This window comes from Lygodium microphyllum, chromosome 24, assembly GCF_053477565.2.
Source record: "Lygodium microphyllum isolate KBCC chromosome 24, Lygodium_microphyllum_v1.1.10, whole genome shotgun sequence".
NCBI classification, from domain to species: Eukaryota; Viridiplantae; Streptophyta; class Polypodiopsida; order Schizaeales; family Lygodiaceae; genus Lygodium; species Lygodium microphyllum.
This window is the reverse complement of record NC_141158.1, coordinates 28,955,562-29,099,740: the sequence shown is the minus strand read 5'-3', so window position 1 is coordinate 29,099,740 and position 144,179 is coordinate 28,955,562. Positions and strand designations below refer to the sequence as shown.

The window sequence follows — 144,179 nt, the reverse complement described above, 5'->3', positions numbered from 1 at the left end:
TAGTCCCTAGCATCATCTCTAGAAGCTCATAAGAATCAAGGATAGTTGTGATTTTAAACTTTCACAATGTATGGTTTTCACCATCTAACTTGCCTTCGTTGAAGGTTGATAGACGAATCCTTAGTGTTTGAATTGTTGGTATAGTTGCACCACCACACCTGATGCACCAACACTGCTACTTGATGCAGCAGATGTGATTTTAAACTTTCACAATGTATGGTTTGCACCATCTAACTTTCCTTCATTGAAGGTTGATAGACGAATCCTTAGTGTTTGAATTGTTGGTATAGTTGCACCACCACACCTGATACACCAAAACTACTACTTGATGCAGCAGATGACATTTCTCCTCTTCGTTGTTGAAGCCCTTGCCTCTCGCGTACTCTTCACTCCTCAAAGCCCCCTGGGCTTTGATACCATATAGAAATTACATGGAAAAGCGCACAAAATCTGAGCAAGGAGTAAAGAACACATATCAAATATGAGAAGAACATATAGACTACTTTAATCTCAAATGAGCTGATACAAAGATGGAGCTATCCACCCGTGCACTTCCACCATGAAGCATAGATGGTGATCCAAAAATATGATAGGCAAAGAGCTTAGGGTAGTTGGAAGAACTCTGACTGGGTGAAAGATAGATTGAAGATGGCTTGAGAGGAATCCTCCTTTTATTGCCCAAGAAGGTAGTCTAGTCGTCATGTTCGACCGTATTATAAACCTTCCCTAGTCAACTAGGGAATATTTCCTTTACCATCGGCTAGGGGCACTGCCCTTGGACCCCCGTCAAGGGGGCCGTTGCCCCCTGAAACCCCCAGCTAGGGGCCACATCGGTAGCCTTTGGAATCCAAAGTAGGGGGCACTAATAACTCCCACACCCTACAACTCAATGTATTGTGCCTTAAATTGCTACCAGCATAACTATATCTAACCCAAAGGCCATATCCACAAAGGTCACATTTTTGCCATCCAATCACATAGACCTCATCTGACATACAAGACAATACCCACCCAATATCCATGCTCATACATGGCTTCTCCTCATAATGGGGGCCTTACAATCTAGATCACCATGAATCATTGGTGGCACCTTATGAGGGTGGGACATTGAGCATATTTAACATTACATGGCAATGTGTGTTTTTTCTTAGGAAAAGGGACTAACTCCCATGTAGCATTCTTTTCCAAAAAATCTATCTTCTATTGTATATCCCTCTACCACTTATGCCTCTCATCCCTAATCATAGAATCAATATAATAAGAATGCTGAGTGCAATCTATAACATGACATGATCTAGAGCCAAAGTATACCTATCTAGCAGTCTAGAAACCCTTGTAGACCTACATAAAACTAGCTTAATAAGAGCCACCAGCCACCCCACTTGTCTACCTTATAAGAAATGAGACTGTCCAGCACCTCTTGGCACTCCTACCTCAACATTTTGAGGCTCTTGAAACACTACTCTACAGATCTCAATCATTTTAATGGGTTGTTTATGCATTTTATCCTCATTAAAAATGACGTCATGGTTTTTTGGTTTCAAGATCCTACAAGCTATACCCATTTAACCTAACTTCTCATAGTAGTCAAGAAAGATACATTTATTGGACTTAGGATCAAGCTTACTCCTTGTGTCCCTAGTTATATGCATAGATGTCACATATCCAAAGATACACAAGTGATCATAACTAGGTCTCTTTATCAAACCATAACTCCTTTGGTATCTTTCCTTCCAATGGCATGCTAGGAGACTTATTGATCAAATGCACTATTGTTGGCTTTACAGATGTAATCCAAAATCCATTACTGAGACCAGCATTAGAGAGCATACTTCAAACCCTTTCTTCAATGATCATATTCATATTCTCAATCACACTATTTTGAAAAAGATTCTTAGGACCTGTCAACTCTCTCTTATTACCACAACTTGCACAAAAGTGTGTAAAGGCATGAGAGGTGTACTCACCACCATTATCAATCCTTAAGTACTTAAGACTTTTGACTGGCTAATTCTCTACAAGTACCAAGAGCTTAATCCCTTAAGCACTTAAGGCTTTTGACTAGCTAATTCTCTACAAATACCAAGAACGTTTGAAATGCATTCAATACATCACTCTTCTAGCAAAGAAGGTAAGCCCAAACCTTGCTAGCGGCATCATCTATTAAAGTGAAAAAATTCAAAGATCCTCCTAGTCAAACTATGGGCATTGGACTACACAAATCACTTTGAACCAAATCAAGACATTTTGATCTTCTACTACCACTACCTCTCTCTTATACAAAATTTTAGTTTTGTTTCCAAAGAGACAATGCTCTCAAAAACCATGATTAGAAAAATGTAGCTATGGAAGATTAGTTCAAATTGCATGAAGCTTTCATTCTAGTAATTGACATGTACCCCAAAATGGAAATTCCATAAAGAGACAAATGGTTTTTAAGGTGATAGTTAAAGCAAAGGATAAAAAGTACAAGATTTAGGCCCTTTGGCCACAACAAGAGGTCCCTTGCAAATCCTCCACATATAATCACCAAAGATCAACCTATAATCATAATCATCACTATCGTAATTAGACTTTTAGTCAATTCTGGAATATGTTGTCCATTCTGGAAGACAAAACAAGATCCATTTGGTAGTGATAAGTGTGTATCCTCACTACCAACAATGTTTCTTACATAGTTATTACCAAGGCGAGAAGACATTATCTTTTTCCAACATCAAGTAGTAAACTTCTTTCAATGTCGAGTGACTTGAAATGATGCTCTAGGATCCAAAAGCAAATTTTGGGACATTCTATCATCCATAGCAACTAGGAATGCATCACCATAGGAGGATACATACAAAACATCACCATCACCATTACTACATGCATTAATTTCCTCTATTTTTGCCTTTCTCTTCTCTTTCTTTTTGCCATCGGCCTCACTTTGTTTTCTCCTTTTCTAATTTTCCTTCCACTTGAATCAACCTTTTGTCATGTGTCCCTTCTTATTATGAAAGAAGTATTTTACATCCTTTTTGTTGTGCAACTTTCCTCTCTCACAAGAGTTCTATTGGGCGTTGGACACAACAGCAGTTGGATGTTTTAGATGCTAGAGTGTTGAAAGGTAAAGAGGCATACAGTCAAGCTAATTCCTAAATTATGATTGGATTCTCATGCAATTTCCCTATTATATGGATGTATCTTGCTCATTATACTAAATTATGGATATGCAAAATACATTTTGTATTCTAATTCATGTGCCTCTGAGCAATGAAAGTGTATTCAAGATCTATGTTCTATTCTTAGTTTTTTGCTATATGAAGTATTTGTTGTGCTAACATTTCTCTATGTCATGTCTGAATATCTATGGTTATTGTTTTTTGTGGTGGTGATCTCTGTACCCGATTATACTTGAAAACCATGATGATCTTTTTTTCAAGCTTGAGTCTACATGCACATGCGCTATCAAGGGCCATCATTGCCTCCTACTACCCCTCTGTGTGGGCAACATGCTAGGTAGTGGTGGTGGTGGTGGGAATCACCTCATGAAGTTCCCATGATTCCTATCTTCTTTAATGATGAGGAACCTAGTGCAGAGTGTATCCATTCGTGGTCTTGTCCACCTGATTGTGATTAGTTCTACCTAGATTAGATCATGCTTCCCCTTCTTCTCACCGTATCACTCCCTCTACTCTTGTCAAATTAGCAAGGAAGTATTTATCTTCTATAATACCTTACCCATTGTCATCCTACACATCCCACTTCGAGGCATTCCATTTACCACTTGGATGGGACTCGGACCATGCCTAGTCATTGTTTCCTGAAATTCAATGGGTCTTCTTCAAAAGATATGGATACCTTCATTCAGTAGTTTGATGTAACAAATGTGGTTAATTTTCTTATGGTGGTGGATGAGGCTCATAAGGTGACAATGTTTCAATTGACCCTATAGAAGAAGACTGTGGTGTTGTTGGCAAAAGAGCATGGTTGGGGCTACTTGAGTCTAGCTGAAGTAGCCTTTACACATCAATTCCAGCAAGAGTTGTGACAAATGCCTAGAAGCTGGAGCAATTGCACCAACTCAAGGTGATTCTACTATGCAAGCTTACATAAGCCAATTTAAGATTTTGAAGGGCCGTATTTTGCAAACACAATAACCAAATGGGGAGATGCTTCATGCTATGTATGTCTGGGAGATTTGAAAGGACTTGACCATAGAAGATCTAGCTACCAATAATTTAGCCTATTTTCATCAATACACGCTCTTAGGGATGACATGTTCTTAGGGCCAAATATGAAAGGGAAAAGAAAGAAGATCACCGATTCTACTGCCAAAAATTATGGTCCAAAGTCTAGTGACTCAAATTTGGAGGTGGACATGTGGCAAGATAGTAGCAATGATAATGATGGCTTTGAGGAGGAGGGTGATAAGAAGCCCTAAAAGTCCATGAAGAATGACAAGGGCCATAAAGCCTTAGAGGAAGCATGCTAATCTACCACCAAAACCCTATGGTGTACAAATGCAATAATCCAGGCCATCTAGTTGCCGAATGTGGTTTAAATCAATAGTGGTGTGGTATTTGTAAAACTGCTACTCATAACACTGAGGTGTGCTAGTATAATGCCTAGATTTTGGTGGTTCGTATTGGCAAATGGTAAGGAATGGGAGGGAACTTGCCTACCAACTAGAATACTCTCAAATCATTGACCACATCCACCGAGTGTATCTTACACCTAACATGATTATCTAGCTTCTGACATGGATCAAGGAGGCCGATAATGAGGTCAAGGCAAAGGGAAAATGATGGTCCATGCCCCTCAAGGAAATAATGTTTCTTTTGTATGCAAGAGGGCCATTCGAGGGTAGTGTAGAGGTGAGCTCAAGCTCCAAGCTCAAGCTCAATTGCCAAGACCCACGGACTGCTTATTGGTCAAACGTTTCAAGCGAGCACTAATGGCTACCTCTCACATAGCCGATGCACTATCTTTCTCTACAAGTGTAGTGAGCTTACCTTAATACCTGATTCGTGATGCATGCTCAAGCATCCTCAAGCCTCCTCCTTCAAGCTCCATCCTCCATAGCCATGCACAAGATAAGAGAAGAGAAGAGAAGAAGAAGAAGAGAGGAGAAGGGGGAGGGCTTCACCTCAAAGATCCCTCACTCTCACACACTCCCTCCCTCAAGCACTCACAAGCAAGAAAGAGGAGAGAAGACGAGAAGAAGAAGAGTCCATTTTTCTACACACCAAAGAATGAGCTCTCATTCACTTTTTGAACTTTATATACAAAACCCTAAATCCCTTTTGGACGGGCATCCCCTTATCCCCTTATTCTTACATGGCCGTTGTGGCTTAGGCTTTTTTTCCCATTGTCCTCCTCTCTTCCTAGCTTAGTCCTACCTCCTGTTCATGGTTACAAATTGTTTACTGCAGCACATAGGAGCGGGAAATGGAAAAAAGAGAAAAGAAGGAAAAGGCGCCTTAACTGGCAACTAGACCCTGGAAAAAATTAAATGCATGGGCACGATCCTCAAGAAGTCTTAGAGTCGCCCAAGGAGAGTAAAAGAATAAAAAGCGCACCATTAAGTGCGAAAACACTTCCAAAACCTTGTAAGAGAGTGCAGGCTCACTCCTGTGCAAATTGTATGCATTAATTGGGGATACAATAGACTAGAACAGGGAAAAATGAGAAAATGGGCCTAGGCTAATGGCCGGCCATGTAAAAAAAGGGGATGACCGCCCTTGAAAAATAGGGCATGTATATAAAGTTGAAAAGTGAATGGGAAGCTCATTTTTGTGTGTGGCCAAAGCTTCTTCTTCTTCTTCTCTTGTTTCTTGCCTTCTTGCTTGTGCTTGAGAGAGGGATTGAGAGAGTGTAAGAGAGTGAGGGAGTGATTGTGTGAGAGTGAGGGATCTTGGAGAAGAAGCTCTCCATCTTCTCTCTTCATCTTCTCCTCCTCTCTTCTCTTCTCTTGTCTTGCGCATGGCTATGGAGGATGAAGCTCATGGGAGAGGGATTGAGGTTGCTTGAGCTTGCCTCAAGGATCGTGGAGCTACCGGTGTGCAAGAAAGAGGAGGGTACTCAATCGATCATCAAGGTAAGCTCACTACACCCGTAAGGTAGGCATTGCGCGTCGGCTATGTAAGAGGTAGCCATGGCCACTCGATTCGAAACACTTGAGCAATAAGTGCTCCGTAGGTCTCGGGGTAGAGCTTGAAGCTCCCCTCCATTTTGGTTCCGTTGCTGGGACAGACGGAATCGAGCCTTGAGCGCCGCGCGCATCAGATCGAGCATGGACGTAGGGTTTGCAGCCTGAACCAGTGCTCGAGATAACTAGGAGATTTAGGAGGGTTTAATCCGTGAAACAAGTAAGTATTTGGGTTTGTTGGAAGCATTAGATTAGGACTACTGTTCTGCATTTCTGTTTTGCATATTGGCCGCACTAGATTAGGGTTAGATTAGGGTAAGAAAAGAGAAAACAGAGGTTCTGGCTGCTGCTGGAAACAGGAAAACAGGGGACCAGATTCAAGTTTCTGGGTGAAACAGGGACAGGGAACTGGCTGTAAGGTTTTGCAGTGCTGGGAAAGGACCTTAAGAGGCTTGGGAGGCCAGGACAAACCTCATTTCTTTAGCTAGCCTTGTGTGAGAGAGAGAGAGAGAGCTTCTAGTTCACAGGACGAGGAAACGCTACCCCGATTCCAGGCGCCATCGATTCGTGCTACTTTAGGTGAGTCTAGTGTTTTCCAATAGTGCTCTAATCAGATATGGGAAGTCTGTGGTGATTGAGTGCAGCAGACATTAAGAAGGATTCAAACGCGCCGGAATCGTGCCCGCTATCGATGCAGTCGGACCAACTCGCAGTGGTCCGATTCCCAGAATCGGACCACCCGAGTCCTGGAGTCCGACCGTCCGATTCCCAAAATTGGACCGTCCGACTGAGAGAGTCGAATCAAACCTGTCCGATTTCAAGAATCGGACCAACCCAATCGGACGTGCCACGTGGCACTCAGACTGCCCATTAGAATTGGACCATCGTAGTCAAACCATTGGAGCCGAACTCTGACCAGTCCATAGTCGGACCACTTTGAAAGTAGGACCACCCTCCTGGTCCGATTCCCAGAATTGGACCACCAGGGTCGGACGAGTCCCAGAATTGGACCAACCCCATCCGATTGTTAGAGTCGGACCAGACCGATCCGATTGCAAGAATTGGACCTGTCCGACTCCCAGAGTCGGACCAGCTCTGTCCGATTCCCAGAATCGGACCATCCTGCCAGAAGGAAAAGATAAGGATCTTTTGCTGGCCTTGCCACAGACTTGACCCCAGGACGCAACCCTGAACACCCCCAAGACCCAGTTTGACCATTGGGACCTCAGAGACCAATCGAACTTAGGGAGCGGAAAGACCGTAGAATAGCCGGGAACCAAGTTGAGAACTCAAATTAGGCTGGGAACGTGGGTAGAAACAAGGTGGAGTTTGCATTAAACGCTTTCTGCATCGGCACTTCACTCTTGTGCTCCACTAAATCTGCATAGCAAGAAAAGAGAAAAGCCTATTTTTGCACCAAGCACCACGAAAGCACTAAGCACAACGTGTGAGTAAGGATCACAGCTGCTTTCGAATAACAAGGAACACATCTGGATATCTAATAACATTAAGGAACCCACTAGTAGGAGAAGACCCCAAGACTTAGACAGGTGCATGAGCGCCCTACTAGTAGTACCTGGAGAAAACACGAAGACACGGGAAGTAACAAGATAGAGGAGTGGAAGCTGCCGGAGCTGATTGGATTCATTGACAACCTCGTGGAGCTAGAAGCAGAAATAATGTCGAGATCAAGAGGCGAACAAGGGGAAGACCAATTAGACTTAGGAGAATTTCCAACCTCGGTCCAGGAACTAGTCCACGACTACGATCTGCTCACCAGGACCGTGATCCAAGGTAGATCTGTGGAGGAAGTGGTAGCTAACCTGGAAGAAGAGAGAAGAGCTATCAAGAGAGCACTGGAAGGCATAATTGCCTACAACCATGAGTAGAGGGCTAGAAGGCTGCAGCAAGACGTGGATATGTACGAGGCTAGACGAGTACTAGACCTAGCCGAGGCAGCCAAGTCCAGATCGAATGTAGAGAGGGAACGGGCAGCAAAGACTGGCATGATGTTGAGTGAACTAGTGGCAAAGCGACTCATGGAAAATACATCCGTGGAACAGAGTGCTACTGCCCTAGCCACCGCACTACTATCAGGATTGGGAGTCACACAAGGGGCTAAAGGGCAGGCTAGAATCCCCATAGTAGCAAAACAACTAGCTCGATATGAACCTAGCAGTGACCCGTACAGCTTCATGGAGCAGTTCGAGCAAGTATGTGAGGCGAACAGTCTTACTGACCCTGCGTAGCGAGCTCAAGCCTTTGGCGTGTGCTTAGGCGACAAGGGGAGGACCTGGTACTCTAGTCTGGATGACGCAGAACGTACAAACTTCGCTCGCCTTAAGGGTGTGAAAGATGTGGGATCTAGAGCATGGCAGAGGTGGAAGCTATGGAGGATGGAAGATGAAGATACTACTCATGTTGACATTGATAAAGAAGACAACTGTTACACAAGTGAATTAGGTTTCAAGATTGAGACTTGAACTCATAAACACAATCTTGTGTAGGACTAACAATGACACAGACACTTGACAGAAAGAGACAAGTACTATTGCATTATCATATCTATGAAAGTGATAGTCAAGTACATCATTTTATAGGATTGCTTGGTAGCACACTACATCACTGTGCCTATGGGATATGTCTCTCTTCCTAGAATGAACTGCATCTTCCTAGCCTAGTTGTTCCATACAAAGGGGCATACATAGGGTGTGATTGGCAGATTCTCAACAAAGGGCCTCTTCATCAAGAGGTTTTCAGAGGCGGGGTATTCAGATAACCTCATTGTTAGGTTGATGAATATCAGTCAAAGGGAGAAGGAGGACATTAGGGATTACGTCACTCAGGTGCGCGGCCTCTACAAGAGAATCCCTGCCAATGAGCGACCTACCGAGAGGGCAGTGTCTACAGTGTTCATGAACGGGATTCGGAGTGAGGAGCTCTATAAGGCTTTAGCCAGTAACTCCACCTTACAACGAGACGTGCTAGCTCGAGTCTTCAAGGAGGCAATACGCATAGATGATCAACTCAGGGAATGTAGCATGAGGACTACCAACCGAGATAGTGCAAGCCAAAGGGACCCTGAGAGATCAACCACCTTGGGGGAAAAAGCACCTGCTAGCATGCAGGATAAGGGAAAGAGTGTAGACCACGACCAAGGGATGGCAGAGATGAGAATGGAGATTGCACGATTGCAAGAGCTCGTTAGAAAGCCTGTGAGATTGCATGTACAATGTGTGTACTGCGGCGGCAATCACCTCCCAGTTGAGTGCCAAGATCCTAGATCTCGGCCGTGCTCAAATTGCGGTAGGTTCGGGCATGATGCACTGCATTGCAGAATGCCGAGGAGATTCCCATACACGCAGCAGTACAACCCTCCATACTTAGGTAATAGGCCACCTAATTTCTTTGGCAGGGGAGCCCAGTTAGCTCTTCCAGCACCAACTAAATCAAGACCTGCCGTGCCTAGGCTGGAGATGAACCCAATTGGTATATCCAGGCCACCAGGGCCTTTTGTGACTCACCCACCTAGCGATGCTCCTGTTCACTTTGTGGAGGATCCTAATGAGGAAGAGACATATGTCAATCCGTACATATCCTACGACGAGGAGGGCAACCCAGTCCTAATGGACTATCGGCTAGTGCCAGTGATGGCTTTAGGAAGAGGACGAGGCAGAGGCTTTGGAGGGCCTAGCTAGGATCCAGTCACATGCTAGACTTGCGGCCACCCAGGCCACATTTCATCACGCTGCCTAGAGTGAGAACAAGCTAATAAAGACAAAGCGGATCTCCGATGCGCAGAATGTGGAATCACACATCTGTTTCCTGACTGTCCTAGGCGGAAGCCATCAACCAGCTCTATCAACATGTCGTCGTTGCCTTTGGGGCTCTTTGGAGTGGAAACTTTTGGTAGTGAGGATACGCCCATCCCACTACATGCTATGACGCGAGCTCAAACGAAACAAGCAGGCATCTCCTTGCCAGGGCCAAGTAACCTTGATGCAACCTCAATGGGGAAGAAAAGCTGGAGGAGACGGAAAAAGAAAACCGATGCAAAGATAACCCTTAAAATCGAGGAAACGACTACGCTAGTAACGGGAAAGAAGGTCACAGACGCAGAGGCAGAGACCTCGGCTCCTAAGACAGTAGAGCTAGGGAGTGCCAAGGTAGGGGAATACCCCCACCCCAAACGACAACTCGAGGCTATAGCCAAGGTCAAGGAGTGGGTCAAGGATGCCCAAAAGCACCTCGAGGACGTTGAACCCATATTGGAAGACCCTATGGACGAATTCTCCAGTGTTAGCACACCAGTCTCACCCTCAAAACCACAGGCTGGGAGCATACCTGCACCACTAGGAGCAACTCAGCAGCAAGGACGGGGGGAAACTTACCAGGGCAGATAGAATGCATGGCCTAGAACTGCTAGCCTCAGAGGAAGACAAGGATCCAGTAGCCTCCTCACGACCTTGTTGTCCACTCCAGTAACTCTAAGCTTGGAGGATCTGCTTAGGCAAAATCACTCCTTGTGGCAAGAGTTAAAAGACTTGATCGAGGGACACGCAGGACTTGCGGGTGCTGATCCGCAAGATCATGATGCAGTTACACGGATCCCAAGTCTAACTCTACACTCAAATCCTAAGTCTTTGCACATCAATGCTTTTTGGGAAGTCATTGAAATGCACACAATTTTGCCCGTCCTAGCCTTAGGAGACATGACTCGAAAAGGAATTGTAGACACAGGCGCCGGTGTTAGTGTGCTAAACCATGCAGTCCTAGAGGCATGGGGAAACCCTCCTGTAGAGACTGCTAGATTCAATGTCACGTTAGCAAACGGGATGAGGGTAAGACCATTTGGGGTCTTAAAGAATTGGCCGGTAAAGATTGCTAGTGTGCAATTTTCGGTAAACTTCATTGTCATGAAGGGAGTGGATTACGACATACTATTAGGCCGACCTTGGATGTGGAATGCACGAAATGGATTGATTTTCCTAGGGAACAGAACTAGTACAGTGAGGGTAGAGATGGACACTTGGACGACGACACCTATTGACCTTGCTGCCATCTCGACTATGCTAAAAGGCGATACTCAAACGACCAAGCTCTATGGATCGCTCGCTATATATATTCCTTGCCCTGAGGATGAGAGGGATTGGATGCACGTTTTGGCAACCATTGACCTACCATTGTCGGATGACGAAGGACCACATCAGCAGGCCGCTAAAGCCGCAACCATGCCAACTGAGGAGCCAGTTGTGCCGCTTTGCATGATGGTAGGAAGCTCACTCAACCCAGGCAAACCGGCCTTGTCCCGCATCCCCAACAACAAATTAGAGCTTCAGGAAATAGTAGAGTATCTGACCGATAAATTGGACGGCAATTTGGCTGCTAACTTAAAACCTCTACGTGACCTTTTAGCTAAACCAGAATGGAAATGGACCGAGGTCCACGACCTGAACTTGCTATATAACTGGGCTTTAGTTACTGACGATAAGGAGATTGAAGAGGGAAGCTTAGGGGATGACGAGCAGTCAGAAGGACAGGACCCAGATGATGAGGAGTATGAGGACTGTCACTCTACGGGAGAAGAGAGTGAAGAAGAGATAGACACAATAGAGTACGACACAGAGGGAAAAGCGATAGAACAAATCAGGGCAGACTTGAGGCCTAGGAAAGAAGGGATCAGTCGGAACAAAAAAGGAGTCATGCTAATGGAGTGTGACAGATCCTGGCTAGAACGCATAGGAGCCATGGATTAGGAGCAAGCCGGAGTAGCACAACCATGGGTAATTCCAGTGCTCAAGACAGATGCACCTACAGAACTACGACCCCCTGGGGAAACACCTTCCTCAAGTGAGGAATGCGAGTTTAACTCAGAGTCGGAAGTTAGCACTAAAAGTGATCCTGAGATACCGCAACCCTCTAAGGTCAAACGCACCAAGGGAGACTTGCCAGTCCACCTAAGGCACAGGAGGCTAAAAGAGGAGGCCAGGAAGTAAGCGAGGGACTCAGAAGCGGAAAAGCAGAGGAAACCACAGGATCTGCCCAAACGGTTTACAAAATTTAAAAAGGGTGACAGAGTGGTGATTCTGTTAGGTGCAAAAAGACAAGGTCAGACTAGTGAACCGATTGAGGGACCCGCCAAAGTCAAAGAGGTTAACTTGGCTGGGAAAGGTGAAAAACCAAGACAGGTGTTCATTACAGATGACTTGGTGGAGGATGAAGAGACCAAACTCATTACGCTCCTGCAAGAGTACATTGACGTATTTGCCTGGACATTGGACGAACTTAAGGGAGTCGACCATAGGGTCATGACTCATAACATCCCAATGGTCCCAGATGCAGTGCCAATGAAACAACGACCTTACCCCATGAATCCCAAGCATGCCCATGCAGTGAAAGAGGAGATCGATAAACTCATGAGGGCATGTTTCATATATGAGATCGAGCACACGGACTGGATATCACCTATCGTGATTGTCATGAAAAAAAATGGAAAAATCCGAGTGTGCGTGAACTACAAAAAAGTGAATGCCGCTACGAAAAGGGATAACTATCCTTTACCTTACACCGAGCACATGCTTGAGAGGGTAGCAGGAAAGGAAGCCTACAGTTTTCTGGATGGTTTCTCGGGCTACAATCAAGTGCAAGTGCACCCCAACGACAGGCACAAGACTGTCTTTGCCACGGAATGGGGCATGTTTGCCTACATTGTCATGCCTTTTGGGCTAATGAACGCACCAGCAACTTTCCAACGCCTAATGTGCACTATCTTTAAGGACATGCTTAGGCGCGAACCGGAAGTGTTCATAGACGACCTACGTTTACACTCTAGTTGGGCCGAACACTTGGAGAAATTGAGAGCTATCTTTGAAAGGTGTAGGCTGTACCTCCTCTCGTTGATCCCCTTGAAGTGCCAGTTCTGGGTAAAAAACGGATGCATCTTAGGGCACGTAGTGTCAAGGAACGGCATTGCTACTGACTTTTCCAAAGTCAGAGTCTTTGTTGACCTACCGCCACCCGATAACTACAAGGGAGTTCAATGCTTCTTGGGACACACTGGATATTATCGACGATTTGTGCTAAATTACGCACTAATAGCTAGACCATTATACAAGCTATTGATAGTGTTTGAGTGGACGGAGGAATGCCAGCGCACATATGAGGAATTGAAAAAGGCTCTTACGACTGCACCAATCTTGCGAGCCCCAGACTGGAGCGTAACGTTTCATGTACACATAGACGCCTCTAAGTTCGCTATTGGAGCCGTGCTATGCCAGCCTGGTGAATATAACTTGGATTACCCGGTGAGTTTTGCCAGCAGGAAGCTCACAGAGACCGAGATGAACTATTCCACGACAGAAAGGGAGGGGTTGGCCATGGTATTTGCGGTAAAGAAATTTAGGCATTACCTATTGGCCACTCCCTTTGTCTTCTTTGTTGACTCCATCAACCTTGCTGTATCTGGTGAATAAGCCTTGTGCTACGGGGCGCATAGCTAGATGGTTACTCCTCTTACTGGAGTTTGACTTCTCTGTGGTTGTACGCAAAGGAAAGCAGCACTACATGGCTAACCATATGTCCCGCATACCCACAGGAGATGCCGCTGGGCAAGGCGTGCCTGATGATTTGCCGGATGCCCATCTCTTTAACCTGTCTAGTGAACGAGAATTATTTAAAGCTGATCTGACGCCCTATTGGACCGATGACATAGTGCAAGTGCTAGAAAATGGACTACCAGAGCGACCCATTGAGAAGGCCAGGCTGAAAAGACTTATCTTGAAAATTCAGCCATACCAACTGATAGCTGGCCAACTCTAGAGGTTGGAACAAGACGGTTTATTGCGCAGATGCATATGTGAGCACGAGATGCACGATGCATTGAATGAAGTGCATGGCGGAATCGCTGGAGGACACTTTAGCGGGGACACAACAGCCCGAAAGGTGCTACAATCCCAGCTATGGTGGCCCACCCTCTTCCGCAATGCAGCTAAATTTGTAAAGCACTACGATGAGTGCCAAAGGACCAAAGTGCCTGTGCGAAAGGACAAGATGGAGTTGACCCCTGTCATAGCCCGACAACCCTTTGAAAAATGGGGCATTGATTTTATTGGACCTATCAGTCCTGCAGCACAATATTCCCAAGCTCGATACATCATAGTGGCGACCGACTATCTAACGAAATGGGCAGAGGCAAGAGCCACGAGGAAGAATGATGCTAGGACCACCACAAAGTTCTTGTGGGAGTAGGTCATTTCACGGTTTGGTTGTCTTGCAGCACAATATTCCCAAGCTCGATACATCATAGTGGCGACCGACTATCTAACGAAATGGGCAGAGGCACGAGCCACGAGGAAGAATGATGCTAGGACCACCGCAAAGTTCTTGTGGGAGCAGGTCATTTCACGGTTTGGATGTCCAATCGAACTTGTAAGCAACCAAGGCACACACTTCATTAATGAAGTGATTGCCCACTTGCTCTCTACTTTCCTAATAATTCATCGGAAGTCCTCTCCCTATTACCCTTAGGCTAATGGCCAAGTCGAATCCACAAATAAAATCCTAGTCAACGTGCTTACAAAAGTCGTGTCTACTTCAAGAAGTGACTGTGACAACAAGCTAATGGTGGCCTTGTGGGCCTATCGCACAACTTATAAAACGGCTACACCCTTTAGGCTGACGTACGGAACTGAAGCCATTTTACCCTTAGAATTCTTCATCCCTAGCTTGAGGCTAGATGTCCAAAAGCGTTGGGAGGGAAGAGAGGCTTGGACCAACCGCTTGGTGGAGCTAGAGCGCTTAACGGAGACCCAACTCCTCGCCACTCACTCTCTGATTTGTGAAAAGGCTCGACGAAAGATGTGGTTTGACAAGCATGTCAAGCAGCGAGACTTCGAACAAGGGGACCTTGTTCTGCTATACTCGGTAAAAGGACATAAACAGAAAATGAAGTTTCGGGGGCTAGGGCCTTTCAGAGTACGCATGATTGGTAGGACCGGGAATGTCGAGTTGGAGACACTTGACGGTGAAGGAATAGGCTTTTTTAATGGCAGCCGCATTAAGAAGTACTATCCTCCTTCCCATCCATTACATGAGCCACCCATGCTAGAACCCCCGCTGAACGTCCGCATGGCTACTGTAACTGACCTTACAGATCAGGACGAAGAAGCAGTGGCACCGGCACACCTACGGATCACAATCGCAGCAGGAGCGGTGTATTCTTTCGAAGCCTTGATTGATGAAGGTGCCGACTACAACATCTTGACGCATGACCATTGGACACGCATTGGTCAACCGAAACTACAACCCACTAATGCTAAACTCACCCCTTGGGGGTACCGCTTATTCACTCCTAGGGAAGTGCAAGGTGGTCGTTTCCATCGAGTCTAAAAGTTTACCAGCCTTCTTCCATGTGTTACCTGACACTAAAGGAGCCGGTAATGTGTCACTATTGGGTCGCACGTTCAAGAAGCAAACAAACTGTAATGTGGATTACAACCTAAACTGCATACATCTTGCTATTGGCAATGTACGCATAGTGACGACCTTCAGCAAGGGCTGTCTTAATTCCCCACCTTTACAAAGCCACCGGTAGAAACCCCTACGACCATGATTCAGCCCGAGTCTGAACAGAAGGAAACTACGGCCTCATGCTGGGCTCTCGACCCCAAGCCCAAACCCACCAAGAGCGCTCACAAGGCCAAAGCGTCCAAGTTTCTATGGGTGCCAAAATGGCAAAAACCACATCCGGGTAGACCATCCAAGTATGATCCTAAACGTCAAAATTATCAACCGTCCCGACCTAAGAGGCAGTCTAGGCGCTATCACTGTAGACACACAACCACGCCGCGCTGGATTCCCAAAGATCTCTTGCGGCCATAAGGATACTACGAGGGCAATCCCTGGATTTGGGTGCCTAAAAATGGCCAGCTAAGAAGCTCATCTACAAGCAACCTCACCCTAATGAGAGAGGCTTGCACAAGTGGCACCCAGAACATAGTCAGCAGGCCATGGCCAGCTGTGGCTAGCAAGTCTCAACTCATCTATCGACCAAAGCAAATGCCACAGGCCTTAAACCTACCTAATCCAGAGAACTTAAAAACTACTATGACTGCCCACTCAGAACCTAGCACAACCCTCATGCCTCCGGAGCTTCCTGCAGCACCTCAAAGTGCTTCAGAGTGCAAGGCCCCACCCGTGACACCGATGAGGGAGTCACCACTATCCATTCCAGTTGCACCACCCCCACCAATGGGTCTTAAACCTTCATACGCGATACGACCTTTCCTCTCCTTGGCTAAGGACCTTGCCGCAACTTATGGGGATGACTTAATAACCTGCATTAAAATGTTGGATGAAACTTTCACTACATTTGCTAGAAGTTATGAGAGGCTAGACCTAGGTCTTCTTGACAAAACGCTTGCTTTGGATGTTCGTGCATTACCATGCACTTGGGAGGAATACGAACTTATGACCATTAAATTTCCCAAAATTGCTGCCAAACTGATAGCAAACGACAAAATCTCAAAGGATCAAGCTGCCCTCAGAAGACTTATCACTTTGTATTGTAAGCCTCCTTATTCTGCTCCTGAACAGGAGTTGCAAGAGCTCACGCAAATGGCAAGCTCGCCTTCCACGTTCTTGCAGCAGTGGTTTACGCTAAGGATCCAATGGGAAAAAAAAGGTTGTCGGATAATGACCAATGCTAAGCAACGCAGGGCAGTTAAAACCATTGAATATGACCCCACTTATGTGGCACCTATCTCGTTTCGGGTCTTGCCCATCACCCGTAATCAGCATTTGGATGACCACGTGCTTGCCCTGAGAGCGGAATTTTGATGCCGAGAAGTGCTTAAAAATAGCTAAAAATTACGAATATCAAGGGAAAAATATTCAACGTCGAAGGCGGCGGCTCGATCTAGGACGATTTTAAGCGTCAAAGTACTCTAAGGATGCCCGTGCAACACTTGCAGATTTTTAGTAATTTTTCCGTGCGCCTGTGCAAGTGATGGAAGTTTCCGGTCAGTTCGTGGTCTCAAGACGATCGCGCAGGATTTTTCCGGGCTTGAATCGGACGCCGAACACGGGAGATATGGAAAACCCGGGAGGGTGCCCAAAAAAGGGCCAAGAATGAAAGGGTGGCCAAGTAGGGGGCCAAAGGGGGTGCCTCTTGGTACCCCCCACCCCTCAAAAATCAAACGCAATGGGAGGAGGGCGGCGTGCAGACAGCACGTGGAAAAAACGGACCCCCCCCATGGATGAGTTTTTTTGTTGAAAGCAAGCCATATCAATGGCAAGGCAAGGCTAATCCACTCCTTCTCCGCTCCGCATCGCCTCCTCTTGCACGTCAAATGGTGGACTGTAGAGAGAGGACAGAAATCAGTCTTTCTCTCTCCTCCCTCTCTCTCCTCTAAGGGCAGATTCATATGGTGAAGAAGAAGAAGAAGAATGGATGACGGATGCTTGTCCAATGAAGACCGGATTGCTCCGTGGTTCAAGAGGAATGAAGATTGCTGATTGTGGACTGTCATGGACATTAATGGCTGCTGGAAATCAGTCCCGAGACATGGCAAATAAAAACCCGCAACCCGCAAAGAACGGTAATTTCATTTTTACAAAGGAAATTGATGTTTTATGCAATTTGCTTCATGAATATTTGTTCCCATGGGATGATTATGCATTATGTTGTTGTTTGCTATGAGTTTGATCAGTTTATGCTCAGAAAATCAAAAAATCATAAGTGTTGTGACTGAAATTAATGGTGTAAAACCCGTAAAACACACGAAATAGGGGGAAATTGGGTGTTTTTGATATATAAATGGAAAATATAATAAGACACACCAACTAAATTTGTGTTTTTGCTGCAAATGAACCTAAGGGCCATAGCCCACAACTCATTTTGTATTTTCAGTTATTTAATATTGCAAAAAATACAAGAAAAGCAAGGAAAATGGGAAAAAATGGATTTTGAGTGCTGAAAATTAAGGAAAAATAAGAACCATGTTTGTGTATGTATGGGGGGTCTGAAGTATGAGGTTTAGCCTCAGTTCAGCCCTACCTTTATGTTTTAGTGAGTTTTTTTGCTTTTCATACAACAAAAAACATAGGATTGAACCCTAAACCGATCCAAAATGCACAACCTAAATGGGAGAGGGGGTAGAGTGTATAAAAAGTGTTTAAATGCTGAATGAAATGATGAAAAGCTTGCTGGTTTTTATGCATACCATCTAGGTTGGTCGATAATTAAAAATTAAGAACCTAGTAGCACGAGGGTTTCTCGGTGCTAGGTTCATGCAACACCGTATACGAGCGATGGTCAAAATCATTGAAAGAAATGTTTTCCACATGTGCATAAATGCTGATTTTTCTTTGTTTTGGCACGTGGACATTCACAATTTGCATGAAACATAAAATGATATAAAATGTATCAGGCAATACCTCCTAGATGCATAGCACATGTATTCTCTAGATCGTGACCAACGTTGAGTGAGTAAGGTTGTCCAAGCTGTAGGCTAGGCGTTGGGTCCAGGGGAAAGTAAAGTGAGGTATGGTACATTCCTGGATACGATCAATTGGTGCCTTGAGTGAAAATATGTGCGATATTGTGTTATATATGTTTAGCGACGCATCGAGGGGCCAATCCCAAAGATGTAGGAGAGTCGCAGTGAGATAGCGGCAGTCAGCCGTGGGAGGACCTCCTATGTTTATACTTCGTGCCTTTAGGCAATGTACTGGGACTCCCTCTGAGGAGTGTTAATTGGGTTAGAGTTGGACTACAAGACGTGATACAAACGCAAGATGTTTAGGAAGATGATGTATGTGTCATCCACACTCCTGGTCCGTGAGGCCGTGGGGTTGTTGAGCGCATGATAGAGGTCCGGCTAGTGCATGAGCCAATGCCGGCCCGTTTTAGGTCCCATCACGCCCACCCCTACATTGACCAATTCCTCACCGCAGAGGAATTACATGTTGCCAGCCGCCTCAATACTGGAGATCTCTTCCACGATGTTTTGACTTAGATTTCCCAAGTCTCCATCCAACCATCTACTCTTGATTGTCATGCCCAACTCAAATACAATCCAAGCTTCTATGATTGGTTATTGGCCAGGTAAGTCAACCCACGCGAAACAGCGCTTACCTCGTCCTTCCTATGCTAATCCTAGGAAGGATTCCTTGAAAGATCCCCGACGGAAGGGGGAGCAATGTGAGCAAGAGTAGAGCAAAAATGAAAGTTATGCTATCTAGCTAGCAGATTGTTATAGTTAAGTATGTTTCTATGGAAAAATACTGCAAAGGAAAACAATAGCAATGGTCAAGCCTCTAAGCAAGTATACCCATTTTGGGCACATACATTTTTCTCTCAAACTGAGTTTTGATTAGAAATAAACCGATTGTTAGGCATTAATGTTGGCATGGTGTGTTGACAGGTCAACACCATGGCAGGACAAGACAAAGGGGGCAAACTCCCATTCTCTGAAGAAGAGATGACCAAATTCAGTATCAGCATCGAGACATGAGGATTCAGTCAGTTCACCTTCAAGCACACTCTGAATCTGGACGAGGCCATCCTGGAGGATCCTGCGATCAAAGACTTGGTGGACAGATGCCACCTCCACAAGTATGTGGAAAAGGTGGGGCAGGCTGTGGATTACAGCATGTGTGCGGATTTCCTGAGGAACTTCGACAAGAGCAGGAACCATGGCACTGTCACAGTAAGGACAGGGGAGCAGGAAAGAAGAATCGAAGTGCCCCTCAATGCAACAATCATAGAAAAGGCCCTGGGGCTCGTGCCCAAGAAAGAGAGACGGCCGTGGATGAAATCAGCTTGGCTGACATCCCGAACCCAGCAGTGAAATTACAAGCGAAGATGATCCACACCCTCTTCTCGGGCCAATGATACAATGCATTGATGAACAGGATAGGGGTCCCGCTGTTGGAAAGCATAGCAGCAGGAGTCCCTGAAGAGATAGACTGGAATGGGTTCGTACAGAAAACCATTCAAAGTTCAGCTGCCCTCCTCACCACGGTGGAAGCACCAGTAGGAGGAGAATCCCCTGCCTCAACCGCGCACTCCGCAAGGAAGAAACCTGCGTCAAAGGCAGCTACAATCAGATACGGGGATATCTTGACAGCCATCATAGACGAAGCAGTAAAGGATGAGGGCGTCATGGATGAGGAAGCTACGCATCAAAGCCCACCTCACCACGAAGGAGTGGAATCAAGCGAAAGAACAATAAGTGACAAGGGAGAGCAGGAGGTGCCGCCTACACGAGCGAGCAAACCCGAAGAACAAAACAAGAGTGACAAGAGACAGAAGGAGAAGAAAGAGAAATTAAGTAAGGAAGAACAGGCTGACATCAAAAGGGCTCAAAGAGAGTCTCAAAGAGTTGAGGAAGAAAGGAGGAGGAAAGAGGAGGAGGAGCTTGCAAGGATAAGAGAGGAGTCGAAGAAGGAAGAAGAGGACAGGAAAAGAAGGGCGGGAGAAGAAGCCGAAGAGTAGCGACTCAAGGAACTGGCCGAATTGGCAGAAGCTACACGAAGATCTGTGGAAGAGACCCATGGGGGCGGAGAACTCGAACCCGTAGGCCCCCGCCATAAAGCCGAAGCCAGTGCAAGTGTGGAAGAAGCTCCAGTGGTCATAGGCAAGGGCAAGTCCCTCCTACATCCACTTCCTTCCTCCTTTGTGCCGACAACGACTGAAACTACGACTGCAACCACCGCACAACCCACACCTCCCCTCGACACGACACAGCTCATGACCATGGTGCAGATGCTAGTGAGAAAGGTGGCCGAAATCGTGCCTGAAACTAGATTGAAAAGGCCCACCACCGCAGATGCAGAGTCACGGCAAGACCCTAAACGACAAAGGTTGGAGGCATTGACCACTACGCCCCATACTCCCATGCCTGCCGACACTGACTATGATGCATATGTGGCCAAGTTGCTAACACAACTGGACAAGGCAAAAGAAGAGAAGAAGGTGGCCTTGCTAGAGCTAGAGAAAGAAAAGGAGACGTCAGCGGCCCTCAAGCTAGAAGTCTCAAGGCAGGAAGCCGACAGACAGAGAGAACTAAAGGCCCTGCAAGACCAACTAGCAGAAAAAACGAAGGAAGCCCAAAACAATGAAAGCCACCTTAGACAAAGGCTGGAGGACAAGGAGCAGAGCCTGGTACCGGAACAAAGGAACCTAAAGCTACTGATGTAGCAATACAATGATCTACAGCAAAGAGTCGCCCAAGTGGAAATGCTCTACCAAGGGGTTCAGGAAGGCAAAACCATTGTTCCACAAGAACATGCCACGGAGCCCCAGTCGTGGCGGGAGCTAGAAGAACAGAACAGGTTAATAAGCGAAATCGAATTCCTGAAGAGTGAAGGGCCAGGAGTCTCAGCAGGCTGAAGCAAAATGGCTACAGGATGAAGTGTAAAGATTGCAAGATGCGTTAGAGACCTCCCAGGAAGACGTAGAAGCCCTCATGGCCATGGCCTTTAATCAAAAAAGGCTATTCCTCAACACTAAAATCCAAAGCCAAGAGCAACTAGTGTAGGAAAAATCAGAAATCCTGGCCGAGGTGTACCAAAGGCTCAACATTATCGATCAAGCCAGAGGGATTGCTGAAGAAAAGCTAGCTCAGAAATTAAGAGAAAGAAACCAGTTATGGTTTTTATCAAATGAGCAGAAATAGGTAGTAACCACCCTGGCGAGCCAACTGGAGGAACAAAGGAAAAGGATGGAGGAGAGAGCCCTGGAGTGGGAAAGAAAAAACTTTGACAGGGTAAGGGACTTAACGGAATGCCTGGCGGTGGCAGAATGCGAAAGAATGCTTGCCGAAGCTAGGGTTGAGGCTACAGAAATAACCACTAAGACCCAGCGGCAGGCCTTCCTCAACACGGTGCTCCACGTGACGCAAGCTGAGGGCGATGATCCAGTGGAAAAGGTAAAGAGAAAGTTGAAGCTAACCACCCGAGCTCTAAGATACGGTCTTCAAGAGCAGGAGCTTCCAACAAGTACAGGAATCACCAAAGAGCAACAATTCTACTACCTACGCTGTACAAGCCTTTCCACTGCTGAGCTCAAGGAGTTAGGTTTTCAGGACCAGGAGCAGCCACCACCACCACCACCAGTCATTCCCCCTGTGGTTGAGCGAAATGTCGAAGAGGGTCTGGATTTCGAGCAAGATGATGACAAAGAGCCACAAAGGATGCCGAGTCCGCCTCAACCCAAGATCCCACAAGAGGAACCTGCAGATGCTGATCTACCCGAACACATAGTTGCAGCAAGGAGAAGGAGACAAGAGTTAGATGAGGAGGCCCAACGCCGAGCACACACACTTCCACGACAACTCCCTGAGGAGCCCATGCCACTGAGGAATGATACACATCCTGTAGACTGGCCCCAGGAGTTGGTCATTTGGCATCACCAAGAGTTACATAAGAGGCTGTTCGAGCTTTCATTTGCTTTCCCACGCTCTTTGGACCGGGCCCTGCCTCTAGGAGTCGTAGCCAAGATCAAAGATCTGGCTAACGAACTTGCAAACAGATGGATGGAAGAAAGAAGCATGATAATGACTAGGTGGAGACAAGAGCCACAAGAGTACTAGGAAGACAAGGTCAATCTGATTCCCAAAACCGTCCAAGGCTGTGAGGCACATCCGAAATGGCGAAGGAGGATTTGGGACACCAATTTTGATGCATGGACTGCATTTTGTAGTTCACTCCCCGAAGAGCGTAACGATCCCATATACATGCCCTACCCCCGTAGGCATGGAGTGGACTATGATAGAGATTTACGGTTCTATGTGGCTAGGGGTGTGGGCGTGGTGTGCTAGATATGGCCGATGTAGTGGGTGGCGTGTTACGAGATGATTGGGCAATGGTTGGGGTACTAATAGGGAACGAGGATGAGGCAGTTTATGAGTAGTGAGCTGCGGTTTGGGTCAATGGACTTGTTGATAGATGAAGTAGGTCTACCTAGGAGAGCCTATGACAAAGATGTGATCTCCTATGGGACACATCTATTGCCTTTGGAATTGCACATAGACTAGCCATCTTTAATGCTCTTTCAAAATGGCCAAGATCACACACTCTAACATATTGGAATCAGAAAGGAGGGGCAAGCATTGTAGATTTCCTATACGCTCACTAACATTAATATCAGGCATCCAAAACTTGATCTAAGAGACCAACTGTCATAGTATCACCTCATGCTATTCTGACATTTGCAATCACTTGTGGACATATGAGAGACAGAACATTGTGCCTCCCTAACATTTATAGTGGCTCTTTGTAGCCTAGCTTACAGATATTGGATTTGAGTATATCATTAGAGGAATATACAAGGGACTAGGTCCTAGGTAGATCAACCATGTATGCATGTCTCGATGGGTTTAGATTTTGGAAGGGTAAGGGGCCCTACAGCTAAAGGATTTTGTGGCACTGATGTCAAGATTGTGGGATAGAAGGAAGGAGTCTCACTTGTAGATTTCTTACTTGCACAATCAGGGAATACACACACAGGTGGAGGCTGAAAACAGTTTTCCTCTTCTTAGTTGTGTAAGCCAAAAGAACCCTAGTACAGAGAAATAGAAGAACCCTATATATGGGTCTCAAACCAAACTCAACTAACTAAGGTGGCATACTAGCTGAGCCACGAACTAGAGTAGATAAGGATAGCTCTCATCTAGCTATTATTCATGGGCGGTGTACCAACCGCATCTGCAGCTAACAAATCGGTGACATAAATGCACAACGGTCACCCTAGCATATCACGAGTGGAGCTCGATATCTCAACACTCCCCCTCGTGCTCAATCCCAATTCCTGCACACCAAGCAGGTCTCTTAACTTGCGCAGCTTCTCTGCGCCCAATGCCTTCGTGAATATGACAGCTACATGATCCTCTGTGCTGACATAAACTAGATCAATAAGACCTAGTAAAACCCTCTCCCGCATATAGTGATAATGCACCTCAATGTGCTTTGTTCTAGCATGATAGAATGGGTTATTTGCCAAGTGTATACTACTCATGTTGTCACAATAAACGACAACTGGCCCATCTATAGGCTGATGCATATCATAAAGTAGCTTATGCAACCAAGCTACCTCACATGTAGCCATTGCTGTACCCCTGTACTCAGCCTCTGTGCGCTCGACAAGGCAACTGTAGGCTGTTTTTTGCTGCTCCAAGTGACTGCAGCACTCCCAAAAGAGAACACATATCCACTGGTAGATCTTCTATCAAAAATACTACCAGTCCAATCAGCATCAGTGTATCCATGCAACTGTATTTGAACCCCGGTCTCATAAAATAGTCCATACTGCAATGTGGACTTCACATACCTGAGTATGCGTCTAGCCGCATCCAAATGCGGTTTCCTTGGAGCCTGCATAAACTGACTTACCAATCCAACAGCATAGCTCAAATCTGGCCTGGTAATAGTCATATAAATCAAACTTTCTACTATGCGTCTATACATAGTAGGGTCTTCCAGAAGCTCACGTGCATCTGCACTCAGCTTCACATTCTGCTCCAAAGGAACTGAAATAGGCTTACAGCCTGTCATCCCATATTTGGATAGCATGTCCAATCCATATTGCCTCTGCAAGAGCCGTATCCCACTTGGTGATCTAATCACCTCAATGCCCAAGAAATAACACAGCTCTCCCAAATCCTTCATCTCAAACTTCTGCTTCAATAGCATTTTCACATGAAGGATATCTTCATCACTATCACCTATCATAATCAAATCATCAACATAAATGGCAAGTAGCATAATACCTTTCTCTGTTTTTCTCACATAAAGTGAGAAACCTGCCTTGGAAATCTGAAAGCCAATAGTGACAAGATACTGTCCTATCTTGTCAGACCATGCTCTAGGTGCTTTCTTCAAGCCATACAAGGCTTTCTTCAACCTGCAAACAAACTCAGAATGAATAGCATGCACATAACCTGGTGGTTGCTCCATATAGACCTCTTCTTGCAAATCAACTTACAAGAAGGCATTCTTTACATCCATCTGATGTAAAGACCATCCCTTTGATGCAGCCATAGCAATGACTGCTCTTACGGTTGCCATCCTTGCAACCAGACTGAATGTTTCTTCATATTCAATACCATATGTTTGAGCATATCCCTTGACTACTAATCTTGCCTTATATCTGTTCACAGAACCATCTGTATTGTGCTTCACCTTATAAACCCACTTACAACCAGTTGCATTCTTATCTTTAGGCAAAGGTACCAATTCCCATGTATCATTTGCTTCCAAGGCATCCATTTCTTCATCCATGGCTTTCTCCCATTTTTATTTTTCCATGGCTTGCTCAAAAGAAGTGGGTTCTGGTTCCTGTATCACCTTGAATATATAAGCATAGTGAATGGCTATAAATCCATCATATTTCAGCCTATCCACAGGATACCTAGCTCTGGTAGACCTGCGCAAAGTAGATTCACTCCCAGGTGCTCTCAAAACATCCCTGGTCTTCCTTACTCCAGGTGTAACAATAGAAGGAATACCCAACTCATCATCAATGCTCTGTTCTGAGCCACTGGATTCACCATCCACATAAGAGTGACCTGCATTCACATCAAACATGGGTTGATCTACCTTCTCTTTTCCTTTTCGTGAAACCTGCATACCACTATCTGCATTGTTTTGAGGAGATTCTCTTGATCTCAATTTGCTTGTCCATGGCAAAGAATATGAACCACTGCTGGAGGACACTCCACGTCCACTAATATTTTGTGACTGCTGATGTGAATTCTGTGCAGCATTACCATTTTATGCATCTACATCATCAATCACATTTACTGGTTTATACCAGCTACTCATCTCATCAAAAACAACATCTCTGCTCACTGTAAACTTACGAGTAGAAGGGTTATAGCATCTATACCCTTTCTGCTCAGAGAGTAACCAATAAAGATGTACTTCTCAGCTTTTGGATCCAATTTGGATCTCAACTCATCTGGCACATGAACATAGGCAATGCAACCAAAAATCTTCAAATGAGAAATATCTGGTTTCCTACTAGTATACCTCTCCTCTGGAGTCATCCCATGTATTGTTGCAATGGGAGTCCTGTTCATTATGTAGACTGCTATAGCAACTACTTCGGCCCAGTAAAAATCTGGAAAGTCTTTTTCGTTGAGCATGGCACGAGATACCTCTCCAATATGCATGTTTTTCCTTTCTGCAATTCCATTTTGTTGTGGGGTATGACTGCATGAATATTGCTGCTTTATGCCATGCTCCTGCAGGAACCTTGCAAACTCATTTGAGAGGTACTCTCCCCCTCCATCTGACCTTAGGCATTTTATTTGCAGGCCTGTTTCTTTTTCAACCATAGCTTTAAGAGTTTTGAAATGCCCAAAAACTTCACTTTTCTTTTTCATAAAATGCACCCAAACTTTTCTGCTATAGTCATCAATAAAAGTGACAAAATAATGGACAGCCTCCAATAGATGCAGCTTTAGTAGTCTACACATCAGAGTGGATTAATTCCAATGGCTTCTTACTCTCTTGAACATGTCTAAGAAATGGTTTCCTTGCATGTTTTCCAAATTGACATGCTTCACATACCTTATGCATTTTTGCAACCTTGAATTTAGCAATCCTGCAACAATATTTTGGGCTTGCATTGATTTAAGTCATTGTACATTAACATGACCAATGCGTTTATGCCAGATATCAATATCTGCAACTACATTGGTCCCATGTGCAAACATTGATGTACTCAATTCAGGCATGTCTGCATCCAACGTAAACATTCTACCCTTCTTCTTTCCTTTTGCTATCAAGTGACCTTTATTTTTCATATCCTCAACAAAGTATCCATGAGGATTAAATCTGACCTACAAGCTCTGCTCAACCATTTGACCAACAGAAACCAGGTTCTTGGTGATATTCGGGACATGAAATACATCTGACATGTATTTCTTTTTTCCATCATGCATAGACAAAGGAATTTTTCCAATCTGCACAATAGGATGTGCAGTATCATCACCAGTCTCCACAAATCCTGGTTTTTCCATTTTCCTTGCATCCTGCATGCATTCTGCATGACCTGTCATGTGGTTTGATGCACCTGAGTCAACATACCACACATCGTTGATTTCTTCTGCACTTGTCACAGAATTGGTCATGTGCTGCACCATAAACAAATGCTCATTTCTGTCATCACCATGTCTACTAGAAGATGCATAATTCTCTTGTTGCAATTTTCCATTCATGATGTCATTCTGCTTTTTATAGCAGTCTTTAGCCATATGACCCATTTTACCACAGTAGTAGCATTCAACATTGTTGTTTGCATTTTGGCCTCTTTGCCATCCACCACGACCTCTTTGGTTTCCCCTGCCTCTAGAGTTACCGCATCCTCCTCCATAGGACTGGTTTTCTTGAGTTTGCTTTCTGATTTCTACCACGGCCTCCAGATTGGCTTCCTCTACCTCTGCCTCTACCTTTTCCAGCATTTGAGTAGAAGACAGCTTCTTTTGAAGTTCCTCCTGAAGAAGATGCACCACCATTTCTCTGCTCCTCAAAAATTAGAAGAGCAATCAACTCCTTAAAATCAGGAAATCTTTCATGGACGAAAATCGATGTTCGGAACTGTGCATAATCCTTTTCTAGACCATTCAAGGTCACAGAAACTAAATCATCATCTTCCACTGGCAACCCAATGGAAGTAAGTGCATCTGCAATCTTCTTCACCTTCATGTGGTAGTCATTGATGCTCATACTTTCTCTTTGCACATTGTGAAACTCTTGCTTGAGCTGCATTTTCCTGGCTTGCGTATTTGTGCTATACATTTTTGACAAAGTATCCCATGCCTCCTTTGGCGTACTTGCATCCTGAATATGCACAATCATAGAGTCTGAAATACTGATAGACAGCCAGTACATAACTTTTCTGGCTCTCTCATGCCATCCTTTAAATGCCTGCATTTGTTGTTAATTGGGAACATCAGGAAGAACTAGTTCTTCTTTGTTTCCTGCAACAAATTCCCAATATCCTTTTCCCATAAGGAAATTCGTCATTCTCAACTTCCATGCTTGGAAGTTGTTCTTGTCAAGCTTTTCAGTGTGACAATCTATGAAAGAGAATCAGACGCCATTACAGAACACTGCAAAAAATTCTGTCTCACTGCAAAAAGCACAGCTTCAGCCTCACAAGGGCAAATCTGCAAAACTGACGAAAGTGGTATTTGACCACACAGTCACTTCCTAGTGACGATTTTGCATCAACAGGCAACAAGGATGATTCTGTAACTCCCAATGTGTCTGCGCACAGGCATACGATGCAATTTCTACGGTAACTTTTCACCGACTTGTAGAACAGTGGTCGCACAGCAAAAAACAGGGCCTTTTCTTGAGTGCATGCAGAAAACTTTCGCCTCCAAAACAGGCCCTGAAATGGCCTCGAATCAAAAAAACAAGGCATACACCGCGAAGGGAGTCTCAATTTGAGACAATGCACTCTTGCACTTTTCGGCTGTGCTACCTACAGAGTCTTGCTCCCAAACTCGAAAAATGAAAGAAACACTGGTTCTCTTACCAGAACGCCGCGAACTTGGTTTGCTTTCTTGAGCTTCTTACCACGAACCAAGCTCTGATACCATGTCAAGATTGTGGGAGAGAAGGAAGGAGTCTCACTTGTAGCTTTCTTACTTGCACAATGGGGGAATACACACACAGGTGGAGGCTGAAAATAGTTTTCCTCTTCTTAGTTGTGTAAGCCAAAAGAACTCTAGTATAGAGAAATAGAAGAACCCTATATATGGGTCTCAAACCAAACTCAACTAACTAAGGTGGCATACTAATTGAGCCACGAACTAGAGTAGATAAGGATAGCTGTCATCTAGCTATTATTCATGGGCGGTGTACCAACCGCATCTGCAGCTAACAAATCGGTGACACAAATGCACAACAGTCACCTTGGCATATCACGAGTGGAGCTCGATATCTCAACAACTGATACTTGATTTGTCATTATGCTTTGTGTGGTCAAGCTTGAGGGTGGTGTTTGAGTAGTGTCCTTGGCTGTCTTGAATTTAGGCACCCAAATCTAGGCATTACCCTCGTAATAGCCTTGTGCTTGCAATAAGGTCTTGGGGACCCATTGCGGCTTGACACTTCATCGATGCCTATGGTTTCTTCGAGGCCTCCTAGGTTTCAAGGGAAGACTTCTAGCCTTGCCAATACGTGTTGGATGCTTCTAGGTGGCGAGCTTGGATGTTTTGGCACCCATTTGAGCTGGTATTCAAGGGTTTTAGCTTGTGGTCAGCTTTTCACTGGTGCAGAGGTTTGGCCAATGATGATGAATTACAACCGCCCTCCTTAGGCTCGATGTTGGGTTTCTCTACCAGTGGCTTTGCAGATTGTGATGGGGTTGCACAGCCCTTGCTAAAATTTGTGATAATTCATGTGTTGTCGATGGCTAGGTGGATGCGCTGTGTGACTGGTAGTCGACATTACAATGGGCTTGCTTCTTAAAGGTTCATTCTAATAGCAATTGTGAGCCTGCATCTTTCATGTTTGGCAATACATAAAAGATCATGGGCAAGCTTTCAGACTTAATAGAGACTACAACTTTGCACTTTCCCAAAAGTGCATACGATCGGCCAACCACCAAATGGGTTGAGTTTGGTGTTAGTGGGCTGTAGTTGTGATTTGTCAATTTGAGTCCATGATCATGAGTTAGGACATTAAAGTCAACTCCCTCATCGATCAATGCATCACGAACATTGATATCAGACATCCAAAACTTTATCAAAGAGACCAATTGGTGTAGCATCACATAATGCTATTCCGACATTTGCGATCTCTTGTCGACAATATGAGAGAGAGAATATTGTGTCTCCCTAACATTTATAGCGGCTCTCTGCATCCTAGCTTACAAATATTAGATTTGAGAAGATAGTTGGAGGAATATACAAGGGACCAAGCCTTACATAGTGGCTCTCTATAGCCTAGCTTACAAATATTGGATTTGAGAAGATAGTTGGAGGAATATACAAGGGACCAAGCCCTATATAGCTTACAAATATTGGATTTGAGAAGATAGTTGGAGAAATATACAAGGAACCAAGCCCTACATAGATCAACCATGTATGCATTTCCACACACATTGCACCGATGTAAGACCCCACACTCTACTATTCCCAAAATAGCTAGTATGATGACAAGTGTAGAGACACTCATGGTCACTTACAAAGAGAGGTGGAGCTGGGCACTTAGACACTTCATCAAGCAAGGATACTCTTCAAATATCCTATGCAAAAGAATCAAGCTAGTAGGCAAAAGTAGAGACAAAGATATACCCCCTATGTTTGAGACAAGATAGCAAGAGTGCATGGAAGATGTTAGATGAGTACAAATTACAAATGCATCGCTTGACCATGGGAGATAGCTATGTGATAAACCACGAAAATTATCCATGCAACCTCCATAGGCTTGTAGGCCAACACAATGGTCTTTTGTTGGTAAATCAAACTCAAGAGGACTAAATATAAAGGGGGATAGCATCAGTTCACACGGTGAACATAGGCTAGATGTGTGCTTAAGAGTGTGCTAGTGTGAGTGACCTAACCTATTATGTAAGGTAGTATGCCCATGTGTGTGTAGGCTAGAATCTAAGAGAGTACCATGTGTGGTGTGGAGAGAATCATGGAGAAATTAGAGGAGAGATTATAGGATCTGGATTCCAGTTCATGGAGTCATCAATGATGTCAAGTTGTAAAATCTCTGGTCTATATATTTTGGCTCTCTCATGAATAAAGAATGTTCATCGTGTGCAAAAAGAAAAAAAAAAACAAGACTTTTGGCATAGTGATATCCGAGTGGTTTGGTCTTCTTGTTTTGATACTCCCAGAGTCTTTTGACTAGTGTTTTTTTGACTTGATATATGGCCCACCTATTTGACTTGATCTTCTTCACATACGCCTCATTAGATGAGCAACAAGAGCTTGGCATTTGAAATAATTTTGATGCAATAGTAATTAAATACTTTCCAAATGCAATGACATATTCAAGAATAGTATTCCTTCTCACACTTGAAGACTAGTTCACTATTTCAATCAACTGAAATAGTCAAAATTTGACTAGCATGCCCAAAATGTCAAATTTCAAATAGGGCTCTGATACCATATTGAAAATGAGGCAATGAAAGCAATAGAAGGTAGGCGTATGTGAAGAAGATCAAGTCAAAAAGACGGGCCAAATATCAAGTCAAGACGACACCAATCAAAAGGCTCTGGGAGCATCAAACTAAGAAGACCAACCCACTCGGATATCACTTTGCCAAAAGTCTTGGTTTTTCAGAATTCCTTGCAATGAACATGCATTTCCATGGGGATGGTAGTTTCTTCTACCCCAAGGAGGAATAGTTATTTTCATTATGAAAAAATTCTTGGGTGCTTGTGCTCTCCAAGATTAGTTAGGAGTTTTTTTCCCTTTTTAAAAGAGTTTAGACACTGTTTTTTTTTGTCAAGATGCCTTCGAAGGATAATGACTTAAGCTTCAAGTTCTCTAGAACTTCATTTCATACATGGCAAACTAGGATCAAGTTGGTCCTCATGAAGAAAATTTTATGGAATATTGCAAATGGAAAGGAGAAGAAGCCTCGGGATCTTGCTCAAGCCACTGCATGGGAAGTTCGCAATGACAAAGCACAAGCCATAATCAAGCTAGAGTTGGATGATACCCACATCCATCATGTGGATGAATGCAACAATGCCAAGGACACTTGGGATATTTTGAATACTCTCTTTGGATCCAAGTCCAAGAGTTCCAAGTTTGGACTTCTAGTTGAGTTTTTCCATCTTGAAATGAAGCCTCAAACCTCACTTGCTTCTGATTTGAATTACATGAAAATTCTCCTAACTCAAACTACTGGTATTGATTTATGCATTGATGAAGACATCTCAATTGGTGTATTGCTTAAATCCCTTCCTAGTCTTGAATATGACAATGTTGTAAAAGCTCTCACCAATATGCCAGATCCGCGACTAGTGGAAATAGAAGCTTCTTTGCTTGAGGAGGAGAAGAAAAATAAATTCAAGCAAGAATTTCCACCTGCTGCTACAAGATCATCTACAAGAGAGGAAGTACTTTACCACAAGGGATTTTCTAGCAAAGTGAAATACAAGTACAATGACACCATCGTTTGTGATTTTTGTCACAAGCCAGGCCACAAAGAGAGGGACTGTTTTTCAAGGAAGAAAGCACAAAGAGCCTATCTCATGAGCATCACCGACAAAGAAGAGCATGATGAAGAAGAAGACCAAGAGCATCAAGAGGAAGAACACCAGAATCTCAGCATGGAAGTGAAGAAGAAGGGGGCCTCTAAAACTCCTTCAACTTTGTTTGATGACCATTTATTTTGAATGAAGATGTAACCCCGGCACATTAACCTCGTCTTGATATTGTATACCAATCCCAAAGGTAAACTCATTGTAAGTCATGGCTAAACCTCTGACCCAAGTCTTCTACACCTTCCACACCATTGAGAAACCACGTCCCTATTGTGGTCATGGTCACGTCATGCCTAAACTATTGTACATCCTGAGTTTGAAAGGGGGTGTTGGTAAATCAAACTCAAGAGGACTAAATATAAAGGGGGATAGCATCAATTCACACGGTGAACATAAGCTAGATGTGTGCTTAAGAGTGTGCTAGTGTGAGTGACCTAATCTATGATGTAAGGCAATATGGCCATGTGTGTGTAGGCTAGAATCTAGGAGAGTACCATGTGTGGTGTGGAGAGAATCGCGGAGAAATTAGAGGAGAGATTATAGGATCTAGATTCCAATTCATGGATTCATTGATAATGTCATGTTGTAAAATCTCTGGTCTATATATTCTAGCTCTCTCATGAATAAAGAATGTTCATTGTGTGCCTTCTATTGCTTCTGTTGCCTCATTTTCAATATCTTTCTTCACTCAAAAAATAGTTCGAGATCCAATTTATAGATTACATAATGGGAGGGCACAAAATGAGGATGGACTAGCAGCAAAACATCTCTAACGTACTTGTGGTATACCAGCATGCATATTTCAAAAAGCGGTATGTGAGGTGTTCCCTATTAGTTGGTCATACAATTTTGTAATCCCACTCTCTTAGAGTCATGATCCTTTGACCCCTAGTAATTAGAGGTCCATCATGATTGGCCACACATTGGCCAAGAGACATGGCTATAGCCATTGGGGGAGTTTTGAGGTTTCAAAAAAGCCTTGTAAGAGATCCTAGAGAGGGGAAGTATTTAGGGGTTAAAAATCATTTTGTAGTTTTTTCAAAAGCCTATTCTTTTATAAATAAGCATATCTAACATCGTAAAATGTCATTATCACAATATTCTCATGGCTTACATCAAATTTAAAAATCTAAGCCTACATAAAGGTGACAATGAATTCTCGCTATTTTTTTTCACATTCTTCTTTTTGTAATTCACATAGTTTTCTTATACGAAACTTTAAATCACATCCTTAGCTATAGATCAATCATCCCATAATCTTTACATCACCGAAAAAAAAAACTCTTCATCATCTTTGTATTTAGCTAGAATAGGAGAACAAAACTCAACATTGTTTCATAGTCCATGAAGCATGTGTGGAGATTTAAAGGAAAGAAAAAACTTGATCTTTGGTTGGATGCAAGGTTATATCTTGAAGCTCTCATAAACAATAGCACATCTCCTTTTCTACAATAGCACTTCGTTGATGCGAGTTCTTGGTATTGGTTATAATCATTTTTTAGGATATAACTCAATCTTATTGCAAAGAAAGATCTTTTGAGATTGGAGAGTACTTATTAACAAAACATTGAGATTTGTTGTTGCATGGTGTAAGCAAGTTAACCTAGTATTTTTTTGTGTTTATTAGCAATAACATATTAAGAAAATAGGTGTATGCTAATTTTTTTATAAATCAGATCATAATTTTTTATAGATTATACATCAAGATTCCTTATTTAAAGAGCTTTCCAATTATATAACAATTTTACATTGTGGTTTATATTTAGGTTTAACTAACACATGCCAAATTTGTGCTAGTTAGCATACCCATGGACATATTATTTAATAAAGATTAACCTACTTTCAATGAGATTCTACCTAGTAATAAGAGTTGTCTTGGGAGCACTGGTTACTTAAATCAGTGTGATGCACATCATTATCAATTACAAGACTCTCTATATGCCCAATATAATCTTTCCTATAAACTTGTCAATAAGATCCTTCAAAAGCTCTTAAAGATTGAAAGGAGCATTCAACCTTACCTTGATATAGTTAAAGTTAGATCAATTTCCTACTTTGTCAACAAAAAATCCATTCATTAGATTTTCAAGATGTTTTGAGAGTGAACTCCTCATCTCATTAATGAGATTCCACGTGGTAAAAATATTTGTCTTGGGAGCACTCATTGCTTGAATTAGTATCATGTAGATAATTGCCAATTGTAAAGCACTCTAAATATATAATATAATCTTCGATGTAACTTAAAGCTTGTCAAATAGATCCTCCAAAAGCTCTTGAAGGTTGAAATAACCGTTCAACATTGCGTTGATATACTTGAACTTAAATGAATTTCTTGCTTGGTGAAAAAAATCAAAAAGAGTATCATTCATTGCCTCCTCAATCCACTCTTGCTCCATCTCTTCATAGGATAACCTCTTTTTTGTCAATTCTTATTACAGATACTTTACATGTGTTTTTTCTTTGTCCAAAACAAAAACCCATATAAAAAGTTAGATTGTTGTAAGAAAAAAGAATTTATTGGAGAAGACAAACTAGATTTCAAGCACTAAATGGACCAGATCTTGTTATAAGACATGCACAATATAATTCTACATCATTACTTGGAGCAATTATACTTTGTATTCTAGCCTAAAATAAAAACCTAAACAAAAATTATACTATAGTAAGTTGGAGCAATTATAAGCATGCACAATATAAGTCTACATCATTAGTTGGAGCAAGTATACTTTGTATTCTAGCCTAAAATAAAAACCTATACAAAAATTATACTGTAGTAAGAAACATGAATTACTTGGAGAGACACTACAAAGTCATGAACTAAAATCACATTTCATAAGACAAGGGTGAAAAACTAGATTTCAAGTATTAAATTGACCAAATCTTATTATAGGACATGCACACTATAAATCAACACCATTAGTTAGGGCAATTATACTTTGCATTCCAATCCAAAAGAAAAGCCCATACAAAAAGTTAGATTGTCATAAGGAACACGAATTTCTTGGAGACATACTACAGAGTTATGAACTAAAAGCACATTTTATAAGGACTCAAGAAAAAAAACTAGATTTCATGTACTAAATGGCCCAAATCTTGTTATAAGACATACAATATAAATATGCACCATTAGTTGGGACAATAGTAATTTGTATTTCATGAAATAGCTAAGCTTTCATTTAATTCTAAAGATTTGAAAAAATATTTACATGAGAAGTTTCTCAACATTAGAACACACATTGCAACCAAATATATTTCCTTGTAGGTCAATATGTAACTATTTATCCTAATTTATCTAAAAAATAAGCAAACCTTATTTCATAATATCTCAAAGGTGCAAATAGACATACTTGAGAGAATATCTTACTTATAGTTCGAAGGTCTTGAGTATGTGCATGCGATTATGTTGTTTGAGTGCCTAAAGAAATGAGCTAAGAATGAAAAGAGAGGGTTTACAAAGGAACTCCAAAACAATCAAAAAAAGGAGTAATTTTGGCCTTAAAAAGTGTGTATCATTTTGAAAAAGTTATCCTCTTTTTTTTTTTTGCTCTAGGGCTATTGACCACCTTTTAAGAATTCTAATATAAATCAGCTCTTCATTTCAAATAAGAGGTTTACAAAAACTTAGTTCATTGCATTTCAAATCTACTTTTCTCACAAGAAGTCTAGTTTTGGCATGTGACTACTTTTTCTTCTTAGTATTTCTCTTTTCATATTCGTGTTTCATAAGACACACTATAGGATCAAAGTATGTAATGTTGTGTCCTTTACCATTGTCTTATGAAACATGAATATGATGGTTTGTACTACCTTTTCTTCTTATTGTTTCACTTTTTATAAGAGACATTGTAGGACTAAAGCATTTAATTTCGTGTCCTTCACCATTGTCTTATGAAACATGAACATGATGGCTTATATTAATTTTCCTTCTTAGTATTTCACTTTTCATAAGACACACTATAGGCATCTGATTTTGTGTCGTTCTTCACCATTGTCTTATAAAACGTGAATACGATGGCTTATGCTACTTTTTATTCTTAGTATTTTGCTTTTCATAAGATAAACCATAAGACTAAAGCATCTAATTTCGTATCCTTCTTCACCATTGTTTTATGAAACACAAAAATGATTACTTATACTACTTTTCCTTCTTAGTATTTCACTTTTCATAAGACACATTGTAGAACTAAAGCATCTAATTTTTGACCTTCTTCATCATTGTCTTATGAAATGCGAATATGATAGCTTCTACTACTTTTTTTTCTTTATTTCTCTTTTCAAATGACACACCCTAGGACTACAACCTTGAAGCTTTATCTATACCTCAAATAGGTCATGTTTATAGTTGTTTATAAGGTTTTTGGACCTCTATTTTTAAGTCTTTAGTATTTTTTTTGTGGATCCAAATTTATAAACTAGTAATGAGATGTTATAGATCCAAGTTATTTTTTCCATCATTAGCATTTGATTTTTTGCAAAGAAATCGATGAAAATGGATCTAGACCCTTTAAAAAGTTTATTACTTATTTTATACATCATTGTTGGCATGGTAAAGATAAAATCAATTGCAAGAAGATAAAGTATAATCCTAGATAACTATCTTAGAAGACTCATCACATCTTAAATCTAGCTAACTTTCTGGGTCAAGCAATGTTATTTCATTGATTCTTTGAAGGGATCCTATGGAGATGCTAGCATATAAGTGCAATGGTTCAAGTCTTCTATAATCATTTGAACTTTTGCTACTTATAAAATATTTTGCTTTTTTCTAGTTTTGCTATTAAAACATATGGTTATCAATTGTATCCAACTCCAACAAGAGAAAGATAATCAAGGCAAGAAGAAGATTCAAAAAGATAGAAAAACGATATTGACCAAAGAGACAAGGAGGCCATGGAGAGTGTGAGAGTAAAGAAGGAAGAAGATTTGTCCAAAACTAGAACAAACTGAAGGCATGCCCTCAATAGCTTTGGCAACCAAGTATCAAAGAAAGCCTAACGAACTCCTTGAAAGAATGTCTCTTCTAGGAAAAGTCCTCACCAAAAGCAATAGCTTTTCTCTATTGCCTTCTTAATGCTCTTATATGTAATTATGATGAGAGCAAAGAGATTTGCTTCAATATCAATACTTGAAACGATATCGAAAGTAAAGAGAGATTTGTTTCAATACCTTTGCATTGTATACTCTTCTTCTCCTATTTGATATCCGCAAAACTTTTCAACACAAATGTTTGTTAATCAAAGACGTTGAATCAAATATAAATCCATTTTCCATCATTTTAAAAATACTAGTATGGATGTGATCTAAGATATTGGGGGTCTTATAGAATGTCAAATTTCTACATCCATGGCTATAAGAGAGAAAAAGAGACAAAGACAAAGAGGTGCCTTGTTGAAGCTCAAATTTCTGTATTCATGGCTTTGAGAGAGAGAGAGAGAGAGAGAGAGAGAGAGAGAGCAAATAAGTTGGAAAAAAGATGAGAGGGAAGTTTGAATTTAGATTCAACATGATTATACATGCAATCATGATCATGTCATTAATATGAAGTGGGACGAGACCTTAATGACATTAATATAAAGGCTCCCATAATTACAATACAAATGGTAAAAAGCAGATATCAAAGAAAAATTGTGTAATTACAAATATTTATATTTTTAAAAAATATTTATTTACTTTTTTCAAAAATAGAAGTTCCATTACGAAGGATTTACTCCTAATAGTCTAGAGCACTTCCTCTATACATTCTAAAAGGCATTTTTGACACCTCAAAAATCCCCTGATGTAAATTGGATCATATCCTCGCACTCTTAAGCCCAAGATGAGGATTTGATGCTCCTTTGTGGATTTCCACAAATCATTTGATATAATGCCCCATATATGTATCGTGTAAAGATGACAAGATGTTGGAGTACCAAAGGGTACATAACGGGGCATTGATGCACTATATGAGATAATGATGAGCCATGTACGAGCACTTGGGAGACTATTAGAGAGGATCCAAAGTACCATAGGAGTGAAATAAAAATGTCCACTTTCACCCACATTGTTTGGCTTATATATAGGTGAAGTGTGTAATTACATTGATTAAGGAGGAGCTAGAGCCAACCTAGTAGGGATGTTGATATTGATATTAGTCTCATTTTGGATTCACCAAAGGGATTACAACGCCACCTAGATGCTTTGCTTACCTTTGTAGTGAGACACTCACAGTGAATGTTGGGAAGACCAAAATCATGGCCTTCAATACCTCAAGAGCCCAATGACAAGATCCATGTACAAATTCACATATGGAGAAGCCATAATGGAGCATGTGAGAGAGTATGTATATTTGGAAGTCACGTCTAGCCCATGATTTTCTTTGAGAGGGACAACAAAGGCCCGTTTCGCAAGAGGTTATACAACACTAGGGGCACTTGAGAGTCACTGTACTCGCATACAATTCCAGGTGCCTCACATCAAACTATGGTTGTTTGACACCCTAGTCACACCTACACTACTATATGGAGTAAAGGTATGTAGTTGTAGCTTGTACCACATGCCTAAGCCCACTTACTAATCAAACTGAAACAAAGAGAGATTATTATGTTGGTTGGGATAGCATGGAGAGGCCATGATGATAGCACATATGATTCAACATAAGCCCATCCCACATCCCATTGTCAAACTGCAGCTAGGGAAAGTGCTATAGTGACTATACTTATTCAAAGTAATGACTTTTTAGCATCAACTATGGGAGCTCCCACACCATGGATACCCTAGATTGGCACTAAGTTCATCTAGATAGCTAGGAGCAAAGGCGAAGTACTTTTGGTTTTTCACGTCTATTTGGATAAGCCTTGATGGTTTGGATATTGACCACCTCCCATCGCTTGGCTACAATCTTGAATGCCTTACACTTCCTCTCAGTCAATCAAAACTAAACTAGGTGATCAAAATTGATGACTTAAGGATTAAGACAACAAGGACATGGGCCCGCCCACCACTCCTTAGACCAAGGATGGAGTTCTAGCAAAGTCACTTATTGTGCCTTTCTCATGATGGATTCGTTATTCGACCATTGTATATGGACACCCACCTCTTTCAAGACATATAGGCTACTATTGGCTAGATTCACACACCTCACTAGCTAGAGATGGAAACAAGTAGATGGACAAATACCCTACCATAGGATAGGATTTGCTAGCTTTGTGAATGAGAACTTGAGATGGAGGAACACTATATATGTAGATGTACAATATACTATAACCTAAGTGGGCAATACCACTACCTCCTTCCTGATGGATTTGAACCACTTTGCCATGTTAGAGTGCAAGAATAGTACCACTACCTCCGTAATACCTAGGGCTCCTCATGGAGCTCCGAAGGCATTGCACACCACTACTACAAGATGAGACTAACTCAACCAGAGGGACGCACGCAAAGAGCAATGATAAGAATCAAAGAAAAAGCCACCCCCACCAAACACCTCCCTTCCCATGCCGTAGAGTCACATTAGACAAAGCTATTTCACTTCACCGAGCACAATGACCCCATCTAACAAGACCAAGACCAAGAAGGCCGTACCACAATTAAGACCACATCATAGCTGACATCATATGCAGATCTTGAGATCAACTACAACCTAGTTTCTACCATGTAGTCGTGTCATACTAGGACTTCTTTTTATTCTATCGATGAGCTAGCACTAGGTATGCTTGTTACTCTAGCATTGTCTCATTGTACATTTACTTTTAGCAATATTTCATAGGCCACTTATTTTATTGCTACTCTTATTGTTATCTTACTTGACTAATGAGATGACATTAAACATGGATGTACTCTAGATTGTCTCATAGGCCACATTGACCTTAGACAAAATTTTCTTTATATCTTTCTCTCTCTCCTTTCAGAGTCAGCCATAAAAACCTAATTAACAACCCAAAAGTAAATCAAAATTGAATGAAAATAGGGCCAACCAATACATTAGTGGGTTCTAGAAGACAAAGGACACAATATCCAAAATTTGATCATGATAACTTCTTGAAAACTAGCAATAATCATAAGGTTCAAGTATAAACTCATAAGATCAAGATCAATTGTTCAATCAACCAATAGCACTTTTTCAGTGTGAAAGGGTGGTGCCAGGAGGCCAGACAGCAGAAGCTTCTTGCTTGTGTTGCCGAATGGTGGCCTGGACTACTAAGATTTCTTGAGGAATCTCACATCATATCTGCAAGAGGATATACACAAGTTGATCCTATATCCACGGACCACCACTTGAGGGAAAAACCTATCACACCACCTTACTGATAGCAAGAGAAATGCATACCAAAACCATCAACATCACAAGCAAAAAGCATATTCCCAAGCACATCGAAAGCCCACAGCCCTACAAATTCAGATTTGTTCCGTAACTTTTAAATCCCACTCATATCACCCACTATGCCCGAGTGCTCATTAACCCTATCCAGGTCCATTATGATTAGCATCACAGTTCACAGGCAGACTCATTCTGTTCTACTTAAATAATAGACACAAGTTTGATTGATACACCCAAGTTCCCCACTGAGGCAAAAGGACAAAAGTGAGTGAAAATATTAGATATTTACCATACAGAAAATTGTGTACTGAAAAAAGACTCTTACCTGAAGGTGCAAATGCGTAGCTGCACTTGCAGCTGTAAGCTTCCAACCATTGACAGTAACAATTTTTTTACATATTGGGCCTAGATGCATCTTTTTCATCTAGACACTGGCCCATAAATGCGGATGACTCAACAACAGGAGATCTTACTCAAGCTTGACTGATTCACTCCCACCGAGGCAAAAAGAAAAAAAGTGAGTGAATGGAGTAGATGACTGCAATAGAGAAATTTATGAGTATTGAAAAAAACTCACTTATCTGAAAGTGCATATGCTTAGTTGCACTTGCAGCTGTGAGCTTCCAAGCATTGAAAGTTAGAACTTTTTACATATGAGGCCTAGATGAATCTTTCTCATCTAGACACTGGCCCATAAATGGGGATGACTCAACAAGATGAGATTTTCCTCATCCTGGATATAAGCACTATATGCTAAAAACTCTACTTCCCTTTCTGGGAAAAGACTACTTTATCTCAATACAAAATGTACATATTGTATTGTACAACCCATGTTTAATCATAGGTAGGTGCAAGAATGAAATCTGGTGAGTCTCCTGGAAAAGCCAAGGTAGCATTACTATATTCAAAGATCGGCATATCTCTGAACCTGTCATCTTCACTGGAATCATCCCTTTCTGTCCACCATGTTTTAGATTGTTCAGCAAATATATTCACAACCAATGTATTTCCAAAACTGCCAATGCTGTGGACATCTTCTTCCATGCCTTCATGCAAGCTGTTGCTTGTCCAATTACTGCTTGAATCCTCCACATAGTAATGTAGCTCCTCAGAAAGTCTTTCAGACTTGCTTTCATCTCTGGATTTACTATTGCCATCTGAATCCAGACTATAACTTCTACTTGTGCCTCGTGAACGGTGCATAGAAGCCTGGTATCCAGAGTCTATACTGCTCCCAGACCTTTCAAAATTTTCTGCATGACTTCTCACCAGAGAAGGTGAATCCAAATGCGATTGATCAACTGAGAACTGCATTGGATTGACTTGTGAGTGCTCTTGTGAAGACTCAAAGCTGCTAAAAAATAATTCTTGAACTGCTGATGACTGCAAGTAATTGCATGCTGCAGAGAAATTTGTGATATGATACCTGCATCACAATAAAGGCACAAAAGTTTTGCATGAGATCCACACAGTTGTGCACCTAGAAAGGGGCAGCATTAGTCTTGGGTAGCATGCCCATGTTCATGAATTGTTTACCACAGAAGTGTAGCACATTCTGTGGGACGATAATTAGGTAGCAATGCTACAAAAGAAAACCTTCTATAAAAGCAGGCTAGAGTAAATTCTTTGATAGCTGGACCAGAAAACTGAGGCTACCTGTTATTTTCAGTTTTAAAACAGTCTAACATTCTGCCACAGTAAAATATTGACACTAAGATAGCACACAATCATAAAGTTCTCACTATTCCAAGTAGGATTGCCATGACCAACCAAAAGGATAATTATTTTGCATTGCTTAGTCAACAATGTTGAATAATGTCCAGGACTTGATACTGTCAGGATTTAGACAACGTGAATCTTTTAAGTACCTAGATACTGAAGAACTATGATAATAATGCGACATAAGAAATCGTATTTCCTTACCCACTCCCTAGGCCTGAACATTAATTCTGCTCCTTGAAAAGCTGACTGATTTTTGGAATTTGGGTGAGGTATCTATCAAAGACTTAGGGACAATGAAACAAACAGAAAGATTTCAAACACTGCATTCAAATGTGAGGTTGCCTGTGATGCAAGCAGCAAATCCCTGTTCACCACAATATATGTGTTAAGCCCCTCCTTGCATGAGGGTGTACCAGGGACAAACCTCAACAGAAAGATGCCTTGAGCATTCTTGTTAGCCTGAGGCCTCATAGGCTCATCATTGCAGAGCAGGTGAGTGGATGCTAAGAACTAAAGTTTTTTGAGCACTGGAAAGCTTGAGCATTCTTGTTGACCACATAGGTTCATCATTGCAAAGCTAGAGCGGATGCTAGAAACTAAAGTTTCTTGTGCATTCTTTGACTTCATGGGCTCATCTTGAGCAGGTTTCAGAAACCCAAAATACCTTGTTGGCTCATGGGCTCATCATAGCAGAATTGTGAGCATGTGTTGGCCACCTCAAGGTCTGGCCACACATCATACTAATGTCCAAGCCTACTGTGAGCATCATAGCAGAACTGTGAGCATGAGTAGGCTAACCCAAGGTCTGGCCACACATCGTACTAATGTCCAAGCCTACTCTTTGACAGGACTGGACACCTTTTCTTTGATGACCCTTTGTGCTTGGGCACCTAGCCAGTCTGCTTTCTTGAGTTTCAGAGAACATCGCCTATATTAATGCACCCTCTTGTACACTCTTCACATCAGCTTCTGTGAATTGCTCTGTTGCTCATCTCTCTCTCTTGTTCATGAATGTGCCGCTGCATTTTCTCCTGTTGCCACATCCTATTGCAGGCAATACATACCAGAGCCTGTATCAGATGTGTACACTCACAATAGGAGAGCACGCCAGACTAACATTCCAATACAAAATGCAGATTCAAATCACTGAAAAATGTTTGAAACTCATTTCGTTGCTAGAAACCTTTTCTACATTTCTAATACAAAATAGTAAGATGATTTCCATCAAAAAGCATGCACAGAACAGGAAAGAGAACCAGCCATTTTTGAAGCATCATACTGTTCCTAAACACAAACAGTTCCAAATTCTTGGAACATGTTTTCCTTGCTAGAAACCCATTCTTTGTTTTCTAGGCGTGACGTAATCAGGTACTTTAATCAAACTTTTTATTCAGTGATGTGACGGAAATAAGTCATGTCGGTGACCCATGGTCCAGGAAAAATCATAAGGGAAACGAACTAAAGATGGTTGTCAAATTACCAAATGTTCCTTGCATATGCAGACTTCTTACAATAAGACATGACTTATTCAGTGATGTGACAGAAATAAGTCATGTCGGTGACCCATGGTCCAGGAAAAATCATAAGGGAAATGAACTAAAGATGGTTGTCAAATTACCAAATGTTCCTTGCATATGCACAGACTTCTTACAATAAGACAAAAACTATGTCACTCTTCGAAATTGATTCTAACCTCTTGACAAAGCATAAAGATGTCCAAAGCGATGCAGTCAAACTTGGGAATTGGAGATATACACAAGAGTAGGAAATCAATTCACTAACTAAAATACAAAGACAACTGTAGCAAAACAATATCAAGTTAAAGAAACGTACGCAAGTTCCCCTCTTTTGGTGTCCTTCCGCAAATCAATAAAATTCTCCATATAGCATGCATTGGCATGGAGATTTTTCACCTGCAAAGGACCAACATTCACTTGTTCATGACTTATTTTGATCACACTCACAGCTTTGTCAAGACAATGGAAGAGCCTAAACTCACATAAACATCATCGATAAAAGTTCAGCAAATGGTCGTTTGTAGAAATTTCATTTCTTACTATATAGATCATGGGTATTTCCTTCTCAAGTATTACTATGGTCCCTTTACCTCCAATAAACATAGTCATGTTGAAAGTTTATACCAAGCCAAATGCAGGCTTTCTCTTTAAAAGATAGAGAATCCTGTGTGTGGAGAACATCTCCGCCGAAGCTGCCCCCCACTGTCTACCATCATTTGGCACCTATTTGCAGCCTTCTTTCTACTGATTTCTCCTCTTTCATCTGTCACCAAGTGTCCACCACTCAGAGTTTGCGTTTACTGCCTAGAGTCAGTTTGGAGGCTGCATTTGCTGCCCAAGAGGCTCCATTTGCTGTTGACATCACTTCCCAGGCTGTGTTTTGACTATGCAGCTGCCACCTGTCACCACTAGACCACCTGGAGGCTACATTTTGACTTCTATTGTTGTCACCTACATTGTTAGACTTCTCCTACTGCTGCATTTGCAGATTTTCTCTCGTCTGCAAGCCTGTCCACTGATCCAGCAGCCCACAGCTGCATTTGCTGTTGCCAAACACCTTCAAAGGCTGTCTTGCTGCATTTTGTGATGCATCATTAGTACGACACACTCTCCAGCTCATACTCAATGCCCTGGTTCCCAAGACACAATAGTTCAGGGGTTAGTATTCCTTCACTACATACTATGTTTGCTGCATGAGCATTGTATTCTATTCAGATTCATTCTATTTATTATTCTCCATGTTCATTGTCTCTGAGTTACCCTAACCCTAGCTATGTTCTATTATCAATTTGTGCTTTGTCATTAGATTGTATTTGAGTTTCTATGTCAGGACATTTCTCCACATGGTATCAAAACTAGGTGCTCTCTGAAAAAACCTAGACCTTGATCTACAAGCTCTTCTCACAAGCCAAGAACTACAGTAGGTCAAATGACTTCAAACATGTCTATACCGACTTAGTCCCCAAAGGAACCTATGCCTAGAATTGAGCAGAAGTGGCATCCAACTCCCAACTCCACAAGATTCCAAAACGGCCGGAGATCCTTTTGACTTCATTGGAGACATCATCAATGAGTTGCAGTTGATCTTGGCTGCCAGAAAGTCTGAAGAGTAATATCGACGAGCCCTCAAACAAAAGCTGCATGAAGAGGGTATACTTTATTCTTTCTCATCACATGTAGTGCACAAGTTTGATGATGTTGCAGGCCATCAAGACCTCCATTAGGAATGGGGGTCCCTCTTGGAGAGAGAGATCCGAAGTACATTCCCTACTTTCAAAATATCTCTACTACCTCATTGCAAGATACACACGTCTCCACATTTTTTCCTTCGTCTCACTTTTTCTTCACCGCCTTTGCAACATGTTGGTAAACAACAAGTCGAAGCAAGAGTGTCACATGCTGATCATGACAAATCTCCCATTGAAGTTCCACTCATGTATGACAATACAAGAAGGGGTGATTATTGGAAAAAAACTAGTATCTCTTATTCTTCCCTTCCTTCTTTTCATTATGTTTCTCGTAGTCAAAATGAGTTCGGTGCATCATCTTTTTTGCATTCAGCATCTTCACCTTCATTTCAATTTCTATCACCTAATCACAATCAATTTAATGTATCACCCAACAATTTTCAAATCCACCCATCCCACCCACTTCTTTCGTTGCATCACCATTACCTTTCAAACCACTCACTTTTGTATATCAATCACCACATGGTCTTGCACACACCACACCAAGGGGACTGTCAAACATAAGCACAGCCATTAGGACCTATTCATCCTCAATACCAACTAGTGCTCATTCACCTTTGGGGGAGGCTTAGCCTCCATCCTACACACCTTTGGGTTGTACCCAGCATGGGATCCCTATCCCTACTTATCGATGTATCAATCAGTTGGTACCACACTTTTGCCTCCATGGTTTTACCTGATGGACCTACTAGTCACTCTGTCGTAACCCAACCAATATTTGGACAAGGCTTAGATGCTCCAATGCCTCCACCTCGATCGGCACCTTATGGAAACATTCATATTCTAGCGCCTCCACCATCGGCACCATATGGACATTCACAGCCTATTTGTCTACCCACCACCTATTCCTACCTATCCTCCTCCCTCCTAACCTTATCCTTCTTATACTTCTTATTCGAAACCTCTGAAGGGGAGGGTGAGTGCGCAATGGAGTGCAAAATCAAGGCGTGAGCTGAGAGTTAGAGAGAGTGCACACAGAGATAGGTATACTAGTTTGTGACAGTACACAAAGAATAAAAGAATGTATTTATATGTAGGATACAATGTACAATAAGGGTGTGTTCACACCCGTAAGACTATTTACACGGAGACGAAGGGACTTTACACCCAACAACCTCCCACTTAAGGCCCGAAGTGGTACCTTTAAGCTAACCAACTCCCACTAAATGAATGCAATGCTCATACTGAGCCTTTGCAAGACACTTAGTGAGAACATCTGCACGGTTATCTTGGGTTTTGACCTTAGTCAGTGTGACAAGACTATAATCCAAGACCTGTCGAATAAAGTGATACGGAACATCTATGTGTTCGGTACGTGCATGGAACATGGCATTCTTAGCCAGACATACTACACTCTGGCTATCACAACCAAGCACTGGAGTACGTGAAGAAAAACCAAAATCCTTGACCAATTGGCCAAGCCAAATAGCTTCCCTAGGAGCTTCTGTGGCTGAAAAATATTCAGCTTCTATAGTACTCAGTGCCACAATTTTCTGCAATCTTAAACACCAAGAGATAGCCCCACCAGCCAAAGTAAAAACATACCCACTGGTAGATTTCCTAGTGTCAAGATCTCCTTCCATGTCTGAATCACAAAATCCCTGCAACTCTAGTGTACCCTTTCCATAGCATATACACTTTTCTTTTGTAACTTTCAAATATCTGAAGATACATTTCACTGCTTCCCAATGTGACTTGCTAGGGTTAGACATAAATCTACTAACAACTCCCACTGCATTAGCAATGTCAAGGGGAGTTGCAACCATGGCATACATCAAAGATCCACAAGCTGATGCATAAGGTATACCCTTCATGGCACTAGCAGCTGCATCATCCTTAGGGCAATCGACTTTGCTAAGCTTTGTATGTATTACGTGGCTGATTTTCAACATTTTCTTGCTGCTGTAATCTGTTTTCAGCATGTTCTTCTTGCTGTCCTATTTCATCCTGAGCATCTATTTGCCGTCCATGATCTTCTGGCTATAGCACAATAGGTTGCTGCTCATTTTCAGCATCAAAAGGGACAGAACTTTCAGCTAATGGCTGCTGAATGGCTGGCTGTTCATGCTGAAATTTGACCTTCTTTTTGTCAAGATCACCATGTGTAGCATTTTTCAACAACTTTGCCTCATTAAATACTACATCTCAGGTGCGCACTATCTTCCTGCCCTGAGGAACCCAAACTCTATAACCCATCTCTCCCTCATCTCCATATCCCATGAAGATGCCCTTGATGGATTTCATGTCTAGTTTGGTCCTCTGTTCTACAGGTACATGCACAAAGGCATCACAGCCAAAGACACGCAAATGGTCATATGAAACAAGTTTGCCAAACCAAACCTCTTCAGGAATGCCATTTTCCAATGCATGATTGGGAGAGCAATTGCATACATGAACTGCAGTATTAAGAGCCTCTCCCCAAAACTACTGCGGGAGATTAGCTGTGGATAGCATACATCTGACTCTCTTACAAAGTGTGCGGTTAAATCTTTCAGCCGCGCCATTTGATGCACGATTATAAGGGGCTATCAACTCCCTCTTAATGCCATGCATCTCCCAAAACTCTTAATGCCATCAACTCCCTCTTAATGCCATGCATCTCCCAAAACTTGTTAAATTCTTTTGAGACATACTCACCCCCATTATCTGTTCTTATGGCTTTCAACTTAAGCTCTTTTTGTGTGGTAACAAAAGCATGAAACTTTTTAAAAGAATCCAACACTTCCTTTTGCTCTTAAGTACATACACCCATGACTTTCTATTGAAAGCATCAATGAAAGCAACAAAGTACCGTGCACCCCCATACAAATTAACAGGCCTAGTGCATACATCAGAGTTTACTACTACGAATAGGGTAAACCCATACTTTCCATGTAGCATCATCGACAAAGGTAATAAAGTATTTCTTTCCTCCTAAAGATAACCTGGCATCTGGCATACATCGGAATGTACTAACTCTAGAGGAGAAGATTTCAGCGAAAGAGACTTCTTATGAGACATCTGTGCATGTTTACCATAAACACAATGATCACAATGCTCAAAATCAGCATAATGAAGAGAAGGCAAGTAAACCAAACGAGAAAGCACTTTCATTCCAGTTTGACTCATGTGTCCCAACTGGCCATGCCACAAAGAAACACTTGGCTGCTCGATCACAGTAACAATATGGTCACGCACACTAGATACATGGAGAGGATACAAGGTATCACTTTTACAACCTCTAGCAATCACTCTACATCCCTTACAGATCTTCCATTTCCCATCACCAAAGGTGGTATGAAATCTATCTTTCTCTAGCTGCCTATGCTAATCAAGCTCTTCTTGAGCTGAGGTACATGCCGTACATACTAAAGTGTGAAGACAGAAGCATTTTGAAACTGCAACTCCACACTGCCAATACCTACAATGTCACATGTATAGTTGTCCCCAAGATGGACAACACCATGTTGACGCCCTGAATGTTATGAGTGACTACATTCACCTCTTCAATTTTGACATTGTTTTTCTTAGGCTGACTCTCTTTCTTCTCTTCCTTGCTATCATCTGTCTTCTTACCCTTTCCTTTCTCTTTCTTCCATTTGTAGCAGTCACGTTTAAAGTGACCCTTCTTGCCACAATAATGGCATTCAACATCCTTACCATGTGATTTACTGTGTCCCTTACTATCAGATTTGCCTTTCTGCTGTGATCTGCCTCTAGTATGGAAAGCATTGGAAGACTTACTAGATGCATTGTTCTGCCGATTCATTTCTTCCATGAGTAGAGCACTCTCTACATCAGCATACAAAAGGATCACATTATTGCTCGTAGCAGTCTTGAATGTATCCCAACTCTTTGGCAAAGTGCAAAGCAAGAACGTAGCCTTAAATTCTTTATTAATCATGAACTTCAAGGCAACCAGCTGGCTGAAAATGAAGTTAAACTCACTCAAGTGAGTAGACATTGTCGTATCCTCTTTCATACACAAATCCATAAGCTTTTTCAGCCAATAAACTTTGCTTGTGGTACTCTTCTGTCCATACAGTTCTTCCAATCGAGTCCAAATAGCATAGGCAAAATCCAAACCTTCAATGTTAAACAGCGAGGCATCAAAAAATGATAGCTCTATGGTTGAGTGTGCAAGCTCATTTAACTCATCCCAATCTTCCTATTCCATATCTACAGGCTTTGCTCCTTTGGTCTTAATCGGCTTTGCCTACTTCTTTTGCAATAGAATATTATAGCATTGTTTTTGCCAGACTGCAAAGTTATGTACTCCTTCGAGCTTCTTAATGTGCATGAGATGGCTACTGTCACTGCTGCCAGCCATGACTTTCAGCCCAAATGTGACCAAAAAAGTCAGCAAACGCAGGCCGAAACTGTCACACAAGTGACCAAGGTACAAACAAGTAACAACCAGCAATAAATAACCATGTAAAAGCAAAAATTTCAGACCTGCAAATAAATTTTCAGAAGCACTAAACCTTGTGCTACAACACTCCACAACTGATTACAGCTGTTTCAAGGACAAATACATCACATTACATGAGAAGTCCCAAATTTTTGCTACAATTTCTGTTATACATGCACCCATGGGCACAAAATTTGACATGCACTATCAAAAGCCCCAAATTTTTTGTGCTCAAAGCATCAACCATACATCTACACTGTCTTTGACATGCATAGAATAGGCCAATTTTGCCAAAATAGAGCAATTTTAACAAAACCTCCAAATTTTTCCAAGTGCTAGATGTCCAAATTGCATGGAATTAAACCTGCATTTACATAAAATGACCAAATGACGCACAAATTTCGCCCAAACAGCAAAAGCCCCAAATTGCACGGGGTCCAATGTGCATCAATGTCGAGAGATTGAACTTTCAGCCCAACTCTTGCATGTACATGAAAAGCCCCAAATGTCGAAGGCAAAATGTCACAAGTCCCTCCAATTTGTGAGACAAATATCACTGTTGTGTCTTGCTCGCATCAAATCTAGACAAATCCCCAAATTTTTGGCAAAAATCTGCCCAAAATTTGAATTGTGCTTACATGCACGAACGCCAATCAAGCCAAGGAAAAAATTCAAGGAGAATTTCGGAGAAAAAAAACGAAGTAGTGGTCCTTTGAAAAGTGACATGACAAGGTCCATTGACCTGCCGTCACGACCTATCGCACGCTCATCCGCGGACCCGTCACGCAGGTTGCCACGCACCCGTCCAATCATCTATCGACTGTCACTTGTCGGCCGACGTCCAATCGCCTATCAATTGTCGCTTGTCGGCTGTTGTCCAATCGCCTATCAAAGGACCCGTCACGCAGGTCGCCAACTCTCCAGCAGCAACTGTTGCCTATCGCCTAGCTGTCATGACTGTTGCCCCGTTACGCACGACAGCTGCCGTCCCTTTTTGCTGGTCATGACTGTTGCCCCGTTACGCACGACAGCTGCCATCCCTTTTTGCTGGTCATGCCTGCCTATCGACTGGTCCTTTCGGATGTTGGTCACACCTGCCTGCTATCCAACAACAACTATCGCCTTGGCAATCGCCTTCTCACCCAGCTCACGCTTGACTACGCCTTGAGAAACGTGCACTCCTAAGCTATCTCGAGAAGCGTGCACACCTTGCATGCTCTGATACCAGTTTGTTATGACAAAAAGCACCAAGATCGAGATACGTAATGCTTTCTCACAACACAGAGAGAGAGAGAGAGTGCAGAGTAGAGAGGAGAGAGCACGAAGTTCTTGGGTACAAACGACTAGTGTACCTCTTTAGATTTTAGATAGATATATATATAAAAGTACAAATGTGCTAAGGGTGTGTTCACACCCGTGCACACATAAAAGGCACGATAGCCCTTTATTCCCAACAGGTACCAAAAGCTTTGCATTTAAGTTTAAAAACCCATTCTGTGCCAATGGCCTTCATACCAAGTGGTAAATCCACAAGATCCCATGTAGAGTTAGTGGCAATGAAGTCTAACTCCTCCTACATGGCCTGCATCGAATGTACATCCTACTGAGCTTTGTCCAAGGAAGTAAGCTCATCATCATCCAACAGTGAGCTCATAAACACATGCTCATCACAATCATCTACCTCCGTTATATCAGCAAAATATGCCCCCTTGCATCATGTACTACATGTCTAGCAGCTCTCCTAGTGTGCTGAGGTAATGGGGTATCCACTTTACTCTCCTCAAGAGTTTATAACAGCCATCTCAAGACTGTTTTCGCTGCATTTACAGCAACCCTTTCATGCTGAACTGCTGCCTCCACTACATGTAGCAAACCTTCATCAATACCCTGTTGTTCGGGAGTATATGAAGCAGTAACAGCTTGTTGTAACACATATGTCCTACCAATTACAGCAGGCACGGACTCCAAAGAAAGTGATGAAAGGCCTTGAAAAACATCATCAATGTCACGTGCAGCTGGCATTTTAAACAGGTCATGAGAAAATGCTGCATTTTCAGCAAATATGGCATCCCTGCTGACAAACACCTTCTTCGTGCCTTGGTCATACATGCAATAGCCTTTGCTTTCCGAATTGTAGCCAATAAAAATGCATTTTACAGGCTTGCCATCAAGCTTCGCACAAAGCTCTTTCACAACATGTGTGTAGGCTATGTAACCAAACACCCAAAAGTAGTCAACTTTAGATGATCAACTTCCAAGCCTTTGTAGGTGCCTGATTCAACACATGATTGGAACACTAAAGGCCTTCTAACCAAAATTTATAGGGCAGCTCCTCGCTTTTTAACATACAATGAGTCATTTCCATGAGAGTGCAATTCTTACTTTCAACAACTCCATTTTTCTAAGGAGTCATTCTAACAGTGGCTTGATGCATAATGCCACGATCCAACAAATATGTCTCAAATCCGCCAAACATGTACTCCCCCCTCTATCTGTGCGAAGTGTCTACACTTTTAAACCAATTTCAACCTCAAGATTTGCCACAAGATGTTTAAAATACATGAATATATCAAATTTAGCCTTCAGCCCATACACCCATGTATACCTCAAGCAGTTATATCAATAAATGTAACAAAGTAAAGATGGCCCCCAAGTGCATGTCCTCATGGGACCACAAACATCAAACTCAATAAGCTACATTTTTTGGACAATGCACACTGCACCATCCTTTTTTAAGGCAAACCTGTGCATTTTGCCCAAAATACATCCCTTGCATGCATGAGGCATGCATGAGACGGTGGGGTCTCCATTGGAAGCAATGCATCTACCATATGACAACTCTAAAGGGTCATTAAACTCCCAAAACTCATATGTCCATAGCTTTGCATTCTACATAGCGGGCAAAAGAGGAGTGACTGCCAACCTAAAAGCCATGCTTATTGAAGGTAGAGATAGACAACAAGTTCTTTGTAATGCCAAGCACAAACAATACATCTAGAAACATAAAGTCCGAATCATCTACATCAGTACTAGTAACTGTCCCAATGCCACAAACATCATAACTATTGTTATTTGCACATGTGACACGCTTCCCAGCAGGGGCTGAATGCAAGAAGTAAACAAGCACTTCCTACAAGTGATGTGCTTTGAAGAACCACTATCAAAATACCATGTTTGTTGAGTTTCAACAGCATTAAATGCTAAATCAACCATAGAAGAATCATAACTGCATGTGAGAAATACATAATCCTCCTCTACCAAGTTGGTTGAAGCATCACTATCTGCTGATTTGTTGGCTGATGTCCCTTAGACAGCCAAACCGTAGTTTTTCTTCTTCTCCTTGGCCAATTTCTTTCAGCATTCATTAATATAGTAACCGGGCTTCTTGCAATAATGGCATTTTCTCTTCTTTTTAGACTTATCCGAGTCTTGGACAATCTTGTCTAATGGTTGTCCAGCATCTTTGCCTTTAAACTTAGAAAGCATAGCCACATCACCTAAACACAATGCAACATTCTTACAACTCTCCTCCTCTTGCAACAAAAGGTCTTCCAACTCCACAAATGTAAGAGGCTACTGCCCCCTCCGTCCCTCCCTCCCCCCCAATGACAACATCAAAGAAGTGTGAAAACCAAGGTAGGATGATGTTCACCAGTTCAACATCTTGAATAATCCCATCAACATTAAGCAACTGCTCACACAAATCCTGTATATGAGTAAGGTAATCCATCATGCTATCACCCTCATCCATGTTTACATTTGCCAACTCTCTACAAAGGAAGGAGATCCTGGCCTCATTGATCCCATTTCCTCTAATCCTTCGTAGGAGAGGAAGGAGAAATAACAACCACCTGTCCTCAAGCGTGATGCTGAGGTGTCTAAGGTGCAAGACCTCCTGGTTGCTACAAGTCACCTGTAACATAGTACCACAAGTCCTTCGCAACAAGAAGGTTGCAGACCGTAAAACTCCACAATGGGTAGTTTGACCCATCAAGCTTTGTTCTCTTGAGTGAGGACACCAAGGATGCTACTCTAATCATTGTTGCCATGACGTTCCATGCTATCAAAAAGTAGCAAAAATCTGCAGGCAAATACTTCAAAGCTGAAGTATAGTGTGTGTACTCTTTAGAATATCAAAGATCCCTCAAGATTACCAAACAAACAATCACACAAATGCCAAAGTATGTGCAAGGTCTCCCAAAATAGCACTCGACCACAAGACTAACACCATTGCACTCCTGTATACTGCTATAATACACTTGCCTCGTAATGTGTGCCCACAAAAGTACAAATTCCAACAATTTAATGCCAATTCTCACCAAAATTTTTGAACTTTTTCCAAATTTACTATTCAATCTAACTATAGCAACAAATTGAGCTGAAAACAACAACTTCTCTTTCTTGGGCTGAACATGTGTGCAAGACAAAAGCCCCAAAATTCTTTGCAAAATGTTAAAGAAATTGAAAAAAGTTGTACCTTACAATCCAAATTGCTACAAAAATGTTGCCTCCGATCATGTGCCAACAATAACCAACTCCTCAAATCTGCATCGTGATGCATGCTAGAGCCAAAAATTTTGAAAAGCACCAAATTTCTCTCACCAATGTCAAAGAAATTGCGCAATGTTGAAAATTTCAATGGAGATTCACACATAAGAACTTAAATCGAGCAAAAGCCCCAACTTCCTCAAGGAAATTTCGAGAAATTTTAAAAAATAAAAAAGTGTGAGAAATTGAAATTTTCTTCAAATTTAGGTATGAGATGAGCAAGATGGATGAGAAATTGCAAGAATTTCGAAAACCCCCAAATTTGGAAAATTAGGGTTTTTGCATTTTTTCTCAGATATACTAAAAATGGTGGACAGGGTTGAGAATATTACGAGCAAGGTTGAGAAACGTTTTGTGTGTAGAGTTACGTGCAAGATTGCATATGGGACTGCGTGCAAGCTGAAAACAGCAACAACAACTTCTCTTCCTTGGGCTGAACATTGACTTGCTGCAACAGGACCTTGACGGAGCCACACTAGCTGCCAGTGACTATTCGGAATCCATGCATATAAGCTTCTCTGATATCAAATGTCGGAATGGAGGAAGAGAGAGCGTGTGTGTGAGCACAAGACAATGAGCAAGAGTGGGCAACACATCCACACTCAGAGATGCAAATGCTAGAATGATAGAATAAAAGTACAATAGGTCTTAAGTAAGTTAGACCTATCTCTAACTCAACTAGAGTTAATCTAACTCTAGAACTAACTCTAGAAGTGGTGACACAACTTACTAATGTAGTTGTGTTCACACTACGAACCAAATAACTAAAACATTGGGCACTGCCCATAGAATTGGCAAATTCTAACAAAGAGATCTATTGCACATGTCTGGACTTTCAGAAAGAAGCCATATTTGGTCTACAAGTATATAGAGGTTACATTCTCAAGGTGCTTGCTTTGGATGCAAACTGTTTTATGTTTGTGCATCAACCTACCTTACAATAAACTGAGTTGCCTCTTCCATTGAGTAAGGAAACCAAATATCCATAGGGCACAGGTATCTCCTTGCATCATATGTATCTCTTTGTACAGGTTTTTAGACATTGGTTGCACTTATAATGCAAGGATTGTAATACAAAACCCACAAGGTACACCCAGGAGAAGCTAATGCAAAGCACTCCTCAAGATGTATGGCAGGTATTCCTACTGGCAGCACTGTTCACCTCCTCTCAAACACCAATTTCCATAGCCCCACCTCTAAATGGGTGAACTAGGAAATAACTTCAAGCTACCAAAAAAAGTCCAACTTGGTGAAAGTGACATCATTGCCCATACACCACTGGATTTGCAGATCACCAAATGGCCACCGTAGTGAAACACCCCTTCCAAAAGCATGCCCACAATAGATCCTTCTTCCCGGTAGTGAGACACCCCCTCCAAAGGCATGCCCACAATAGCTCCTTCTTCTTGCAGTGGTCATAAGAAATTTTTCGCACTTGCAACTTCCTTTCAAATTACATGGACAACTCTCAACAAAAATGAGTGCACTAATACCACATTGGAGTACCTTTACCGATGTACGATACTCCTCACGAAGCTTAAGAAAGACCAATGCTATACGATGATGTAGACCTACTTCAATAATTGGCATTGTTTGTAATGATTCATCTAGTACATGATCAGGAAGCAAGTGACTTGAAAAACCATTTGACATATAAAGCTAGTCATTACCTATCTCAAACTCCTTGCAGCATCTATGTCTGACCTTTTGCTGTTATTAGAACCATAAATAGCCACAGTAAAAGAATTACCTTTGCTCGAGCCATAAGCAGCAACATGATTGAGAGTAGATCATCTGTACAAGGTAGCAATTCTTCAGCATCCTTGAATGCTGCATACAAAGTAAAAGAACTCAATGCCCGCTGTCATTATTTACATAAATCTTTCACTAGCTACTTAAACACCTCCAAAAACTAAGTTTCATCATAACCATCAAAATGAAAAAATCACCAAAAACCAATACTAACCTCCAGTGCAAGACTTCATTAGACTTTGGATACCAGCAATAATGCACTTAACAGTATTCTGTAAACATAGTGCCTGAAAAACCAGTTTCAGAACTTCAATAAAGAGCCACACTTGTAACAATGCTTAATCACTAAAAGCTTTTAGTAGATAATGAGCATGTGAAGCTGAAAGACACAAAGTCTGTACATTTGGATAGGGCACATTAACTAGGTCATATCATAAGAAAATGGTTGCTTAACTCATACATGAGATTTGGTAGAAAAATCATGGCAGGAACAAGTTAATAGCACAGGCCAAACACCATATACGGGTCATTAACAATGCCTTTGCATAACATCTAAAAGAAGTTTGCCTCTTGCTCTCAAATAATGCAGGTTCTCGTTCCTTCAATCACTCCTACATGCAAAAAAGAACTAAAGAGGGCAACTTGATTCAAATCAAGTAGGAGCTGAGATGTCACTAGAATGAGAAATAAAATCAATGATCTAATTAATTAAACTTCACAAACACTTTTAATTAACATAAACTTTGATTCTAGTATCCCCAGCTCTTGGCATGGTGACTATTGCAATGGTTGTTAAGGATTTGATACCGGCATGTAATGGACAAGTATGCAGGCTATGTACAAGGGCAAGGCAAGTTTGCACCTTAGAATTGAGTTATGTTAAAAGTTTCACCCAATAAGTTGCTCACTTGAGTTACGAAACATGCCCTATACCTACATTTGTTCAAGTTAGAGCAGCTCACTTATGGTTAATGATCAAGTCCTTTATTAGCCCTTAAACAAAAGATTTGATTGAGAAGAAATTAATTACTCATTTGTTTTCCAGAATACCACAAGCTAGATGAAAACCATTAGAAACTTCGTTTGACTATTTGAAGCCTCCTCTCATTTGAGCAGCCCAAGTTTGTAAACCATTCTTTTATTAGCAATCATGTGTTTCATGCATAGTCATCTCCTATCTATGAGACTCAATCCGAGTCAATTGAGGGGATTAGGAGCTCTAACACTTAGTTTGTCAAGTGTTTTGATGGAGGAGGTGGCTCTATTTAGAGCATGCATTTCTTTTTTAGTCAATTTTTAGGTGTGTTCACATTGGCTGGTTATTTTCCAGCCCATGCATTTCTTTTTCAATGGTTTGGACCGCATTCACACTGGCCAATATGAGACAATAAGCTTATATATTCAGTATCAGCATTTTCTGCATTGTTTTATGCAGGTCCACCAGCATTAAATGATTGGCCTGGTCGGCCAGTTTTGTCAAGAGCATCCTATATATTCTGCCTCCTCAGTTGGCTGATCATTATTCTTGCAGGTTTCACCACACTCCAACATTCAAGGACTCTCCTCCATCTTCGGGTGTTGCCTTCCATCATCAGCCTAAACCAACGCCCTCACTAAGACCTTGGGCTGCATGCCAGGACTGATCAGTCCTCTTTGTATTCAGCATTCTTTTTGGAGTTTGGTACAGATTTGATCTTCCATTCTCTTCTTTCATTGCTGTTTTTTTCTTCCCTTCTCTCTCCATATTCATGTTTCCTATTATGTTGTGCACTCTCACATGGTATCATTGCTAAAGTGAGGACTCAAATGAAAAGAAAACCAGCCTCAACTTACTATTTGGAGAAAATATGTCGCAAAGGACACAGATTTTTGGCATTGTTCGGACCTTCTACGAAGTGTACGGGGCATCTACAAACTCTCTATGCCAAGTGTAGCTGATTTCTCCTCCGCTCAAACAACTTGACACCAAAATGCAGCATATTCTTGTGTTTTTACAAGTTCTTTTGAAGAGTTATGAAGTACCACCGATTCAATGCTTCTAATGACTCACATGAGGATACCATTCAATATTCCTTGGATAGGTGATATAGGTGATCCCATCAGTTCGAAAGAGCGATGCAAAGATTGACATTTAGAGCATCAATCTCGTTTTGATAGATCAAGAAGATCAAAGCGCCCCCCCCTCCCCCAAAAAAACTTGCTTCTCTACATGTTTCTCATAGGGTCCATCCTATGAGTCCTCCTGAAACCAGCCTTCCTCCTTGGACAGGGTGGTAAATAGCTTGATTAAACACTATTTACAGAAAGTAACAAATCCAAAAAATTGAAATGCACACTTTACCATATAATCTTGGACAATGAACACCCTAAAGCCAGCGTCCCTTTCAGTATTTATTTAACTTAATTGAAGAAGAAGTTGATGTACAAAGGGGTTCTCCCAATTCCCTTTCAGTATTCCAACTCCCCTTGCTGTCCAAAATGACCAGCAAGTCTTCAATCTGATTTGCCCCTTGATTCGGACAATCAATTGGCCTTCACTAGCTTTGATGGAGATGGAAAATGCCCCAAATTCATTGATTTGCTAGTCCCTCCACCTGAATTTGATCGAAAACAGCTTAAGCCCTATTGAATCCAAGTCTTGGAGCTTCCAATTTCTAGCACGCTTCCTGAGGCTGCTGCTAAACCCTAATTTCTGCTGCAGATTAGGGTTTACAACAGACAAATATGAAATTTCTCAACCTTTTTCTAATCTCAATGCTGTAATCTTCGGAGCAAGGTTGTAGGAAGATTAGGAGATGAGAGAGAATGTTGAGGAGAGAGAAAATTCAGACTTTCTTCACGAAGAACTGAAGAAAATCTATCATTTACTACTGATGCCCTATCTCAATAGCTTGTAGATGCGAAGAGCTGAAGAAAATCAATCATTTACCGTTGTTGCCCTGTCTCAACAGCCTGTAGATGCTGTCACCTGCTGTTGATTGATTTTCTCCTACCCTTAGCTGCCTCAGAAGGTCCTCCAATGGCTGCAAATTAGACCAATAGTATCTCCTCCTCCCCTCTTGCAAGCTAAATTCACTAAAATGCCTCTCCCCAGCCTCTAAAGACGTTTTTCAGTCTTACATGGGCATTTTTTACAAGTGGCAACCTTTCCAAATGCTTTTTCCAACATTATCGATAATTAAATATTAATTTTCAATCTTTAAATACTGAAAATTAATCTAGTAATTATTTCAATGCCTTGAAAAATAATCTGACTCACCAATAATTAAATTGGCTAGGAAACTTCCATTCCCGAGTGTCTCTCCGTCATTTTTGGCTATCATATTGGCGCTAGTGTCACCAATTGACACTTATGGCCAAATGAATGGCCTAGGCCAACAACTAGCACCAAATACCACCAAGTACCTGTGCGGCATAACTTATAGCAACTTTTGCCTTTGACATCCTTTGATTTCCTCAGGTCTCGAGCTCGTAAATTTACTCTAACCATAGTTACACCTTACATGTGCAACATTCACTTAACCATGTGATCAAAAATTAATCCACATGTTAAGTGAGGTTTCAAAAATACATGTCCTCATGACACCTCCCATAGCCATGATGGCTCCTCCTATTCAAGTGTCCATGCATCCTTCTCTCCCCAAAGAAGATCAACATAATGGTGCAAACTACTCTCTTTGGTCTTGCAAAGTGGAGTGTATCCTTGATATCTTCGACTTGTAGGACTTTCTTATTACCCAATCCCCCATCCAATGGAGGATCCCTACATTGATTCTAAAATAGACCAAGCAATCCTTTGTGATCGGCTAGATTCTAGAGCGCGATTTTTTTCATCTTCATGGATCTACAAGATTTTGTCATTGTGCATGTGTGCAGACTTCACATTGCAACAAAGGTATAGACAAAGCTCTCTTCTATCTACCATTCAAGGACCTTTGCTGACGGTATCACCGTAGAAAAGAAACTCCAAATGCTCCCCGTTGATGCTTCCACTTCTATGCAAGATCACATCGACAAAATGGAGGATATGCAAGATAAGCTTGCATCCCTTGGTAGAATGATCTCACCAAAGGACATGGCGATGATTCTCATTACTCAGTTGTCATCTCCAAAATATGATGTCTTCTACACCAACTTGCTTAGCTCCAAGTTTTGGGAAACTCTTCTATGGGAAAAGCTAGCTTTGCTTGTTTTGGAGCACGAAGAGTGACTCAAAGAGATTGTCAACAGTGGATCTAACATTTGTAAAACTCTTACAGTAAGTTCACCGGGGGATGGGGTGGCACCACCACGCAGCAAGAAGGACAAAAAGGCTACAAACAAGAAGAAAAAACAGGTTAAACATTCAGAGTCTTCCTCGACCTCCAACACATATTCACACACGCCTAAATGCCTACATTGTGGGAAGGGTACTCATCCAAAAAAGAAGTATTGGAAGAAATACCCTCACCTTCATCCACAAGCAAAGGATAGTGCTAAAACATTTGAGCCTTCTTCTACTTCTTCACCAGCTATTACACATGAATCCAAGCTCCTATCAGAGTGCGTATCGAAAGAAGAAACACGAACACAAAGAGAGAAGGAAAGAGAAAGACTGCAATGAAATCAATCTAGGTAGTGTGAACACAGTCCAAATCTGCTGAAAAAGAAATGCAAGGCTGGAAATAAATCTCAGCCAGTGTAAACACACCTAAAACCGGTTGAAAAAGAAATGCATGCTCCAGAAAGATCTGCCTCCTCCATCAAATCACATGACAAACTCAATGTCAAATCTCCTAATGTCCCTGTCTAACTCAAATTGCGACTCACAAGTAGAAGGATTGGGCATGGCATACATGACTGCTAACATCTCTTCTAAAATCCTAGATATGGCTAAAGACCAAAGAAAATCGAATGGATCCAAGGGCAGCAAAAGAAGTGCCAATGCTAATGAAGTCTGCCGATGAATTCCAACAATGGAGAAGCTCCTCGTGATCTTGGGAATCCCCCTCTGAAACATAAGGGACCAAGGAATCCACAGCCACATCACCAATAAACCCCCCCCCCCCCTTTGAAAAGGATGGGAGGTACGATGGAACCGCCAAAGGAGCTGGGGGATGGGATGCAACCTGTGGATAAAAAGGTACACAAATAGAAACACTCCCTTGGGAGGACCTTGCACAATTAATGAGGAATGGAGTGTGTATAGCTCCCGCTCTTGCCAACTTGTTGCTAAAGTGGCTCTTGAAGGCAAATCCTCAATAAAGACAGCTTGCTCAATGAAGACAACCCAAGTACCAAGGCTAGTACGGCCATGAACTGAGAGGAGTAGGAGGCCCAAGTTCAAAACATGTAGAACTTCCGAAATGGAGCTCAGTGGGCACAGCTTGCTCAATGAAGACAACCTAAGTACCAAGGCTAGTATGGCCATGAACTGAGAGGAGTAGGAGGCCCAAGTTCAGAACATGTAGAACTTCCGAAATGGAGCTCAATGGACGGTCGGGCAATAGTGGCAATGTGCAAGCACTACTAAAAGTGCACTAAACAAATATCACCAACAATGACAATACCCTTTGATGGGGACGAAGATCTGCAACAAATTTCCTCAAGGAGTCATATGACTCAAAGAACTATTGTTGATAAACCAAGGTCTCTCTAGAGCCAAGGAAAAAGGCTTCTCCATCTCATGGATGTAAAGGAACATGGGCTCATATGTGACAGCTACTGAAAAAGTAGAGGAGAGCTCTAATGTTTTAGCTCAATCCTTTTGCTCCCGAACAAAGATAAGGATATTTCTTCCAACATTTCTCCCCAGAACGAGTGTCCTTCCCAAAGTGTGGGCATTTAGGCTTTCCTTGAATGTATGTAACAGCCCGAGGAAGACACTGAATGTTAAACCTATGTCTTTTTCTTCTTATTGGCCTTCTTGTCCTTCTTGTTGCCCCCTCCTAAAACCTGCAGTAAAAGCTTTAGAAATGCTAGATCTATTGTCACCAATCAATTTGAGTCACTCTTCATGCTCCAAAACAAGCGGAGCTAGCTCTTTCCATAGTAGGGTTTCTCGAATCCTGGAGATAAGCAAGCAAATGTAGAAGACATCATACTTGGGAGATAGAAACCGAGTAATAAGAATCATCACCATGTTCTCCAATGAGATCGTCATGCCAAGGGATGCAAGATCATCCCATGTGTCCTCTATCCTATTGCTAATTCTGCAAAGAAGCAGAAGTATCAACTAAGAGCATCCAAAGTTTCTTCTTTGCGGTGATGCAATAGGCAAAGGTATTCTAATGGTAGAGAGAAGAGAGCTTCATCCATTGCTCCATTGCGGTCCGAAGTCTATGCGCATGCATAAGAACAAAACCCTACAAACTCATGAAGAGAAAAGATCATGCTCTAAAATTGAGCCAATCCCAAAGGATTACTTGGTCCATTGTAGAACCAATGCAAGGATCCTCCACTAGAACCAATGCAAGGATCCTCCACTAGACAAGGGATTGGATAGTAACAAAGTCCCATAAGTTGAAGGTGTTAGATATACTCAATGCCCCACCCTCATGAGGTGCCACCAATGATCCATGGTACTCAAAGTTGTAAAGCCCCCATTATGAGGAGAAGCCATATGTGAGCCTAGATATTGGTTGAGTCCTGACTTGTATGTCAGATGAGGTCTATGTGGTAGGATGTGAAACCAACCTTCCTTCTCGGATAGGGTGGTTTAACCTGATTAAGCACTTAATTACAGCAATCAACAAATGAACATAAACTGAAATGCTCATTTTACCTTCATAATCTTGGACAGTGGACACCCTATTGGCCCCAAAATTGGCACCCCTTTCGGTATTTCTTTAATTTCAATTGCTAATGGATAAATTACAAGCCGAGATTTCACGATCTCCTTGGCTGATCCAAAAGCCCCTTGCTGTTCCAAAAATCAGCAAAGCATTCGGGCAAATTGCCCCTTGATTTTCGCCCAGGACTTGCTCTAATGGAAACCCAACTGGTCAAATGCTGCTCCAAATTCACAATAGATGGGCTGGCATCTGAAATCCTCACAATTCCACGAATTTCCGGTGCTGATTTCAATGTACAATGCCTTTGACTGATAGCACAGGTCCCAAGGTGGCTGCTAAACCCTAATACTACTGTAATTTAGGGTTTACAGCAGCAAACTCTCTGTTGTCCACCAAATTTGGCTGTACTCTGCTACCAATGGCTGAGAATTACTAAAAATACTAGAGCATAGACTGGAGGAGATGAGAGAATGCTATAGAGAGAGAGAAAATCAGCTGAAATGTATCTTTTGATTCGTAGCTCTGAAGACAAATCTGATGGCACCAACAGCTTCAAAAGGGGGGTAAAACACCAGCTCCCTTGGCGAGCCCTCCTCTTCTACTGCTGCCTCTCTTAGGGCGGAAGAGAAAACCTACTGCCCCTTGTCCTGTCGCAGCGCGCGATCAATCATCGTCGCCTCTCAAAGCCAAATCTGATCACCTCCTCTCCCTCCACCAAGCTCCAAAATGGCTGCAATCAGCTTCCACCACCCTCCAACAGCCTTCACCCTAGTTGCATGGGAAAGTTTTGCCAAGTGGCAACCTTCCTAATGCATTTTCAGCCATTAAATTAATTTTTCAGAATTAATTAATTCTGAAAATTAATTTCAACCCTTTTGACCCTGCCCAAAATTAAACATGCCCATCTGTAATGAAATTGGCTAGGCCATTTGTAGCTTGGAGTGGTTCCCAACCTCTGTTGACCCTTAGACAACATTAATTAATTAATTAATATGCTAGTCCCTAGTGTCACCACTGACACTTAATGGCCAAACAATTGTCCTGGGGTCCAACCTGGCACCAACTAACCACCAAAACCTAGTTCGCATAACTTAACACAACTTTTGCCTTTAACACCCACTGCATCCTCGGGGTCCTTGGCCCGTTTCCCATGAAATAACTGCCATGTGCATCACATGTGCTAAACAATCTTACACATTTGATTAATATCTTAATCAAATGTTACTAGCAAGATTAAAGCATCTCAAAATTTCACATCCCCGTGACAGATGCCAAAAAGGTGACCATTGTGGGTCCAATCTTTGGGTTAGACGGAGTAGTTAAACTGGTAGCAACTCAAGCCACATTGCATCGAGTTGCGGGGTAAGGGAGTTATCAAGGGCCCCTATTTTGGGGTCTGGGAGCCGCGGAAGTGACCCCTGGTTGGGGGGTCCTAGGGGGGCCAGTAGCCCCCTTGGCGAGGGTCCAAGGGCAACACCCCCGGCCCAACAGTAAAGGGAATATTCTTGGCCGACTAGTAAAGACTCATATGGTAGGTCGGTCAGGCCGACCTAACCACCTTCACGGGCTATAAAAGCTAAACCCCTTCACAACCATCCATCATCTATCTTTCACCCAGTCAAAGTTAATCCAGATAGCCTTAAGCTCTTCACCTATCTTCTATCTAGATCGCCGTCTAAGCTTCACAGTGGAAGCGCACGGGTGGACAGAGCCATCTTTGTACCAATTATTTGGAGCTAAAGATTTTTTTTTATTCTCCTCTTATATGTTGTGTACTCTCTATCACTTTCTCAGATTCTGTTCGCTGTATCATGTAATTTTTACAAAAGGTGTCAAGGATATACTCCACTTTGTTGAACCAAAGGAAATAGTTCACACCATCAAGTCAATCTTTTTAGGGAGGGAAAGAAGAACATGCACCTAGACAGAAGGAGCTATCATGGCTATGCAAGGACTTATAGTGTGGGCCCTATGACAAACACAAGGAGAAACAAGGGGGGAGGAGAGGGGTCTCTAATCTTGACCTTCTCAATCTATGAAAGCGATAATGAGGCTCTGAATGTCACTCTTCGCATGACACAACAGTCTGGCTAATGAGATTGCCTATTGAAGGAAGGATGAGCAGTCTCCTCATCTGAGTCATCAACATGTCAAACTAGTAACCCATAACTCTTCAAATAGACTTGCAAACACACAAAAAGCTATTGCATTTTGGAATAGAGTTGACTGACCAGAGGAAAAATCAGCTACACCCTGCAAAGAGAAGTTATAGATGCCCCACACAATTTCTAAAAGACCCAAACAAGGAAAGAAATCCATGTTCTTCTATGCCGACAGCAAGCTAAGTGTGGTTTCTCTTCGTAGAACCTTCAAGTCCTCACTTTGGCTCTGATACCATGTGAGATTGCGGAAAGGAAGAGGTTAGACAAACCTAGAGAGAGAAAGGGAAGAGAAAGACTACAATGAAACAAGAGACTAGAAGAAAAAAATCTGCTCTGAACCCAAGAGAATGTTGAACACAAAGAGGACCTTACACACAGCCTGAGGTGCCAGTGAGGGCACCGGAACGGGCTGATGACGAAAGGCAACACTAAAAGATAAAGGAGAACCCCTGAATGTTTGAGTGTGCTGAAACTTGCAGAAGATAATCCGTGAAAGATAACCAGCCACCATGGAGTGGCTATAAAGAGCCAAGAAATGCTAAAACTAGCCGACTACTGCTAGATGGTGACCTAAATGTCGGACGACTTGCATAAACAGAAAAAAAATAATATTACAATGTTGTCACCTACATGGAATGCTGGTTGCCTCAATCTAGTCAGTGTGAACACAGTCCAAATCCATTGAAAAAGAAATGTAAGGCTGGAAATAAACTTCAGCCAATGTGAACACACCTAAAATCAATTGGAAAAGAAATGCATGCTCTAGAAAGTGTTGCCTCCTCTGTCAAAACATATGACAAAGTGAATGTTAGAGCTAGAGATGACTATGCATGACACACAATTGCTAACAATTCCTTCACATCCATGAGCTAGAGAAGCCTTCTTCATCGGCTACAGAGAGGCCTTGGCTTATTGACAATGATCCTTCGAGTCATATGACTCCTCAAGGAAACTTGTTGCAAGATCTTCATCAATCAAAGGATATAGTCACTACTAGTGATATTTGTTCGATTCCTACACCATCGTTGCTTGACCATCCATCAAGCTTCATTTTGGTAGTCTTATATGTTCCGAACTTGGGCTTCCCACTCCTCTCCATACATGGTTTTACTAAACTCAGTACACGGGTCGTCTTTACCAAGTAGACCATCTTTGTTGAGGATTCTTCTGCAGGAGCATTTTCATGATAAGTAGGTAGGAGAGAGGGCCATACAGACTCCATTCCCCCTTCATTGTACAAGGTCCCCCAAGGCAATCTTCATGAGTTGCACCCATTCCCGACTATGCACCATCTTTCCCACAAGTTCCATCCCATCCCACTATCTCCTCTCGTAATTCCCTTGTACTCCCCGCTCCTTTTAGAGGAAGATGATATTGCTAATGTGACTATGCATTCCTTGGCCCATTACATTTCAAAGGGGGGTTCCCAAGATCGTAAGGAGCTTCGTGATTGATGGACTTCATTAGCATTGGCACTTCTTTTGCCACCCTTAGATCCATTCTGTCTTCTTTAACCTTCAACCATATCCAACATCTAAGAGGAAGTGTTAGTAGTCATGTGTCATGCATAGTCATCTCCTACCTATGAACCTCATTCCAAGTCAAACAAGGCCATTAGGAACTCTAACACTCATTCTATCAAGTGTTTTGATGAAGGAGACAACTCTATTTAGAGCATACATCTCTTTCCTAGTCAGTTTTAGGTGTGTTCACATTGGCTGGTTAGTTTCTTGCTTGTACATTTCTTGTTCAATGGTTTGGACTGCATTCACATTGGCTAGTATGAGGCGATCAACAGATCCACCAACATTAAATGCTTGGCTTGATGCTGATCAACTAGTTTTGTTAAGAGCATCCTATTTATTCTGCCCTCTTTAATGGGTTGATCATTATTCTTGCAAGTTTCAGCTCACTCTTAACATTCGGGGACACTCCTCCATCTTTTGGTGTTGCCTTCTGTCTTCAACCTGATCCAGTGCCCTCACTGAGGCATTGGGCTGCGTGTAGGGACCAATCAGTCTTCTTTGTATTCAGCATTCTTTTTGGAGTTCAATGCAGAATTTCTTCTTTCATTCTCTTCTTTCATAGCAATCTTTCTCTTCCCTTCTCTCTCGTGTTTTATGTCTACTCTTCCACTTGCACACTCATGTATTCTCTTCTCTGATACAAAAATTGCAAGTTTTAGCCATAAAATATGAGCCGACAACATGAAGGTAGTGTGGGCATTAGCCAATCTTCTCTTCTTGGCATGGGGAATCGTTTTTGTGAATATCTTAAAAAGAGTTCATTACAGCACTACAAGCTAAGATTCTCGCTCTTTCTCCAAGATCTTGAACCTTGCGCACTTCCTAGACAACTCTATTGTGAAAATATTGACTATCTTATGGTTTCATCTCGAGAAATCCCTCTGTTTGTGAGAGAAACAATCTGGGATTGCATGGAAACTATGCAAGACAATTGCCTAGTCAAATGCTCGCAAAATTGGGTTCAAATATTGGTTGTCATTTTTCTGCTTTGGCTTAAGTGTTCATTCACATATGTGAACACTCTACACTTGGTCCGAGGCTAAGATTGAAGGTGACAAGGTCATTGTGGCACCCATGGATCAATTATGCCACAAGAAATCGCTGAAATATAGCCATTTAACCAATTTCAAGCATAAATCAATAATCTAAAGAAATACTAAAAGGAGCATCAAGCTTTGGAGCCTAAAAATGTCATACCTAGTGCAGGAGCACTCTAGCTCCAATATGTGTGGATTTTTCTTGCTGAATTTATTGTTAAGTTGAATTACGTGTTAACTAAAATGTGGTTTTGGGCTTCCGAAGGCCACTTTCATGGTTTTGTTACCGAGACATTGCCATCTTTTTCAAGGAGGTGAGTTTGTGGTAGTCTTGAGGAGCAAACACATGCATTTTGGTTTGCTGTAATTTAATTACAGCAAGGTTTATACTCGCTGAAAACAGTGTACAGCAAGAGGCAAACAATAAAATATGTCACACAACAATGGTAATAGTGAGGAACAGGAATCCCCTCCTAAATGGCACTCAATACATGGTTTTTAGTCACCGAATGCTGAAAATGCTTCAGGACAGCGAGCAATGAATGTGATTGGTGAGCATGCAACTCCACAAATACAAGGTGCTCAAAAAGTAAATACAATGTTTAGGGCACTTATCAGCATGCAGCAGTCGATTCATCAACCTCATTTTGCTGAATTTTCTACAATCAATTTCCAAAGTTAAAAGGGAAAAAGGTTGCTTCACAATCTAAACAGCCGGGTGAGGCTCATGGGCTATCATTCTGGTCAAAAGCATTGCATACATTGGCACCTATAATGGCAGACGTGCAAGAAACTCCACTTCAACAACATCTTCATCCATCAGGAAATAATGTGCAGCATATTCCTTATGGGCAGCAAAAGATTCCTCAACCATCTACGCATCCACATTATTTTGGGGGTGAATCAGTGTTTCACACTACGGATGCCACTGCATCAGCTAATATTGGTATGCAAAAGGCAGTTGGTTTCAGCCAACTCTTCAAAGAAATTATCACAGGGCACCACAACCCGAAATGCATACTAGCATGTATGGTACAACCAAGAACCACCATATTTGTAATCACCAATATATGATAAGTTGAAATCTTTTGGTAAAGTTAAAGATTACAATAAGGTGGAACAGTGATCAAATTTAAAACCTTCAAGTGTGTGCAAGATAGATTCAAGGATACTCTAGGGGCGATTTCTCTGACATTCAAAAGTGTGCAAGGCAGCCACTTTCAAATTTTTTCCTTCATTCAACAATTTAATGTAGCCTGCTCTAGGGACAATTTTCCCAACATTCAAAAGTATGCAAGGCAGCCACTTTCCTAAAAGAAAATGCACTTCAATGTTGGACAACCCTTTTGATGCAAGGCAAGGCACTAACAAGTCTCCTCTTGCCAATAGCTCCCAAAGACCTCTGAAGTGGATGTGAAAACAACTTGGCACAAAGTGGATGCAATTCATTGTACTGACTTGGAAGTGTATACAAACAAATGAGCAAATTTGTTATCAGTTTGCTCTTTTCATAACGTCATGATGGTTGAGCAAATAGAGACTTATTATTGGGGTCTAACCAAAGAAACCCATAACTATTGCACTAAGACAAAAGTGACCTATGCGACACAACTAAGTAAAAATGCAAACACAACTTACGCATTCATGAAAGGCCATGTCACAGGATTTAAGGACAAAAAAAATGCTTGAAAAGATAATGTTGAAAACTGAATTTTTAGGCAGCAAGTTTAAATCCTCAAAAAAGGATCGGCAAGCTGAAAATCAATCTAAGTCATTCTTTCAAAAAGGCAGACAAGGCAAAAGGTCATTCAAATTTCATCCATCTCTCTCTCTCTCATATACACACAATGGTACAATACAACCATCCTCTCCAAAGGATGATGGGCCACCATTCAAATTTCAGAATTCTCTCTCTCTCTCTCTCTCTCTCTCTCTCTCTCTCTCTCTCTCTCTCTCTTTTTCGTAAATCTCTCTCTCTCTCTCTCTCTCTCTCTCTCTCTCTCTCTCTCTCTCTCTCACACACACACACACACACAAGACTGGTGTGACACTTGCATGACGCTTGATTGCAAGGCTGACGAGATTGGTATGACGGATGCTGACGAGACGGCGGGAGTGACGCTGGTGTGACGGGCATGACGGGATGGATGCTGACGCAAAGGGCATGATGGGACAGATGCGACGAGACAAGCATGACACTGGCATATGTGTCTAACATGTCTGACTGACTATTGACAGATGTGTCGTGAGGACCTCGCGTGAGGTAGACTTGTCGTGAGCAGGAATGTACTTGGCATGAGGCAGACCTATCATTAGCACTATAGTGTTGTAGAGATGTACTAAATGCATTGACGCAGGCGTACTGTATGCAGTGATGCACTGACACAGACCTAGATGCCAATGTACTGAGATTGCAAACATAATCAGATTGATATGACACGAATGTACTTAGAATGACATGAATGCAGACCTGGGTGAATGTATTGATGCATTGGCTTGTAGACTAGGCAATGATGTATTGACTTTGATTTTGATCATGTCCTGGAGTATGCAGTAATGCACTGACTGAGGCTACAATCTGTATTTCTGCAATGACTGTAAACAGTGTGAAGGCATTTGGGCTCGTAAAAGATTACTGGGCTTACAAAAATTTAGTGATGGGTTAGGGAAACCCTGGAAATTTGCAAAAATCACAAAAATTGCTCTTATTTGATAGTACAAAGTAAAAGTTGAGTGGCTTTGCACACAATGTGTGAGAGATGGATAATGTAGACAAATGCAAGTTTCAAACCATGGGAGACGAATCCAATCAAGAACTAACACAACCATCCATGGAAGCAATGTTCAACACCCCTTCTAAGAACACACAGTACAAGATGTATGGCTGTAGGGTTCGTGATTGGACCGTCTCCCCAGCATCTGACAAGCATGAAAAGACCTCACGCACCATGAATGAAAAGAAATACGAAGAAATTCATCTCATGATTCACTCTAAACTACGAATTCTAAGACAATAATTGGAGAAAGAAATATGAGAGCAGGTCAAAGCCGAACTAATGGTAAATCAAAGGGCAAAAATGCAAGACATGCAGATAAAGATTAAGAATGACTTATAAGCACAAATGTTGTCCAAAATGCACACGCTGAAAACTGAAATGCTGAAAGTTGTAGATGCCTACAAATCTGAAATCTTAAAACTGAGGGAAGAATTGAATACGTTTAGGAAAAAAGAAATGAACGTGCAAGAAGAATTACAAAAAGAGAAAGAGGCTTTGAAGGCATGTGAAAGGGAGGTTCACTCATGGGCAGAAGTGGCAAAGACAACACAGAAGCAGGTAGAAGAAGCCAACCCATGGATTGAGGTAGTAAAAAAGAATAAGGAAACATCAATTAACAAAGCTGAAGTAATGAATGCTACCTTGGAAGAAGAGGCTAGGAGACGGGCTAGGGTTTTACATGTACAGGTAGTAGGATGGGAGGAGAAGAGCAGAACACAGGAAGATGCTAAGACACTTGCTAACAAAATTGGGGCTTCAAACGTAACTATCGTCAATGCTTGGAGAGTGGGGAAAGAGGACTCTAAGTCCAAGGCTCTAATTCTTCGCTTTGGAGACATAAAGAAAAAAAATACCTTCCTCTCCAAGAGAAGAGCCCTCAAGGATGAGAAGATTTATTTGAATGAGGACCTTATCCCAACACAAATAGCGCATCACAAAGAACACATGCCCAAGGTATTGGAGGCTCGCAAAGAGAGAAAGTGGGCTGTTTATAGGGATGGACAAGTCATCATCACTGACAAAAGGACTTCATGACGGTACAAGGCCTACGAGACACTTCAGATGTCAATATGGAATTGTAATGGAGCCCTATGCTTGGATGCTGGTTACTTTGAAGGTAGCTTCCGAAACATAGATATAGCAATGTACACAAAAACACACCAATGTAAAGACAACCAACTACCAAACGTGCGGGGATACAAGTGGGAAAGTGCATTTCGTCCAACAGCTAGAAAACTAAGAAGCACTAGGGGTTCTCGAGGTGTGGCCATACTATACCGGGAAGACCTCAAAGGGATAGTGCAAGTAATGAAAAGAGATGATGATGCACGATATTTATGGATTAGGATACATACAAGAAGACCACAAGATATATTCATCGCAATATGCTACTTTCCTCTTGCAAATTCTACCTATGCCACACGAGATGAATCTTTTCCTTGTCTTCTGGATTTCCCAATTCCTCTCTTCCCTCACGGACTGATCTCATTTCATGTCATGGAGGCCAATAGGATGGGCAATTGGACACAATGATGATTAGGAACAAAGATATACTATTAGGTTTGGTGCTAAAGTGTTGAATGAATGATAGCGACATTATCCTCAAAGTGAAAAGAGAGCACGAGAAGATGAGGTATCTTATGGTAGCACGAGAAGATTTTGCGAATCAAGTAGAAGGAAGAGCTTTGCAAACGAAGACTACACAAGCAGTGTGTACATTTCTCTTGGAAAACATATTTTGTTGGTATAGCTGTGTGGAAAAAATCACAACAAATACAGGAGGGTTGGATGCTTATGAAGCTCAAGAGTCTTTCTCTCGATTGGGGATTAAGCTTGTTGTAACTCCAGCTTTCAATCCAAAGGACAATGGTAAAAGTGAGAGAGGTCATCCGCCTATTATTAAGGCATTGGCAAAGTCATGTGGAGAGAAGATAAAAGAGTGGCCACAGTTGCTACCCTATGCTTTATGGGCCGATAGAACCACACACAGTGCTGTAACAAGTTATATGCCAACTGAATTAATGTATGGTCAAAAGCCCATTATGCCCATAGAGGAGATGCCAACTACATGGAGTATATTGCCATGAGAAAAAGGGTTAAGAAGAGAAGAATTGTTAGCATTGCATATCAAACAGTTAGAAAGAAGGCCAGAGGACATTGAGGCAGTAGTGGCAAAGTTGAGGGCAACAAGGCTTAAGAATAAGAAAAGGTTTGGCGGGAGGCATAGACTCAAACTAAGAGCCATACAAGAGAGAGATTGGATATTGATTTATTATAGCAGTTTGGATAATCAACATAGTGCTATTCGAAAAGTTTCAAAGCGGTGGTTTGGTCCCTCTTTGGTAAGACAAGATCATGACAATGCTATCTACTCACTTAGTGAATTGGATGGGACAGCATTAAAGATTCCTCTAGCCGAGAAGCGAATCAAGCTCTTTAAGAGGCGAGAGTCTACTACATACAAACTATATGAGCTGGATACAAGTATTATACATGACAATGCGGAAGAGAAGGAAGAAGAGGACATGTTGATGGATGGCAAAGGCTCTGAATCCACTAATGATTGAGACTCTAGCATATGTTGGAGGATGTGCAAAAAAGGAGAGGGAAGATATCAAAGGATTTTTTGTAGCACTCTGAAAGCATCTGACACGTCGTATATTAAATTCTTCCATGGTTTACATGTGGGATAGTAAAAGGTAGGATTTGCCAATTATTTCCTTACTGCAGTTACTTGCCAAAACATGAAAAGTTAGGTGGTGAGCATGCCAAGGTCAAGATTAGGTGGAATGTCCAAGTCCAGTCACACAAGTTGATAAGAATAAGTTCGTGTCCATATGGCCTAAGCTAATGCAGTAAGTGGCACGTGAGGCTGGAAAAAGAGAAAAAAGTGGGGAAAGAAAACAAGGGCAGCAATTGGAAAAAACGTGACTAAGTTTTGGAGCTCTTGGAGAGGCCACAATAGCTCATGAGAATGCTGAAACAAGAGAGAAACTCAATGGGAGTGGACCCAATGTCATCCTGGGAGTTGCTTGATGCTTAGAAGTTGGATCCTGGACAGTGTATGCTGCTGTAATAACAATAACCAGCAGGGTATCTGCTGTCATAAAGCATTCACAGGGTGATTCTAAGTCTTCCAGGGCATCTCCTTTATGTATGTGACATTCTACTGCTATTAGATCATTGTTAAAATAAGAGTCCATGGTTTTATGAATTATTGGAAGAGCAAAGGCTTGCATTTTCACTGCTATAATAACAATAGCCAACAGGATATCTCCTGTAACAAAGGTTTCTCAGGGTGTTCCAGGGCCTTTAGAGGCATCTCCTTCATGCATCTAGTGCTCTGGGGATAACAGAGCACTGTCAGAATAAGAGTACATGGTTTTATGAAGATTTGGGACAGCAGTGGGATTCTTTTTCTTTGCTGTAATAAAACTGTCATAACAGGATAAACTACCTGCAGTGGCTGGATCTATGATATCACTTACACACACATATAGATATTGAGTAGCATGCTTCTGCATGTAGTTGCATTGCACTGACGTAAAACTTGCTGAACTGGTGTGCATGGATTACATGCACAGTTTTTCTTGAGTAAATTCTTTGCATGAATGGTAAAGGATACTACTCCACAACTTGCTCATGATGGACATATGGCATTCCCTACTAGCCATCTGTAGATGGTAAAATTTTAATATGAAACCTTCAATGGCTATCAAAAAAATTTAGCTACTATTTTTCTTCACTGAATAGAACTTCTATTGAGAACCCCTCAGTGACAAATATTAATAAGCCAAAAATTACAAAATCCTAAAGACAAGAAGGTTTCAACATAAGGATTACTAGAAATCTAGGTTTTTAAAAAGGGCTTCCATTTTAATACGAATTAAAAACTTTCATGCTTCTAGAAAGAAAGAAAGTCAAATTGCCACCCTAATCTTAGCACACAAAGATGTGACAAAAAGAATACTGAAGCTGTGTATTTACAAATAAAGGTTAAAAGACGTGAATTACATCTTCCCCATAGTCATTATACAGTCAGACAGACTTCCGATTTGGTCCAGAAAGGAAAAGCTATCAGACCTTTTCATAAGGAGTGCGTAGGCGGTTCAACATCCTGAATTGTTCCAAAGCTTCACCAAGCACAAAATTCTCAAATTCAGCCCTTACGCCAAGTCTGGAGGGTTCAACCTGAGTTTACCAGACAGAACAAAGGACAATACTAAAACAAATCATCATTTATCAGCACTTAAATGCATAACAAGTATGAAGGATGGCTAAAATTGTCATAACGCATTGACACATGAGGACAAGTCTAAAGGATCAATCCCTTTTCAAAATCGGTTCTACAATTCCTTGCCAATTGAACATAAATTTTTTGATACACACTATAAGACTGTAAAACAGGAGTAGCAGGCCTTGGGTAGAAGAATCTTTGTATCTTGTCATCAAATACGGTTGTCTATCAAGTCCTAGATGTAAGATGCACCTGCACCCTATAATTAGTGCATGCTTTGCCAGCATACAATTCTACTCTACGTTAAGATTGAGCAGAGAGCACATGTCCTGGTGCCTTTTGACTGTCTGTTCATAAAAATATCAGAAAACTGAATAGATGAAAGTTTGCAGGAAACAAATCGAGCCTGAACGAGAAACCTTAAGACTGAGCATTTAATTGTTCATTCTTCATAGCTCTAAAAGGTAAACTCGCTGACTCCTACCAATAGTGTGCATGTGCAGAAGACTTACCTTTCCGAGCTTGCAAAGTATTGTATCCAGGGTAGCATCTTGACTTGCAAACATCTGCTTGCAAGCTCCCATTATTTTGTCATGAACTGCCCCCAGAACCCACATTTCACTTGCTGACCACAGCTATAAAACCACAAAATCCAAACAGAAGGACACAGACAGAACAAAATCAAAACTTCAGAAACCTCTCATCACAGAAATACCATCCAGGCAAACAACATGAGAAAATATTCCACAAGTGTTAACCTGGTCCATAAGATCCTCATGGTTAAGACAAGATTCCATAGCATGATTACGAGCCAATATTTGATCTACTAAGGACTTGACAATTCTACATGAGGTCCCCTTCCACGCCTCCAAACGCAACTGTGCTGCACAAGAATTTGCATGAGCCTTCATTTTCACAAAATGACCTCCACAAGAAGGGAAAACATCAAGTAATTATTAGCCTAGGCTTACAAAAGCACGTTACCTCATCTGGCAGAGACGAATCACCCATTTGGTACGATCCTTTGAAATGGTCTACCATTGAGGATGCTTGTTCCAATGCATATAAATTAAGGCAGCTGGAATATAAAAATTCAGTACAGCCTTGAAGGGTTTCCAAATCATGCCAAAGGGGCCTAGGAGTGTCTGAAAAAGTAAAGTTTATCCTTTCATTTTCAGCAAAACCTTCGACTTTGGATAACTGAGGAGAAGATTTCTGGCTGCATTGCTTGACTCTGAGCAAAGGTGGAGATGCTTCCCATCTCAAACCAAAGGGTATATTCAACGAGCTTTTTCTTCTGAACAGGCTCTTTGCATCAGTAGCAGGTTGCAGGCTCTGACTTTTTCTAAAGGACTTCTTCTTGAGATATTTCTTAATACTGTCTTCTTCAACCAGAGCTCTAGCTTCCTCAACTCCAGCCTTCCAAAAATCAGCTTCATTCTGCATTCCTCCATTTCAGATTTAAAAACTAAAACACGGCCTCAACAAGGCTGTCACCAAAATACACTTTTTTGAAATTACATAATCACTAAGTAGTAGTCCACAATGACTTCAAAAAGTAAATCACCTGAGATGGAAACATAAGAAAGCAACTTTTCCCTTTGCGAGGTTTGATTGTGAGTATAGCTATATCAATCTGAGACAAGCCATGATCTGCTGCAACCAGCTTCATCAGATTCTTCCAGATATTTTTGCTCAGAGTTTTTTTGAGTGATTTAGGATCTTGCAAAGCAAATGGGTTCTGTATACCGACCACTGACCTTGACAAAGCAAGTGATCTCTGCAACAGACAGGATAGAAGCTAGATATGCCAGTAAAACGAAAGAAAAACAAGCTGCAAGCAAGCAAGCATGATCACTGATGACAGTATGCCTTGCAAAATTAGTGCACGACTTCTAATTACAAGGCTCAAAGATAGACACCATCAGCTGGAGAAGTTGCAACTCTATATACTTGAAACTTCAGCAGTTCACATCTTCTCAAAGTCTTTAACAGATGATTACACTACATCGTGGGGCTGTATACCTCCCATGAAGACTTGCAACTCTTGCAAAGTAAATACAAGAAAATGAAGACATAGCATGAAAGGGACACCTTTTCAAATTGAAATTGTTTGTGTGCTAACGCAGAATAAGTTTCAGTTCCAATATATCAATCACAGCTATGCCAAGAATATATGGATGTGGATACAAATGTTGTTATGTTCCACATAAATCTTCGCTCCCCCACATGAAAACCAGCCAACTACATAAAATTTATCAGCAGATCCGAGGCATACATTGCCATCAAAATCATACTTGAGGTTAGCAAGCTCTTCAATAAGGACTTTCAACCTTCGACTTCAATATCCAACAACAAAACCTAGTGCCATTTTGGTCAATAATTGAAGACCTCCCTGTAGAGGCACACTCCCACCTCTTGACACTGATGAATGACTTTGAAACCCTAGAGAAAAAGCTAAAATGAGTGGGTATCCTGATGTCAAAATGCACACAGCAGCAAGATGAAATGGATGAATACTGTAAAACTCAAAATGAAGGCAGCAATTGAATAAAACTGTGTAAGCCATGAATTCATATAAATACTATGGAAGCTTTTGCATGAGATATGAGGGTATAAAGACTAGAAGGATGACTAGCCAAGTGTGAAGCACTTGTGTCGCAACTGACCATAATCGATGGAAGAAATGACTTCTGAGGCATCTCCACTCATGAGGTGACCAAGGGTTTGGATGGACATTGAAGGGTTTGTTTGGCTTATGGAGCTTTCACTTAGTGGCCCTTGTATTAGAGCAGAAACTTTTGGGTGCTCAATCAATTCTTAAGACCTTTGCTCCACTATAACCATAACCACTTTAGGTCCTTGGTTAGATCTCAAACCGCATTTGCACCACCCCTACATGATTATTTCTCCTTCAACCCACTCTAGGGTAAGCCATACACATTAGGTATTCATGTTGAGTGTACAATTAGACAGTGTACCCTCTCGTGAGAACCTAGGAAACCCACAAGAGCCACAGGCTTTCTTCTAGAGACTTGGTCCATGCTCCTATACATTGAGAGGTCCTCACTTGTACTCCCATCACATCTAGTGCATGTTCCATTATTACCTGTATTGGGTCTTGTGCTCTCATACTCATGAATTTCACCCCATGGTACCAACACAATCTCTCTCTCTCTCTCTCTCTCTCTCTCTCTCTCTCTCTCTCGCCAGCTCCTCCTGCTGCCCCCAGCCCCACCCCTCCTAAGCATGGTACCTGCCCTTCCTCCCCTGCCCCCACAATCCTGCAATCCCTCTCTCTCTATCTCCCATGGCTGCTAACTGTCCTGCAATGCACTGACCTGCACTTCCCACAGCCCTAGCCCATAAACAGGTCTGTCTTCAGTATGGAGTAGGTGCAAATCAAGCTGTTGATCATGAACGCCATAAACAAAGCCCCAAAAGAGTACGACAATGAACTTGATACAATAAGCAAACAGCTGAATGATCGGATAAAGAAACTCAAACTGAAAATCGAAGCTCAAGACAAAGAAATTGCATCATTCAAAAAGCAGCTGACCAAAACGCAGCTCAGCATCAAGTTGGAGAAGGGAGAAATCCAACCCAACATGGCCGAGGAGATCACCCAAATTAAAGGGGAAGTACAGCAGCTCCAAAAGGAAGAGACAACAAAGGAAGCCGTTTCTTGAGCTGAAACGCTCAACCAAACTCAAAGACAGGTATAGAAGCGGAGCAATGGATTCAAACAGCCAAGAAAGGGAAGCAACCAGCACATACGTTATAACAGCCATCATCAATAACACGCTAACATTGGCTGTGGCATTGTGGGCTTTCTATTGATGGATGCGCTCAAGGTGAGTGAGTTGAGGATTGGCATAGGCTCTAGACCAACGATGAAGTCCCAAAGGCCCTGAGATTCAAGCACTTGTTGCATGAAGTTGGACAAGTGGTGAATTCGATCCATTAAAACGAGTCTTATCTATGAAGGCATTCTTGGCCATTGCAACACGAGTGGCAGTGCTAGAAGATGGATACGATGGGTAATAAGGGCAGGGTGGATAGGGTGGGGGAGTGGAGTGCACCTCAAAATGAGCCCTATAGTCCCCACTATGCAAGCGGAAAGTGTGCACAGTGGATCCAAAGGTGGGAATGGACTGACTAAGCATGGGCATGGTGATTGCATGAGTAGCTGGGGGCAATTAGAGGGATATTGCTGAGCTAAAAATGCATTAGGTTGACTTATATTGACGTTTACATACTGAAAATCATTTGGACCCTGGACACCAAATGGAGAAACAGGGGAGGGTTTTGATTCATACAACTCAAAGGGGTTGTACAAACCTAACACTGGGCTTACATGAATGAAGTAATTAGTATCAAATCAGGTCATTACCACACTTTCTCTGAAAGGAAGGCTTGTTTCATGGTTCCAATGCCAAGATACCATCAACTCCTGTGAATTGGTGCGTCCATGGCACCTGTTTGGAAGATTAAAGTATTACCCTAGTGTTTATTGTATTCAGCTAAGTATTACAACAAGAATGTCTTTATACAGTGAGATGGGATGAAGCACTGATGATGCCTCTCAATCTAAACAAGCACATAATAAAGGGGGAAATGCAATGTCTAGTCTTGGACAAGGCACATAACATGGGCAACAAGTTGAACATGTGGGTGCTATGCAAGGGGGTCCCTCTAGGCCATAAGATGATATATGACTAGTTTAAGGCTTGGCTAAGGGCAGCAACGAGCATCTTTGTATCGCCAATTGTCACAAATGTTATATGTCCTCCATGATCAAATAGGTAATCAATCTCACCAAAGGGTCCGAATAGAATAGCAAAGCTCGTAGCACAGATATAAGCTTGAGCATACGTGATGTGCAAGTACCCTTTAAACTCCTTGTTAGCAATCTAGTCAGCTCATGTGTGAATCTAGGCTAAGCAAGGTATTCTATTGATATTTAGGCATTTTATAGCGGTCACATTAGTGATTATTTAGGCATTTTATGCTAGCTGACCAGCATTAAAAGCTGGCCAACCTGATGCATTATTTGCATTCTTTTGGTCTATTTATTCAAGCCCCTCCTTCACATTCATTCAACCATTACTTGCAGATCCAATCTATGCCCTGTGAAGAGAGTGGGCCGGTGCCAATGCCCACACAGCTAGTGACTCACTATTGTACGTGACTATCTCGTGTTTGGTACATGGATTCCATTTCCCGGGCACATCTCTGAGTTCTCCTTTGCAGTGTTCTTGTGTGTTCTCTTTTCTTTCTCTTTTGTCTTGTGTTCAATAGTTTATTTCAGCATTCTTTCATGCTTCCATTGGTGCATCCACTTTTGACATGGTATCAGATTTTGAGATCACCGCTCTTGCTGTTTTTTTCTGCTGATTACAGGTTTTCTACTGCTGATCGCTGATTTCCCCTACCTATTGGCACCTTCTTCCAGCCTAGCGACACTTGTCTACTGCAAATCACCCTGCTTCCAGCCTCTGTAGTCTGCATTTACTACATTCAATGTGTTTTGTCTCCAGTAGTATACATTTTCATTTTTGCATTATTCTATTGTGGTATTGCTGCGTTTGTTATGTCTGAGTTTTGACTCCTACCGACGACATCAACACTTAGGTTCTCCCTGAGACACCTTGGTCCCACTACTTGGGTATCCATGGTCCTATTCTGGTGGTCTTTGTTATATGGACTATGATGAGTCATTATCATTGTATCATTGTATTGTATCAAATCACCCATGATACGAGAGGGTGTTAGGGATCTAGTCAGTCATGTGTGAGTCTAGGTCAAGCACGTATTCTAGTGATATTTAGGCATTTTAAGGTGGTCACATTAGCAATTATTTAGGCATTTTGTGATGACCGACCAGCATTAAATGCTAGCCGACCTAATGCATTATTTGCATTCTTTTGGCCTATTTCTTCAGGCTCCTCCTCCACATTCATTCATTCATCACTTGTAGATCCAGTGCATGCCCTATGGAGAGAGGGAATTGGTACCAGTGCCCCCGCACCCAATGTCTCGCTATTGTACCCGACTATCTTGTGTTTGGTATATGGATTCCATTTCCCGAGCACATATTTGAGTTCTCCTTTGCAGTGTCCTTGTGTTTTCTCTTTCCTCTTATTTCAGCATTCTTTCATGCTTCCATTGTTGCATACACTTCTGACACTTCCTTGTCAAGTGATTGAAATCTAAAAAAAGCGAAGAAAAAGAAGACAAAGGTAAAGGTGGAGGGTCGTCTTCCTCACCAAGTCCATAATGCCTCCTCAAGGCCTCTAATGATAGAGAAGCCTAATAAGACATACTAGGATTCGGAGAAGCCTGAGACATTACGAATTAGTTACATGTCGTTCATGTAACATACACTAAACCAAGCCTCCACAATACCTATAGGATACTTTTTACAAGAGCACTAGCTCTAATACCATGTGAAAATATGCTAGGGTTTGCACTAAGAAAACGCATAATGTATAAACGCAACTAAAACACAATAACTTAGATAATAACGCAATAAACACACAGAATGCTCAAGGGAAAAGCTATCCAACAGCTAGTGGCTCTCATAGGAGCGGGCTAAGGAAGGTGGTGATGTGTGTTGTCCATCAGAGATGGATCCTAAGTGCAATAACCACCAATCGGAGCAAAGGCTGATGAAGAAAAGTGATGCACACATAAAAACGACCTACTATAGATACAAATGCAAATTAGGCCGGTGCTAGAAATGGAAGGCCAACAAACTAGAAACCAAAATACAACAATCTTTGGGGCTAGAACTAGTAAACACAGCAATGTAACCGCTTGAAGATAATGGTAGCTGGTCAATGGCAGCCATGAGAGACTGGGCGATAACCGTAGACCATGTAGTAGCAATCACTCGGAGCTGAACAACTAGTAGAAGAGGGCTGAAGGCTGAAACAGGCACGTAGGAGTGAGAAACCTGCACACAAGGATGGGGCTGAATGGTGGGTATGTTGTCAATTTATAGACATGGAAGGATCCTCCCAAACTAGAATTATGCATGTGGGACACAGAACCTCTCTAGGAACCACTCCCCGTTTAATGAAACTTTTGGTAATTTATTGTTTTGGGGATGTTTTAAAGAGCTAATCAATGTTGGGATAAAGGCCCGATTTAACCTCTGTGTATAGTACACGCACATTATTTAGCTGTACATGTGAATGCACCCTTACGTGCCCTAAATATAAATACATTTCTATGTATCAACACTTTTTTTTTTTGTACACTCATATCGCATCGTACTTTCACTCTACTCTCACTCTCTCCAGCCATCACACTCACGCTCACTGTCCTCGAACTTCTGTCACCCTCAACTAAGCTCCACAACAACAGGTATCAGAGCTTAAGGTTCTGTGCAAGCAATCCCAACGCTTCCCAATCCACAGATGCCAGCAAGCAACTGACGGGTGTCAGACAACAGGTAGTCCACAGACGTCAACAGGCAACTGACGGGCGTCAGGCGACAGGTAGTCCACAAACATCAGCAGGCAGTTGAGAGGTGCTAGGTGACAGGGTCGGGACCAGGCAAGCTACAATGGACCAGCAGGGCACTGATGCACTGCACAGCTAACGAGCTGTGCATGACAAGGCAACAGTTGCACGTGGCAATGGGCAGTGACGGCCGGGTCGTCGGTAGACAGGTCACACGACCTGCTTGACGAGTCAACGGACCCCCACGTCAAGTTTTTCTTTAAATCAATTTTTTTCCTTTAAATCTTTTCAATTACCACTTACGCTTGGCGGGAGTTCACGCATTGGAGGCACAAGTCACATATCTAAGCAAATCTGGCCCGAAAATTTAAGGCTTCTTCCAAATTTGACACTATTTATGCCCGTCAATGTTTTTCAAGTCAGAAATTGCAGACATTGCATATTGTGAGCTCAATTAATTTGGGGATTTTGCCAAATTAGTCAAATTTTTACTCTTTGGGGCTTTTCATGTATTGGCAAAATTTTGCTCAATTGGGTTAGATTGGCTAACATTTATGCAATTTTGGACTTGAAATTTTGGGAATTTGCTCAGAATTCGGTAAATTTCTGCATTTTTGCTCGTGTGGTGGTTGGTTCATATACAAACAACAAAGATTTATTACTGGTTGAGAAAGAATAGCAGTGTATTTTGCTGGTTCAGCTTGTGCTTCTACAGTTTAGTGCATTTACTCTTGTGTTCATGATAAAATGGCTACAACTTCTTCCAGTTCAGACATCAAGAGTTTGATGGAAATTAAACGGTTTGATAGTCATGGTTTTGACCTTTGGAAAGACCATATACAAGGCATTTTGTTTCTAAAGGATTGTGAGGATGCTTTGCAGGAAGACAAACCCGTACTAATGCAGATTGGGCCAAAGTAAATAAAAAAGTTGTAGCTTACATAAAGATGGGTGTCACTAATGACACCTTGACAAACATTAAGGGTTTAGATACAGGTTATGCAATATGGGAGAAGCTGAAAACTACCTATGAGATCACTACACCTGCCAATCAAAAGCATTTAATGCACAAGTTGGTGAATATGCGACTGGATGAGTCAAAGCCTACAGCTAAGCACTTGAGTGCATTTACAAGGTTTCTAAATCAGCTCAAAGATGCAAATTTGGACTTTGATGATAAGTTGAGGGCGATCTTTTTTATCATGACACTGGACTCTTGGGAGACCTTGGTGGTTTCACTCAACAATAATCCCAATCTCTCATATAATGAGGTGGGGGGTTCTATCTTGAATGAAAAAATTAGACGTATGTCTAGTGGAGAAGGCAACAACTCAACTTATAATGTAAGAGGCAAGGCTAAAAAGAAAAATGCAAATGCAGAACAAAGAAACAGAAGCAAGAGCAAAGGAAAGGAAAATAGTGACATTACTCACTATTACTGTGATTGGAAGGGCCACAAGAAACCTGATTGCAAGTATTACAAGAAGGAACGAGATAGAAAGAAGAATGCAGGGGGTAAAAAGAAGAAGGAAGATAAGACAGATGCATCTGAGGCAACCAAAGGCAAAGAAAAGGCCAATGTGGCCTCTAGTGTGGTCATAGAGGAGCTTTCAGATACAAAGGCCGATGTATTATGTACAGTTGATTATGAATCATGATGCCCTTGTATGTCACATGCAGGATATGCAGATTACCAAGGCTGATGTGATTGATACACTTTTGTCAATTGATGATGGAGTCACTCAGACTTGGATTGTAGACTCTGGTGCCTCTTTCTATGTAACTCCTTGCTTGGAGTGTTTTGCTATGTTCAATGCAGGCTTGGAAATAACCAAGCTTGCAGCATTGATGGGATTGGCACTGTACACTTGTCTTTAGACAATGGTCAAGAGCTTGTGTTGAAAGATGTCAAATATCTGTCTGGCATTGAAAAGAGTTTACTATTTGTTGGCCAGCTTGACTTGCATGGCTACACCACACTGTTTGGTGGTGGTTTGCGGAAAGTGAAAAAGGGTTCCATGTTGATTACAAAGGAAACCAAGAAGAGCACTTTGTATTGTTTGCATTGTAAAGCCTTGAATGGCAAGTTTCTTACAGTTGCTGAAATTTGCAGCCACTTGGAGTTATGGCATAAGAGATTAGGCCATATGAGCCTAAAAGGACTTGATGTCCTTACCTCTCTGAAGAGGGTTGATGAAAAAGGCTCTAAACTTGACTTTTGTGATGAGTGTCAGTTTGAAAAGTAAATAAAAATTTCATTTTACTCTAGTGTCTCTCGCAAGTCCAATGTCTTAGACTTAGTGCATTCTGATGTATGTAGTATGCCCGTGAAATCATTGGGTGGTGATGCATATTTTGTCTCCTTTATTGATCACTGTTCCAAGAAGATTTGGGTATACCTGTTGAAAAAGAAAAGTGAAGTGTTTGCTGTTTTTAAAACTTTTCATGCATTTGTGACCACTCAGACAGGTAGAAAGCTGAAATGCTTGAGAACTGATAATGGGAGTGAGTTCACATCGACTAAATTCAAGTCCTTTTGTGACTTGCATGGTATTAAGAGAGAGCTTACAGCCCTTCTTCAAATGGGGTGGCTGAAAGATATAATAGGACTTCATGTGAAAGGATGCGGTGCATGCTGTCCACTGCTAATCTCCCTCATGAATTTTGGGGAGAGGCACTCAAAACCGCGGTTCACATTTACAACTGCTCTCCAAACAGGTCCTTAAATAATGGCATCCTTGAGGAGGTTTGGTCTAGTAAATCGGCCTCATATGACCATTTACACATATTTGGTTGTGATGCTTTTGTACATGTTAGGAATGAGCTGAGGAACAAACTTGACCCAAAATCCACCAAAGGCATTTTCATGGGCTATGGTGATGAGGGTGAATTTAGCTACAGAGTGTAGTTACCTCAGTCCAAAAAAATTATTCGCAGCTGTAATGTTGTGTTTAATGAGGCAAAATTGCTGAAAGGTACTCTAGCCTCTAATGAAGATATGAAAAAGGTCAAATTTCAGAGTTTGCAGCCACCTATTACTTCAGAAAATAAGCCTCATGGTGTTGTACCACAGGCTGAAACTGATGATCAGCCGGTTGTTTTTGAGCCAAATGATGATGGACAGCAAATAGGAGCACAAGGAAGTCATGGAGAGCAAGATAGACGATGAAAATGAAGGTGTTGTACAGCATGAACAGTATGCTGAAAATGGCTTACAACAGCCAATAAATGCTGAAAAATAATATACCTCCAGATGTAGACCCAATTCCTAAAAATGTTGATCATTGGATACGCAGATCTACATGCGTAAGAAGGCAACCACATAGGTTTGACCCCTCCTTGCATTATGTGATGCTTACAGATGAGGGTGAGTCTCTTACATACAACAAGGCCAAGTCATGTGAATTCAATAGTAAGTGGGAGCTAGCTATGCAGGAAGAGATTAAATCTCTATATGCAAATGATACTTGGGATCTTGTGTCATTGCCCAAGGGAAGGAAGCCACTTTCAAACAAATGGGTATACAAAGTAAAGACAGTTGATGGAACCCAAGTACAACGCAAGACTGGTTGCCAAAGGGTATGCACAGAAGGAAGGGATTGACTTCCTAGAGGTCTTCTCACCTGTTGTGAAGATGACCACTCTACGTGTGTTTTTTGCTCTCACTGTTGTATTGGACTTACAGCTGTATCAAATGGATATAAAAACAGCTTTCTTGCATGGTGACATTGATGAGAAAATCTACATGAAACAGCCGGAGGGCTTTGTAGTTCCTGGAAAAGAGCAGATGGTGTGTAAACTAAAACGCAGCCTATATGGACTGAAGCAAGCACCACAGCAAAAGTACAAAAAGTTTAACACTTTTATTCTATCTCGTGAGTTTACACGCAGCCATGCAGATCATTGCCTGTACATGAAAAAGGATACATATGGCAGCCCCATCATACTTGTTTTGTATGTGGATGATATGTTGCTAGCTAGGAAAAGAAAGACTAGCTTAGATGCTCTCAAAAATCAGCTGAAATCAGCCTTCTCCATGAAAGATTTGAGGAATGCATAGCATATTTTGGGCATAAGGATTCATAGAGAATGCAAAAATTGCTATTTTTATCTCAAGAAAAGTACATTGGAAAGGTACTAGACAGATTTAACATGGCTGAAGCTAAGTCTTTTGGGGTACCCTTACCTCCTCACCTTAAGCTTAGCAAAGCCAACAGCCCAAAAGATGACATGGAAGCAAATGCTATGAAGGGAGTCCCTTATGCATCAACTTGTGGCTCTCTTATGTATGCTATGGTTGCTACTCGTCCAAACATTGCTCATGCAGTGGGAGTTATTAGAAGGTTTATGTCAAATCCTGGCAAAACACATTGGGAGGCTGTCAAGTGTATTCTTAGATACCTCAAGGGTACACAAAGAGAGTGTATTTGCTATGGGCAAGGTGCACTTAGTTTGCAGGGTTATTGTGATGCCACGTGACTTGGACACTCGTAGGTCCACCAGGGGTATGTCTTTACAGTTTCTCGTGGGGCTGTTTCTTGGTGTTCCATGTTGCAGAACATTGTTGCACTAAGTACCACTGAAGCTGAATACATATTAGCTACCGAAGCTTCTAAGGAAGCTATATGGTTTAGCAGACTTGCAGAGGATCTCGACATGTCTATGGGTACTGCAATTTTGGGATGTGATAGCCAGAGTGCTGTATATCTGGCTAAGAATGCCATGTATCACTCACCCACAAAACATATATATATGCGATATCACTTCATCAAACAGATTTTGAAAGATGGTCAAATCACATTGACCAAGATCAGAACACGAGACAACCTTGCAGATGTTCTCACTAAAAGTCTAAGCAAAGCTCAGCATGAACATTACATCCGACTAGTGGGAGTTGGTTAGAGATTCATTTCGGACCTTTAAGTGGGAGGTTGTTGGGATAAAGGCACAGATTAACCTCCATGTATAGTACACACACATTATTTAGCTGTACATGTGAATGCACCCTTACGTGCCCTAACTATAAATACAATTTATTCTTTGTGTACCAACACATTTTTGTTGGTACACTCATATCGCATCATACTTTCACTCTACTCTCTCTCTCCAGCAGTCACACTCTCACGCTCACTCTCCTCGAACTTCTGTCACTCTTAGCTAAGTGACCACAACAATCAATATGTAATGAATTTTTAGCTCGACAATATGTAGCTAGTCTCTATGCAATAGCAAGTAAACCGCCTCTCCCAATCCATCAAAGCCTTGCCCAAAGACCACCACCTTCTTCACATAAAGTAGGGTTTATGATGCTATTAACAAACTCAACAAAGGCAAGGCACAAGATCACGATGGATTAGTAGCCAAGCACCTAATTTTTAATAGGGACTTGGTAGCAGGGTTCCTAGTTTACATGTTTAACAAAGCCATGTACAAAGGCCTTCCTGAAAGCCAAAGAAAAATACTATTGTGCCTATCCTCAAGTCAAGAGATCCTACCTTACCCAGTAACTATCAAACTATTATGGTTGAACATACATTGGCTAAGTTATATGCCTTTATTCTTGAGTATGAGTTGAGCAACTAGGCAAAGACATGGGGTCTCAGAGCACAAGGACAGGCTAGCTTTAAGAGATGGTTCTCTACACTGGATCACATCCTCACACTCAGAACGATCATTAAGAAGGGCAAAGCTCATGGCCAATGGATTTGTTGCTACTTTGTGGATTTTAAAACCAGCCTGCCTCTTCATATAAGGTGGTAAAACTTAATCAAGCACTTAATTACAGCAATTAATAACTGAGCATAAACTGAAACACACACATTGACCATAACAATATTAGACAATAGACATCCGATTGGCCCCAAAATTGGCACCACTTTCGGTATTTCTTTAACTTTGATCACTAATGGACAATGTACAAGTTGAGATTCCACAATCTTCTTTACTGATCCCAAAGCTTGCTTCTTGTACATACAATCAGCAAGCAAGTTGGGCCAATTGCGCGTTGATTTTCATCCAAGAATTGCACAAATGAAATCACCAACAAGCCAGATGTTGCCCCAATTTACAATGGATAGGCTGGTATCTAAAATCCCTATCAATTCCACAAATTTCAAGTACTGATTTCAATGTATGATGCATTCTTTTGGCACGGGTCCCAAGGTGTCTGTCAACCCCTAATTTCTACAAAAATTTAGGATTGTCCAAATCTAGCTGAGATCTACCGAGAATGGTTGAGAAGTGCTAAGATCTTTTGAAAATTTGTTGAAGACAATGAGAGAAAGCCAAGATGAGAGAGAGATCTAATTTTCTTCGAGAGAAAACCCCAAAATCTACCTGTTGCCTACTGCAGTCATCTATTGCTAAGCATCTCCAAAATGTTGTCATTTGATCAGCAATGCTATTGCCAACCCCTGGAAGGTGTCTCCCTGCTGTCCCCTACCTTGCTGAGGCCCTCACATGGTTGTCTTCTACAACAAATTGTTGTTCTTTGATAAGAAAATGGACCAGTAGCTCTCCCTCTCTCTCTCTCTCTCTCTCTCTCTCTCTCTCTCTCTCTCTCTCTCTCAGGCTATAAACAAACCGAATGGCTAAGACCCCAGCCTCCAAAAATGTTTCCCCACTTTGTATGGGCATTTTTGCCGAGTGGCAACATTCTAAACCTATTTTTTAACATTATCCAACCATTTAATTAATTTTCAAAATTAAATAATCCTAAAAATCAATTTTAGCCCTTCTCACCTTGTCCAAAATTAAAAATTGGCTAGGCCATTTGCAACCTCGAGCAGTGGATTTGGTTGTCTAAGCGTGCAAGTGGCATAGTACCCCTCAACCGTCTACTACTAGTCTATCTCTAAGACCTTGTAAACCACCTAGAACTGACAAGCCATTACCAACAGCCACCATATAGAACCACAATGGGTCTCTAAGACCTTGTGAACCACCTAGAACTGACAAGCCACTACCAACAGCCACCAAATCCATAGAACCACAATGGGTCTCTCGACTAATACTGCAACCTGCTGCCCCTAAACCAACTCAACCTAATGTTGCTAGTGTCCCAATGGCTTTGCAAACAAGTAGCAAGTAGCATAATATCTACGCCGCAAACCACATATATAACAAGTGGCTAGCACGTGCCATGCCCTAAGGATCAATCAAAAGAAGCAGCAGACACCAATTGCTACCAATTGACCCCCAAAGCCCAACTAGCATAACTTATCACAACTTTTGCCTTTGACATCCACTACATCCTCAAGGTCCTTGGCATGTTACCATGGAATAGCCACAATGTGCATCACATGTGCTAAACAACTTTGCACATTTTATTAATAACTTAATCAAACGTTATCGACAAGATTAAAGCGTCTTAAAATTTCCCGTCCCAGTGACAAACCTTCCCCTTGAAATCCCTAAAATCGTCCTCGATTGCACTGCATTGTGCCAAAGGAAAAGTATATTGCACTAGAATTTCCACAAGGCATCACAGTCACAACATTGGCTGCTATTGTCCAACCATGCGGTATGCCCTAAGCCAGCTGAAAATTTCCAACCAGCATAAACATGATATAAATCTAAAATACAATCCAAAACTGTTGCTAGAAACCCATTGGATACATCCATAACCTATGTTTCTCAACTATACTAACTTCACAACCATAATAAAGCATATTCTTAGCATGCACATGGCTGAAATTGTCAATGGAACATACTAACATGTTGTTGTCCATGGAACTAGCTGAAACTTATCATAAACTAATCACTTGTTGCTGATCTAAGAATTGATCACAAATTGCTGCAAATGTGATTCCAAAGTGACTAATTGCAAAAACTGATCAAACTAATGCAAATACTGATGCAAAACTAATCCCAAAAGTCACCATAAACAGATCTCAAACTAATCAAAAAGTGAGCCAAGACTCATAAAAAAATTTATCTCAAAATTGAAGCAAAAACTCATGCCCAACTGATCATGAACTGATTCCAAATTGATGCAAAAGTATAGTCTCTAAGCTACAGTAACAACCATACTCATAGGCATACATCTCACAGTGATTAGTACATTGGGTAGTGACCTCATGGCAAACATACTGTCAACAAAGTACCTTGGATGCATGCTAAATATATCCGAGATTCACTACATACAAGAGCTGTCCACAATTGGAGGAGTGGAAGTGCTACCTTCCCCTTGAGCATCAAGCAATAATCCAAATCCTTGCTCTACTAAACCTAATTCAGCTTGGACTAAAGTTGGTTCTAGCTATAAGGCATCTCAATAGAGTTGCTTGCAACAACTGAGAATGCTCTACCAAGTCATCCTCTGTCATCCACTTTGCATCTACTGGCGAAACAATGCTAAAGCTTCACCAAGAAAGATATGGAAACTTTGCCTCAAACCTCCACTAGATTATAGGCATTCTTCCCTTTAAGCATTGCGATGCTTTACACTTTTACATTGCTGCAATTCCAACTTAACTAATATACAACATTGCATCCACACTAGCCCCTCGTATGTAGCTAACATGCTACGAGCACCAAATGCACTAGGCACCATTCTTATTTACATGCTTTGGATCATTGCAATGTGACTCTGCATGGAAATTTGCATACTACCAGCCATATCAAAAACATTTTCCCATACACACATGACCATAACAATATTGGACAATAGACACCCGGTTGGCCCTAAAATTGGCACCACTTTCAATATTTCTTTAACTTTGATCACTAATGGACAACGTAGGAGTTAAGATTCCACAATCTCCTTTGCTGATCCCAAAGCTTGCTTGTTGTATATACAATCAACAAGCAAGTTGGGCCAATTGCCCCTTATTTTCACCCAGGAATTGCACAAATGGAACCACCAACTGACCAAATGCTACCCAATTTACAATGGATGGGCTGGCATCTAAAATCCCTGTCGATTCCACAAATTTTGGGTGCTGATTTCAATGTATGATGCCTTCTCCTATTCGTACGGGTCCCAAGATGCTGCCCCAATGTACAATGGATGGATTGGCATCTGAAATACCTATCAACTCCACGAATTTTCGGTGCTGTTTTTAGTGTACGATGCCTTCTCCTATTGGTACGAGTCCCAACGTCGTTGTCAAACACTAATTTCTACATATATTTAAGGTTTATAGCAGAAATCCTCCCGCTGTCCACCAAATCAGGCTGAGATCTGCTGAGAAGTGCTGAGATCTTTTGAGAAATTACTCGAGAAGGTAAGAGAAAGACAAGATGAGAAAGAAATCTGATTTTCTTCACGAGAAAACCCTAAAATCTGCATGTTGCCTACTCTAGCTTGCATTTAATGAAGTCACCTACTGCCAAGCACCTCCAAAATGTTGTCACCTAATCAACAATGTTGTTGTCAACCCCTGGAAGGTGTCTCCCTGCTGTCCCCTACCTACTAAGGCCCTCGAATGGCTGTCTTTTGCAGCAAATTGCTGTTCTCTGATCAAAAAATGAATGACCAACTCTCTCTCTCTCTCTCTCTCTCTCTCTCTCTCTCTCTCTCTCTCTCTCTCCACATTGTAAACTAACTAACTAGAGTGATCCCCAACCTATGTTGACCCTTAGACTGGCATTAATTAATTAACTAATGCTAGTCCCCAGTGTCACCACACTGACACTTATTACACGAAATAATTGCCCATACCCATGTGCATCACATGTGCTAAACAACCTTGCACAATTGATAAATAACTTAATCAAATGTTATCGACAAGATTAAAGCATCTTAAAATTTTATGTCCCCGTGACAAATTTCCACAAAGCCTGTGACATAGTGTTAAGAGACGAGCCAATGCACAGACTACATGCTATGGAAGTGCCTAAGGACCTCAGTTGGGAAATTTTGGCACTATATGAGAGGGTTGTTGGCAAAGTGCAAACAACTTAAGGCCTTTCAACACATTTGTTCACCCCACCATTGGGATGAGCAAGGAAACCCCCTCTCTCTAACACTATTTGGCCTATACATTGATAGGGTGGTTGTGATTACATATCTCAAGAAGGAGATAGAGGAGCTCCACTAGTTGGCACTTGGATACATCTCCTATTATATGTAGATGACATTGTATTGATTGCTAATTCTCCACAAGGACTACTAAGATATTTGGATGCACTACACTCGTGCATTGCACAATGGGCTCTCAATGAACCTTGGTAAAACCAAGGTAATGGTGTTTAACACTACATCACATTGGGTCAAGAGATCAACACCTAAACTCACATATGGGCAAGAGAAGTTGGATTATATGGATTCCTATAAATATCTGGGAGTATTATTTACAAGTTCTACTTTCTCTCTATGAGAGGCAGCACACACAAGACGTAGCATTAGGTGCTTTGGAGAGAATGTGCTCACAAGTATAGTTTCAAGAACCTCGCACTAAGATGTGACTCTTTGTTACACTAGTCACGTCCACATAACTCTATGAAGTAAAGGTTTAGGGGCCCAGTCTTGACCACCGCAATCGATCAGGTCACACTTATGATGGATGGAGGTCGATGGAGAGGCCACTTGTATCCATGATCTCCACAATGATCAGCTATAAGGCCTCCATCCCACACGAGATCATTAGAGCTCAGTTAGCAGCCACACCGACTGTAGTATAGACCCTCGCACAATCAATCGCATACATACTAAACTTATGGGATCTACCCAAACATAGATAGGCATGGCTAGCTCTTGAGTCCTCTCAACAACTTGCCAAAGGGGATGATAATCCGTATTGGTATGCAAAGATATTAGTCTAGTTTGAGTTACATGGCTTTAGCATGGATAGGCTATCCCCCTTCCAACACTCCCTTGATGCACCATCTCTTACTTTGAGCCGCTCAGAGATTGGCAATGTTATCAGGATGGATCTCAATCAACAAGACACCAAGAGACCATGGTTAGCACCAGTGTAGGAGCTAGGGATGAAGATGGCTTTCTACAGAGAGCATCTTGTCCATACTACAAAGTATGGATTTATTGTCCTCCCGAGATACACACACCCCTTCTCGCATGGGATCAAGTGTACTATTGATCAACTGCATACCTTTTCACAACAGTTAGAGATTGAGACTGGCAAATACAAATAGCACAAAAGGAGCATATATGCCAAATATGTCAGCTAGAGCCAAAGACAAAGGACCACTATATTTCCTACTACCCAGCATACTACAAGATCCTTGGCCATTTCCACTATCTATTTAGGGATGGGTTTGGACCACTATCTAGAGTCATGGATTTCACTTATCACAGTAGTGTCGTGGCCTCATTCTCCTTCAGATATGACAGCTTAAGGACGTACTCCTCAAAAGTACAGCAATTCAAAGATATTGAGACCCTACCCAAAGACAGCTTACAAATTTCTTCGCGAGGGAAACTAGGAAGTTTCAACATAGTCATAGTCTCAATCGTCAACGCATATACGAGGATTATTTATTGATCGAACCGTCTAGCTTAGCTAATCTAGACATCCATAGATGAATACAAGAGATTATTGCTAGGGCTAGAGCTAAGCCCTCTACACCTCCATGAGATTGTATCAACTAGAGCTCTCTATTTGTCAGCTAGAGTTCTTACTTATAGCTTTTTGTTTTTTATGATGTTCATTGCATTTTCATTTATTGTTCTTTCCAAACAGGTGTACCATCGTATTGATGATTGTAACTTATAGTCTCATAGATCATTTTTGCCTTGCAAATGTTAATATATCATTTCATCTCTTTCTCTTTCGCTCGTTTTTCATAATAGCTCTCTCTCTCTCGTAGAGCTCTTGGAACTACACACATATAGACCACCTCTTACAATCCCACAAAGGCACCTTAGGGACTCACATCTAATATTTTAGAGCACGCTCCAAATCGACATATGCTTCCACCATAAGCAATCACCTTAGACAATGCCACTAAGAGATGTAGAGTGCCACGCCCACAGCCCACTAGTCCGCTTCCTTGCTCGAGGCACTGCCGGAGGATACACATGATACTAGCGTGCCATCAAGCAGTTCTACCTCAGTGCTTCACCTTATCCATATTGGATACACCCATGAGAGATGTATTGGAATGATATTGATCCTCATATCAATTCCACATGGTTAAAACCCTAGTATTTTAGTCTTTTTTAATTATTTATTGTTTCCTAGTTAGATGTTTTCTCTTAGATTAGAATTTCTTTATTCTACTTGGAAAACATGATAGTTCCTTGAAATTCCAATGTATCTATTTTTGTCTCATGGATAGATGAAACTAAACTTTCCTCTCGGAAAGGGTGGTAGATAAATTGATTTAACATTGATTATAGCAAGCAAATGATTTCACAAATCTAAGATAAAACTTTACACAAAAATCTTGGATAACCGACACTCCATTGGCCCCAAAACTAGCGCCCCTTGTGGTATTTCTTACAATTGTATTATTGTGAATTTGTAGTCACTAAGATGTAGACTAATCTCTCTACAAATTTCAACACTTTGGCCTGCCAACAATGACCCAATTTGCCCCTTGATTCTAATACAATTCAAGGACAATTTGAATCAAGACACTTGCATGTGGATCAACGTCAATGCAGATATACAATCTCTATCAGATCTACTCTAATTGCTTCAATTCCAACAACTACTCTAACCAATGGACATTCTTCGAGGTGGCTCGCCCTGATTTTTGTTGTAAATTATGGTTTTGACAACATAAACACTCATGTACCCCTTTTGGTATTTCTTTATCTTATATTGCAAATGGAAGGAACATAACTGAGATCCTCTACTCTTCTCTGCTAATCCAAGTGCCTCTTGTTGTCAAAACTGACTAGCAAGCCTCCAAACCATTTGCCCCTTGGTTTGGTTAGGGATTCGCCTTCACCATGCTCCTTGAAAGACAAATTCAGCCCCAAATCTCATATTGGCTAAATCTCCCTAAAATTTCTCAATTTCGACTGTTGGAATAGTCTTAGGCCCTCGATTCTAAGCGTACATTCTGATGTGGCTGTCAAACCCTAATTTCTGCTATAAGTTAGGGTTTACAACGGACATTGACTGAAATCTCTTTCTCTGATGGCTCAAACTACTGAAAAATGCTGAGATAACTTGAGAGATGACTAGGGGATAAGAAAGAATACTGTAGAAAGAGAAATATTATAGTTTCATCGTAAGAAACATTGAAAAGCTATTGCTACCTTGCTCAAACAGTCACAAAAGCCATCACCTACAACTTAGGACCACCAGAAAGATTGATGTCCCCTCCTGTATACTGTCATCTGCACTAGAAGGGCCTTGGGCTGCTATCGTCTACTCCTATAAGGCACCAAACTGCTATCGCATACTATAGGACCGATCCCTGGTGGCTACAAATCACATCAGCAACCTCTCCTTGCTTTGTAAAAACCTCATCCTCTCTCACAATGGTTGGAATAAACTTCCACCAACCCCTAAAAACCTTTCTTTCACTTGCATGGGCAAGTTTTGCCAAGTGGCAGCCTTCTAATCCCATTTTTCAACATTATCCAACTTATTAAATTACTTTTTAGAATATTACTTCTGAAAATTAATTTAATAATTATTCTAGTGCTCAAAAAATCAATTTTACTAACCAATAATTAAATTGGCTAGGCCAATTTGTCTTCCAAGTATCCATTAGCAGTTATTGACCCTTACACTAGCATTAGTGGCCAATAAATTGATCTAGGCCTAGATCTGACACCAGGTACCTCACCTAGTACCTGTCAAGCATAACTTATTACAACTTTTGCCTTTGACACCAACTGATATCTTGGGGTCTTGGGACCCACACTGTGAAACAATTAACTTGCACCTCACATTTGCCTTTTTTTCAATATTATTCAACTTATTAAATCACTTTTTAGAATATTACTTTTAAAAAGTAAATTTAATAATTATTCTAGTGCTCAAAAAATCAATTTCACCAACCAATAATTAAATTGGCTAGGGCAATTTGTCTTCCAAGTATCCCTAAGCAATTATTGATCCTTAGACCGACATTAGTGGCCAATAAATTGGTCTAGGCCCAAATCTGACACCATGTACCACCTAGTGCCTGTCAAGCATAACTTATTATAACTTTTGCCTTTGGCACCAACTGATGTTTTGGGGTCTTGGGGCCCACACTGTGAAACAATTAACTTACACCTCACATTTGTCTTTTTTTCAATATTATTCAACTTATTAAATCACTTTTTAAAATATTACTTTTAAAAATTAATTTAATAATTATTCTAGTGCTTTAAAAAATCAATTTCACCAACCAATAATTGAATTGGCTAGGGCAATTTGTCTTCCAAGTATCCCTAAGCAATTATTGATCCTTAGACCGGCATTAGTGTCTAATAAATTGCTCTAAGCCCAAATTTGACACCAGGTACCACCTAGTACCTGTCAAGCATAACTTATTACAACTTTTGCCTTTGGCACCAACTGATATCTTGGGGTCTTGGATCCCACACTATAAAACAATTAGCTTGCACCTCACATATGCAAGTCACATTAGCACATTTGATTAACTTTAATTAAATGCTAAGCAAAGCAATAATAATTCACGTCATCATGACACAATGGCATACTTCTCCAAGCAACTTATAAACTTTAATTACAACAATAATTTGTCAAAAGTGGATGCAACAATGGAAACGTAGAAAACTAATGCAATAGAGTGTTAACATAAGAGAAAAGAGAAACACTGCACAAAGAACTCGAAAAGAAAGAAATGCTCAAGAAATAAAATCTATATAGCAAGACATAAGATAGTACAGAAACAACGTGAGTCACCAGTTGTGTGGGCACAAGCACTAGCTCCCTCTGTTAGACATCAGGTCATAGCCTGATCAGGGGCAGCAGGCTGGTGCAGTTGGACTGGCAGTCGGACTGCACAGTCGGACTGCCACGTGGCAGTCCGACCTGCAGCAGCCAGTCGGCTGGTGCAGTTGGACTGGCAGTCGGACTGCACAGTCGGACTGCCACGTGGCAGTCCGACCTGCAGCAGCCAGTCGGCTGCATTTAATACAGCCGCCTGGCTATTTCTGGCGCCCTATTTCCCCCGTTTTTTGGCTATTTATACCTGGCACTTTCAACAGTCTGGCACACTTCTCTGCTCGCAGATTACAGACCGGTGACACGCGCAGATTCCGTCTCTATTCGCAGATTTCAGACAGCAGACAGTGCAGACTGCAGCGGACTTCGAGGTGGACAGCAGGTTGCATCGTCGAGGTGGAGACACACAGTCCAGCGCACTGCGCCCGTGTATATATCTGCATATCTTTATATTCAGCATTCTTTATACAGCAGATCTTCATCGTCCACTGACTCTTTCTCTCTCTTCTCTCTCTGCGTTCTCTCTCTCTCAGTCCTACGCTTCCGCACCGCTGCACTCTGACATGGTATCAGAGCAGTGTTTGAGGGCTGACTGAGCACAAAATCAACCTGAAGAGGAGTTTCCATCGCGACACAAATTTGCGTTTTTTGCGTTTAAGGGCAGACAGGAGGGCTGCGACTTGGAACAAGGTTGAAACGAGTGTGGGCGCACAGGAAAGGAGTACAGGTGGTGGATTTGCTGCTGTTTACTGCTGTTTGACGCGGAGGAAGTTTGAGTTTTCAGCCTACAAGTGCAGGTTTTGCTTTTTCATCGCCTCCGGCGGGTGAAGAAGGATCAGGACGCGGAAGAGCCTTAGCAGGCTGAGTTTTCCCAGTCAGAGGGGGCTGCTTTTGTGTTTGTGAAGGCATTGCAGGTGAAGATGTCTACAGCGATGGACTTGGAGTTCCAGGCGATTATGGACCGGAAGGTGCCTGTCTTACCGGCTCTTCCTATAGATCAGAAGCTCGACGGCGACAACTACCGCATTTGGCGCGTCATGATGTTGGCCATTCTTGAGTCCTATGATTTGGCGGAGTTGGTACAAGAGGAGATTGACCGGCCCTCGGTAAGAGATGAGTCCAAACTCTCTTCCGATGCTCGTGCGGAATTGGCCAAGGCCCAGTCTCATTGGGACAAACTGAATGCCAGGATTCGATCCTTTCTCTTTCTATCATGCACTACAGCCGTGATCGCTCACATCGAGCACTTGACGGTGGCTCATGAGATATGGCTGGAGCTTGATCAGATGTACAATCGGATGACCCTAATGAAGAGGGTTTCTTTGGAGGTACAGATGCGGACCTTGTCCATAAATAAGTCTTCTTCGCTGCGGGAGCACATTAACAAGCTAAGGCAGCTACAGATGCAGGTTCAGAATGCGGGGAAGCCGATTTCCTCCGAAGATATGGCGATCACACTATTGTCCTAGTTGCCGCCACGATTCGGTACATTTTACTCTGCCCTTATTGCTTCGGGGCGAGAGTCTACTCTTCGATGGGAAGAGTTGGTTCCTATGGTCTTGGACCAAGAGGAACAGTTAAAGGGACAGACTGCTTCCAAGTCGGAGGCACTGACAGGTCAAGCCTCTCAGAAGAAGGGGAAGGACCAAAAGAAGAAGAAGGGGGATAACAAGTCCAAGAAGGACAAGGAGAAGGACAAGGACAAAGACTCCACGTGCCATATTTGTGGAAAGACTGGCCATTGGAAGAAGGATTGCCCTGACAAAGACACGAAGGACACCAAGAAGAAGGACACCAAGGATTCTGGAGCAGTGGCTGCACCCTCATCAGCTGCATTTCTACATCTAGCTGTCATTGAGGACGCTTCACCGAATGCTTCTGATGCTGCGATGACGGCTCCCCAGGCTCGAGAGTGGATTGTTGATAGTGGTGCCTCACGGCACATGACTCCTTCATCAGATGGTGTTGCCCAGTTGCGACCCTCGCGTGGGCAGATTCTCATTGGAGACAGCTCTTCAGTATCTATTGCAGGTCGGGGTAAGATGCAGCTTATTCCGGATGGACGAGGTGGTATCCATACCTCAGAGGTTTTGCATGTCCCAGGATTAGGGTACCATCTCCTTTCAATTCATAAGATTTGCTCCCTTGGTCTTTTGGTGGAGTTTGACAGTTCTACGGTGCGAGTCCTTGATCGTGGATCGAGAAAGGTTCTCTCATCCGGATATGAGGAGAACGGCATTTACAAACTGAAGTCTTCCACCGCCCTCTCTACTCTTCTTCTTACCTCTCAGTCACACTCAAAGTTATGGCATGCTCGGTTTGGTCACCTGAACTATGACTATCTTCGGAGGGCGTCACGTGGACAGCTTGTTCGAGGGTTGCCGGATATAGTGGTGAGCCAGCAGCCATGTGTCTCCTGCATATGGGGGAAACAACATAGGGATGCCCTTTCCCACACAGCTTCGCGGCGGTCTACTTCACCGATGGAGCTAGTATCTACAGATCTATGTGGCCCTATGAGGAATGAGTCCTTGCGTGGGAGCTCGTACTTCATGCTGATAGTGGATGACTACAGCAGGATAACATGGGCCTACTTCTTGGCACTAAAGTCAGAAGCTTTCTCGCACTTCAAGGATTGGCTTCTCTTTGAGGAGAACCGATCAGGCCGGAAGTTGAAGACCTTGCGATCCGACAAGGGAGGTGAATTTGTGTCTAATGAGTTTGCTCGGTTTTGTGCAGATAGAGGAATTCACCAGGAGTTTGCTAATACCAACACTCCTCAAGAAAATGGTATTCTTGAACGGAAGAACCGCAGTGTGATCGAGATGGCGCGCACCACGATGGAGCACCGACAGACCCCTCAGGTTCTGTGGGCCGAGGCTGTGGCTACTGCAGTCCACATCCTTAATCGATCCCCCTACTTCGGCCGTGGAAGGGATGACCCCATTTGAGGCTTATTTTGGGACGAAGCCAGATGTTTCTTACTTTCGGGTCTTTGGGTGTGATGCCTATGTTCACATTCCCAAGGCTCACCGTGATAAATTTGAAGCAGCTTCCCGAAAACAGGTATTTGTTGGCTACAGCTCCCAGTCCCAAGGCTACCGACTGTATGATCCCGTCAAGCGGGATGTGTACACTAGCGGTGATGTGCGGTTTGTGGAGGTTCCGGCTACTTCAACGGGTGAGGAGCATCCCGTTCTTGGAGATCCAGGGGAGAGTTGGGCTCCTTCTACAGTTCCACTGGAGCCCGTGCCTTTTGATTATGATTCTGTTTCTGACACAGAGTCTACTGTTCCACCGGACACCTCTGATGAGTTACCACCGGTGGATATTCCAGAGTCTTCTGCTGATGGAGAAAGACGAGGGGAGGTTCGGCCTCCTCCTCGCTGGGCCCGTGACACACTCCGTGATTTAGGGATCGAGGGGGTTCCTGAGGAGTGGGGACCGCAGGATGGTCCGCGGCGGTCACAGAGGCACCAGGCACATTCTACGGAGCTTGTTTGCTCCAACTATTGTTTGATGACCCGTGTTATGCAAGATCGAGAGCCCACCTCCGTGAAGGAGGCTTTACACTCCGCACCATGGAAGAAAGCTATGGAAGCCGAGTTGGAGGCTATTGAGAGGACTGGCACTTGGTCACTCGTGCCTTGCCCCCCGAAGAAGAAGGTGATTGGAGTCAAGTGGGTCTTCAAGACCAAATACCTAAGCGATGGTACTTTGGATAAGCACAAGGCTCGCCTTATTGCTAAAGATTTTGCACAGCGCCCAAGGATTGACTGTCATGACACTTTTGCCCCCACAGCTCGTATGGCGACCATTAGAGCTGTTCTTGCTTTGGCTGGCCATAGGAGATGGCCTGTTTATCAGTTGGATGTGAAGTCGGCCTTCCTCAATGGTGATTTGAAGGAGGAGATCTATGTTGAGCAGCCTCCTGGCTTTGGATCTTCCGATGGGAAAGTCTACAGGTTGAAGAAGGCCTTGTATGGCCTCAAGCAGGCTCCGCGTGCATGGAACGAGAAGATTGATTCGTTCCTCCAATCTCAGTTGGGATATCGGCGGTCCAAGGCCGATCCGCAGCTGTATGTTCACACTTCCGAGGATGGTTGTGTGCTGTTTGTATTATATGTTGATGATTTGATTGTCACAGGTGATGCTGCACAGCAGGTCCAAGAGACGAAGTCAGCTTTACATCGGACGTTCGAGATGACGGACTTGGGTCTACTCCATTTCTTTTTGGGCCATGAGATTTATCAGTCTCAGAGGGGGATCTTTATCTCTCAACAGAGATATGTACAAGAGCTCTTGGTGTCTTTTGAGATGGAGGATTGCCGGGCCCTATCTACTCCTATGGATCTGAACTGGAAGGCCACTTCCCATTCAGCTTCTCCTTTAGCGGATGCGTCCCGCTATCGACAGTTGATTGGGTCCTTGATTTGGCTTCTCAACACGAGGGTTGATCTATGTTTTGCTGTTGGGCTCTTGGCAGGATTCATGAGTGAACCTAAGACCGTGCATTGGCAGGCTGCTCAGAGGATACTTCGATATTTGAGGGGGATGTCTGATTTAGGGATTCATTACCCCGCAGGGACAGATGGGTCAGATCTTGTACTTGCAGGTTGGAGCGACTCGGATTGGGCCGGTGACGTGGACCACAGGCGGTCTACTACAGGTTACTGTTTTACTTTGGATGCAGGTGTTATTTCATGGAGTAGCAAGAAGCAGCCCACGGTAGCCCTTTCGTCTACTGAGGCGGAGTATCGGGCCGCGTCTTCCACCACATGCGAGGTTGTGTGGCTTCGGAGATTATTGGAGGAGCTTGGGTGCCCCCAGACTCGTCCTACATTGCTGCGCTGTGACAATGAGAGTTGCATTGCCTTGGCAAGGAACCCTGTTTTTCATGCCCGGACGAAGCACATAGAGATCCAATACCACTTCATCTGAGAAAAGCTTCTGGATGAGACCATCACTGTGGAGTATTGCAAGACGGAGGACAATCTTGCGGATTTGTTTACGAAGGCGCTTCCTCAGGCTCTACTTCGGAGATATTCCAGATCCCTCAGGCTTCTGCCCTGCCCAGGCTCTGAGAGGGGGTGTTAGAGATCAGGTCATAGCCTGATCAGGGGCAGCAGGCTGGTGCAGTCGGACTGGCAGTCCGACCTGCAGCAGCCAGTCGGCTGCATTTAATGCAGCCACCTGGCTATTTCTGGCGCCCTATTTCCCCCGTTTTTTGGCTATTTATACCTGGCACTTTCAGCAGTCTGGCACACTTCTCTGCTTGCAGATTACAGACCGGTGACACGCGCAGATTCCGTCTCTGTTCGCAGATTTCAGACAGCAGACAGTGCAGACTGCAGCGGACTTCGAGGTGGACAGCAGGTTGCATCGTCGAGGTGGAGACACGCAGTCCAGCGCACTGCGCCCGTGTATATATCTGCATATCTTTGTATTCAGCATTCTTTATACAGCAGATCTTCATCGTCCACTGTCTCTCTCTCTCCTCTCTCTGCGTTCTCTCTCTCTCAGTCCTACGCTTCCGCACCGCTGCACTCTGACACCCTCTCCCCACCGGTACCTACTATGAAAGTATGAGGAGTGACACAATACAATAGGAAGACGGAGCACCTGAATATATAGGCATAAAATAATGCCAAATATGCATCAGGTTGGCCAATATAATAATGGCCTCAGAATGTAATTTGCCAGCCAACAAATGCCAGAAACCTCATGAATAAGCACCAAAAAAAATATCTAAATACTCTACAATGCCCAGTCTACTAAAACATGGGCAGATTCACACATGAACTAACATATACACCCACATAATATGGTCTAAATTCAGCAAAACAATGTTGAATATCTTCAAATTTGTTGAGATGAGGGAGGACAGAAAATGCGAGAGAAACCTTCAATCTGACGCCAAGAAAGTATTATACCAGCAATCCCCTCTCTATTTTAGAGAGAGAGAGAGAGAATCGGGTCACATGCTTAGTGCTGGTTTTTAGGGTTTTGCTGCTATCTAAAACCCTAATCTCTGCACCAGCAAATGTCAATGACCTTGTTTTTAGGGTTTCTTACTGTTTGCAGCCCCAGAATCTGTTCCGGATCAGATTGCATTGTTATCCCAAAACTTCAACAGCTGTCTCACTACTCACAACTAAGTTTCTCCAACCTTAGATCTGCCCCCGATTCCCCATAATGGGAGAAAAACAGCCCAACATGGAAGATACAATTGCATGCAACCCAAAACTGATCCAAACTTGACATTTGGCAAATTTTCATTTTCGATGGAGCCTGCACATGCAAAAACAAGCTGCCTAGCCCTTTGGACCTACACCCATTAAAATAAAATTGAAGGCTACCCAACCTCAATTTTAAAGTCCTTACCTCTTTGAACTTGTAAGCGTAAAAACTTTCCACAAACCTTAGTCTAGGATATTAAATCATTTAAATCTCTAAGCATCATGACACCAAAAGTCATTTCCAAGGGGAATTCAATGTCCCTAACCAAGATCTATCCAAGGTACCCCATAGGCGCCTACCCACAACAACTTTTGTCAATGTCCCCCATTGCAAAGGCTAGGATTGTCCGTCACTGTGACACATTTAATTTAATCTCACACGTACACAACTTAAGTATCCAAAGAGCATTAAGCTAAAAATTCACATCCTTCACACCGTTGATTTGGGCTTTTGTAGACATTAATTAATTCTCTCTCTCTCTCTCTCTCTCTCTCTCTCTCTCTCTCTCTCTCTCTCTCCAATTGCACCCATGATCTAAGATAGGATGTTCATTACCCGTTGTGATGTGTTTTTGGCACCAATTTATTTGCACTAGATTATGGCTAACTAGCAACTTTTATATAAGCCGACTTTACTTTTAGTGCCCCCAAATACTGACCAACTTGTTCATGTTCTTGGCAAATTTATAGGCCATGGCTCCCTCCAAATTGTACTCAGTACAAAGACCTACATGCAAGTCCTATTGGAGAGAGACAGCCAATACCAATGCCTACAAAATTGATAGTCACTATTGAGTTGTACTATCTCTTATCTAGGTATACAGATTCCATTTCCCAAGCATTTCTCTTCTAGATTCTTTTGCAATGTTTCTCTTCTTAGCAATCTCTCTCTTCTATCTTGTGTTGTGCAATCTATTACAGTAATTTTCACACACTTCCATCGTAGTACCCACTTCTGACATTCATTGCCTTTTTCAAAAGGGGTATCAACCCCTCCACAGGATGATGGAGTACAAGGATCGGAGATGCCTAGGACTATTCTTATTGGAGCTCTAAACACACAAAGAGAAACGTCTAAGGAGTGGGACAAAGACAAAGGCAGTGCTAGTGAGCTATTGGATTCTTACAAATTTCTTCAACACTAGCTTCAAAGCTAGCTCACTAGACACTACCACTACAGAAGCACCACCACACCATTCACAAGTCAAAGGAGTCACAACAAACCAAGTAACCACACTTCGTAGAGCACAATGCCCACCACCCCATTGTCGTACCTAATATCCTTACCTTCGGTATATTTGAGCCATCACCACTCGCCATTAGAGACAAGTACCTTCTCTCAATGGACTCGTTGTCTTGCCATCCCATGACAAATATTCTTCCTTCGAGAGAGTACAAATGTTACATCCATGGACATCCAAATGGGCACTAGTAGCATTGGTCACAGTGGTCATGAAGTGACTTAGAGTAAATGTACTGAGCGTACTTCAAGGCTTAGGGCAATTGAGTCCTACTAATAGGACTCGAGGCCCCGTTGACCTCATTATTACGATCAGCACTCTTTGACTCTTGGCCTATAGGTCGACACGTCTATACAACCGTAGCATGTGGGTTGGTGGTATGAGACACCAACTCTTGGAACATGTTCATAACCCAGTGTACTGCTAGCTCCCAAGCTTGGGGATGAGCATGTTTGGCTCTATGGCTAGGAGGTGAATCTCATCTCCATCCCATGTATGTTTGTGGGTATAGCTTGCACCATATCTCATGTACAGGTTTGGATCCTAGATGAACATTTCATTGCTATATTATTTCCCTTGGACGTCCAAATGGGCGCTAGTAGCATTGGTCATGATGGTCATGAAGTGACTTAGTGCAAATGCATTGAAGGGACTCCAGGGATAGGGCAATCAAGTCCTATTCAGGACTCAAGGCCCCATTGAGCTTATTATTGTGATCATCACTCTTGGACTCTTGGCCTATAAGCCAACACATCCATACACTAGGATGGTGTGGGCTAGTAGTATGGGATGCGAGCTATTGGGACATGGTCGTGACCCAATATACACTACTAGCTCCCACATTCACGGATGAGCCTGTTTGGCTCTATGACTGGGATGTAAGTTTGATGTCCATCCCCTATATGTTCATGAATATAGCTCATCTCCCACGCTTAGGGGTGAGTCCATTTGGCTCTATGGCTGGGAGGTGAGTCTGATGTTGATTCCCGAAATGTTTGGATATGGCTCACGTCATGTCTCCTTTCCTACAAATTAGAAACAAGCATGTACAAGGCCAACCAGCCCCCTTTCCTCCCTTCTTGCGCACATGTTCATGTGTCATGATTTGATCTTTTAACATGATCACTAGCCTAAAGTGCAGTAGAATTTAACAAAGAATAGATGGTTCATAACCATGTAGTTCCCTAGTTTTAGAACATGAAACTTGCAACCTAAAATGAAGAAGCTTAGCTGTCTTGACGAAGGGTGGCCAGTGGAATCAGCCTGTTTCGTGTTAAGTAAATGGTAATCGTTCCAAACACTACGAGCAATTAGTTCTGAAACAACTCAAAACATTAGGAGCGGCATGGAGTAGTAGGGTTAATCTCCCATAATTTCCGCATGAACATACAAAATTCTCTCCGTTTTATCTCCGAAAGAATCTTCCTTATGAGCCTAAGGAATTCACTCAATTCTATGCATGACACCACTGACGAAGGGAAAATAAAAAGAATTTAATCCTGATTCCGCTCTCTCTCTCTCTCTCTCTCTCTCTCTCTCTCTCTCTCTCTCTCTCTCTCTCTCTCTCTCTGTGTTTCGTATGCTCGGAAATTTGGTAAACTGCACACAAACCTCGAGAGTGTGTCTTAATTCGCAAGAGAAAACTCGAAGAGCTCCTGGAGTGAGAACAAGGAAGCAGCGATTCCACTCCGAGCTGATCCAGGCGTAGGCCCATCCGGTGCGCTCGTCGAGCACGCTCTCACTGTTCATCGTCACCGTCACCACCACCACCACCACCACCACCACCACCACCTCCTCCTCCTCCTCCTCCTCCTCCTCCTCCTCCTCCTCCTTCTTCTTCTCGAGACGGAGGCACCGCTATTCCCCCATGGCCGGGTAGGACGGCCGGGATGATGAGGGGAGGGTTTAAGGCAAGACAGCAAGGGGGACTCTCGTTCTGCCGGCAAGGGCAAAGAGAGGGAAATTAAGGAAGAAATAAGGCCTTCGATGGAAGGAGAGCAGAAGCAAAAATGGCCTCTTCTTCAGTGCTCTTTTGCTTCGCTTGCCGGGAGTAGTGGCAAAGGGATTCCTTGGGACACACTTCTTCTTCTTCTTTCGTAGCCGAGCAAGAAACGAGGTCTCTTGCGGGGTTTTTTGTGCGTGACCCGCGCGTTTAGAGCCCGGAATTCAGCTGCACACAAGCGTGAGAGGGGGGAGCCATGCAAGGCAGCAAGGCCGACCTAGTCACAGCGAGAGCGCGCGCGCTCCAGTAGAGCACACGAGCGAGAGAGAGAGAGAGAGAGAGTGTGTGTGTGTGTGTGTGAGTCTTTTGCCCTTTCCTTTCTTCCGGGTTGCCCACTAAGGTCCAACATGAGGGTGCCTCCGCGTTGAAAACACATGGCTTAGGTAGTACTAATTCCACCGCGATCCTCTCTCCTTTTGTTGATGCTCTTCCTTTTTGTTGTTGTTGTTCGTTGCTCGGGTTTCTTCCCCTTTCATAGGATGGCTTTGGTAGTACTATGGTCTCTCTCCTTTTGTTGATACTCACCTCTTGTTCTTGTCGTTGGTGCAATTTCCCTTTGAATTTTCATCTCTCCAACCTGTAGCTTTGTAATTATATTAGTGGTAATAGTAGGTAATGGCTTTAGTCCTATTGGGCAGCGATATTCCCTTTGAATTTTCATCTCTCCAACTCGTAGCTTTGTAATTGTATTAGTGGTAATAGTAGGTAATGGCTTTAGTCCTACTGGGTAGCGATATGTATGTCTTAGTCATAGCATGCAAGAGAGATACAAGAGTAGAGAATTTCTTATTTTTAGCATCCATTTGGACTCATGTGGGAAAATTGGCTCATGCACTACTTTGATCTTGTCAATCCTCTCCTTTTGTTGTTGTTGTTATTCTTGTTAAAGTTTCCCTTTTAACTTTTATCTTTGTCCAACTTCATTTGGTTGTGATCTAGTAGTGGAAGCATATATTTTCTTAGTCCTACCCCACCAACCTAGTCTTTTCCCTAAAGAAAATAGTCAAACCAAGCTTTCAAAAGCATGTGAAAGTCCTAGGCTCTATCCTCACCAACACAAAACCAACCCCAGAGGTCCAATCAATTGAGACTAGTAAGCAAAGAAGAAAACTAACGGCATACCTTGCTTCGGCTATTATGCAATGAAAACAGCATTTTCAACTCTATTTAAAGCATCCATTTTTTTGTGGATGAGCTATGGTTGTCACTTGAAATCTAGAGGGTCAAGCTCTTGGGTGCTTTCTAATTTGCCACTTCCCCCTTGTTGCTAACTCATGTGCAAGCAATTAAAAAATCGATCCCTAGAAAACCAACGTTGTGCCTACTCAAGCTTTGAGTTCTATCTATATTAATTATGAAATAAGACCTTGGCACCAATAAACTGTTAGTGCTCTTACAAGCCAATGTCTCTCACAAAGTTTTGAATGTGATGTCACACACCACTTACACTAGCAAAGAAGCCTCTCACATGTCATTAAGTATAAAAAGGGTTTGTTTGTCTATTGCCCTAACCAAAAAAGTTCATGTACATGATCATAAATTTTAGTACAACACAACATCAGCTCATACCAATGTCTCTCACAAAGTTCGAAATGTGATGTCACACACCACATTCACTAGCAACAAAGAAGCCTCTCGTATGTCACTAAGTGTAAAAAGGGTTTGTTTGTCTATTGTCTTAGCCAAAAAAGTTCGTGTGCATGACCATTAATTTTAGTACAACACAACATAAGTTCATATCCTAATAGCTTTATAGTTAGTGTACTCATAAATTTCCAAAATGGAAATACTATCGTAAAATATCAAACCAAACATGGGAATTGGTTCAAATGTTTGTATGCAAATGTTATTGGGTGTTAATAGGTATATACGATGAAGCGAAGGGCAATTCATGGAATTAAGGAATGCAAAGCCAAATCAAATGTTGAGTAATAGGTAAGATTATGTGTATTGGATTATTGGGAAACATCAATCAAAACAAAGATGGACAATGGTGATTGTTATTGTTGCAACAAAAGGCTTTGATATGTGTCACTAATGTAGCCTCAATAGGATGGTTCCAATAATATATACCTAGGTCGCTTTGCGGCAGCTTCGCTGCCTCGAAGCGGCAAGCGAAGTTATCGCACGGCAACTTCGCTCAACAATCAATTTCTCATCTTTCTCTCTCCTCTTTTTTCTCTCTTTTTCTCTCTCTCTCTCCCCCCCAAAATTCCCTATGTCTAATTTTCTCTCTCTCTCTCTCTCTCTCTCTCTCTCTTATTCTCCCCCCTCTCTCCTCTCTTTTCCTTCTCTCTCCCTCTCCTCTTTTTTCCTTTTTTTTCTTCTTTTCTCTCTCTCTTCATTCTCTTTTTAAATTTTTTCTTTTCTCTCTCCTTTTCTTATCTTTGCACTTTTCTTCTCTCTCTCTCTCTCCTCTCTTTTCCTTCTCTCTTTCTCCTCTATTTTTTATTCTCTCTCTTTTTAAATTTTATCTTTTCTCTCTCTATAATTCTCTCTACATGTTCTCTCTCTCTTCTTCTTCTTCTTTCACTTTCTTCCCCCCTCCCCTCAGTCTCTCTTAAAGTATGTAAATTTTATATTTTCCTTATATATAATTCTCTCTTTATGTTTATATATTCTCTCTCTCTCTCTCTCTCTCTCTCTCTCTCTTCCCTTTTCTTCTTCTCCCCTTTCTCCCAATTTTCCTTTTTTTCTTCTCTCCCTCTCTCTCTTTTAACTTTTATATTCTCTCTCTCTCTCTCTTCCCCCTCTCTCCTTCTCTCTCCCTTCCTCTCTCTCTCAAAAAATATTTAAAATTTAAAAAGACTTTTCTCTTTTTTCTTTTTCTCCATCTCTTTTCCTCTCTCTTCTTCTTATTCTTCTTCTCTCTCTCCCCCTCTCCTCTCATTTCCTTCTCTCTCCTCTTTTTTCTTTTTTCTTCTCTCTTTAATTTTTTTCTTTTCTTTTTCTTTTAAATTTTATATTTCCTCTCTCTCTCTCTCTCTTAAATTTTATATTTCTCTCTGTTCCCTCCCTCTCCTCTTCTTTCTTTTTTGCTCTCTCTCTCTCTCTCTCTCTCTCTCTCTCTCTTTCTCTCTCTCTCTCTCTCTCTCCTTATTTTAATTAAACAAAAAGTTTACATTAAAAAGTTTAATCTGGGAGAGAGAGAGAGAGAGAGAGAAAACCTAGGCCCTACGCATGAGAGAGAGGGGGGAGGGGGAGAAGAAAAATGTTTAATTAAAAAAAGACTATTCTCTTTCCTCTTTCTCCCCTTCTCTCTCCCTCTTCTTCTTTTTATCCTTCTTTTTCTTCTTCTTCTTCTTCTCTCTTTCTCTCTTTTATTCTATCTCCTTTTCAAAGTGTGTGAAAAACTATGTTCAAAAAATTGTTAATTAAAAAAAGCTTTTAAAATGTTGAATTAAAAAAAGTTTAATCTAACTGAGAGAGATATATATATATATATATATATATATATAAACTTTTGATTTAAAAATAAGTTTGATTTAATTAAAGGGGGGAGAGAGAGAGAGAGAGAGAGAGAGAGCCTAGGCCCTACACATGAGAGAGAGGGGGGGAGGGGGGGAGAGGGGAGGAATTTAATTAAGAAGGAAAGGGGGTTTTAATTTTAAAAAGGGAGGTGAGGAAATGAGGCTTTAATGAAAAAAGGGAAGAGGAAGAGAAAATGAGATATTACACGTGAGAAAGAAAGGAGGGGAGGGGGTTTTGATTAAAGAAAAGAGGTTTGGAAAAGGGGGTAGGTTCGGGAAGCCCTCTGTAGGTTCAAGGCTTTCCAAACCTATAGCTAAAATAATATAGTAGTAAGATACATAAAGTAGCTTGCAAGTATGTGCGAGTTGAAGAGTCCCTAATGAAGCTTGAGCCAACATTGAGAGCATGGGAGAATAGATTTGAATTTTGGAAGTTTAAATCTATTCTTTATATAATAAGTACTTCAACATGTATAAAGTGTCTCAAACATCCAATTCAATAACACCAATTTCTCACATTCTCCGACCCCTCTAATGGAGAAGGCATAACCTCACATTGCCCTACTTTCTCTTGCTAGTGTTGAAAGCCAATCTATCACGAATCCAAATAAAAATGCATACCTTCAAAGTTGATTAATCAACGTATTATCACAAGCAAGGTTTGAGCTAGATGAAAGCACATATCCTCGTTTACTTTACTATAGATGCCATACTACTTTGTGGCATAATGGCTTGCATATTTAGAAAAATATATTCCCATTGCATGAAGTATGCATGTGTGTTGAATGGGCACCTACAATGTTCGATTGGTTGACCTTTTACACGTTAATAAGCAAGTAGTGATCAATGTAAACACCTAACACAACCCAACATTGAGACCGGAAAGAAGTTCCAGTAGAAGTGACTAATCTTGACTAGATCAACAACTTAACAAAGATTTTTACCAAACTCACAATGAAGAAAGGAAACAATATTTCAACAAACACATAGTGCCTTTATTACTAGTCTAATGCATCAAGCGATAACAACAATGCAAAAAACTCAAGACTATTATGCCTTTATAATAGCCCAACCAATAAAGCTTCATAATAAAATTTCCTCTCTAAGACCATAGCTAAAGAACTCAACTCAAGATGTCACGCTTTGCTCTTGAAGACTCAATCTTCCAAGACCACATAAACTCATGAACATCACAAGTCTCAATAATACTACAACTCAATCAATCACACTCTTGTAATACAAATATGGTTGTTGAGACTTACTCATGATTATATAATATCGAATGCCACAAGCTACTTTGACATTTGAAATCTACAAATTAGTAACATTGATTTTGTGTTCGATGAAGTAAAATATAAAAGATTTGAGTGGTAAGTTGGTTGTCCACCTACCCGTGGTAGTCTAATTTCCACATTAGTTGTCTGGCCAACTAGTGCATCATATGGAACAAGTTATATATAGTGCTCATGTCCATCCTCTTGGAATACTACTTTGCAAATCTCAATTGTCTTAAAAGGTTCTTTATGCATCCTGTCCTCATTAAAAATGACATTATGGCTACATATCACCTTCTAAGACTCATAATCCCACAAGTGATAGCCCATTTCTCCTAGCTCTCCATATCCAAGAAAGACACACTTCTTGGACTTAAGATTAAGCTTACTCCTCTTGTTTATTAGGGGTAAAGGCACTTGTGCCTAGTTGCTCGTGTATTAGTTACACTGATAGTACCCGCACACCTATGTATTGCACGTGGTGGGGACCCATCATTGTCGCTTCATTCTTTATTCTTTTAGTGACATTTGAATAAAGGGAAGGCCGGTCACACATTGTGATTGTTCTCTCTCTCTCTCTCTCTCTCTCTCTCTCTCTCTCTCTCTCTCTCTCTCTCTCTCTCTCTCTCTCTCTCTCTCTCTCTCTCTCTCTCTCTCTCTCTCTCTCTCTCTCTTTATACCCATGCTACTATATGCAGATGATATAGTTCTCCTCTCTAGCATGCTTGAGGGACTGCAGTGCCACACCTAAATGCATTACAGACCTTCTACCGAGACAAGGACCTCACAGTGAGCTTGGGGAAAACCAAGATCATGGTATTCAACACATCCACCCAATGGATCCATCGATTAGTGCCCCACTTCAAATACGGAGAGGATATAGTTGAGGTGGCCCAATAATATGTTTACCTAGGGATCACATTCTTAGGGCTAAGATTCACCTTGAGGAGGAAGACTGTGGCGGACAGACTGACACATGGCTACGTTGTCCTGGGATCCATGGAAAGCCAATGTGCACGTCTACAATTTCATGAACCTCAGACGAAGCTATGACTCTTTGATACCTTGGTCACACTGGCACTTCTGTATGGGGTCCCGATATGGGGGTCTAGCCTCTACCATACACGGCGAATCACACAAGATCAGCCATTGCCCGAAGGGGAGGAGAGATACGAAGGATGGGAGTAGATGGAACACCCCTTGGTGATGATGATCTCTTGGCTAATCAGGAGTAAACCATCAGTATCACACAAGATCGTGAGGGCAGAATTGGGAGCACCACCTATAGTGGCAGAGGCCCTATCCCAGAAGGTGACCTTCCTGCACAGGCTTTGGAGCCTATCGCAACACAGATACTCCAGTTTCACACTAGAATCATCCAAACAACTCACATCATAAGGGGACACTAAATGTTGGTACGCTTGTATTCAGGCCTTTGGCTGCAGTTGCATGGGCTACACAAGGACCACCTCTTGCCCCTATAATATAGTATGGACTGCCCCTACCTGAAGATTAGCCGGGAGGAGCTGAACTGCATCATCAAGGCGGATATTATTTAGCTATACACAGCCAAGACATGGGTGTTACCGTTCGAGGACTTGGGGAAGAAGATGGCCTTCTACCGAGAGCACCTCTTACACCTCACACATGATGACTTCATTATACGCTCGAGATACATGGATGTACACCTGTCCCATGGGGTTCGAAGTGCCATCGGGCAACTCCGTACATCATCACACCAGCTACGGCTTGAGACATGCAGATATGGAGTGGACTCTCCCCCCCAGAGGACAGGATCTGCCAAATCTATTAGCTGGAGCCAGAGACAGAAGAACATTACATATGTAGATGCCCAGTGTACTACGAGATCAGAGATCGCTTCCATTGTCTCTTCAAGGAGGGATTCGGGCCACTCTTCCAAACACTAGAATTCCCTGACCAGAAATGCCTCAGGCTCTTCCTCCTAGAGCCACGCCGACATAGAGACCACCTTCTATGGGTTCGGGAGGACCAAACAGCCAGGAACACACAGAACACACCCTCCAAGAGTTCTACAAACCCTCGGCCACCCCCTCTACAACGAGGGCTGCAGCCAACCGACCAGTGACCCCACCTCGAGGAGTCACCTTGGATAGAGCTACAAAGAGAGGCAGAGCTTGCTGCCCACACACCCAGCAGGCCCACGCCCCTGTAAGAGACATCACCTACTACAGACACAACGGATACTACAATGCCACCAAGAGCCATACCTCGCCGCTTTAGCCTCTCCATGCTAGACAGGCCCATGTGGGATATCTTAAGATGACCACGCTCCATGAGTAGTTCCACACTGCACTTGAAGTGCATCTAGATTGTATTGAGTCTGTATACCATTTTGTACCTACTCACCTAATTCACCATAACATTAGATAGTAGCTTTATTGGGACTTGGAAAACTTCCCAGACATTTTGTATGTAACCTTTTGGTCTCATAGGCCAACTTGGCCTTTTGTAGACGTTAATATAACTTTCTTTCTTTCTTCTTTCTCTTTCTCTCTTGCTCTTACTCCTTCCACCATAGCTCTTGCTTTTGTTTCATGCTTCCACTTCAAAGACACTCCCTTCAACTAGTATCAGAGCCATCTTTCCTTAGAGCTTGAGCCCCTGACCTAGCATTGCTTCAACTTGTGGAGATTTCAGCTCACAGTTTCAATGGCAACTATGGATTCTTCACCCCAAGGTATGCATTGAACTCTACCTTCTACTCAACTTCTTCTTGTCACCTGAGGCTTTGTCCCAAGCCTTCCATGGGATCTACTGAGCTTCCCTAGTGTACCAATACCATTAGTAAAGGCGGAAATAATAGCAGCAACATCAGTGTGATTTGCGCCTCTTTTATTCCCCCATCCTTGATCAGTCTGCCCCATTCTCTAGCTCCTAGCACTCCTCTCTAGCACTTGGCGATATTTGGGATCTTACGTGACATCTTTGGCAAGATCTTGGGTATCAATTGGAGCTCTTGGGATCAGCCCACTAATTCACAGTTTGTAACCATTTGCTGTCATATCGTTTAGGACCATAATTCATTCATTGTCTAGAGGTCACCGATGCTTCCCAGGATGTCTATTTGATGCTGGATCATCTAGGGATGTTATGACAATGTATTGGAATGCTATGGGACTGATTTGAGCACTCTTTTGCTTAGTTTTACAAAGGATTTTTAATTTCTATAATAAGTAGGGATGAATGCTATTTTTATTAGTGAAAGCATATGCCTATTGCTCCTAGGTGCTTACCGATTATTTAGGGTGATGTATCGATGCTTATGGTTTATGTTATATGCTCCATTATGCTTCCCAAATTGCCTTTGAGCTGAGATTGGAGCTTTGAATCTTGACATTGATTGTCATTTACTATTATGTATGGTTATTTGATGCTCTAGTAAGCGCTTTGCAAGTTACTTGGGTTGGATGCTCCCGGATATATGCTACTTGGATCTTGGATGTATGGATGCCTTCCACATAATTTTTTGACCTTTGTTTGCTTTTGTTCTAGTGGGAGCCACTTCTTGACATTTGGATATTGCATTGAGCATTTGGTTATGCAATTGAGCTTGAGGGTCTTACAGTGAGACCATGGGACTTGGTGACATGTACATGCTCTTGTCATGCTTTACGTATGCAATTGATGCTTGGTGGGCTGATCTGACATTACTTTTGGGTTGACATCTATCTCTATTATGATATTGTCAGTGATTTATGCATCTTGGTTGGTTATGTACTGAGCTTTTGTTACATTGCTCAGTTCGTTGTGCATCTAGTTGGTCTCTTTTGTTACCTGTGAGACCCACTCTATGCATGATGGTTATGCCTATGGGATGTATCTCAGTCTGACACATTGATTCTTTGACAATTCTCAGTACCAGTCACATATTCACTCATTGCTAGTTAGAGCTTTTCCTTGGCAGTTGCAATTTGTCTTATGTTAGTGATTGCCTCTCTTTTGTATTGATTTATTATTACTGATGCACTTCATCTTCAGCATGTTGTAATTGCAGTTTACTACACTCTTTATGCAAGTAATCAGCTTTATTTGATAGTTCTTTGCATTGAGTTTGTGGAAAGTTCATTATTTGGTCAATACCCCTTGTTTTTAGCTTGATTTGGCAATGGTTTTAGGGCTGTTTGCAGTAATTACAACAGCCTACTATGACATTTTGTGTGGTTGTTTGCCTTCATTATGGCTAGTGGCTTGAGTGATAGTGCTATCTTTAATATTGACAAGTTGGATGGCACTAACTAGAGCTATTGGAAAGCCCAAAATTTGCAAGTTTTAGTGTAGAAAATGCAAGTTAGACCCTTGAAACATAAGGGTGTTAAGCCCAAACTTATTGATGCAAATGATTGGATTGAATTAGATGAGCTATATAAGTCCACCATCATATGATCCCTCTCTAAGCATGTGTTCTATAATGTTATCTTTGATGGGACGTCCGCATGGGAATTATGGGAAAGATTTGCAATGTCTATGACAAGCAAAGCCCCATTTCTTAGATGTATTGGAGGCTGAAGTAACTCATGGACCTTTGCATGAAAGAGGGCACTTCTATGTCAACTCACTTAAATGAGCTTCATTCCATTACCGATCATTTGTCTTTGCAGGGGATTGAATTCAAGGGCACTCTTCTTCCTTTGTTTCTCTTAGTTACATTGTCTGGCTCATGGGATACATTTCGTATTACTATATGTGCTAACATACCTATTGATGGGTTATAGTTGCAGGATGTAGAGGGTGCACTCTTGACTGAAGAGGTTAACAAAAAGATTGTTGATGCTTCCCGCACCTCTCATGCTTTGATAGTTAGAGGCAATAATGGTAGGTGTAGTAATGACCGCCATAGAGGAGAGACTCTCAACAATCTCACTCTTAGTCATGTGGACAATCTCATAGTAAGTCCTATGGTTGTAAGTCCTCATTGACTTGTCATTACTATGGGCAATCATGGCGTATTCATCCATAGTGCCATAAGATGCACGAGGACAAGCACAAAGAAAAGAGCAAGAGTAAAGCATAGGACAAAAATGATGATCACAGCATTGTCCCTAGCAAGTCCAATGTTAATATTGAAGAGATTAATGTTGTGCATGTTGATTCTAATGATGATTTCATGTTTGAAACTTCTTCTCTTGATACTTCATAGTTGACTAATGCTTTGTCAGGGTATACTCAGTGTTGGCTAATAGATTCAAGGGTTTTTTTTCACGTGATCTCTCATAGAGAGTGGCTGCACTTCTATCATGGTATGACTGGATCTGTCCATTTGGATATGACTTGGTATTAGAGATAATTGGTATTAGTGATGTCTGGCTACAATTTAGTTTAAGTTGCATGTTTACTCTTCATGATATATGTCATGTATTGGCTCTCATGAAGAGCCTTATCTCTGTTGGCACTTTGGATGATGCAGGTTATGTAGTTTCTTTTGGTGATTCCTCATGAAAGATTACCCATGTGAATCTTATCATTGCACGTGGTGCTAAGTCTAATACTCTCTACCCCTTGCTTGTATCTAGGTTAGCTAATAATATTTTAGCAGTGAATGCACTTCTACATGTATCTCTTTGGCATCATCACCTTGGGCATATGTCCTTGAAAAAAGTGAAAATGCTTACTCGTTTGTAGTATCTTCCACCCCTTGACTACAAGTGCTTTGAGTCTTGTGATCATTGCTTATATGATAGGTAGACATGTAATATGCATAAAAAGTTTGGTAGGACATGCATGGATGAGCCACTGGCTCTTGTTCATCATAGGATGCATGTGGTCCCATGCCCTACAAGTCATTAGGTGGCACAAAGTACTTCATTTCTTTCATTGATGACTATACACATAAGGTTTGGGCATATCCTATTAAGTAGAAATCGAAAGTCTTGGCCACATTTCAACATTGGCTTGCTTTGGTTGAGAACTAGTGTGGGTATAGGTTAAAATACATAAGGTCAGATAATGGGGGTGAGTATGTCTCTAAAGCCTTCGAGTAATTTTGTGATGAGAGGGGTATTAAGTATCAATTGATTGCCCCATAGATCCCACCCTAGAATGGTATGGCGGCGGTTGAGCGCATGAATAGGATAATTTATGAGTGAGTTTGCTATATGCTTAGCTAGGTAGGCTTACCACAACATTTTTAGATTGAGATAGTTACTACTGTCATACACTTGATCAATCAGTCCCCATGTACTGCTCCTGACTATTAGGTTCCAGAGGAGGTATGGTCTCGAAAACCTCACTCATATACTCATCTGCATGTCTTTGGTTCTAAAACTTTCTACCATGTACCCAAGGATAAGCATAATAATGTGGATCCTAAGTCTAGGAACGACATCTTCCTTGGTTATGGGGATGCGTGTGAGATGGGCTATCACCTATGGGATCTATAGGATTGAAAGGTTATATGAAGCCCATGATGTTGTTTTCCATGAGGAGAAAATGCGTAAGTAGCCTAAGCATGTCATTGAGACACATAGGATGATATTTCAGGAGAAGCCTTTTGTTACTATGTAACTAGTAGACAGCTTGTAGTAGCAGCAGTTGATGCCCCAATTGCCAAGGTCACCGATGCTCCACAAAATGTATAGGCTCCACATCCAGCTTTGAGGTGGTCTACTAGAGATAGATGATACCCTGTGCGGTTTAATCCCTCTATGGATTATGTTATGTTGACAAATGTTGGTGAGTCTTTTACTTATGATGAGGCTATACAAAGAGGTGATAGTCACTCTTGGGAGAGGGCCATGCAGTCAGAGTATGACTCATTATAGAAAAATCATACGTGGGATTTGGTTTCTTTGCCTAGTGACAAGTGTCTCTTTGCCATGCGAGTGAGTGTACAAGTTGAAAAGTATCCCTGGATGCCCCAAGTTGGGATACACGGCTAGATTGGTTGCTAAGGGCTTCAAGTAAGCACATGGTGTGGACTTTGATGAAGTCTTCTCTTCTGTTGTGAAGATGACTACTCTATGCTCGGTGTTGGATTCAGTTGCTCAGCTTAACTCGGATCTTTATTAGATGATGTCAAGGCTGCTTTCTTCATGGAAACTTGCATGATTTTAAATGGAGCATCCTAAGGGCTTTGCAGAACCTAGTAGGGAGAACAACTAGTATGTAGATTGAGGAAGAGCCTTTATGGCCTTAAGTAGGCACCTAAGGAATGGTACCACAAGTTTGATGACTGTATGCATTCACAGGGATATTCCCACACTGATATGAATCCATGTTTATACATAAAGAAGGCTCGTGATGGCAGTCTTACGATTTTGATCCTCTATGTGGATGACATGTTGATTGTTGTTGGGAGTGCTTATGATGAGCTAGATGCCTTGAAAGGTCAGCTCAAGAAGAGCTTTGAGATGAAGGGCATGGGACAGGCCTCACATATTCTTGGGATGCACATTATGCACAATTGCTCTAATGGGCTCCTCTGATTGTCACAAAAGGAGTACATCCAAAAGATCCTTGAACAGTTTCATTTGTAGGATGTTAAGCCTATTGGCTGTTCTTTACCTTCTCATGTGAAGGTTAGTCAGGTTGATTGTCTGCAGTCTACTGATGAGTAGAAGGTTGAGATTGCCAAGATCTCTTATGTATCTGCAGTGGGCAGTTTGATGTATGCCACGATAGCCACTCGTCCTGACATAGCATTTGCAGTGGGAGTTGTAGCATGCTATATGGCTACACCTAGTAGATGACATTGGGAGCAGATGACATTGGGATGCCGTCAAGGACATCATGAGGTACATGAAGGACACAATAGCTATGTGCATTTATTATGGTGGCCAGGATACAGGAGGCATGGGATACATTGACTATGCAGGACATGTAGACAATAGGAAGCCCACCTCTTGCTATGTCTTCACCTTTGGTGAAAGTGTTGTTTCTTGGATGCCCAAGGTGCAGAAATGCATGGCCATATCTATTAACAGAGACAAAGTATGTTACACCCATTGAGGCTTTCAAGGAGGCTCTCTGGTTAGGCCATTTGGTGGCAGACCTTGGTATTGCTGATGTGGCCCCTACACTACATTCGGATTCTATGAGTGCTATTCAATTGGCCAAGAATCCAGTCTTCCATGTAAAGACAAACTGAAGTATGTTACCATTTTATTCAAGAGGTCATTGAGGATAAGTCCATTGAGCTTGTTAAGGTCTCAACGGACCAAAATCGTGCAGATCTTCTCACTAAAAGTCTCTCAGTGGAGCATTTTGCCTTCCTTAAGAAGTTGATGGTCATTGGATGAGATAATGTCTTTTCTCATCCTATTGTATTTATGTACATTTGTACATTGCCACTTTTTTTCCTATTCTCTCCTCATTAGGGGCACATTTGCAATTGTAAATACAATAACAAAATAACCCAAGCACTCCTCGCAAATGGAATTTCCTAGTTATTAATTTGAGATTAAAAAACCTCCAAAATACATGTATGTTGTTTTTGTAGTGTGAAATCGATTTTGGGTCAAATGACCTTAATCCAAAGGGTGTAGAAAAGGGTTTTTGTGATAAAATTAATGTCCTCTATTGTTTTGAGAACATGAAAAAATGGCTGTAGTAGCCCAAATCACCAAAATGCATTAACATAGGTTGTTTTCATCATAAACAGCCTCCTCATGCATCAAAATGAGTAGCATAGTCAATATACATTCTATATACATCGCACTCTTAGCAAACCATTAAGTCTCTCTCTTTTTTCTTTTCTTTGTTATAGATTGTCATAGGCCCCATGGTTAAAGGTCCTACTTAAATCCTCTTCTTAAGCCCTATGATATTGGCAAGTAACCCCTAGATTCCAAATGACAAGCTGCCCCCTTACTTAAGTATGCCCTGTTCTTGTATACACCAAAGGCATGTACCAAAACCTCTTCTCAAGCATTCGAGAGACAAAGCTATTTTGTTGTGATTCTAGCCCACCAATGGCTATGAAAAGCAACCAAATCAAGCTATGGAAGCCCCCATATCGAGCCTCAATGGCTCTTCAAGCCAAAACACTTGTTTAACTTAGATGTAGAGCTTAATGATGAGAACACGACCTCTATCAAGATGCAAATAACAGGTTAAGAAGCTTGAATGCTCAATTTTTGTAATGAAACTTCACTCCTCATACGAGCTCCTTTGAACACCATTCTGATATCATTTGAGAGGGAAGCAATTACGGGATGTGAGATAGAAGCTATAGAGTGCAAGAGGGTTGAGAGAGAGAAGCACACAAGAGAGTTTAGTGGATACAATAAACAACATCCTTATTCTTTGTTATCTTCACTTATATATGACTATATAATGTGTACTTATACAAGGGGTACCCACTCGATTATTGGCCTTTGGCCTTTATCCCAACACGGATGTAGCCTATTGCTACCTCTTTCATGTAATCTTTAATATACTTATTTCACCATCATTTCTCTTACTCAGGCATATCCCTCCTTGATTATTTTCCCATACTTACCCATACTCATACACTCCCACATTCACACTTGCACATATACACATACTCTTACGCACTCACCTACAAACATAAGTACTTGTCCACTCATCTTGATTGACATAGTTTTCAATTATGTCATTATATTGCATTTTATAAAATTATTCGCACCTTGATGACTTATGCTAACATGTTAATTGCTTTCTATTCCTTTCTTTGTATTATCTCTTTCAACTATAAAAGTTTTTCATTATAACTATCCTAGTGCTTATTTTACAATACTTTATATGCCGTTTGATCCTAGCAATGTAAGTGTTTTTCTGTGTTATTTTAGATAATATATTTTGAATATATTTTACATGCTATTTGATCTTAGCAAAGTAGCTATTTTTCTGTCTTATTTTAAATAAGATACTTTTGAATATATTTTCTTATCCTATTCTTTGTCAACACAAACATGCCATGATCAAGTGTATGGACATGCCATATGAATCCACACCCCATGCGAATGCACCCTTAACAAGACATCCTCGAGCCAACCATGCAAACCCACCTTGCCATGCCGTCATAGAACCTTCTAGAAGATATGCCCTCAAAGTAAGTAACTTCGAGTTCCAATTCTAGTTCTTGTCTAGTCATGGTATCTAGTCTTCTCTTGTCCTCCATTATACTCTTGTTGTCTTGTCACCTTGCAATCTCATAGTATGAGATCTTGTCTAGTAATGTCTTGTATCTTATTCATCCTTGTCGAGGGAGATCTTGTAATTTTGATATCTCATATCTATACCTACAATCCTAGGTTGTGGGATCCTTTATATCCTATCGAGTCCTGTTGTCTTTACATATGGTCCCGAGTTATGGGATTTTTCGTATCTTGTTAAGTTATCATTGTACCTTATGCCCCTATGTGGGATTACTTATAATCAGAATTCTTGTAAAAAATCTTGTATCTAGTCTAGTCTCTTGAGCACAATCTAGTGCTCCCATAATAGTTTGGCAAGACTACTTTCGCCCTACTGAGCACCATGGAGGCAACCCTTGAAAGAATCATGGCCTTCCTTCAAAACCTCCAATCGACGAATTCAAGAATTGAATGAACAACAAGTGCAACTTCAAATAGAACACCCTATGCATCTAGGCCTTGTGCTTCAAGAGATACAAGACCAAATTTGAGACTTGTAGAACAATAGAGGAAGTGATCAAATGATTCCACGTGTTATCAATCCCCAACAAGAGGACCCAAGATCAGTATACCAGAGAAGTTCAATGGTGACTGTTTGAAGTTCACGGGATTCTTGCAACAAGTAAAGCTCTATATTTGCATACAACCAGATAAGTATCCAGAGGATTACTTCCAAGGTGGGATTCATTGGGGCTTTGCTTTGTAGTCACCCTTTATCATGGTTCGCCTCAATCTTAGAAAAGAATATGCCAGCACTTCATAACTATGAGGCATTTCTTTGTAAGCTCACTTCCATATTTGGAGATGCAGACATTGGTTGAGTAGCATAAACAAAACTTCGGAAGCTACAACAAGGTAATCTCCCTGCCTCTGCTTATGCAAATGAATTTAGGAAATTAATTTGTGACCTCACCTAGCATGAGGAGTATTTTATTAGCCAATTGAAATGGGATCTTTGAGATAACATCAAGGACCTCATGCTCACTATGCCCGAGGCAAAAACACTCAACGATTATATCATGCAAGCCATCCAATCTAATAATAAATTGTTCGAGAGGAAGCAAGAAAAGTGAGAAGAATTAAGGCTTCACCAATGGAACGCATACCCAATCAGAGACCCACATAGAAGAAACCAAGCCCAAACCAATGCAAATAGATAATGCCAAATTCTAGCCCTTGACCCCACAAGAAAAGCAAAGATGAAGAGAGAATCATCTATGCCTATATTGTGGAAACCTTGGACACATCTCCCTAAATTTCCCAAATAAGAGGGCAAGAATCCCAAGAGTCACTGTAACCACCCTCAAGCAGGAAAACAAGGATGTTTGGTTGTGAATGAGATTGTAGAACTGGACCTTGATATAAGAAAGGGCTTTTGATTCCAGCCGCACCCATGGAAACTTTCCTTATCATAGTCAAGATGATCTTCTGAGAAAGACCCTTTCCCTCAAAGCCCTGGTCACCTTCGGGGCCTCCGCATGTTTCATTGATGATTGCTTTGTGAATAGATACTAGATTCCAGTACTCCAAAACACGAATCTTGCATTAGAGCTAAAGTCATGGATGGAAGACCTCTAGTATATCTGGAGATATTACTAAGGAAACTCAACCACTCATAGTGACTCTTGGGGATCACAAATCTCGTGTATGCTTTAATGTCATATCCAATCCCATAAATCCAATCATCCTTGGGATGCCTTGGCTAAAGAAACACAACCCAAAAATTGATTGGATTAAGCAAAAGATTACACGTTGTGAAAATCAAGGAAAGTCCGTATATCTAGGAGCCAAAGCCTTTATACACACAACAAGGCAAGAACTGACCTACATGATATATCATATACCAGCTCAAGAATCTAGTAAGGATGAGCCAGTCAAGCTACCAAGACAATATCAATAACTCCAAGATGACTTTGAAAAAAAAGAATGCAAATCTCTTGCCTGATCACATACCATATGATTATGCTATAGAACTCCATGAGGGGGCTCAACCATCTTTTGGACCCATCTATAGGCTATCCCGTGATGAACTAGCTGAACTACGTGAGAACTTCATCAGGCACTCGATGTCTCCTATTGGAGCCCCAATTCTGTTCGTAAATAAGAAAGATGGGTTGCTTTGAATGTGTGTGGATTATTGACGACTCAACAAGATAACAACCAAGAATTGATACCAAAGCTCTTGGAACGACTTGGAAAAGCCAAGATCTTCACAAAGATTGATCTATGAGGGGCTTACGATCTTGTAAAAATTAGACAAGGAGACGAATGGAAGATACCCTTCTGCACAAGGTATGGTCACTTTGAGTATGTTGTTATGCCATTCGGTTTCACCAATGCTTCTATAGTGTTTTAACATATGATGAATGATATCTTCCAAGAGCATCTAGTTGATTTTGTAGTTATATACTCGGATAATATCTTGATATTTTCAAAGTAGCCAAAGGAGCATAAGACCATGTAAAATTAGTTTTGAACAAGCTCAAAGAAAAAGGACTATATGCAAAACTTGAAAAGTGTTTTTTCCATCAGACAGAAGTGGAATTCTTGGGGTACAATGTCTCCCAGAGAGGAATCTTCATGGATCCCAAGAAGATCGAGACTATTCTTAATCTTCCATGAGGAATCACCAAAGAGACAATATAATTTGCATCATCCAAGGTGCTGATTGAGATAATGCTCTTTGTGAGAGCCGGTACATGACATACATCATGAAGAGTGACATGCTACCTTAACCAAACTACAATTGAATATCACCAATACCAACTATCTCTAATAGTAGGTCATTATCCAAACAAATAGATCTAGTCATACTGCAATAGGAAGCCCCTGAATCTATCAACCAACATTGAGTATATTTTGACAAGGCATCAGTGAAGTATCAAGAGAAGAAGCTGCAAGTATGAAAGCATCGTCAGAATTAGTCTACATGACATTAATTTCTTCAATCTTAACACTTTGTTATCGCGCATTTTATGGCACAATGGCCAAATATGACCTACTTTCCCACAATAATGATAAGTCAATGTGAACTTACGACCACGAGACTTATTGTGAGACTATCAATGTGACTGAGAATGAGATTGTTGAGAGTCTCTCCCAAGGTAGTCATTACCACTCCTACCATTACAATCTCTTGTTGTCAAAGCATGAGAGGTGCAGGAAGCATCAACATTCTTTTTGTTAATCTCTTCATTCAAGAGTGCACCCTCTACATCCTACAACTTTAACCCATTAGTAGGCATGTTTATACACATGTCAATATGAAATGTATTCGATGACTCATGTAATGTCTTTGAATTCCATGCTATTTTAAAAAATTACTGAATTCATCGGAGTGGTACTCTCTCCCTCCATTTGACCTTAGGTACTTAATTTACACATTGTTTATTTCTCAATTGAAATTTTAAGATCTTGTGAGAGGACACCGTATTTTTCCCCCTTCATAAAGCACACCCATACTTTTTTTGTATGATCATCAATAAAGGTTACATAATACTTATATCTAGCAATTGATACATTATTTATAGGACTCCATACACCCAAATGTACAACATCAAGTAAATGCTTACTTAAATGTTTATCATGAGGGAATGCATGGCTTATCTATTTTCCAAATTGGCATGCTTCATAAAATTTATGCATATAAACCACTTTGAACTTAGGCAAGTGTGTCACAATTTCACATGACTACATGTTCTTCAATCGTTGCACATTTACATGGCCAATATGTTTATACCAAATATCAATATTATCCACAACTCCTACACACCTTCTGCAAACACAGCAGCCCCCAGCTTGGGCACATTTACATCCAAGGTAAACATTCTTCCCACACGTTTGCATTTCACAACCAGCTTACATCCATTCTTGAAATCTTCTCCAAAATAACCATTTTATTTGAGCTTTACTTGCAATTCTTGATCAATCATTTTTCCAAAAGAAACCAAAATCTTTGTAATGTTAGACATGTGCAAAATATCAACGAGACACTTAACTTTTCTATATTGCATAGACAAGGAGACACTCCCAACATGAGCAATAGGATGCATTGTATTATCAATCATTTTCATAAAAGCAAGCATTTCAAGATTTTTCATTCTCTAAACCATTCTCTATGAGATGTTACTTAGAAGCACATGAATCCATATACTATAAATTAGCACTCACAACTAATTGCATTTATATTTACTGCATTTGTTATGTGCTACATTATAAATAACTTCTCCTTATCAACTTGATTACTAATGGACACATAATTGTCATGCTCCCTAATCTCATTTTTGTTATTTTTACCTCTTCTCTTTTATTGACAATGATATGCAATATGACATTTCTAACCACAGTTATAGTATTCTCTATTATTATAACATGTATTCTATTTGCTACATCCTCTATGACTCCCATTGCCTTGAGACTAGTCTCTACTACTTGTATGTGACTACTCCTATGATTCATGAGATTGCCCATGATGTTTCTTATAATAGCCACCATTGTGGTCTCTACCACCATGGCCTCTACCTCTACTTAGAGTAAAGCATTTGTTCTGAAATATTCTTGATTTATACCAAGGATGGAGAAAGTTCCAAGTTTTTCTCTTCTAATATCAACATAGATATTAGATATGAAAAATTAGGGATGGTGTCTCTTGTGTTGATGGAGATTTTGAATTGCATGCTCCTCACCCAAACCATTCAAATATGTAGTCATTATATTATCATCAACAACTTCCACTTTACAATAGTGTTAATCTTCAATGCAAAGTCATTGATAGATAAATTGCTATGCTTGACATTGTTTAGCTCAAACTTCAATTGTAACTTTCTAGCTTTAGTATTTATGCCAAATCCTATATATTCTCAATCATATTCTCTAAGACACTGATGAAAAGTCAATAGATAACTTTCCAAGTAGTCTAATTTTATTGTTTAAATGCTTTGGCCTACTCAAGTGTGGCATTTTCCTTTGGTAACTTTGGCATCTCAGCATTTTCTCCTTCAATGTAGTCTCAATAACCTTTACCCCATAAGAAAATTGGTCAATCTAAATTTTCAAGCATGGAAGTTATGATTGTTAAGCTTGTCAATTACAATTTGATTAAACCCCTCAGACCTTTTACAATAAAATCCAAAAATTAGCTTGAATGAGATAAATTGTTACCTGTATTGAGCAAAGTATACAAGTATATCCTAAACAACACGTGTAATGTCTAACAGTCTATAGATACTATTTGCCACACACAACACCTCAACTTGTTTGTGAAATGACGAGGTTTGTAGAGTTCTTGATCCTTATAAAGTTTGCACATGAATATCCACTAACTCTTGAATAGATATTGAAATGCGCCCAAAACCCTAACTCAACCGCACAAGCACTGGAGATATATTACATTCCCATGATGATTTCTCCAAGCTTGCAAAGATAGCTTATCAATCAAAGATTGTATGAGAGAGATCTCCACAAGTGTACTCCATGGGAGAACTTCCTTGTAGACTCTTGTGCTTGTAGCTCATAGCTCTGCACCTAGATGCTACTCTAACACCATGAAAAGATGAGAGGAGAGAGAGGGAGCTTGAGCTCTTACAAAACACACAATACACAGAGAATATACACAAGATAGAAAGTTGAGAACCCTAGTCTTTCTTCTTCTTATTTATCTTCTTTTCCACTATAAGAATCTAACAAAAATAAAGAGAGAGTACAACATACATAATATACAAGTAGCCCATAGTGTGAACATGCTAACTAGAAATATGGCTAGATAGATACAAGGGTAGGTGCACTAATTGATGTCCAAGTGTAAAGTATCATTAGAGGTATATGTTGATGTAGGTACCAACCACGTTAATGATATGAATGCGAAAATAGTCACCTAGGTACATAAGTGTTAGCTCATGTTGAGTTTGACATGACTAGCCAAAGGCCAACAAGCCACTTTAAACTGGGTTGCCAAGCTAACTCGTAAGAGTTGTTGCACTAGACGAATAATAAGTATCACTAATTTCAATAACTTCATCTAACTTTCAAAATATTTATGACATTATTTTATCATAGTAGTCCAACTCCACCAGCTTAGTGGCCCTCCACTTTTTATTTTCTCGAGCACCTAGGCAATATTTAAATGAAATTTAGGGATTTGACTTAGACATTTAAGCTTCCCCTCATCCCATTGTGTTAACAAAATGTAAAATTTAGTGTTATTGATAAAACTTTAAAATATTATTGTAGTTATTCCCTATTAATTACTATGTAATGGATCATAACAAATTACCAACTTTAACAACAATCAAGAATATTCTTACCTTCCTCTCACATACTCATATAATGTTAATCATCGTAATGTATACACTCTTAAATTGGCATACAATCAGAAATACTATATTTTATATGAATATTTTTTTAAAAAAATAACATTGACTCATTTTTCTTTCTCTAAACCTTAAAGAATCTCACTAAATATAAAGAATTATACTCTTAGCTTTCCCATAAGATATCACAAATTTTTAGTGATATAAAAATATATTTTTATTAATAAAAAATCATAATTTTCACTCAAAATAATCATTTTTGAATTTGAAAACATGTTAAATCCTTTCCAAAATGTTAAAAAAAATTTCAATAGGATTTATAATAAACATATTATATCTAATAATTGATGATACCTAGATTTTATAAAATTTATATATACAATTTTAGAGCCATTTTAAGCATTTTTAGCCAATTTTGATTTTTAGAAAATAAAATTAGGTATAAATAAATAATAACAAAAATTTAGAGTGAAAAATATACTTTAATGAATTGGAAAAAAAATTCTAAACTAAGAAAATTATAACTTTATACTACTTATTTTTATTAAACGGATCGGGCACTTACTTGGAAACATGCAAGTCGAAATCTTGTCTTTGGAGGCGCGCTTCCTGCAGTCCAGGAAGTGAGGTCTACTCCATCATCTTGGACATAAGCTCTTCCCTTTTAACTTCTCCCGAGACTACAAACTTGCCCATTTCTTTGTGTGTAATATGAATATGAATTAAAGATTAAGCTCTAATTATAAGCTTAATGACTATGACTTATTCTTTGAAATGATAACGAATTATGAAGGAAAGGAGACTTATTGAATATCTTTTTAATCTATCCACAAAATCATGCGTTAGAGCAGGTGATTGAAAGCCTGAAAATGGTTTTACCAGCCTACCACTTCAGTTTGCTTGGTTGTGTTGAAGCTCCATGTTGGTATTTATCACACTAGAAGAAGGAAATGGAAGAAAGGAAGAGAAATTGGGATCAAATTGATGTCTGCCATGGTCTATGTGTCTTGTCCAGGCTTTCAGATAGTTGATTCTGCATTCTTCTCAACAAATTGTTGAGTTTTTCAAGGCGCCCTCTCTTTCTTGCTTTCCCGGCAACACTTCTTTAAGGTGTCCCCCTTCTTGCTTTCAAATGATGATCATTCAATTTTGAATTTCTTCTTCAAGCAATTGCACACTAGACTCATCATAATGATCGGAATTAACAAGATTTTTTTCATAACATAAGCATGTTTTTCTCTCTTTTGGCCATCATCATCGTTGGCTTTCTTTTTCTTTTTTCCCCCTTTCATCCAATGGACCGCCTCCTTCAAGGTTTGTGCCCCCTCTCATCACGCCCCTCATCTGTATTGCAACCGTTTTTTTTTTCAATAATATGTTTTTCTTCTTTTTAACTTGACACCACTCTCCAAATAAATGAGCATACTCTCATATGAAAATTACTTACCAATTCTAGTTCAGGAAGAAGAAGAGTTGAAGTTGGTCTTTTCCTACTATGACTTATCTCAGGTAGTTTCCAGACTTGCTAAAATAGGACGATCTTACAATCCCTAGAAAGGCTTTAATCCCTCTTTCCACTTCTAACTTGCCTTACAATTTATAATCTTTATGAAGATTAGCAATAACCCCTTTTTCTCCACTAGAAATCTTAGAGCATTGCGCTCAATGTAACATCATTCTTTCCCTCTTGTTGGACTTCTAGCTTGTCCTCCAAAGACAAAATTTCGACCACATTTACATAGAATTAATATAAAAATTTGGTAATCATGTGCTAATTGTATACAAAATTTTGAAACTTTTTTGCAATATTTATGTTTCTAGGTGTTGTCATTTCTCCCCCACTTAATTGCGAAATGTCCTTACGAGCACAGCTACCACGAATAATGCTACTCAACTTCAAGAAGAAAAATATATACTCTCCACCACTTAAATGTGAAGCATCCTCACGAGCATCGTTACAAGATTTGCAAAAATGCACAGAAAAGACTAATAGACACTGAAAAGGTATAAAAAATACGGAATTGTGTCTGATTATAAATTAAACAAGACAAATCTTGCAAGTAAGTTGTATAAAAACTTGTGCAAACTAGCATTCCCCCTTAGTCACTCGCCCCACTAGAGTGCATAACATAGCTGCATCCAATGCATGGAGCATACCAACTAGGAAGCGTTCTAGAGCCGTTAAGCAACAATAATCTCTCTAGGCAATGAAATGCCACACTACTATCCTACTAGAAATATTGCTTTTTAAATAGCGTCATTGTTAAGGTCCAAGCCTAGCAAAGAACCCGTACAAGGCAATCTAATACTACAATACCAAATAGGACTCCTATGGTTTAACTGCTAACCCTCCATGTTCTCCTAGAACAACTAATCCATGATCCCTAACTCCCAACTTTCATGGGTTTGTTTTTTTAAATAAAGAAGTGTTTCCTTCATAAATTTTAATCAAAAGAGTATATATATTTATTCTCCTTCCCAAAAGGTCCCACCCCAAAGAGATGTAAGGCATCAGACATAGGGCACCCATCAAGGAAATCCCTGTAGAGCCTACTGGGACCTTAGAGGCGATGGTTATCTTCTTTTGGTTTTTTTAATAAAAACCCTTCAGTATTTAGGGTGTTTTTTTTTCTTGTCCTTTTCTTTGTTGTTTTTAGAAGAATAAATAGATATACTCTTACGAACTTAATGTATTGTTATTGAAGTTATGAGTCTCATGAATTGTGGAAATGACTAGAAATCTAGGAATTCATCATTAAAGTGAACTTTCAAACATTTTAGATCAACATCTTTGCTCGATGAATCTAATCTAGCACATAATATTAGTCACCTTGCTAGGCAAATGAAATGACAAAGATACCTACCAGTTCAACATATCTCATCCATGCTACTCCTAGTCAAAATTTCATGGACAGAAACCTTGTTACTCAACTACCCTTCATCGCTAAGAAAGCGACAAAGTTATAGGAGTAAACTCTATTGGAGTCCTAGGTAGTCACCATATACATTGAAATCCACCAGTCATGCACACCCACACCATCTCCTGAAATCACTTCTTAGTGGTAACATCCCATCCCATGTGGGTGGACTCTCATATAAACTGAAATTGTTTATGTATCTGTCAGTTTATTTGTGTTTTAAATATTTTGTTTTGTGTTCCTTCTATAATTACTTAGGCTTTTGAATTTCTAAATTATTTCAATCAAGTTATATATTTTTACTTTCCTTTAGTTCAAATGAATATAAATAGATAGATTAGGTATGAAACAACCTGTTATGTACGTGGATATTGCAACTCCAAGATAATGCGAAGATAAACACGTAGTGGTTCTCAAATTACAACAATCATCAAACCTACACAGAACTCAACCATTAACCACTAAACCATTAATATGTTAGATTAATAAAGAGTGAAACTCCTTTAGAAATTGGCCACCTACTCAAACTTCCTTGTAATGAGTTCATAACACTGAAGGAGTATCCCAACCGTTGTGTGCAACTAAATACCTAACCATGTGAACTAAGCTAAAGTGCGTTAGAACCTAAAATAAAAAAGCATAAACAAGTCTTGACAGTTTTTTCAAAGGGTTTATTATTTTTTATTGTGATGTTTGCCATGGTCTATGTGTCTTGTCCAGGCTTTCAGAGAGTTGATTCTACATTCTTCTCAACAAATAGTCGAGTTTTTCAAGGCACCCTCTCTTTCTTGCTTTCCTGGCAATGCTTCTTCAAGGCGCCCCCCTTCTTGCTTTCAAATGATGATAATTCAATTTTGAATTTCTTCTTCAAGCAATTGCACACTAGGCTCATCATAATGATCGGCATTCAGAACATAAGCATGCTTCTCTCTCTTTTGGCCATCATCATCGTTGGCTTTCTTTTTCTTTTTTTCCCCTTTCATCTAGCGGACTGCCTCATTAAGGCCTGTGCCCCCTCTCATCATGCCCCTCATCTGTATTGCAACCGTTTTTTTTTTCAATAATATTTTTTTCTTCTTTTTAACTTGACACCACTCTCCAAATAAATGAACAATTACTTACCAATTCTAGTTCAGGAAGAAGAGGAGTTGAAGTTGGTCTTTTCCTACTATGACTTATCTCAGCTAGTTGTAGACTTGTTAAAATAGGATGATCTTACAATCCCTAGAAATGCTTTAATCCCTCTTCCCACTTCTAACTTGCCTTGCAATTTATAATCTTTATGAAGATTAGCAATAACCCCTTGTTCTCCACTACAAATCCTAGAGCACTGTGCTCAATGTAACATCCTTCTTTTCCTCTTGCTGGACTTCTAGCCCATCCTCCAAAGATAAAATTTTAACTGCATCTGTATAGAATTAATATAAAAATTTGGTAATCATGTGCTAATTGTATACAAATTTTTGAAATTTTTTTGCAATATTTGGCATGTTTCTAGGTGTTGTCATGACATCTCAACAAATGCCACATGCATAGTTGTTACCAAGACAGATGCATATGCATCCTCCTCTTCCAGCACCATAAGTGTTGAACCACTCTTTATGTGGAGTAATATGAATGATGCTTCAAAGTCCAAAATTCAATTTTATGATATGCTATTATCCATGACAACTAAGATTGTATCACCATTTAAAGAGAAAACATACAATATATCTCCATCATAATTGTTACATGTATTAATCTCTTTTATCTTTGCCTTAGACTTCTCCTCTTTTTTGAATAATTCTTGTCATAATTTTTTTCTCTTTTTCTTATTTTCCCACTTATAGCAATCTTTTATATATATATATATCTCTTTTTATTACAAAAGAAGCATTCCGAAGCTTTCTTGCTAGGAGACTTACTCCTTGACTTTCCTCTCTCATGAAAGTTTCCCCTAGAATTTTACTTCCTCTCAAGGTGAGTGCACTAGAGATCTTTGAAATTGCATTTTTCTTTCCATTCACCTTCTCAAAAAGTAGATTGCTTTCAACATTAGCACTCATGGACCACTTGTAGGTGTAGAATTGCTAATGGCTATCTTGAAAGTGTCCCAACTCTTAGACAAGGTGAATAACAATAACATAATCTTGATGGAATCATGAAAATTGATGTTCTATGTTATCAAGAGACTCAAAAAGATATTAAAGTCATTGAGATGGTTGGACATAGGAGTCCCTTTCTCCATGCAAAGTTCAATGAGTTTTTAGAACCAATATTCCTATGGGAGCAATAAATTCTTTATCATATAAGCCATATAGCTTCTTCAATGAGTTTCTAGAACCAATATTCCTATGGGAGCAATAGATTCTTTATCATATAAGCCATATAGCTTCTTCAATGCACCAAATGCACCATGTACCTTGTCTTTAATATTAAAATTAATTAAATTGAGAGTTTCAACATTATAGTGGAATGTGTCAACTCATCTATTTTTTTCTATACATGTGCATCCATGGCCTCATGCCTAATACCATTGCATTTGATTGGCTTTACCTACTTCTTTTGAACCAATACATTATAGTTTTGTTGTTTTTAATAAGAAAATTTCAAACCATCAAGCTTTCAATATTGAACAATGCAGTTTTTGAAGTCAAGGAAGCCATAGTCACTACAACATGTGCCAAACAATAAGCAACCAAGATACTACAAGACCATGGAGACCAACAAAATGCAAAAGTGAGTGCTCACCATCATAAGGGCCAACCAATACCAATATACCTTAATAAAATTTCAATGCAGGAGGCAACTCATTTCGGCATCAAGGTAAGCTCACTACACCCGTAGATATGGATGGTGTGTCGGCTATGTGAGAGGTAGCCATTAGTGCTCGGCTTGGAACGCTTGAAACAATAAGTGGTCCGTGGGTCTTAGCAGTTGAGCGAAAGCTCCCACATTTTGGTTCCGTTGCCGGGACCAACGGATTCAAGCCTTGAGTGCTTGCGCGCTTCGAATCGAGCAGCATCGAAGTAAGGGTTTTCCCCGAACCGATGCGTGAGGTAGATAGGTAGGAAATGAGGGAGTTTGGAGAGGTATTCGATCTCCTTAGCAAGTAGGTTTTTGGTTTTTTGGATTTGGAAAAGCATGTTGGAGTAGGGTAGTTATTTGCTTTGTGATTTGGGTGCATTACGATAGGAAAAAACAAAGAAAAAGAAGAAAAACAAGCATCAGGATTTTTACTGTCATAACAAGACATGAGGGTTTGATTTGGTTTGCCGATTTGCATTTTGGAGTTTATTGGCTATTCCAGGTATATACAACTCTTCCCCTCCATCTATAGCTTTGATTTGGAGGTGTGTGTGATAGGCCGTGACCTGAATCGTGTGATTCAAGAGATTTATCATTGCACCGGCCAAAGTCGCGCCTCGTTCGGCTAGTCTAAGTGACGATGATTCTGGGCCGAGTCCCAGAATCAGCCCTCGGCCCACTACCGCTCGGACCACCTGACTCGGACCACTTGACTCGGACGCGTCGAAACTCGGCCCTTGGCCCACTCAACTCGGACACCCAACCACCGCTCGGCCCGTCTAAATCGACCATTCGGACCAACTTTGAAATTCGGATCTCGGCCTTGTCGACTCAGCCCAACCCCACTCGGAAAAGTTGACATTCAGCCCGACCGAATTCACCACTCGGCCCTCGGCCCACTCGGACACTTGGCCCTCGTACAACCACACTCAGACTGGCCGAATTTGACATTCGACCCCTGCAATTCGGATATGTTAGGCCGAATTTGGATTTTTTCAAATTTTAACCTATAGACCTTAAAACTGACCGAGAGACCATATAGAGCCAAAACCATATTATAAATTGATCACGGGGCTGAAACTTAGAGCAAGTAGTTTAAAATTTGGCTATAAACGGTCCTTCAAATCGCACATGGTGTTTACCATAACGGCCCTACAAGCCGAGGGAGACTGCCCCCCCGAACCCCCGTAGAGAGGGCTCTGCCCCCTTCGCACCTCTCCCAAGTAGGTTGGAGAGAAAATACGTGCCATGACAAGTCCTCCAAATTGGACCCATGTAGTAATTCTCACTTGCAAAAGAGCAACCAAAAGCCCATACCCGAACAAAGACAAACAAAGACCCTAGAACCTCAATGGAACAATCTAGCCAACAAGGGCAAAAAGGCCACACTGTGAAAACACGTACATGTTGCATTCGAACTGCATCTAGTCAAAGCGGAAAGCAACAACATCAAGCTACAACTGCAAGAGGATGACTAGATATGACGGTCCTAACGATAGATGCTCCTTGAATAGCACTGCATAGACGATCCGAGACATTAGTGGAGAATCCACATCTGGTCGTGCAGTTGGGGACTCAAGGGCATTTGTTAGAAGGCTTAAATTTACAAGCCAAGACCCAGAAGATGAAGACATAGTACCACCTGCTTATCTTAGGGTCAAAGTCACCGCGAAAAGAGAGCACACTATCGATGCTCTGATTGATGAAGGAGCAGATTTTAATATCTTGACCTATGAAGCATGAAGCCTACTAGGCCAACCGAGCTCACACCGACTAATGCAACTCTTAGCTCTTATGCGGGACACCCACAAGTACTCATAGGGAAGTGCAAAATCCTTGCGACAATTGAAACATAAAGCTTGCTTATCCTATTTCATGTTCCTCCAAATAGTGCTAATTATGGAAAGGAAACCCTCCTAGGAAGACCCTTCAAAAGGTCGACTAAGTGTGAGGCCGACTATGTAGCACAGAGGATACACCTGACACTACTGGGTGTGAGGATAGTCACAACCTTTAGCAAGGGTGACCTCATCGAACCTCGAGGGAAAGGAAAGGAAGGTGCTGACATAATAGTCAAGTCTACTAACAAGAGCAAGGACTTGTTGGAAGAGTTGATCCAAGCACATGTCAAACAACGAGACACAGTGAGTGAGGCCATGCCTCAAATAAGAAGGTCAGGAGCCAATTCCAAGGGCAGGTTTTGGACTTATAAATATCATAGAAGACTCCAAAAGAAGCCCAAGCCTTATAGATGAAGGCATCGATGGAGAGCCAATACAACGCTGAGATGGATATCCAAAGCGTTGCTACGTGCTCAAGGGTATTATGTAGGTAACCGATGGATTTGGGTACCCAAACCACCTCTATCAGCTGAAGGCCAGAGTGCATCAAAAGCAATGAAGCACATGAGGAAATCTAAGAGAAAATCTAGGTCTCGGGGCAAGAAACCAAACATGAGTATTCAAAAGAAAGAGCCTCAGCCTAGCATGCTTAATAAGCAGATGACAGATGTAACGATTGAGCATGCACAAAGACCACTAGTGCTCAAGGAGCTTTTGACTTCCCAAGAGGATAATGAGCACCAGAGGCACAATGCTGCTTGTAAGAAGGCTGATTGCTCAACAAAGCAAATGGCACAATCGTCTAACAGCCTCAAGCAAATCGTTCGCCAAGTCCACCTAAGAGTCCTAGATCTCCTACACTCTCTTTTCCCAAACGGACATAGGAAGTACAACATGAGTCATCAAGGGCAGCTGCTCAATCCCAATCTCTATCTCCATCTAAGCTTCCAAATGTCCAAGAGGTAGGACATGGCACCACCCATAGCTCTCGGCCCAAGGGTATGTATGTGCAATCTGTTGTGACTAGAATAGCTGAGGCTCGATGTGCACAAGTGAATGCTCAAAGGGCAACAAAAGACACGACCACTTTCAATCGGTCTAAGGACTTGACACCATAATCCACCAATAGTAGCCAGTCCATTGAAATAGCTGCACATACTTCCAATCAGGGAGGATCACAACAGTCACAATGCCTGGCCGTGACAACGCCCCTTGCAGAACGTGTTCTTAGTAGTTCACATGTGGAGGAGGTGCCGCAACCAGCATCCCTGACAACTCCAAAATTCCAAAGTGCCTAAAGCTTAGTTTGGAGGAGTTAAACAGAAGGGAATTGGTTGAAGAGCTAGACTCTCCAAAAAGAGAGGCAGTTGTACCCTCATAACCTAGCAAGGCTGTCCAGCAGGGTGCAACTACGTCCCATGAGGACACACCAGAGAAGGGGAAAGCTAAGGCCCAACCAAGCACATCAACGGTTGACCTAGTTCAGGGTCCTGAGTCATTAAGAGAAAACAACGAAAACAACAGCAGTTATAGGTGGTTGTGACCCTAAGAACATTGAGACCAAGAGAGCTGGAGAGTTGAGGAATAAAGCATCGAGTCCATCCACCAATGAACCCATTGATGTCTCTCCTAATAGCAGTGAAACCTCAGACACATCTGTGTGTTCTGAAAAATCAAAACATCCGTTACCATTATGGTTGCTTGCAACACTCAATCCATCGACAACAGAACTCACATTGACAAATCAAGAGTGGATACAACACTGTCATAGTAGGGTGACAAATATATACCAGCCATATCCGAGGAGAACCATGACAAAATAATAGCAAAACCTCAAGAAAAATGCACAATCCCTGAGAGCATAAGCAATCCTAGCATTGACCAGTCTTGCTCATCTAGGCCTAAGCTCCCAGGTATGCTAAAGCCTAGGGAAACTCCTAGAACCTTTCATGAGATAGCAATCGAGCAAGCCCTCATTGAACATAGAAGTGTCGCAGAATGCTTAATTGAGTTGGATGCTGAACTCAAAGTATTCGCACGTGTCTACATCCTTGCGGACATGGGTGCATTCCCCAAGAAGCAACTCGGGAAATACTTGCCATTTCCCCTATCCTGGGAAGAGAAAGAACATCTTGACGAGCACTATGACAGGCTCCTGCATGAAAGCATGCGACTCATCTCTGACGAGGAAGCCGGCAAACTAGGCTTAACTGTAACATTCAATGATGTGCTCTGCCAACCAAATCTCTTAGATATAGAGCAACTAAAGCGACAATCAGAGGGTCAAGTCAATTTGAAAAACGTTGGTTTGAAAACCGCATTGCAATGGCCAAACTAGGTGGTAGTTCTAGTTGAAATGCATTGTCATTGATTTTGTGTATGATCTTGAATGGTCCATAAAATCTAGGTGCTAATTTCACAACTGGGTGTTTATCTACACTTTGTAATCTACGTTTTTCTATTCGTAACCAGACATAATCATCAATTTTAAAATTCATAGCCTGTCTTTTCTTGTTTGCTTGTTTTGTATATGATTGCTGGGCTTTGGCAATCATATCTTTAACTTCATAAAAAATAGTAGTATGCATGTTAGCAATATCATCAACAATTTGAATTTTGTTTGATAATGATGCAACAGGTGTAGGCAATCTATATCCATAAATAACTTCAAATGGTGCTTTCTTTGTAGCTGTGTGTGGTGTATTATTATATGCAAACTGAAGTAAATGTAGATGTGTATCCCATGTGTGTGGTTTTGAAATGGTGTAAGCACGCAAAAGATCTAAAATAGTACTGTTAGTAGCTTTTGTTTGACCGTTTGTTTCAGGATGAAATGCAGATGAAAAATCAATCTTTGTTCCTAAGTTAGCAAACAAAGTAATCCAAAAATTATTATAAAATCTAGAATCACGATCAGAAATAATAACTTTTGGTAAACCATGATTAGTGAAAACAGTTTTCAAAAACAATTGAGCAGTTTGAGATACAGTTAAAGTTTTCTTGCATGGAATAAAATATGCTTGTTTGCTAAACCTGTCTACAACAGTCCAAATCATATCATGGTTAGCTTTAGTGTTAGGTAAACCAGTGATAAAATCCATTGAAATCTATTCCCATGGTCGTGATGGAATAGATAATGGCATTAGTAAACCATATTGTTTACCATGGTGTCTTTTAACTCGTTGACAAACTAAACATTCAGATACAAAGTTAGATACATCAGTGTCCATATGTGGCCAATAAAAATCTTCAGTCAATGTACACAAAGTAGATATAATTCCTCGATGACCTTGATATGGAGGACAATGAATTTCATGCAAAACAAATGATCTAAATGGAACTGTCACACATAATCTTTTTTCATAAAACATGAATTCATTATTGTAAGACAATGAATCAATAGGAATCCAATTACTTGCAACTAGTTTATTCCAATCAGCTTGAAAAGTAAAATCCTGATGATAAGTATCTTTCATAGGGACAAGGGAATCAAATGATATCACAGAAATATTATGAATTGTCGGTCTTCTACTCAAAGCATCAGCTACAACATTCTCTTTTCTTGGTTGATATTGTATAAGGGGATGAAAACTTTGAATAAAAGATGCCCATTTAATGTGTCGGTCAGATATTTGTGGTTGACTAAGGAGATGTCTAATGCTTTGTTGGTCAGTTTTGATCATAAATTCAGATCCCATTAAATAATGTTTCCATTGACGTAAGGCTTGTACTACAGCTAGCAATTCTTTATCATAGGTAGAATATTTAAGTTCAGATGGTTTGAGTTTATAGCTAGAGTAGGCTATTGGATGGTTATCTTACATAAGGACGGCTCCTATTCCAGATCCACTAGCATCAGTAACTACTAAAAAGAATGGTCTATTGAAATCAGGTAGTTGTAATACAGAAGCATGGGTTAGAGCATGTTTCAATAAATCAAAGGATTTTTGTTGATTGTTAGACAAGTTATAAACAATACCCTTCTTTAAAAGTTTAGTCAAAGGTAATGCAAGTAATGAGAAATTCCTTACAAACTTTCTGTAAAAATTAGCAAGACCTAGAAAAGAACGTAACTCATGCACATTTTTGGGTATGGGCCAATTTAAAATTGCTTCTATCTTTTTAGGGTCGACTTTAATACCTTCTGATGAAACAATATGCCCTAGATATTCAATTTCTGTTTGGAAGAATTCACTCTTTTCTGGATTAGCATATAATTGATTGTCTTTTAATAACTTGAAAACTAAAGACAAATGTTCATAATGCTCATTCTCATTTTTACTGAATACTAATATATCATCAAAGAATACTATGCCACAATGCTGATGTTTCAAAAGTATGCAATTCATCATGCGACTAAATGTAGCTAGTGCATTAGTTAGACCGAAATGCATAACTAGAAATTCATAGTGTCCAAATTGTGTTCTAAATGCAGTTTTGAATATATCAGATTTATCCAATCTTACTTGATGATAACCAGATTTAAGATCTATCTTACTAAATATGGCAGATCCTTGTAATTTATCCATAATATCATCTACCCTAGGAATTGGATATCTATTCTTAACAATAATTTTATTTAGGACACGATAATCAATGCACATGCGATAAGTATTATTTTTCTTCTTTACTAATAAAACATGTGTACCAAATGGAGAACTACTAGGTCTAATTAATCCTCTGTTAAGCAATTCTTCTATTTGATTTTGAATTTCTTTCTGTTCAATTTGATTATGTCTATATGGTGCTTTACATGGTGGTTGTGTTCCAAGAATTAAATCTATTTTGTGATCTTCAGGACGTGAAGGTGGTAGTCCAGGTGGTAAATCAGCAGCAAAACAATCTTGAAATTGGGCAAGAAATTGTGTATGCCTAGGATGCATTTGTTTTTCTTTAGCTTGAAGTTCATTTACCCATATTAAATAAGATTTGCTACTTTTACGTAATGCACGTTTAGCTTGAGTATGAGTAAGCAGTGGAAACTATTGAAAGCGTGCATACCATGCAATATGATTTGTTTTCATTGAAAATAAAATTTAATTCAATGCGTAGAATAATCTATGTCAGGATTATATTGATGACGCCAAGGCATTCCTAAGATAATGTCACTAGACTGCAAAGGTACAACTAGAAAATTTATTCGTTCAGTATATTCACCAATTTTAATTTCTAAATTATGTACCTCTTGTGTTCCATTATATCTCGTGCCTAGGAATGCAGCTTTAATGTGATAATGTGTAGAAACAGTTTGTAAATTTAATTCTTTTACTAACTTTGCAGAAATAAAGTCATGTGTGCTCCCATCATCATGTAAAATAGTCTTTTCTTTACCATGCACAAAACATTTCATTGTTAACAAAGAATGGGGAGTTGGTATACCTGGCAAAGTATCCGAAGTAGTACCAATGTCGTCATCATCTTCCGTAAAGTTAGGCATTTCCTCACGTTCTTCTTCTTCGATTGCACCAATATAATTGATATGGACAGGTGGCTTTTTGGTTTGTCAATTGGCTGCTAGATGTCCAGGTTGATGGCATTTGTAACAAACTATGGGTTTGGCTTTAGATACATTGTTGGTAATGCCAGGAAGTTTAGGAATATTGGAATTTGACTGTGAGGATGGCTTAGAGTTTGGATTGGTATTTGATGGCAAAGCAGGTGGTCGTGTCCAAGACTTACGGAATGAAGATGGAAGAAAACGACTTTATTTGAATCGTCGAAAATTTGAATCAAATTGTTTGGAACCATAGGTACCATTAGTTTGAAATTGTTGCGGTTGCTTGTCTCTTCTGCGAATCTTGTCTTCAGTGTTATGAGCCAAGGAAATTGCATCTTCAAGGGTTGTTGGCTTGAACATATTGACTTCAGCATAGAAATGTCCAAGTAGGCCAGACATAAACTTGCGTTTATGAGTCGCTTCAGGTACATCTTCGAGCATGCGTAGTTGTAGTAGGGCATTCCACAAACGTTCAGTGTATTGGAAAATAGGTTCGCGATCTCTTTGCTGTAGAAGATCCCATTGCTTGATGGCTTTTTCATGGAATTGAGGAGGAAGGAAATTCTACAAAAATTTCTTTTGGAAATTCTCCCATGTAGTAGGGCAATCAATGCTCTTGCGGACCACAGTCCACCATAAGGATGCTCGATCAACTAAATGGTTAGTGACACATTTAATTTTGTCTTTCTCAGCATATGTTTCTTCATGGAAGTAATCATCAAATTGATTGATAAAAGCAAGTACAGTCTTTCCATCACGTATTCCATTGAAAGTACAAAATGTGAAGTTTCTTTTACTTATCTTTGTTTCTTTGCGGATGGATTGGGCTTCAAGTGTCGCATCGATAGTGCGTCGTATAAGATCTTCGGGTTGCGGTCCATCTTGGTCGGTGGTAGATCATTGCAGATTGGCCAATTGAGCTTGCAAAGCTTGTCGGGCTCTTCGTTCTTCTTCGAGTTGCATCATAATCAAATCCAACTTTTACTCCATCGTTGGTTCGGGTAAATCACCTTCAGCCATAAAATCGTCCATGTTTTGTTCAGTCATCTTGTAAAATCCAAAAGACCTCACACTCTCGAAATTCGATTAGCGGGATGAGCGTAGCTCAAAGGTGGGTATACAAGGCTTGTATATTTTGTTTGGCTTTTATGGTCTTTCTCTTTTGCGTATGTAGAATTCGTTGTCACAACCGTCGTCCAAGAGAATAATGTTGTGTAGAAACTGCGTATGAACTTCTGCGTTTACTGAAACTGGTTCAGCAAGTCTGCAAGTGTGAACAGGGTCTACTAGAGAGCAATAAACGGATTCTGTGCTTCTGCGTGTGAACTGTTGCTTTGAGAGTTGTTGGAGTAAGACTTTAGTAGCCTTGTGACTTAGTTGACTTGTAGGAGTAAGTAAGCTTGGTAACTTAGAAGACTTAAGAGCTTAAGTCAAGAAGCTAAATTTCATGTATCTGGGGACGTCGTCAACGGAATCGGCGGCCGTCAGTTCATACTGACACTGCAGGCGGAAAAATCGATGTGGTTAAGCTTTCTTATTAAGCTTACTATTAAGCTTTTTAAACTTTGAGATAAAGCTTTTAAGCTTTTTGGCTATGGAAGCTTATCTGTTCATCTGTTTGAAGATGACTTGAAGAAGGAGATATCCACGTGGTCCTCTGCCTACACAGGCTGGTCCTTCGTGATCAGAGGGTGCAGATGGGAGTTATTGACCGCTAGGAACACACTGGTATCGACCGTTCGCGACGAAACTGACTGTAGAGCTCGATCGTTCCAGGAGCTCCGCCTTCGCGCAAGATGGTAAGCGATTGGAAGCTCTTGATCTCAGCTTCGCTCTGATACCACTGGTGCACATATCGATTGCCGTATGCATGCGTAGTGAGCATCAGAAGGTCCCCAAGAACAAAAGAACTCTACTTTTTGCACACAAATCAATGTAGAAAGCTTGCACGACATGGACAAGAGACCAATTGGGTACAATCTCCCCCCATGCCTTGTGTGAGCACTCCACAAAGCATGTATTTCATATATTATTCATCTTCAAGCTCAAATAATACCCAAAATTACAAAATAGCACGCTTTAACTTTTGAGTTTGCTTTTGTGCCAATAAAGAATTAAAGCTAATGGGCGCCCAAGAAGTCAGGCGTACCTAAATACAATGTCCAATACAAATATTTAAATCGTGCACCCATGCACATACAAAAATAATGAATAAATATCAAGCGCTTTGATAAATAAGCGCGACAAAATATAGGCGCCATGCCTAAGATACACGCCCATCAAAATATTGACGATAACTTGAATACACGCTATTCTCCAATGCTTTCCACTACCACCGCTGCTTGCTCTACATATCAACTGAAGCATTCACAATTGTTAGAAAAATAATACAATTAAACGGACAAAAGTGAATACCTAGCAGTCTTCAGCTACATAAATAAATTGGTTAGAAATCAATCCTAACCTTAATTTATCACGAGTGCGCACTCTAAACTCATAAATGTTTATTAATTTGAATATGTATTTTGCGGAATCACCTGCTATGGAATCACCCATGTACACATAAAATTAATAAAACACCCGAAAAGGATAGGCGTCCCCATCGACTTCTCGCACAAAGAATCCACTTTGTGTATGAGCCCGGTAATAAAATTTTACGGAATCCACCGCAAAACCTCACGGAGTCCACCGTGGCATGGAATCCACCATGGCATGGAATCCACCGTGGAATATGCCTCCTGGTATCAGTTTGACAGGCTAAGCTCCTCAGGTCCTCCTCTCACCACACATTTAGAAGCCGTATGACCATTCCCACCTCCAGGTGGAGGGCATGCAAATCTCATTATCGCCATAGGAAGCCCTGACCAACATCTCTGATGGTGTAGATGGAGCATCGTCCCTTTCTATACAGCTTCTCCCTTTCCGGTCTATCCTTCCAAGGATGAGCCATGTCCCACCCCATGACAACCAGCCCACGCAACTTAGCATAAGCTAAGATCTGCTAATGGATGGAGGCAAAATGAACATCATTACGGGGGCCGTCCCTCTACAATAAACATTGCATGCCTCACCTCTCCCCTCCTCATCATATGTGCTTGATAACCCACTGTATAATCCCTTCCATGCAAATAGTTTTATCCTGCCTCAAGGCCTAATCCTTGGTTCGCATTTTGTAGGTCCCCCCATGATAGCCGACATGGAGCACCCGGCGCAGCTGGCTTTTAAGGATGCTATTTGCCGTCGGAGAGAGCATGCAACACAAGCTCCTTCGCTAGAATGCTACGTACCTACCCTTAAAAGGTATGCAAAGAAA

The 144,179-nt window shown here is 41.3% G+C and overlaps 1 protein-coding gene across 2 annotated transcripts; it reads right to left on the bottom strand.

Annotated features, from left to right (window-relative positions):
- Positions 1–41,103: 41,103 nt before the first annotated feature.
- LOC148014941 (uncharacterized) lies at positions 41,104–106,388 on the bottom strand. Of its 2 annotated transcripts, none has more exons than XM_087665072.1 (10): positions 106,245–106,388; positions 76,429–76,514; positions 75,846–76,301; positions 75,620–75,739; positions 75,374–75,496; positions 74,708–74,815; positions 56,564–56,636; positions 56,348–56,427; positions 44,228–44,307; positions 41,104–42,098 (listed from the first exon to the last, which is right to left on the bottom strand). In XM_087665072.1, exons 1-10 carry the CDS (start codon positions 106,345–106,347, stop codon positions 41,507–41,509), a joined length of 1,821 nt encoding a protein of 606 aa, XP_087521198.1. In that variant the 5' UTR covers positions 106,348–106,388; the 3' UTR covers positions 41,104–41,506. The 2 variants fall into 2 exon arrangements, with proteins under 2 accessions (XP_087521198.1, XP_087521197.1); XM_087665071.1 differs by having other exon boundaries at positions 41,108–42,098; positions 76,429–76,641.
- Positions 106,389–144,179: the final 37,791 nt, after the last annotated feature.

Coding starts and splice junctions, on each gene's coding strand:
- LOC148014941 (XM_087665071.1), bottom strand. CDS start 106,382: ATGAACAGTGAGAGCGTGCTCGACGAGCGCACCGGATGGGCCTACGCC. Junction 56,428..56,563: donor AATGAAGTCTTGCACTGGAG/GTTAGTATTGGT, acceptor CTTTGTATGCAG/CATTCAAGGATGCTGAAGAA. Junction 42,099..44,227: donor ACCAAAAGAGGGGAACTTGC/GTACGTTTCTTT, acceptor ATTGTGATGCAG/GTATCATATCACAAATTTCT.